We start from the raw sequence: 107,620 nt of genomic DNA, 5'->3' as shown, positions 1-107,620 counted from the left end.
ATTAGGGCAGCGATACATAAAAGTCCTCACATTACATTTTAAGCTGCACAGTAACCTTGCCTTATATGGGAGCTACACGGACCTACATCCAAGGTGTAAGTAAATGTTCTCGGCTTACTAGAAAAGGAATGGTGTCGAGGGCTCACGCCATGCAAGGTGAAATGTTACAAGGTCTTGACAGATAGGCTCTAAATAGTTTGTTTGCACACCAATAGAACGCTGCATACAGAGAGAGAGAGAGAAAAAACTTTTATTGTCATGGTTGAGTGGAGTTTTCTTTCCCAGCGATGTGGGTTAGCGTGGCGTCTGCTTCGCCGCGACGCTATCCAGCCCATATCGTCAACCGTATCTGGTCTTGCGGGTTGGAAGTTTTCGTTCTCATCTCCCACTCTTCGTGTGAAGGAGCTTGCCTAAAGAGTTCTCTCGGGGGAGGGTTCTTTTGGCATCCCCACAAGATACATACTGCATAGGCTTTTGTCGGTACAAGCAATGTTCTCAAAATATCCCGCTGTAGTTGCAGTTATATAAAGCTAGAGAAAAGCCAGATTCAAGTGCGATTTGTAGATACAATGTACGCGCATGAAACCCGGCTCGTATGTATCTTGCTCTCAGAGAAAGAGATAACAATATATTTAAATGAAGACTCTTGGCCCATTTAGGGCAGTGGGTAAGGGGGAAGGGAGTTGAGAGGGTGGCTCACTATGGAAGCTGCGCACATGACGATCCATATAGTGAGTAAGGTGTCTCTTTGGCGTTAGCCCGTAGTCAGACCGAGTCTTCAAACGAATTCACCTGCTTAGGTCAGTACTTTTCCCGCAATCATCTTCAGTCCGCAATCATCTTCATCGTATTGCACAATAGGCGAGAAAGTCTGCAGTTACCTTTCTTACGCATGCTCAGCCTCTCAGGAAGTGATAGCTGTCGGTCACAGTCATTACGTTGCCGTCGCCACCACCATAAGGCGGTAATGTCGTCTGTGATGTCGTACCCTCCTCTTGCATTATATAAAAGGACTTGCGATCCTCGTGATAGTCCTCTTGGAAGGGAGTTGTCTGTTACAGGTAGGTTGTGGCACAGCTAGACTGCACAACACTTCGCTCAAGCTTCTCAAGCTTTCCAAGTAATCGTTGCACTGCTCCCTGCCTTTGCATGTCCCGAAACAAGCACAGTTATTGGGCAACAACCGCAGCAGGTTAGTTCGAAGCAACAGCAACGTTCCTCGATGCCTGATAGTACTAGCGCGGGGTGTGGTTTGCGAATAAACTTTCCGGGAGGCTTGTCAACATGACAACACCTCTGGTGCAATTGTGGCAGGCTGCTACATCTGAAAGTTTTACAAATATATCGCTCACACTTGAAATCTGGCAATAGTGTCCGCAAGCTTGATCAATATGGCAGTTCGACATATGCTACTTCAACTGTATACATATATCCTCTGAGTCCAAACTCGGTGTAACGTGGTAACCTTGAGTGAGGAAGTAAAAATTAGCATCTTCTACGCCAACGCTTATCGGCTCATGAAGATTCTGGAAAATGCTGAAACTTGTGAAAACAAGCACAACTGGGTATGCTGTGACTTTATTTTTTAATTTTTCTTCTGCTGCTGTTTCCAGTGTCGATTTGCTAGCCTTTTATTTTTGCTATGGCTATCCGTTTAGCAGCTGCAGCGAGTGTCCAGGTGATCATCACGACACGGTAGCTCCGCGGTTCAACTGTCCCTTAGGTATAGCTTCTGTCAGCACCGCCGCATGAAATGTGAATTGTGGGGGCCATGAGAAAATATTAGGACTTGCCGCATTTCGAGCCCGTAAGCACTTCCGACGCCACTGCACGTGGCCCTTACCTGTCAGCACAAGTGGCTTCAACAACAATATTGTCACGTGGTAGTGATGGTAAAGAACACAGTAGCAATACTGTGAATGACGAAACTAACGTTTTATGGGGCGAACCTGTGCCCATAAGAACAGGCTACACTCAAAGCACTACGATAGCGGCGAACATAGTCGGCGATCGCCGAAATCTGATCTGCCGGTCAAGCGCGTCGGCTTTTATAAATGGGCCATCGAAGGTTCCAGAGTAATCGCTGGTTCCCGTGCATCTTTCAGAAAATTCTACACGATTCGCGTCGCATATGCAGTCAGATTGCGCAAGCTTCGGTGACAACAGACAACGGGTAGAAACATTGATAACATTCGAGAAACTTCCGATGCGTGCGGACCCGTCGCGCGCTGAGCGATAACATTTGTTAGACGGTGAAAAGCGGTCATCCGAAAAAGAGAAACAAGTACACGCGTCAATATCTAGTTCGACTATCCCACTGTTCCCGTCCAACAAATCGTTTGTGACATCCACAACTGCTGGCTAATGGTGAGTGATAGTGACTAAACATCGCCCCATAAAAGTATTTGTTTAGGTACGAAATAAAATTTTAATTAGTGTTTAATGCAGCTTGCGTGCCGGACACAAACAAATTGCGATACAAACAAACGACAGAACTGGGCATATGGGAGGAAGAAGCAATGAAGTGTGTACTCAGAAAAGCCCATGGCAAAGTAAACAAAAAAAGCAGAAATCCGCTGTTAGGCACTGCCCATTCCTTCCATGGTGTTTCGACACTTGCTCCGATGTTTCGATATCCTAGCGATTGCTGCGCCAGCCGCAGTGCCATTTATTGTTTTATGAGTTTTATGGTAGCCGGTACTTACGTGCTGCCAATCATCAAACTCCCAATCGCTTCGCCAATCTCAGAGCTGGCTTTCAGGAACGTGCGACGAGTGCAGTATGCAAAAAAAAAAGAACGAAGGCTCCCGTGGAGCCTAATTTATTATCACAGTCCTTAAGCCGTTGAGCATGTTTTGACGCTAAACCTTTTTTGTTGTCGCAAGTAAACTTGCTCCAGACCTCGCCGCCTGAACCAAAAGGGCACATCGCCAACCAAAATCGGCGCCACAGTTTATAAGTGACACTGACGAAAGTCCCGGGTGACATCGGGGAAGCGAGCGGCGATAGACCCTTTGCACAGAGCCCGCTGGACACCTGGTGATGGCGTGCTGATGGGAACCCATGGGAAAGCCTCAATGTGTCTATGCGCGATCTCCGCTGCCCCTGAGCTTATTTCATCGTTGTCGTGCTGGTCGTCTATTTACCGCCTCTCTTCGCTGCCGCTAGACGTTTGTGCAGCGGATACTTGTACGTCCAGCCTTCGCCAAGCGGCTCGAACACCTGCGTCCCCGAAATTCAAAGAAATAAGAAGACCAAAAGAAATTTCGTGGGGTCATATACGCCATAGCGTCATAGCGGTCATAAAGTTCGGCACGTCCTTCGGTCGTAAATTCGATTCCCATTAGCATAGACATGTCTTTTCGGGGCTCTGTCCCGAGATTTTCATAAACGGACACAGGACACGAAATCGCACTACTGAAAATAACGGCTATAGGCTTGGGAAGAGGAGTAGTGCCTCGATCAACTGCCACCCTAACGCAGACGTGACTCTTTCTGAGTCTATGCTGCCTGCGTTGCAAAATCACTATATATGGTTGCGTATAGAATAATCCCAATTTTGTCTCCTCAAGAGGAAGCGCAGACGAACGTGAGTATTGAGGGAAAAAAGGCGGCGAGATGCATTGCGCTTGTTGGAAACTGCCCTAATCAAAGCTTTGTGGAAACGTTTCAGTTAAAAGCTATGCGCAGACACACGTGGTTGCGCAATTTTATTTCCACTTAGGCGCAATGAGCTGTTCACGTCTTTCTCCAATCACAGATTTACTGTTCTATTCTATTTTATTTTATTTTATTTTATTTTATTTTTTTTTTATTTTTTTTTATTCGAGTTAACGCGTACATAACCGTTCGTGTTCTGCACCGAGCTTGGCAACATAGCGAGTACGTGCCTTCCCGATAGGATGCTTCTTCTCGGCTTTGAGAAGGCGCTTCGGTCCCATTACACAGGTGCAAATTCTGCAGAAACGCACGGTGAAAAATCACTTCTGCAGTATTCCGCAAGGTGGGGGAAGTATTACGAAAGGGGAGAAAATGTCATCCTCCCGAATGTAGCAAAAGCTACAAAGGAAACCAGTGCGGGTTTCTCGGAAAGAATAACGCTCTTAAGTTGAGGAAAAATTCGTTCAGGTCCGGGATTCGAACCGGGGACCAACGCCTGCCCGGGGCGGTTATATCCACAATGCGGGTTTTTATGCCGATAACCCTTACCAACTCTCTCCCATCGAAAATGTTCACGCGACCGTGCGACCGCGCGACATTCACCACGCGACTCGAGAGACCTAGGTGCACCAACGCGGATTACAGTTTCCTGGATTGTCCCAACTTACTACTACACTGTCTCACGGATCGGCTCAATTTACTAGGCCATAAACTGACCCAGAAGACACGCCCAACCAGGGAGAGCAAGTAAAGGAAAGCTTTCCTTTAACGAAACAATTAGGCAGTTGAAGGTAGATATTTGTTGCAGTGGCAATACCTGGGCACCTTTGGTTGCTTAATTGCGCAATTCCACAGAGAAAAGAGCATGTCATCGGCACCTCTGTAGGGTTAGTACAAATGTCTATATAAGCCAATTCGTCTGCTTCGTGACCGCTTTGTCGTGTGCTCGCCGACAAGTATACACGTGGCAAACTCCGGAGTGGTAGGAAAATCAAGCTCCGATTTAGAAAAGATGCGCACTCTCGTGCGCGTAGCGCTGAAGAGGAAACTGGCCACCACACATTTGCATTGGAGACTACGACCATGAATACACGAACTCTGCGGAGCCCCTGAGTAAAGGCCCCCACGGTCCCGCTATATTTCAAGTACTGCTTGGTTGTCCCGTCTGGCGGGAGGCCCAAGAACGCATTTGGCCAAGTCAAAGCGCAATATTACGTTCAGCTGAGATGTGCCCGAGAATTCAGCCATTCTCATTACGGCAGTGAATCGCAGACGTGTGATTTCTTTCATGCCTTGATGACGAGAAACAGCGAACATGACTGTAGTTCACACTATCTGGTGAAGGTGCTCTTCCACTGTTATTTTGTCCTGAAGTGTACAGATGCCGCTTTCGGAAAACCTTACGCAAATATGCATTAAATATTTGAATCAACAAAGCAGGCGTAACCATGACCTGCCGTGGTGGCTTAGCGTCTATGGCGTTACAGGATCACACCACAGGATCACAGGATAATGTCACAGGATCATGTCACAGGATCAAATCTCGGGGGCCGCGGTGGCCGCAATTCGATGGAGGCGAAATGCAAAAACGCCCGTGGGTGCTGTTCAAAAAAGAAGTATCGGCGACGCTCAACTGCATGCGGGACCACAGCATGACGTTTACAGACTTGCATTCGGGCCCGCAAAACTCTTCGTAGCTTCTTGACATCCTTCTTACTTCAGTGTCGTTCGCACACAGCAACACAACTCAACCAAACATGATAAAAAGGTGAAATTTGCCCACTCCGTGCTTTCCTCGGATGACATAATGAACGTAACGTTTCCATAATGGGGAACTCGTCATTATTACCGGCTTGACCCACTGCCATTGAAAGCACGTTGCTGGCACAGCATACAGGTTCTTCAGGGAACTCTCTGCTCTAGAAGTGATCAAAGACAGTTGCCTAGCAAACCTGGGCAGCTTTTTCTCCCTCTGCTCAACTCTACCTCAAAAGCGAGGGCTAACCACAACGTGCTCTTTAAAGCATTGTCGCGGAGGACAAGAAGCAATAAGTCCAGGACTCCTAACGAATTTGGACCTTTCAAGAAATACTGCATGCTGAAAAAAAAAAGAAAAACGTGTGGTCAAGCTTAAAAGCACCTTATCCTTCTGCGTCGTTGCGGGGATAAAACAAAACGAAGAACTGGGAAACAAAACGTGCCGTTTTGAAAACTATGCTGTCGTACTGGGTTGTGGGTTTGGTTCTTCATACACTGAAAAGCGACTTCTCATGTGACAGTGTTCTTGCCGAAATGGCTTCTTGAGGCCTCACTGTCAGACAGTACGTCGCGTGTGGGTGCAACTGCTGTGTTAATTGCCTGCAATACAAATGTGCCACAGAATCCACAAAAATGAACCCGTTCTTTTCAGGTATTGCACAAGCGCTCGAGTCTGTCCACAAGAACTTCTTGGGATTGAAGACTGCCACATTTTTGGGCAGCAAAAAGCTTTCCGTTGGCATTGAGTAGCATTACTGTGGTCCTATAACGTAAAATTGTTTCATTCCGATTCTATCCCAATATCCCAACGACGACTTTACGTGACCGCCGGCGCACGCATAGGGCGGTGACCCACAAAATTGTTTGGGTAGCACAATCAAACGCTTGCCTCGTTTGTGGAAGGTCACTTTTATTTGCATTCGAAGGGAGTGGCATTGCCTAGCTTGCCAGGTCTTTCTCATCTAATTGGCTGACGTGAGGAAAGGGGGCACGCAGAAGTGGAGAGGGTTGCAGTGGTAACCAGCCATTGCAGTGATAACCGGATGAGGACAGCGGCACCAGCGACTGCGATTGGGCCGCTTCCCCTGACTTAGCTTGCGGTGGCTGGTCGAAAATCGTGATGGCATGCCGCTAAGACTGATCTTCAGCGAAGAAGAGTTGGCAGGTCGATGTCATTTACATGCCAAAAGGGTTCGAAAACCATATACGGCCATGCAAATGTTTTTTATTATACACAAAAAAATCAATTCTCCGAGTAGCCAGTGATAGAGCGATAGGCGGGCAGCCATCTTGTGTTTATTTCGGAGCAGGGCAGTCTCCTGCTATTCCGAGAAAAAAAATGTTCACTTTTGTTCGGCGGGTCATATAGTGCATCTTTAGTGCGTACATGTCACCTTGGCGTGACGAGTTTTCGCGTTTTGTGACGTCGCGTGACCGACAGGCGAAGTGCAAACATCTCGAAACTGTTTGACCAATACCGGGTTGCTAATAATGATAAAGGCGTAGAATCGGAAATAATTTTTTTGTTCGGATTAAATACGTATAATGAGTGTGTATGCGTCATATCAGATGGGGATTTTTCGCGGTTTTCATGACGTCGAGTGACAGACAAGTGAAGTGGGCATGGTCGAAAAGTTTTTGATCAATCATGGATGGCAAATGACAGAAATTGAGTAGAAACATATTGAAATAGCTTTACGTTGTAGAGCCTCTACTTTTCTCGGGAGCACTTCGTGAGATTTCATTCTTCTCTAAGGAAAGTGCGCCGGGCCTACTGGTATTGCTAGCCGTTTGCCAGATAACGTATTATGTGCATCGCAGTTTCGCTAAAAGGAGACCAAAGAATTACATTAACTCGGGCTGATCCACAGATCCCTTTGTTAGAAATCGGCCTGCGCTGGTTCGGTGGACAACGCAAGCTAACAGAAGGCTTTTTTTTATTTAGCAGAGGGAAATAACATTTTGTGTTTAATACACTGACAATTGAAATCTATGTTTTCAATATTTTATTTCGTTGTATGTATTTCTCCGTTGCACTATATATTGTTTTTTTTTTTTTTTACTATACTACAGCAGCGAAGTTCTTTCTTTGTGTATCTGCATACCGTAAGGGTGCTTCATAATTCCCGTCTATGGGCCTCTGTTGTAACTTTATTTGCTCTATCTCTCCTAAAACCACATCGTGAGTACATTACTGCATATAGCGCACCCTAAACGCAATGCCGTCCATGCCAGGTAACGACTGGGTGGGCCTCCGCGAAGCTGCTTAATTACAGATTTTAACTTAGACACCCATACAGATCGTTTCTGGTGAATTAAAAACGAATAATAATGACGTTATCACATTGTCGTCGCAATCACGCGGTGTCACTCAATCACGCACCCTGGTCTCCCACTTGCCGTTGCACTCCTTGCGCGCCGCCGCCTCTTTCCGTTGTTGGTCTTCCAGCAGTGATTTGGCCTCCGTGGCCTTGTCCACGTCCTTGCGCTTCAGGTTTAACGTCACGTCCTTCCACAACCTACCCGGACGACGAAGAGGCAACATGTTTTAGGCGTATAGGGCTGATGGTTTCGCCATGCTCCCTTATCATATACCGACACATTTCAAGCAGGATGTACTTTTTTTTTATATAAAACTCAAATGGCAGTAACTGCGGCTGATCGAACTTTATCAAGCTATGTTTCCGGCAGTGAGGGCAGGGTGTGAAAAACGGAACTGAGGATAGACTGGTATGCCTGCCTGTGCTCTCACTTCGTCAGTAGCAAGTGCGTTATGCGATGCGGTGGGACAGTTAGGGCGGGGGAACGTCCTGCATTCACGCGACGCCGTCACGTGTTTCGCGTGGAAGGCACCTGCCGCGCAAAACCCATAGGCACAGCTGTTAACGACTTCCGTAGACTAAACGCCAAAAAGGCGTTAAGGCTTGAGTGGAGATGTACTGCGCACTAAAACCCATATGTGCGACGACGCGATTATCTTGGGAAATGGCAGCGGTCTTATTTTAAGAAAACCCTGTCCAACGTGTCACGAGAAACGTCGAATACGAAAATGACTCTTTAGTGTATCTAGGCCAATCAGTAGCTGTTAACGATCACCGCTGTAGAAGAGGTCAATACACGTGTTTCTACTGGTCACGGGAGCTAAACTTCACGAGGAATCCATCCATCGTTGGGAAGAAAACCAACTGGTAAAGACGGTGGTTCCTCTTCCGCGCTATTAATAAGGTATCAGTAACTACACGCAACCACCTTCGTATCTATGTAACGCATAGTTCATTGAAAACTCTGGGCTGAACGTGTCACGTAACGACTGCAAGGGAGCAGTCCTTCTGTTGTCTAGGGGTTGGCGCTTTGCCGGACACAACATGCGCTGGCATTTATGGGACAGGGATGTTGAGGGTGGACAAGGAAACAGTATTCCCTTTAGCCAAAATGCCATTCATTCACTCTGAAAGGCCCGAATTGTAATCTCAAATACAGTTAAGTCGTTCTTTCTCGGCCACCACCACCTCACCTGCGCGACTCGTGGGCCACCTGATCTTTTATCGGCTGGACGATCTTCCTTGTGATCGGCATGGTTGTCGTGTCGACGAAGGTGACCTCGGTCTGTGGAAAAGTTGCACTCATCACAATTTTTCATGACAAGCTCGTACCGTTGTTAGCTACAACACTGTAATGCTAACAGACGGAAAGCATTTAAATTGCAATGTATAAATAATAAATAACTACGAAATAAAACCCTATACGAAAAGACGACGTCGATGAGAGCCGACACACATGGGCGCCCAACAGTGGCAAAAGTCTTTCTTTCTGTGTTGCAATTAAAAAACCATTATTTACCATGCGTTATCCCGGGTTTCATTGTCTGCTAGCTTCATGAAGTTATAACTAGCAAACAAAAAAAGCCCCTCAATTCTCCTTGTTCTTCCTACTTAATTTTATGTTGGCAGTTCTGGCATACGGTGCCACAGTGAAACAAAATTCCGTCAGCACCTATTAATTACCGCGTAAATATCTCACTCCTATAGTGTTTGTGTGTGTCCTTAAAGCTATGATGACTGCTTATTAAGTTCTGCCAGGAAACCAGTCTCAGGTGGCCGAGGTAATTGTTTCTTCGAGCCTTAACTTGTGCGGCAAAAAAAAAAACAAGAATGCTTAAAGCTTTCTTCTTTCTTTTCATTTTTTCATGAATTATTATATTAGCATATTATTAAAAATAATTGTGCCAGCCTGGAAGGATTCAGTAAAACAAATGCTTCCCGCCCTATACGAGAGGCCACGGCAAGCTGTCGCGTGCCTTGGAAGCCAGAATATTCACGTCGATCTCGGCGCTTTCTTTATGCACTCACGAGCTACCACCGCCTTTGCGTCGCACGAAATGGAAGTTTGCCACCGATTCGGGCACCGCCCTTCATTTCCTGATACGAACCGTCTAAAGATACGCGAGACTTCGGGTCTAGCGAACACACGAAGTAAGCTCGGGCTGCCGCTTCACGCCTGCTAACGTGCGCTCAAAAAGCAACGAAATCCCAAAGTTTCGAAACGCAGATCGCATTCGGTCTCTTACCCCGTGAATGTTCTTGGCAGTCATGACACCGTTCCACTCGCCAGAAACCGTGAGGAAAGGTCGCTTGTCGTTGGGCGGGAATATCTCGGCCGTCAGCTGGTGCTTCCTGCCTCCGATCAACGGCTGCACAGCATGAGTGGAACGTGTCATCGAGCTGTCCGCTGGATGGTGCCAGGAGAAATAGGGGGGGGGGGGGGGGGGGGGGTTCGACGTTTCCAAGCATGCACAGTTTGGCTTCGAGGGACGTCGCGTATATATTGGAGGGCTCTGGATATATATTGGAGGGCATTCCGTATCCATCGGAACGCGGCGCCACCGCTTATGGTAATCGAGCCCGCAACCTCGAGCACAGCGGCGAGACGCGATAACCACTGAGCCACCGCAACGCGGGTTGTGTAGGTATATGTACCGGAAACATTTGAGAGAAACCGCAGTGACGAGCTGGAAGGGAGAGAGCAAAACCAACTTCTTCATTCCTGTAAGACCTCTGCGCCATCGCTTGATGCGACACAACGTTGCGACGAGCACAGCCGCAGAGTAATTCGCTGCCCTTGCATGCTTCTCTAACAGTCATTCACGGGGCGCAGCGAATTACTCTGCGGCTGTGCTCGTCGCAACGTATTGTCGCATATATATATATATATATATACAGGAGAGCAATTAAAGGCGGATACGGGCCACTTGACATATATACTCACTGCCGCGTGGCTCTTCTAGAAATGAATATATTGTTACAATATAAAAAAGAAAGTTTGTCCGCTTTCGGTGTGACGTTCCCGCATTCGAGCTACAGAAAGCCCTATACCGCATATTTCAGTGACGACTGCCTCGGATTATTAAGAACAGAAGATGCAATGCATATGATTTACTGATCAAGCTTCTTCATATCAACGGCGGGCGTTTAATATTTTCACGATAATTGTCAGTGCAATTGCCAACTATCGGCTTTAGCGGATGCGTGTAACTACAGAAATTAAGCCGGCTAAGTTCTCGAAGCTAACGTCGGGCGAAATGTTTCGTGCTTAGCGCCTGTTTCGAGAAATACCAGGTCAAATGTGCGCGCCGTGAAATGGCAATATCCTTCCAATAACAGATTTTTGTACTGCATAGCCTTTCTCGCTCTCGTTGTAAGGGCGCCTAACAACGGCCCCCTCAGCTTGGTGCTTAGAATGCTTCCTTATTAGCCCCCCTCAGCCCCGGCTTAATTGGTTCCGTTTCCATCAACTCTTCAATTAACTATACTGCTACGCATGCCTTCCTGGCCGAGGTGCAGCCTGTAAAATGTAGATGCACTGGCCAATGTGGCAACGAAAGCCCATATTTTGCGGGCAACCAGCAGGCGCCGTAGTACAGAGCCTACAGCGCGAGTGCAGGAAGCAGTTTTCCCTAAATACGTTGCTATTTCGCGTCACCAAATTGTCCGCTCATCCTGAGGCCACATGTGTCCAGCTTCTGACCTGACTGAGCAAACGGCCTGCTATATAGAGCGCAGGAGCGCATGCTCTCCTCACAACCCACGTGGCCACGGACGCACGGGACTAACGCGAACGCCGATACAGTGGCGCGTCTGTTATCGCTCGAAGTGTCGAGCCATTTTCGTAGCCTTCCTACCGGACCGTGACTCCATAAACCTGCCGTAGCGTTTCCTGTCCATCGTTGGTTGCCCATAGCTGCCAGCGGTTTACCTTCATGCACGCACTCACAGTAATCGGAGCACTTTCCCTATACGTGAACTTCCGAGTCGAAGGTTAAAGGGCAACTCCGGCAATTTTTTGATGTCCACTGATCTCAACAAAATTTTGAATAGGCGTTCTCTTTTGCACTCTCATTATATGTGCCAACCTATATGGCTGTAAGTCATTTAGTTTTCCTGAAAATGAACTTTAAAGATTGGTTGCGTTCCCCACTCATGACTTTCTACTGGCCCCCCTGTGTTTGTGACGTCAGAGACTACACCGCTACTGTCGCTGAAACAATCGCTTAAATTGCGGCTGTCTAGTTCGGAAACTCTGTAAAAGCTCCCTGTGTCGTCAGGAGACATCATCAGCTTCACTTCTTTGGCGTTCGCGCCACGTATCCTGCGTGTTCAGCACGCGTTCTGCGGGTTTACATTATGGTAGTGTAGGATCTGACGTCATTGACTCATCGTGAGGTCATACGAAGCAGCTACGCGTATCGGTTTCGGCATCTCGTTTATTGGTTATTTAAATTTATTGATGAATTTCTAAGCAAATTTAGCCACCCTACAGGTGACAAGACTGTCAGTGCCATTTGAAAATGGCAATATCCTGATATGGCTGAAGAAACGCCGGAGTTGCCCTTTACCAGCTCATCGGTTCTGCGCGGCAGGCAGAGCCGTTGCGCACCTTGGTGTGGAATTCGATGGTGCAGCTGTAGCCGGTCTTCTCGCACTTGATGTCGACGGTGCCTCCCAGCTCTATCCAGGGCACGGTGAAGATGGAGCGTCCGTAGCCGCTGGGGAAGTTGACCACGTACTCCTCATCGTGACGCATAAACCAGATGGTGCCCTGGCCAACGTTGTGCACGCCGATAGACATTCCCAGGAACTTGGATTTGGTCCAGATGTGCGCGCAGCAGCAGATGCCCTTGGCTACGTGCTCCGCGTAGAAGGCCGACACTGCAGAGCCAGGCGACAGAGGGTTTTGGTAAAAGTGAGCGAGTCGAAGGTTCGCGTGTGGAACCCCGAAAAGCCTATATGCGCGTTACAAGCCTGACGTCTACAACGATTGCAGTTTGTGGAAAAGTGGATTGAGTCTCCATCGCAGACGCATTGTGAATGCTTGGAACTTGTTTCCGCGTGTGTTTCAGCCCCGAAATGTGCAAGTTATAAGCATTGCACAGACCGACGGTGAGCTGCGGACGCCTAAATTTCGGAGATCAAGTCCAACGTTTCGCAAAACTAGTTGCAGTTGCCGCCGGCAACTATTCATTTTCCTTCCTTTCTCGCATTCCAATGGCCGCTCAGCCAGCAGCAGCAGGAATATTAAATTAATGAAATCCGTTAAGAAAAGGGATCGCTCATCATATATTTGGGGGCCGGTCCAAGGAATGGAATCACATGCGACGACCGGTGCCCGCCTTAGACGCGTAAATTTTCAAATTCAAATTCAAATTTATTTCCTTGAGAGGTATAGATTTATACCTATGTATACATTGAGGAGTATAGTGGTACAGACCAAAGTGCCGAGGGGCCTCTGTCGTTGCTTGCGGTGACTCAGTTCTCGGGCGATCTGTTGCAGGTATTTCTGCCGGAGGTCTCGGTGAGTCGATATCCTAGTAATCTCACATGCCCGGCAGTAGGATGCGATCCCGTCGTGCAAGTGCAGCATGCGACTGATGCGGTTGCTTCCGCTTCAAGTGCACTTCCGCCCTCACTACCGGCTGCGTTAGGTTTGCTTCTTACGTGTACTACCTTAAGCTAGCGAGGATATTCTGCCAATTCGCCTCCCGTCCAGACTTTGTGTACTAAGTCTCCAGAATCGCGTTGGGAACTTGCGTCTCGAGGGCGAGGCATCGTTCTCGCTTGGAGGCAGTGATTTGCTTTGCGGGATCAGGGTCGGCCGATTCTGGCAGTACTTGGAATGCCGTACCGAAGCGGTCGTCTCGTTCGCCAGGGTACGTGCATCTTTGATGCCGATGCTGCTGGCGCGCCCTGGCAAGTAATAAACACCTTCACCGTCAAGCCATTGTATTTTTTAAACGTTTGTGTTAGGGTGATTGTGCACATTTTGGCGGTACCGTTGTCGAGCCGTTTGATTGCTTCTCTGCTGTTGGTATAAATTGGGAGATATTCTCCAGCCTTGAGTAGCCCCTGGAATGCCTGCTGGTGTACCTCACCGACAGCGTGTAGCACTTTAGACAGTTCCAGCAGGCCTTAATTCGGTGTGCGGTCATACTGCTATTGCCATACAGTGATACCACGACGAGTTTTGCGAGTCGAATACAGCAGTTACATTCTGCGCCTGTAACCAGTGCATTTCTAATGGCTTCGATTTGCGCTGCATATCGTGTTCTTGAGTACTGAACTTTGTTGGCAGTAGTAGTGGGATCCTAACGAGGTTGTCGCGGTATAAGTCGAGGAAGAGGATGTAGGTTTGGATGCGCTGGGTCAGGCGGGACAATAATCATCTCCTACCTCCTTCATGCATCCGCGCTTTGCCGGTGTAACTCGTGACATTTCATGTGCGCTATGATAATTGTTCTCAAAACTGGAGTGCTTATATAGTTCTCCTACACAAGTGTGCAGTGGCAGGAAGGTGATAGTCGCAAGGAGCAATAATCAAAGGGAAATATTTTCCCCGCTGTTTGTAATGCGTTCTGGTCAAATCGAAGCACACCGCCGCGTACGAAGCTTTGGATGTCAGGTTCGCCAGGCACGTTTTGGTGGTTATTACACCGGCTCCACTGTAGGGATTTTCTATACGGTGGATGGAATAGAGATGTTGGCGTAGCATTGACTTGAGCTATCGTATTATAGTATACGTGTCTTTATTCCGTGAATTCACTAAGTGGAATGTTGCGGTGTCGGGGATAGAGTTGAAGTTTCGGCGGGACTAAGTTGGTGGCTGCCAGCGAACCACGCTGATCTCTCCTAAAGGATCGAGATCAGGAGGTTGTAATGTTTTTGTGGTTGTGTGGTATCTTCAGTACTGCTGAGTGAGTTGCGTGGCAGGCGCCTTTCTCATCGCGCTTTTTACGATAAGCCTCACGTAGGCCTACCTCTGTAACCTCGTCGTTATGACACATTATGTCGAGGTTGCTAAAGAAACTCAGAATCAAACGAAACAGTCCTCAGTTCAGACAATCGTTATCCCTGTCTAAACTTTGGAGAATATCGCAGGGTCGTAAATCTGGGTGTCAAGTCAATTCACGAAATCGCTGAAAGTCGCGATCTTTGTCCTCCAATGCTCAACGAGAAGTCCCAACAACAATTATAATTTGCACCCCACCAATCAATGCGTAAATCAATCAGTCTGCAAGCAATCAATCTGCGAAAATTTGGCCAGCATACCAGGTGGGTGGTGGGACACCTGCTCTGCGATGAAGCACAAGTCGTTGCTGGTAGCCCACGGCACCGGGCCGTCGGGTACGGGTACCTGCGGTTGCCACGCAGGGCATCTGATCAAGATCCCCACCATGCATTTACGTAACTCTCACGAGAACTGAAATGTTGGTTGCCCGCTCTGCACTCAGATATTATCCGCTATGAACTGAAGTCGTAGAGCGATAAATTGTTTCTGTGATTAGTGAACTTTTGCAATATCGCAAGGTTCAACACTATATGTCCTGCACGATCTGGGGTCGCTAGACTGTTTAACGAAAAGTACACGAGAATTAAATGTGCCATAGATTACAAAAAAAGACTGTAGTTTACTGGTCCTATGTTCTTCTGTATGTCATGCAACAGCCACTTTCTGATCGTGCGCAGGTTACACGGCCACACCAGAGCGTTAGGGAACAGTGCTATCTTTGAAGCGGACAGTCCGGCAGGCAAATGCAGGGTGCGTGGTGCTATCACTGTGTTTTGCCGTGATTCCATAACTTGTGTGATTACTTTGCCTTATCTGACTTCTCAAAAATCCTTCTGCTAACCATATCATTTACAAGCAACAAAAATTTCGTAAGGTTCAAGATCATTTGAAGGCTCTTTCTTATTGTAGCTACAAACCGACATATGCGCACAGCCGACTGCAAAAGTTCAAGAATTCATCAGCTGCCCCATGTTGAACTTCGTTGCCACCCAACGTTACAACGCTATTATTGTATGCCGTAATTTTCTTTCTTCGTAACTCCCCGAACAACAGCGAAACGGACATAGCCTTGCTGTGGCATGATGAAAACCACCTTTGTACGCAGCGTCGAGTCCTGAAGTTCTTACTTAAGCCTTTCAACTCAAGCGAGCCCTCCTTGATTTATCCACTACTACGCAAACAGCATGCCACGCGACCACACCAATCTACTCGAGTCTGACAAACCACCTATGCACGCGATACACGGCCACGCGACAGGAGACTGAGAGCCAGAGTGTGTGCACACTGACGCCCGCCTTGTCGCCGATCCTCCAGTAGCAGCGGAAGATCTCCCCAAGGATCGGGTTGTACGGCTTCTTGGCTACGGCGCCCTTCCGTCCGGCGTGGAAGGCGGACAGGTACCAGCGCACTACCTCCACCATGCGTTCCTTGGCGCCGCCCCGGTCCACGATGCTGCGCGCAGGGCAGGCCGTGAGACGACGTGTGACTTTCGTGTTAACAACGACGCACCTAATATCTTTTCTGAGAAAGGCGTGCGTAGATTTACTTCACAGCTTCGTGGTGCTATCGCGTGGGTGACTCTTTACCCATTCGTGGAGCTTTCTCCACACTTCGGCAATATTATTTTTGTTATATAGTGTTCCCGGGCTTCATTCAATTTGTCGATTCGGCCTCGTACACTGTAAACCAGTTTACATCCTTAAGGGTATAAATACGTTTACAGTGACTATTCAATCTGCTAGCTTCTTCAACACTAGGACCGTGTTCGTGTCGCATCCCATGATTGTAGTTCTCAGCGTGTACCGAAATCGAAATCTAGCTACCACGCGTTTTCGATGTCCTGGCTTTATTCCTTACGTCATGCCATAGTATATCGGGCCACAAAACACGCCAGCGCTATAGTTTGCACTGGTATCGAGATTATCGTGGTATTCTCTAGGACTATTCATAAAGGAACACCAAAAATAAATACCAAGCTTGATCGGTAGATGACACGTGTTTTTTAAACCATATCATAAGTCAGTCTTAAAACGAGCGAAGCCTTTTCGTGACAGAAACGGCGCAGAAACGCAGAGAGGAGTGGCGACGCTGCAGCCTTGGAATTCCCGCGAATCAGTTGCCCGTGTCGTCTAGGGTGTTTACTATGCCCACTCGCCTCTAGTCAATTGTGTACCAATAAAGAAAGGATTGCACCACGTTCGAAAGCACATGCAGACTGGAACTGGCCAAGTATTGCGAAATTCTACTGCCCGAAGTGTAATAGCTAACCAGAGTGTATCACAATAAACGAATAACAGCGCGAACTGACGAGGACGAGACGAGTAGACGACACACATATGGCGGTGAGTGTGTGTGTCACATTCTTGTCCTCGTCAGCTCACTCTGTTAGTCGTTCAATACTACGCCGTAGAACCAACTAAACCACGAAAAAGACTTAACCGGACTAAGGTACACTAAAATGAGTCTTGTCATATTAACACCTTCGCCACAGCAGCCTGGGAAAAAAAGGTCTAAGTTGAGCTTGACTTTCTCTGCTAATAGTCAACCCTTTTCTATAAAAAAAGAAAACAAAAAACAAGAACGAAAGCTTTGAAAGTATGCGGTACTAGCCTAACCTGGGCTTGCCTTCACCAAAATTTCATCAGACAGCCTGTACAAAGACTGCCGATGTTTTTCTACATAATAAAGAGAACGTCTCATAGACAGCGTTTTAATTCTGTCGACTATTGTCAACTTTCTGAAGAGAAACACGTTTGGAAGTGTGTGGATGACAATATATGTCGCGGTAATAGACATGTTACGGGAGTATCGACATCATATTTTCATCTCATTTATCGTGTTAGAATAGGATTCGAGCTTTCTAGAACCACGAAAAGAACATGTTGGCAAGCATGAGAGCGCCCTAAATAATTTACAATAATGCTTGTTTCTAAGAACCAGGGGTCGAATTCACAAAGCTTTTCGTCCGTAAGTTCTGTTTGCCACGGACCGGTCTCACTCGCTAATAATATTTACTTCATTTTTTTTTAGTTAAAGATACCTTACTGGCCCCTATAGGCATTGTGTAATGGGGGAGAGCACAATCAAAGATTACAACACACAATAATTAGACCACATATGTGAATGCATGTACAAAATTACATGGTAAGAAGTGCGTTAATATACAGTAATATAGTATTACCTAGTATTACCAATACGTACAAGGAACAAACCGAACGCTTTTCAGCGTGACAGCTCGTATGTTCAAGATCACTATTGGCTAGAATTGTATCTTGCGAACAAGTTTAGGATAAGAATGTTTTGTGAATACGGGCCCAGTTTCGGTTATGATGACTAGAAAGTGAATGCGTCGTGACGTCATTTTACGCTGGCTCGCTTCGTTCCGGCCATAGAGTTTCCTACAAAATATAGAGGGATCTCTGGCGCTACAGTGTCTACAAGAGCTGCAAGCACGGCCGTCTAGCTAACATCAGAATGACAGTTAGTGCATGGATTTGACTAAGCTTCGTCCTTCTGGCTTTGAAAGACTTTGTGACTTTGCAAAATTGTTCATTTTCAACAAAATGGTACGTTGCAAAGGCAATAATTCGCAGTGATTGTGCATGCGCGCAGAATCTTATTGTCATATCTACTATTAGAAAATCTGGATTGCTACAAAAGTTTTGCCAATAAAGGTAGGTACAGCGTAGCGATAAATGAAGCTAAAAGAAAGTCTGAATCCACAAGCGTAAAGTTTAGACAAATCCATATACCAACTATTGTTACCATGGTAGCTGTACGATAGCAACGCCACCTCAAGCAATTTTTATAACAAAATATATGGTTCGCTGCGGTTGGCCACACTTGAACGCAGTCAGAAGAAACAGCGCCGCACCTTCTTTTTTTTATTAGCGACGGCATCATATGCTTAGAATTATTGCTTCATGACGTCATCAAAATTACCTATACGTCACGGTAATGTCATCAGGTCTGTCATTTTGAGATCGACCCCCAATACACGCATACACATGCAAACATCCCCCCGATTTTAGCGTCAAGCTATATCTTATCAAACGCACGTGCCTCTTCAGAGCCTATTTATCGCAGAAACAGGTGGCAATATTAAACAAGCCTTTCTCAACAACGAAACGAAATAAAAACTTCCGAAGCGGCATTGTCCCTGAGGGGCTCTCTGCAGAAGATGGTTATAGCGCCGAAAAAACACAACACACAGCAAGCGAGACGGGACAGGCGCATCCCGTCTCGCTTGCTGTGTGCGCAAGCGAGACGGGATGCGCCTGTCCCGTCTCGCTTGCGCCTGTCCCGTCGCTCCCGTATTGCGCCTGTCCCGTCTCGCTTGCTGTGTGTTGTGTTTTTTCGGCGCTATAACCCTCTACTGGAAACATGCACCAACTAGCCCCCCAACAAGTATGGCTCTCTGCCGCGGGTTTAATCTTTCGTGCCTCACCTGACAAACAGCTCTGGATGCGCGAAGAAGTCGGCGTACATCTCGAGCAGGGAGCGCTTCTCCAGAATGAAAGTGGGCAAGGTGACCTTGGTAAGGTCCATGCCAATGTAGACTTGTGACAACAGGTGCGAAAACACGCTCTTCTGGCCCTCCAATGAGTCAACTGCGACAGGCACGAGTGGGGGACTTCGGCATCGCTCGGTTCGAGCCAGAGCTTTTCAATCATATACCACTTTCTCATGCGCCGAGGTGCTACAGGGGGCGCGATGACGAGATTTGGAAAAGGGTATTTAATTGGGCGTGTGTTATTTCGGCACGCGCTCACAAAGGTGCGTTACTTTTGCTCGCTACAGTACATAATGAAGCGAGTCAGCAAACTATAACTATAGCCTAAGCATCTCAAGGCTGTTTTAGTGCAAGCGTTATCGAAGTGCCAACCCTCACTGCCAAGTTTATCAGTACGAGATACTTTGGATCTAGAATAAAACTTCACCATATTACCTGTAAACTTCACCTTATTACCTTCCCCATACTACCTGTAAAACATATTCTAGGAGAACGTTGCGTCATGAACACCTTTCGACGAATTTGCAACAAAGCCTCCCAGTGTTTACGATGTCGCTGTGAAAATATTTACGAACGTGTATCGATCTAAGCTGTAAATATAGCTATCTGTATACGGAGCACAAATTACGTGCCCATATATTACGCTTTTATACGACATAAATTATCCTCTGTATGCATTGCATTTCTAGTTATTCTGTATAGCCAGCCTTTCGCAGTCAACGCTGTCATTTCGTTTTCAAACTGCGCGTTATCAATTATTCATAAAAGGCGGCACTTGAGGTGAAAAATTCTCGAAGAAACCCTTCTCTCATGACATTTCCTGAATATCGCTCTTTCAGAACCGATTAAGAGAGCCGTCATTTTTCAAAATGGTACTTACTATCCTCCTCATTGTTCTCTTCATAAGCAACTGGAAAAAAATAAACATTAACACTGCAGATTGTTGTCACTGTGGGCTTCGCTGTTATGAGAAGCACCTCGCAAATGTAGCTGGCTATTCGGCATCGTTTGGGGTTCTGTACATCCAATTACGTTTGCGACAGCAGCATCAAGGTGACGACGATAGTATATGACGGCGTTGAGAGTGGAAGCGTAACAAGCTGTTGCATTACGACCTGAGCTGATCCATAAGTTGATGCAATATGTGGTGAAACTAACGTGCTCTAGATTTTATCATCAACTTGTTGCTATGCGGCGCGACAGACGCGAAAGACAGTAATGATACGCGTTCAATTCCTGCACTTGTGGCGCGAACGCATTGTTCATATGCAATGTGACGCACGCTCCAATCGCCTCAAGATAGTTTAGTTGACGACAAATTGTAGCACGAAGGCAAAATCACAAAGAAGACACGCATACTAACGTCACAGACTCTACTAACAAATACTAACAGCTACTAGTGTTGCTAGTAGCGCCTGTGACGTGAGTCTGTGTGTCTTCTCTGCGATTGTGCCTTCGTACTACGGTATGTAAACTAACCAACCCAACAACAAGTCCTGCTGCATAATACGCCTCAAAAGTTTACAGGAACGTTGGCGTCTGCACGCGAGAAGCAAGCATGGGTATGTAGAACCTGTTGGGGGACCCCGGTTCGATCTACCCACCGAACACGTCATTTTGTCGTTACTAAATATGCTCGAGACGAGTCGAGACAAGAGCCTGCCTACCTACTTATACCTACCTCCCTACCTAGCTACCTACCTACCTACCTACCTACCTACCTACCTACCTACCTACCTACCTACCTACCTACCTACCTACCTACCTACCTACCTGCCTACCTGCCTACCTGGCTACCTACCTACCTACCTACCAGCCTGCCTGTATACAAGCAAGGTGTCAATAATGTCAATGTCAATGCCAATAGTAAGCCTCACGCTGTCACTGCTCTACACACACATGTATCAGTTATTGTGTGCTGGCATTATGAGTAGTGAATCTACTGAGCTCGCACACAGCACCCCCAAAAACACCAGAGTTCAAAAAAAAGTGGAAGCATCTGGACCAGCGCTGGAATGAAAAGGGAGTGCTCGATGGTGCGCGAGATTAGATTGATGGGAAATTATTGGTGCTGGCGCACAGTGAAATATTAAATGACGTTTCCTGCCCGGACTATGCAGAGCATACAGCTCAGCAGGAATGTTATAGTGGGCTTACAGTGCGCACAACGCCCATCCCTGCAGCCGAAGGCAGAAAGAGATGAAAGAGATAAGAAATGCAGGGAGGTTAACCGGACGATAGATACCCAGGTTGCTACCCTGCACTGGAGCTGAAGGCACAATGCTGCCCTGTCACTACCACCGCAGAGGCGACCGAGCGCGTATAGCGTTGACGGTGCGCACTCCGCATCTCAGGAGGCCCTCTAACCCTACGCGCGGCAGCGGCGCATGCGCAGTGTGCGGGATCAGCCCGACAACGGCCGTGACGGCGCCTGAAGCTTCCGCATAACTGCTATCGCGATAATGTCGTCCAGAGAGCGCAGTGGGCCGCGCGCAATGTAGCATGTATAACATGCCCGATTAAATCGAGCAGCCTGGATGACTACTTGTCACACCGCCACGCTTCAAAGGGGACGCCAGTAAATCACCATCATCACCAACCTGCACGAGGGCTCTTTATACGATGGCATCATCCTCTTTGACGGGAAATTTCGACGGTTTCCCTGCTATTAAATGTGTACCTATACTCGTAAGTGGGCTTTCTTATTAGATTAAGATATATTCCCGTGCTAACGCGCGCATTCAATCATGCCGATAATTTACAATATATATATATATATATATATATATATATATATATATATATATATATATATATATATATATATATATATCCAAACTTTTCTATTTTTTCTTCTTTTCTTTCTGACCGATGTATTAGGGCTAATCTTTGCACTTCAAGTGTTGCTACGTAACTTGATAAGGTGGAAGCTTGGGCGAGTTGGTGATTCAGTATCGACATGTGTGCACAGAGCAAAAGACGAGGACTGAAGCAGCGCCTGTGTTGTGTTCTTCCTTCTGTCCTCGTCTTTTGCGCTGTGCACAGCTGTTACTACGTAATTATTGTGGGATTCTATGCCTGTGGCCTGCTGCCATGTGAGGTTGCGGACCTCTTCAAGCCCCAAACAAAATGCAGGTTCCTAGACCAACGATATTATGTAGCCGCTTAGGTCTGCTAAGAAATAACGATTATTATTATTTCTAATGGCATCTCTTTTGATACGTGGTGGCTATAAATAGTGACCTATCCTGCTGGAGCTCAATGAGTTTTACATCTATTTGAAGCCTAGCATTTTGCCTAACTCTATTTGATACTCTTTCTTCTCATTAAAAACTACATCTCGGTATTGTAAGATTGCCTATGCCTGTAACAACTCCGGCTACATCTCGTCCCTGCTGTTTTTCCACCAGTACTGTAAACGTATCTTGCTTGTGTCGACAGCTGACCGGTTAGCGCTAACAACTTTGAACCCCAGCGCTTATGGAAAGTGGACGTTCCCTACGGTCCTGGCTGGGAGAATATCTTAAATTTAAGGGTGAAGCTAGTGAGTGGGTGTGAAGCGCGGAAGAAGCGCCACCTTTCATTGCGCTCTAGACGGGTTAAGCAAAGACGATGCTCGTTGCACGAAGTAGCAGCGCCTGACCATCGTAGGGGTCGGTGGACGTCGATGCTCCAGGTGGCACGTTGTCGCGACGCCCCTTGCTAGACGACGGCGAGTACCTGGTCGGCGACTTGGACGACGATGCCTTGTCGGGGGATGTCACCGACTTGTCGCGGCTGTACCTCCTGCTGTGGTACGAGGCCGCCGACCTGTCCGTGGAGGCGATAGACCTTTCGGTCGTCTTCTCGAGCGCCTTCTCGTTGGCTTTGTCAGTGGGCTTGCTCGACGACGACCCGGCCGGCGGCTGCCCCGACGAAGAGCCGCCCGGCGGCGGTGCCCCCCCGGACATCCCCGGCGCGCAGAACTGGGAGCCGACGCACCGGCAGCCACTACCGAAGAAGCACCTGCGCGCGCCACAGGCACGCGGGGTCAGCGAGCGAACCCTAGCTCTCTTCGATCACAACCACGAAGACTCATCGAACCTCTACTGTCCTCTACTAACCCTACTACTACTACTACTACTACTACTACTACTACTACTACTACTACTACTAACCCTACCCTACTCTACTAACCTCTACTGTCCTCTACTGAGAGACAGTTACTGCGCTGCACTTTACCCCATTTCTTCCACTTTTTCCAACATAAGAATCTCCTTCACCCGATCGTGCGATAGGTCGATGCAATCCCTCACGAGTACACTGAGTCGGTGTTGAATTCATAATCAAGTCGTGCTGAATTCAATTCAACAGCGAAGCTGTTAGCCTTTAGCTGGTCGGGATTTTTCGAGGCGCGTCCTCGCGGAAGAAAGAAAGGCCTTCAGCGATTGAAGCGAAAATTGCATACATCCTTTGCCTATCGTACGTACAAGATACAGCACAGCATTCGTTTCAATAAGGAACAAGCACAAAACAAGCATCCAAAGCACATCATTGACGATACTTCTTCATAACACTGCAAAGCGCTCCCCGCATACGGTGTCCGGCACAGCTTACTGTTGCGCAAGTTGCCACGGCGACGGCAGCTTGCGACGTGGAGAGTGACGTCACTAGCCTTTCATATATAAAATAACCAGAATAGCAACTGATTACATCCTTGTTGCAGCATCGCTCTTGGTAGGCAAGCCATAGTTATGACTCCCGAGGAGCAGCGTTAATACGAGGAGTGGCAAAGGGAAGAAGAAGAAACGGCAATAAGACCAGCGGCGGCGCACTGGACTTCACTTTCTCAGGACCCGTATAGCGAGCCAATATTCTTTTAAATATAATTTCCTGAAAATTTGTCTATTCGTTTACGCTGGTGCTTTGCCATGAAGTTCTACAGAATGCCGAAAGGACAATGGCCAAAATTCCTGGACATGATAGAGCATGCAAGTCGTAGCAATAAATAAATGCCTAAGCTCTACCCTCCTCCCTCCGTCCTCCGTCTAATCTAAACGAAATTCGCGCATAGACTACGCCTTCTTTGGCACACAAACTTCTCAAAAGCCGAACAAATAACACCAATAGCCGTGGTTATTATACAGCCTCAAAAGGAAGTGTGATATGCACTGTTACAGCAAATACAACAGATGACCAAGCAGGGCCTTTAGCTACCTTACGGCGTCAGTTTTAACAGGTACGGGATCGTCATGTAAGTAAGGGTATTCCAAAAGTACATTCACTTTAAAACGGTACCATTTACTCGAAGTTGTCTCGAACCTAAATACCTCAGCCGGCACGGAATGGAGTGCTCTTCGAATAAAATTTTTTTTCTTCAAATTCCTGCATTATCAAGCCACCAAGTTGCCTCCTTTCACAACTAACCACCCACAACATTTCAGTATCTTGATGATCATGCCGCATGGGTGAATCAACGCACTGAACAGAACAACGGGTTTTCCTTGTGTTCTCTCCGCTTTGTCCAGTTCAGAGCGCTGCTTCACCCACATGGTGTGATGACGGGTCACCAACTAGCCCAACTTTCCACATTACTGAATATCTTGACGAATACAGATCTCATACAATCTACGTCGCATCCATCCATTGCCTATAGCTACTCCGACCAACAAGGTAGTCTTAATAGACAAAAATTAGACCACCGGCGCGTCTTTTTGTTTCTTTTAGTTTATTTTTATTCTTTTGACGGTAGTATACCCTGCCGCAAAATGCGCTTTAGATCCACTCATTCGCCTGCACTTTCTGAACCAGTCCCCGAAGGGATGGACTTCTCTATTGATTTCACCAGTTCAACATGACGACATCTGCCCGTTGTCATTCGTTTCACTCAGTGCAGGCTTCGTTCAGGACGAGTTTACAGCATTTCCTGCACTCGCTAGAACCGTAGTGCAGCGTTCATGCAACAGGCGCCGTGCCGGTTCCACACGAGCAAGAACTGCCACTGAACGCGCGGGAACTAGTTCACGAAGTGCAGAATGACTCGAACGGACATGTTGTTTCGCACTAACGTGACACCAGAGCTGAGGCTACCATTGGCCTTAGCAAACTGCCTGAATACAAATGCACGCGATCTCGCAAGCGCGACAGAGCGTCTCGCAGCTTGGGCCCCATGCAGTGCCAAATTATTGTGAAAATTGGAACGCACTTGGGAAAACACGGGGGAGGCGGGAGATGGAAATTCAAGACGATGAACAAAACGAGAACAAGGTAATACTGGTAGCCAACGTTTCGACAAGTCGACATAAGTGGACAGTTGGATTAACTTCACGGCTCACCGCTCTCCTAGTCCAATCAACTTCCTCGACACGACGGTCCACATAGAATATAGAAAGCTGAGAATGACACTTTACCGGAAGCCTATGGATATCCAGCGACATTTAGACTACAACAGTCGTCATCCGCGACAATGCAAGCAAGGAATTCTTGTCGGGCAAGTGAAACGAATAAGAATCTGCAGCGAGAACAACGATTATAACCACTCCCTAAATTACCTTAAAGCAGCGCTGGCAGAAAGAAACTATCCCCAAATTCCTCTCGACAGAGCTTATGACATCGCGTTAAGAAATGAGAGGCAGTCGGAATTAGCTAAGAAACAGCCTACACCAGAATCTAAGCCTTATAACACCAGCCTTTATAACAAAGTATTCTAATGCCCTCCCAAAGATAAACAACATCCGTCGAAAATACCACCCAATATTATCAAGTAACGAGCGTCTGAGAAAAGCGTTCCCGGTGGTACCAAGGGGGGCCTGTCGCCGCACCAGAAACATTAAAGACATGTTACTGCATGTAAACGTCAGCCAACATGATTCCCCCATAATAAAAGCATGTTGTCGCCCCAGGTGCAAAACCTGCACCTTGGAAGTGACACGGAAATTAAAAGCACCGCAAGTAGTTCTACACACGAAGTGAAAAGCAGCTCCACTTGCACTAGCTCCGATGTGATTTATATGCTTGAATGTTCCTTCTGTAGGAAACAATGTATCGGTGAAATAGGACAATCAGTGAACGTCAGGCTGAACTGCCACTTCCCAAAGCTTCCCAAAGCCGTCGCTGAGCCTTTCAACCAACCAGGTCATAACTTTGATGAACTTAAACACTACATCCTACAGTCAAATTTCCGTTCTGCGCGAGACAGAAAATAGAGAGAATCATACCTCATCCATGAGTTCAAGACATTGCAACCAATAGGCATAAACGTTTCAAAGGAGCCTTAGAATATATTCGGTATGCTAAGTTTCAAGCTATAGGCAACAGCACTTAAGTAACTTTCATTGGGTTGCTTAGTGTTTCATTTTTCTTTCCCCCCTTTCCTTTTTTTCTTTTATTTATATATTTATTCCATCTTAGTAAATTTTTTTCCACGAGCGCCATTTTTTACCGTTCTTTTATTTCTTTCGCAGAGACGATTGTTCACTGACCTAAAGCAGAGCAGATACGCCCTGCGTCTTCCAGGCCTCTTCCACGAAAAAACACACGGCTGGCTGACACACAGCGCTTCCTCACATTCCTCCACCGACGTTGAATAGCACACCTTTCTTTTCTATTCTAAACACTCGCCGCTAAGACACCCTCGTTCATTGCCTCGCCCACCCACCTTGCCCCTTCTCCCCTTTAGAAGAATCCTACCTACCTCTATATATTGTAAGCACTATTAACGTACTTCGTCGTTTTCATTTGTACATCGCCATCATCATCTTCCCTGTTCTTCGACTTCTTCGCGCATGAGCTGGGGCGTTGCCTTTTTGGGAATAAACAGCGCTGGACAACTTGATCGGTCTCGGTATTATAAAGTGGTAACTTGGTCCAGCGGCGTTATCGAGAGCCGGTGTGAGGCAGGCGTAGCATCGGAACGACGTGGTGCGGAACACGACGGCGCGTTACCGGGAGAGAGCGAGTGGGCAGCGAGACAATGCGTCTGCATCATGATGACTTTTTCCAGACTTGTACGTTAATGTAAAGTCATATTCCTGCAAGCGGACTATCCAGCGTCCTAGGCGTCCTGACATGTTTTTCATTGATGACAGCCAACAATATGTATACTGTGCCGAGGAAAGCATATGTCGCCTTTGAAAAAGACAACTCCACTTGTCGAATTTCCTAGGTATACTTTGTGGCGCAAAATAAGTTTCTTGAAAAGGGACAGAAGAAAAGACAGTGAAGCGCCAAACTATCAACTGTTTAATGACAGCCTAAACAAGCGTATAGAAGAAAAGACAACTTCCGCTGATGCGCAGAGAGCCAAGGTGCGACACAACAACATGGTCATGATAACATACTTTGGATAAAACAACTTGCCCAAGAAGATGTCCTTTTGGAGTACACTTGTCGATACATTGGCTCCCGCTTTTAACTGGTTCTCGTTTTGCTCATCGTCTTAGCATGTATTGGTAATACCGAGGCTGTATGATGTATGCTGTGACTGCATGCTGTCAACATTTCTCGCAGCAGGTCTTCGTTTCGGACCAAACCTGTCTTCCAAGAAAAGCGTTCGCCAAGCGCGAAAGGCCTCACCAGTAGTGCCGGCGAACGCTACCGTCATTCGCCGACTGTCCGGGCCTGTGCTACGGGAGGGCCCAGCACTCGACGGCGCTTGCTTCACTTCCGCCTGGCCAGCGCTGGACTCAACGACCTTAGGCTGCGTCTCCAGCAGGGCCTGCGCAGGGAACCGCCGTTGCACACCGTCTCCGTACACGCGCGCATGCTGCGGCCTTGTTCGCTGCAGCACGACTGCGGCTTGGCAGTTGGCGTAAAGACACGTGTGGCGCAAGCCTAACGTTAAAAACCGTGCTTCACTCTCTGTGAGGAACAGGCGAAGCTTCGCCATTTAGAAATGAGAGCAGGTGCGTTGTTGTTGCCGCCACGTCACAGTGAGGGATTGGCGATCCTTCGCCATTCATTCACGTATGTGTGCAGTAAACGCGCAGTACAAGCTTGAGTAAGGGGAAACCAAACTATAGTATACTCTGCCTTGGAGCTGCAAATTCAACTGTTCGTTTTTTTTTTTTTACATTAGCTTGTTCGGTAGGATGGCCCAATGCCTCCTAGAGGAAGAAGCGCGAGGAGCTAGAAATAACAGGGACAAACTTTTTAAAGGGACTACCTCTTCTCTACTGCGATCTTTTCTTCGCCAGCTTTGAGGAAAGGAAGCGCATCCCTGAGTTCTGCGATGAAGACGCCACCGCTTACAAGCACTGAACTAAAGGAGCCGACAACATCGATCGACCACGCAGCCCGCAATATTAACAGCTTCAAATTTAAGCGTACGTGAGCGTCATGTTCCTCTAGGCACGTGCAATAAATACCGATGCATAACACTGATTCTTTTTCAACGTTTCACAGTCTTCTCAGGCGCACTCAGGAGTTGCCACTAGAAACGAAACCGGCAGCACTAACTTCCTGCAAGAGTAACATTTATTTCACTGGTCCAGTGAAATAAATGTTACTCTTGCAGAAGACACTGGATACTTTCAGACCGCCCTATAATCGTCGCAATTAAATGGATAATATAGATACTTGTCAAGTCCTGCCCTCGTCTTGAGCACTTCTGAACTTCACCCTTTATTTGTGCGGTATTGACTTGCTTAACAGGGCTCTTCTACCAAAATGTCATTTTTCAATAACCTCCTCCTCAACGCCACGCCTCTCGTCGTAGAGAGCGATGGTGTGCATTGGTGGCCAAGCACAAGAAGGACGAAGATATAAGGAATACAAATAGCTTTTCTTCTCTGGTAGTGTATTCGTACACATTGTGGCTTTACGCTTCACTATGTACTAGCACCGACAATTGAAAACTTTCTTCTGCACACGACAGATATACTACCTGCCAATAGCTTCGATTCGTGTTCGCGATGCAGAAAAGTCCGGAAGCTCGACTACGAATGATAGCAACTCCAAAATGTTGTTATCATTCACTTAACAACGTAAACAGACCAAAAACCAAGCGCCCTTTTTCCTCCTGTCAACTCGTCTCTTTGTTGTGTGTCGCTCTACGTTTCATTTATACTCATGCACCGTTACTATATTCTCGACATTTTCCTACAGATGACAGTGCTTGCCCGGGGGTACACGATTTGCGTGTCGGTCAGTCCAAGTTTCCAAGTCCAAGTTTGGCTCACCAGTAGTAGCGGCACATCGCTGAGGCGGCGAGGCAGAGCCAAAGGCGGCGGGCGTGGACCTTACCCGGCGAGGCGCGGCCCGAAGACGTGCGCCGTCGGCCGTACTTGCTGCCCGCTCGTCCGAGCCGCTCAGGGGGCGCGAGTCGAGGTCGCCGTAGCCTGGCGGCTGGTAGCGGGGCCAACCGGCAAGGCCCCGCTCCCTCCCGGAAGTCGGTGGAACGCAGATTGGCCGTGCAGTGTCGCCCCAGTCTAGTTTCGCGCCGGCGATGGTCAGCTTTCGAAAACGGCCGGACTACCTGGGCATTTAAACCTGCACCCCCAGTGGTGGAGTCACCTGTAACGAGTTTCCGAAGAGACAACATTTTTTTTTTTTTTTTAACCTGCTGAGCAACAGGCACCTTTGGGCGGTCGCCTCGAAACGCAGTGACGACAGCGTACTTGTAGTTGTGCGCCTATTAGAGATCGACGAAGAAGAAGCCATCGAGTAGAAAAATAAGACGAAGAGACATGTGGGTATGTGCCGTGAACAGTTATTATCTTGAGCTAGTTCTTGCCACCCGATTCTTAGCTTATCCCCTTTAGTGGGTACAAGCCATTGCATATGATCATCATCATCAGCCGGAGCAGCATCGTCATCACTATAACAACAATGACAACGACGACGTAAAGGTTTCGTGCAGCACGTTGAGCCATACCATTAGGCACCAAACCAAGCTAGATGGTGAATACGCGAGGTAACTTTCTAGAGCCCAGACGCGATTAAAATTAGCAGTCAGCGAAGTTCACCGGGCTCCTTATGCATGCTAGTCTTTAGGACGTTTCGGAAAATGACTGAGTTATGGTAGCATGAAGCAAATTCCTGCCCCAACAAGAGGACCTTATGACTAGCTTCAAGCGTTTTCAGTTTTTGGCGGATACGTGTAATTGTTGTCAGTGGCTCCTTGAGAGGTACTGCCTGAACCACTGCACCCCATAGTAGAGACCAGTGGCCTTAAATAACGTCTGCTAGCCGGAGCTGGCGTAAGAAAGGAGGAGTAGGAGAAAGAAGAAGACGTGGCTCCTGCCCTTCATTTCGCATCCATATCAGTTAGATATTAATTTCCCAATTTTTAGTTATTTTCTGTCACCTTGTTTCCGTTACTTTTCTTTTTATGGAACCCTATTTCCGGCCTCAGATCCCTCAGAGCGCGTTGCGCTGAACAAGCAGCCAACGAACCAATCGTCCCACACAGTGGACAGCTCAGCCACGGTGTCCGGAAGGGAGTGGAGGAAACGAAAGGAAGTATAAAGTGTATTAAATAGTCGAGCAAGGCTTCCTAGTTCGATGGCTGGGTCAAAGCATCGGTAGGAAGAGTGAACCTTCGTACGCAACTGTCTTTCAGTGTGGGTCTAGGGTGAATGTGTATTGGACTCTGGCGGGAAGACTGCTGTCTTCCGCGACGTCAGGAGGGTCTGCAATGCTCCACTGCGTGGTGTCTGTGGGCCCGAAATTAGCAGAAGCTGAAAAGAGGCAGACACCCCGTGGCTCCTTTTGGCACTGTGAGCTAGGCATTCCAGAAGAATGATGGCGAGGGTCTCATCGGCCGGGGCAGTGAAAGAACTCGGGAGAGGCCGTCTTGTCTTGCCGGAAGAGACCTTCGGTGGTACGTGCTCACTCGATCCTCAACTCGAGGAAGCGCGAGTGGTCCTGCAGCGAGAAGGCTCTGTCTTGCACAGATTGCGTAGGAAAGCTGCTGGTAAAAATGGGGTCCATATCACGCGGGAGGAGAGCGCGGATTGAGGGTCGTGGAAGCAAAAGTAAAATGAAAGACTGACGATGACGACGACGTGTTACAGAAGTTAGTGCACATGAATACGGAAACAACAGGCGCACCAAACGTCCGCTTAGAGATACCGCATCGAGTTCGCTCTTTCCCAGAAAATTCGCAATCGCAATAACTCTCATATAATGGCCGGTTGCAGGTACGCGCCAAAAGGAGCTGCAATGGTCCATCTGAACATATATCCCGGAGAGCGCGTGCCAGCGCTCGCAAAAAGTGTTTGGGGGGGGGGACAAATACATAAAGACGAAAAACTGGATTAGCAGGCACTTCCCATTGCAGGTCCCTGGCTACACTGTGAGCGAATTATAGCATGACGAGACCGCAGGCCGCTGAGTTTACGAAAAATCTGGAGGTTAAACCAATGCTGTAAAAATTTAGCAGCGACTTTTTGTCTGAACAAAGCAAAAGGTAATGGGAGTAGGTAGATAGAAGTATACCGGTGACTCAAATCTGGCACTGAAATGGGCGACCAGCAAACAACACTTGAGATTGCACTGAGAAATGCGATAGCAAAGTTCGTTCGCAAAAGTGGCAATCAGGCAGAACCGACAATATACTAGTATTATTACAAATCTATCTCAGGAAAGGCAAACTAATTTTTTCACTGATGTGCCTTCTATGATTCGCCTGCATAAATGGCAGGAAATTTTCAGGCAGCGACTTGGACAAAGATGAATGCGCATGCGCAAGCGCTTTAGAGCGCAGCTCGTAGACACCCGTTCCTGGGGCGAGCGTCGGCGATGTCCCCTGTAACCGAACGAACGAACACAGCGAAGGATGAAAGCGAACCCGGAGCGCAGCGGGCAGATGGAAGACGGCGATTGAGAAGAGAGCGCGAGGATGAAAGCGGAGGAGGAGAGTACTCGTTCTCGGTTCACTTTCTTGAATATACGGTCCCCTATGTCTTGTTGGAGCCTCAGTTTAGGACAGCCTTGTTTCTTCTTGGAGCTAGAAAGCACTTTGACCAATCTAAGCAAGCTGTTTGTACGCATGAAGCAAGAGCAGTGTAAAATAACAGCAAGGATTTCCCGACGCAATTTACAAATGATGCTGGAATATTCGCAGAGATCACTGAGGCCTGCACAAGTTTCATCATCGTCATCATGCAGCTTATTTCACGCCCACTGCAGGACATAGGTCTCCCCCCCTTCCCAGCTAGGGATATTCAATTAACCCTGTCTTGTTCCAGCTAAGACTATCTTATGCATTGCAAATACCGTACGTTTATCACACCACCGAATTTCTTGCCATCCTTGACTGCGCTTCCCTAGGCACAGACTCTATAACTCTGACACACTGCCGGTTATGTGCCCTACGCATTTCATGGCCTGCTTGAGCTGACTTCTTTCTCTAGTACATCATCTAAAATATCGGCTACCCCCGTACAGAGAAGCAGAAGTTAGCGTGAGGGCAGCTTGAGAAAAGCGGCAGCCCCTTCCCGCTCAATACCAATGTCCATTGTCAATGTGGTGATTAGCTGCGGACTATGGGATCTTGCCACGCACTATCTTTAGGGCTCTCCCCAGTATATATGGAAACAAGATGTACCCAATAACTGCAAGGTTTTAGCCAAATTCATCTTCTTATCTGCCTGTGGCGGCAGTTCTAGCTCTTGAACAGCAACTGCGTTGCCGAATGCACGGGCCCCGTGTGCGCGCCACGTCAAAGTGCTCAACGCGGACGTGAGCGGTCAGCGGGTGTATTCTCGCACGGTCACTTTCGGCGATATCGCTTTCAGTGTGCGCTTATTGGTTGGTTGACCGAAACCTGATGAACTGATTGGCTGGTTGAACACTGTATACGTCGCGTGAAAGGGGTAGTACCGCCGAAAGTGATCGTCGGAGAATACCTTTCCAGTTTTCTTCCGTAAGTGGTCTTAACCAGAGTGTCGAACTGAACCAGAACCCGAGCCCGAACTGTTATTTTTTTGGAACGTGCCTTAATTCGAAGCGAACCTCAACCGAAAAAAAAGAAATAACCACGGCTATCAGATCAGCACGAAATAGTTCAAGTATGTAATGCCACAACGGGTGTTAAATAGTTTGCACGATTCTTCGGATGACTACTTTTTCAATAGGCGCACTCTACTATAGCAGATTGTTGCGATTCGCGAGTTGCGTTGTGTGCGAGAATGGGAATAGAACCCCAGGTGGTCCAAATTTCCGCCCCCCACTACGGCCCCCCACTACGGCGTGCCTCGTAATCAGATCGTGGTTTTGGCACGTAAAACCCGACGATTTATTTTTTCAATGGTAATAAAGGATGGGTATTTGCTGGTAACTATACGCCCAACTCGGCAAAGACGCTCACCTTTCTGAAGTTCACCATGTCAGTTGCGTTCCACGGCCGAAAAGTTGCTTCAGGGGCTCCGAGGAATCATCTCAGGCGGCGCTCCCAATTCGACCGTTATTTCAAATTGTTACTAAAATTAGGTAAACTAGACAAACAGCGGTGAGCGGAAAAGACGATGTCCTCGATAATGTGTATCATCGAGCTCAGCTGCATGACTTATGCTAATCATAACCCTGCGGGCGTTAATGAATTATGTCATCTTCTCGGTGAGCGGTAACCGTGGCTCTAAACGGCACGCGAAATCTGTTTTTGTTACGTGTCATTGTCCAGCGCACGTTTGGCGCTTGGCAAGCAGAGCAAAGCGCTCTTGGAGTTTTATTCGTGGGGCTGAATGTGCGTGCTATTGACTCCTTTGGCCGCTCTTAGCCATCGCACGACTACGAGGAACGTGCACACGTGCAAGAAAGATTAACGTGTGGTTCAACAGTAACCACCCTTGTTTATCGTTCATAAGCATCAATGTCCTCACCTGCTTCTAAAAAAAAAAGCAGCAAGCTGAGTGAAATGTCAAACGTTATCTTATTTCTTTGCCATACACTATAACTGTGAAGTTGTAGTTTATGTAACACAATGCGAATTCGGCGCTGTCTTCGACATCCTATAGACCACATGCCACATTTCACCCACTACTGCAGTCCTGCAGTAAAAAGCGCAAGCAGAATGAAAATTAACTGACTCTGCTGCTGCCAAAGAGCGCGAAAGCTACGCAGACTTTATGTGAAGCAAAGATTCTCACTAATTACTTACGTCGTTACTACATGTACATGAAAAATCCGCCGCATCTGTGTAATTCATTCGTGAATTTCGGCCTCCCCATGATGAAACTTACGCATGCGTCTTGCGTACAAGTCGATAGCACTATGCAGCATTAGCGTATCGCTATGGGGGTAGGATAAAATGGACTGCGCCAAACCGGTTTGCGGAACCACTATAATTTTTTTTTTTATTTCCCCGAGCTAGAACATAACCGCAACGATATTGTAGCGCGTTAAAACCGAAATTGAGCCAAAGTGGTACTGTTTTTGGGTCGGACATCCTAGCCTTAACAGCTGACGGTGTAACACAATCGTAAAATATATCTCCGATGCCATTCTTCCAGCAGCAAACTCAAGGAACTCATTCCCGACTTTGTTTCGATTCGGGCCGAGGACACACCTACCTCGACTACCAAGAAACAAAAAAACCACAAAGTCAGAGATATTATGTGGGATAGTCAAGCCCACGAATAAGTGCGAATAAAACACTACATTATCCATGTAAAGGTGTCGAGCTACGAGGAGTGGTGTATGCGACTGGTAGATGGTTTATGACGATCGCGCGACCACGGAGTCTTCCTGGACGAGTGCCTGGGAACCCGCACTCTTATACCGGTTCTAACTCTTACTCGTCGAGGCGCGCCTTCCCTTCCAAGACATCCTCTCCACCTTCTTCTCTTTCTCTTTTCCTCTTCTTTCTTTTTTCTTGTTAGGCCAAAGTGCAAACTTTTGCAAACCGAAGTGCAAATCAGTCAATTTTCGGTGTGGTGCTTCCTGGCATCGGCTCTTCCACGATGTCCTCGATAATGTGTATCATCGAGCTCAGCTGCATGACTTATGGTAATCATAACGCTGCGGGCGTTAATGAATTATGTCATCTTCTCAGTGAGCGGTAACCGCGGCTCTAAACGGCACGCGAAATCTGTTTTTGTTACGTGTCATTGTTACGATATTATTACAGTACAAGTGAGAGCCATGGGGCTTCCCGCTTCAGTCAACAAGCACGCAGAAAATATTTCAGCATAGCAGTGTGATCATCTGCAGCGCCGAGCGATGTGCGCCAAGCCTAAATTGCATTGGAAGTGCGTTCTTCGTTGTAGCCTCTTCGTGTAACGAGACCGGATTGATTTCGTTTATTTGCTGATTTTGATATCACCGAATAACGTGGGTGGCAACGAGAAAGGCACTTGTGAAGGGATCAGTATTAATTTCAACCACATGAGCTTCTCTAGCGTGCACTGAAATTCAAAGCATATTAAAAGAGCATTGATCAATTACTTCCTTTTTTTCTTTTTCTTTTTCAAGCATTTCTTCCTCATCGAATGCAGCACTAGGGCCAGAAAGTCGAACCCACTACCTCGTTCTCCGAAACTGAGCGCCAAAGCTACCGAGTCAACGCTGCGTGTTTTCATCAATCGTTCTTGAGCTTTGACCGCAATGTCGCTGACATGGCCGGCTCTTCGGACGTAGTCGTTCGGAATCGTATCTTTGCTAGTCACTCTGCTCATTCACATAAACGTATACCTTTGGCACATTTTTACTTTTATTTATTGATGTCGGCACCATTTCTTCGCAGCCCGTGTTCTAGCGCGAATCCCATAGGAAACAAAGTATTTTCAGACAGTTTCAGTTCCCCAGGAAATATTTCTGCAGATCGCAAACACATTCTTTTACGACGCACATCGTTCTATCGGCAAGAGCACGGTAAATCCTGGCCGTGTGCATTTTCCTACTATTCTAAGCAAGTGTACCCGACCAAATGTTTTGTGACTACACTCAAAATTATGCGCGTGCAGCCAAAGTTTTTTGTGCAAAGCCGACGTCTCCACTTCGTACTGCCCACCTTTCCGGTGCCTTCGTGCGGAAGCAGCAACGGCAAATCCCAACGGGGGGTTCGCGAATTTGCGCAATTCTCCTATAATCACTGCGGCGCCGACCGGCGGAACTGTATTGGAAAGAGAAGAAGAAAAAAAAGAGAAAAAACGCACTACGAGGAAGTGAGCCTTTCCGGCGCGCGAAGACGACGCATGCGACAAGCGCCGCGCGCGACACAAAACTGACTCCGTTGTTTCTCCGCGGCGACTGAGTCATCGCCATGGCTTCGAGACGGCTCCTCGCTCTCGGAGTACTCGCATCTGCTGTTCTGCTGCAACACGTGTCTCATGGTAAGTAGGTGGTGGGTGTCGATCTGGCATCGGCGACATTAATATGGCTCTACAGACTGGTTCGCGTTGCGCATTACGAAACAAACGCTCGAGCACTGTGTGGATCTTGAAGACGGGAAACAAAAAGATATTTTGGCGCGAAGAACGTCATCGGAATGCTGCACTGAGCACGCATATTAAGACGAGATCGTACCGTTTTGCGCACTTACTCGTATTTGATGAACTCTGCTCAGATCTTTATCTCTTTTTTTTTTTTTTTTGCCAGAAGCTTAAATCTGTAAAATGAAGCAAACGTACCGAATTCATGTCATTTTTTAGGAAATTCGGTTCGGAAAACAAGATAGTCACTGGTTGAAGGAGAAGGAAAGCGCCGGTGAGGGGGAGAAGTGGGTGCTCTGTACAGCACGAGACAAATCAGACATGAGGCAATTGGTTGGGACTCGGTTTAAGTTAAGTGACGTTTCTGAACTCGTGGCAAAGGGGGAGCATATAGATACCTACTCCTTACCCTTGCTTTGTTGCATTTCGTGCGCATTTGGTGCTGTAGGTCAAAGAGCATAGCCTTTGGTGTACCGAACTACTGAACGGGTCGATACTTGTTCAATACTAGTCGACACATACTTCAGCCGCACTGACTCAATTCCATGTTCGTTCATGACATACGGCAGCACCACGAGCACTGCAGCCATTACCGAAAGCTTTAAAGCGTTAAAATTACTTCGTGGGTGGCAGGGCCCGTCGCAAGCTAATTTGCGGCGCACGCGTAACACGTCTAGCGCTCCGGAGCTTATAGGAGAGTTAGATCCACTGACCTTGTCACAACCCAGGGACTGGGTGACACAAAACTTAACAGGAGTGTCCGTGCGCCACCCGACGACAGGTTCGCTTAAGTGTATACAGTTGGTCAGAAACTTCCAACATTGAGAGCTTCGTTGACCTGGGGAAAAAAAGACGTGTGAAAAAAAAAAAACGCCATTTAGCGGCACCTCCAATTTTATCCAGAGTCCAAAGAGAGCTTGCCATGGTTATTAAGTACATTCAACCATCATAAGCGTGTGTCTGCTTATTCTCAAAAGAAGTAAAGACAAAACAAACTACCTTTGCTTAGGGCAAGAAGAAGTTTTGAACAATATAAGAAGCTGTAGGGCGTTAGGTAAAATGGGCTAGGGCCGAGGAATGTGTACTGAAGACGAAGCCAGATAAGTCCTGGTTGCGTATTGTCGAATGCTTACGTATTGCCCGTCAAATGGCGAAGATACAAATGCTTCTTAGAGTAGAGGTGAGCGAGTGTAGGCTTTGATTGTTTTCTTTCATTTATGTGACGATGCTCTTGAAGGCGTCCGGTCATGCCGTTGCATAGGTAGTTCAGTGGTTTCGCATGACATATAAGCGTATTGAGCTCAGTGCATGCTGATCAAATTTCAGGAAAGCTTGAACTGGAAACGCATCGTGCGAGCGCAGAACCTCCGAACGTCCTGTTTTTAGGCGAGAAAAAAAGGTGAAACGAAGTGCCCTGTCAGGAAGAAAACGAAGGCGCGGTTGCTCCCTCGGAAGAAATTCTAATCGTGTAGTTTATGCGCTTGGACGCGTTGAATTGCTCGTCGCTGCACGCCATTGGTTTGCGGGTTGCGCTCGTTGGTGCAATACACTCTGGCGTGGGGCCAGACACCTCGTTATCTGTGATGAATGAAGTAGCGCTCCTTCTACACTTTTCAAAACGTTGTTATAATAGGTTGAGCAATGTGACTCAGTGTGAATCATCCCAGCTGGTGCATGGATTTGTACAGCAGGTGACAGAAGTAGGCGGAGTATCAACAAATATTAATTTTCGCGTGTCCACGTGTGCTAGGCATGATTGCAATAGAAATGTTCATTCTTTTGTTCACACACCGGAGCGCTATAATGCAGCTTTCACTTCCGGACGCTGGGACCAGGCAGGTTGAAGTCTTAGTTCTAACGGATACTCATTTGGTGCTCAAATATTCTGCTTTAGTGCCTTGCTACCTAGCTGCTTTTCAATCGACTTCATTTGCATTCGCTATCAGAATCAGGCGCCATTGCCTTCGGTTAAGAACAGCGGGCTAGCACAGTGTTTATTGCCAGATTCCTCGTAGAAACATCTTCCACTCCGTGTAAAATTCTTGACTATACCTCTCTTTTTGACTTAGCTGACGTCTTCCACTTTAAGAAGCTGCTGAAACATGCTTGAATATATTTCATCAGGTGTGCATTCCGTTAGCCATGTCTCTTACCGCGATGGATCCTTCAAGCTCGGAAGAACTTTGAGTTGTTCGCATGGAATTTGTGTCGTTTGTGGTTTGAGCACGTTCTTTTTTGCTTTCTCGGAGTGTCAAGTCACTTTGTCTGGAACGTTTTCTTCACTGCTTCAACTTCCTTCACGCAGCGAAAAATATCATATGTATAAGAGGTTTTCTACTGCGGTTTTCAGTTCTTCTAAATGCTGCGTAAGAAAATCGACTCCAACATTATGTATAAGGCTTAAATTATCCTTACCGTCGCTTAGAATTCCCTTTTTCGCCGAGGCAGCTGCTAAGCCATTGTCCTTGCTTCAACTATCCCTTATCAACCAAACATAGGTCCCCGGTGCATCCTCTTCTGTGAAGCATTTCGGAATTCCTGCCTTGTCGCTGTCTCAGGCTTAGTGCAGCACGCTAGTGAGGTAGCTAGGCTCAGTGGAGCCCTGGAATAGGGGCCCACCTTTGCCGGAAGAGGCTCCAAGTCGCCGGCGCCCAAGACGACCGAGACCTCGAGACGCTAAATCCTTGAAGGAACCAAATAAAGTTTCTCTCTCTCTCTCTCTCTCTCAGGCATTCACTCTGTCAACAAAGACAGCTTACAACTAGCTGTCATCAGATTTCTCTATTCCTTTCCAGTATTTATTTCGAGTTCAAAATCACACCTTTGTTACAGCTCTCAGGCAAACAAATTGCTTGTATTCGATACTTATTGCTTCTACCATTATTCTTTACTCGCGATCATCTTCACTTTATGTGGAATAAATTTCATCAAACTTCGTTCTTGAAGCTGTGGATGCAGACCATGTCCTTGTGCACGCAGAAAACGTATGTTCTCACTGTGTACATTTGATATCTGTTCTAGCCAGGACTCTGGACTGCCAAGTTCCGCAATGTGCTTACTCCTTGTTGTTGTGTCGTCTTCCATGCTCACGTGGTGCTTCCGTCTGGTTCTGATGCTCTTCCGCTCTTGGGCCTCTCCAGTGCTAACGCACCGTCTTCCCTCATAATTACGTTTGTACTGCGTTAGGATACTTATCATCGTGATATGCTAGTACATTTTCCACATTAATATATCTTACAAACATTTTATTTTTCAGCGCTATTGCACCTCCTGCGAGTTTCTCAAGATCGCTCCTTGAACTCTCTTGGTCTGCTTGATGGGAGAAGTGACTTTTGTTGCCTTCGTCTTGCATTTATACTGGCGCACATTATATTCTCTTCACTTGTTTACAAATCCTCATGCGTCTCTTCCTCGGTTCGCAAGTGCGCCACTTCTTCTGATTTTGTTATCTTTCTAATAAACTTTCAGCGCTACGGACGTGCATGTCGAACACATCTTTCTACCTTTGTGTGTACAACTGCATTGCCACTCACTGACCCACTACCAAGCTGCTTATTTCTGAGTCTTGTCGTAAATCTTTTCAGAAACCTCCCTTCGCGCATTGCGCACAGTTTCTGCAGTTCGTCCCCGTCATTATGTCGGGCGTTCGTGGTTTGTTTTGACTGTGTGCGAGACGGCTTCCTTGAATAGTTGCTTTATTTCGACTTGTACTGCGACTGCTGCTTGAGTCACTTGTACATATTTGTACTTCTAGGTTATTCTCATCTCGTATCTATTTATCGCTTCCTTTTCTAAGCAGCCAGTGGCTTTTCAAATCGAAGTGCCGTGACCAGTTGTCATGTTCTCCTAGGATGAGCTTGCAATTCTTGACCTCCTTAATGTGGCATCTCCGGCATAGCAGGTAGCATGTCAACTTCGTCCTGCACGCTCATGAGTGACAAGGTGCTCTGGCAACGTACGAGTTAGCCAATGCCAGAAAAAAAATTACTAAGTTGTAAAACACCTGTCTTTCTTGTCTTTTTTTATCGTTGTTATACGATAAAAATGTGTGTGCGTGCGTGCATGCGTGTGCGTGTGTGTGTGTGCGTGTGTGTGTGTGTGTGTGTGTGTGTGTGCGTGTGCGTGCGTGTGTGTGTGTGTGCGTGTGTGTGTGTGTGTGTGTGTGTGTGTGTGCGTGTGCGTGTGCGTGTGTGTGTGTGTGTGTGTGTGTGTGTGTGTGTGTGTGTGTGTGTGTGTGTGTGTGTGTGTGTGTGTGTGTGTGTGTGTGTGTGTGCATGCGTGCGTGCGCTTCACCTTTAGTACGCTTACAGACCTTGAGTCTCTTGCAGTGCACTTCAAACCAATTTCAGTGCTACGGACTTGCATGCCGAACACATCTTTCTGTCTTTGTGTGTACAACTGCATTGTCACTCACTGACCCACAACCAAGCTGCTTAGCTATTTCTATCTATAGCACACTTCCTTGCACCCTTTACGGGGGCAAGAGTGGTATTTATTACAGGCCGATTTGCACCCTAAGGACTCCTAAGGGTGTCAATCAGTTTACAGTGTGGACGGCTAGCATGGCTAGAAACTGCCAAGAGTTTGTAATAAACGGCTTGGCCAAAATATAGACAGCAGGCTTACCTGATCCCATCCCTCTTGCTTTTACATTCTTGCAACAGCCGAGAGTGTTAATATGAGTAGACTTACAAATGGCCCAGACAACACGAAAGACAAATAGGGAAACGGCAAGACGAAATCGAGGCGACTTGTGATCGCCTCGACGTCTTCTTGCCTGTTCTTTGTGTTCCGAGGCGTTGCCCTTGGCTAGCCATGACAAGCCAATAACTAGATCAACAATACGTTTCTACCAGATGTATCATGAGTCGCTTACAGCCTGGGCGGAGTTTCACTGGTCATTATCCCGTGCTGGCACTACCTGCTCAAATTTAGCAAACGACATCGTTTATGCCCAGTTTTCCTTTTACCTTTCTGTTTTTTGCGGTACAAAGTCAAGTACATGTTAATTTAACGACTCAAGACAAGAAGTCAACGCACCTTGCTTTATTTGGACGAAGATAAATGTTACGAGTAGTATTCGCAAGGCTCTTCATCCGCAGAAACACTTTGACTGGTGCAGCCGAACGCCCGTTTTAGCTAATTGCATTTTGAATTCGAACTGCTCTGTAAATCTGGGTCACGGCTTTTAGTCTTCCGGTCGTTTTCCTGCCTAACTTTCCTTTTTTTTTTCATCTCCTTCTCCTCGCGGCTTGCAGCACAGTTCGATGCCAACCTGACGTTGCAGAGCTCGTTCGGCCACCTGCGCAAGCGCGCCCGGTCCCTGCTGCGTTGCTGGAGCGAAGAGCGCGACCCGGCGCACATCGTGTTCGAGCGGCCGGGCGGCCTCCCCCGCGCCTCGCAGCGGCTCCTGCAAGGCTCCGAGGCCCACATCCTCATCCTGCCTGGCAGCGCAGGCCTGTCGCGTGCCGGCCTCTTCTCGTGCCGCGTGGACTCCGGCGGCATACCCACTGCGGTGGCGACGCTCAAGTTGCCGCCCACCGCCGCCGCACAGGTGGAGCCACTGCAGGTGAGAGTGGCGCACTTGGTGGGGCGATAGGAGCTCCAGCTGTGGCTCTTTAGTTTACTAAATGATCCAATCCGCGCGCGGTTCCCCAACATTACTGATAAAACACTAGTTCGCCCTGCATGCTCGAGCATGGCTCGGTCATATGGAACAGTTAGGCGGGACGTTATACAGGAAGACAGGAAGAGAGAGGTGTGGATCAAGGAGCAAACGGGGAGAGCCGATATCGACATCAAGAGGAAGAAAGGAGCTTGGCAAAATGAGCAATAGCATGCACCATCCGGCATATGTACCAACCATTTTCCTTCGCAATACCACCGCCAAGCCCCTTCCAACGCCACCGCACCAAGCGAACGATACGGAAGGTAAATATTATCCATTCATTGCCAAGAATTATGTGGGGGGGGGAAGCTGCCTTGTAATACGAGTTGTGTGCGCATACTGCCGGCGCACGTGCGAATAAGCCGCCTATGTGTTTTTAAATATGCGCATGCGGATGGCGACTCGGCGCTGAGGTGTATCGGTAAATTTATGTCATTAGTGCTAAATGTAGCCAGCGTTGTTACGGATCCAAAAGCGGAGCACTCGAACCTTTGCTTGAGCGAGTCAGCTGATGCGATAAAGCTTTCTTCTCCATTGACTGCTGTGGCGAAGTAACATCAGAATGTCCAGCCAGAGAAATATGGAATGTCTTCAGGCCAACTAATACTTCCGAAACTATAGCGCAGCACGACCGGAGCCATAGCTGCCAGATTTGCGAGGCAGGCTGCCACGCAAGCATGGCAACGGACCACGGCGCAACCGTTAAAGAAACACACGGGCTCGCCGCGACACGCTGTGAAAAATATATAAAGCTTAAAAAGCATCTTTCGTCATTTCTTCACTTGATGGCGCTAGCTCCTTTACGAAAACTGTCCACTTGAAGCGGTGCGAAAACGGAAACATACGAACTATAATACGGCCGCGCACGTGTGTGTCGTCTGGTCGAGCGGCTGGAATATGCCGCGTTTCATCGCCAGGGCGGCGTGCAACGCACTCTTTTCGACGCGCCGCCTATCCAGCGCTGGTTCTCCATAGCGGTGTCGTCGGAGCTTTTGAACTGTGCGTGTCTGCACGTGTGTGGCCGCAGGCATACGTTGTGGCACACGTGGGCGACACTGTGCACCTGAGCGTCACCAAGCGCATGCACCTCGCCGAGCCCCTGGTGTGGCGGCTGGAAGGAGTGGAACTGCCCGAGTACGAGGGCAGCGAGACGGTCACACTGGTGAACGTCGAACATGCGGACGCGGGAGTCTACGAATGTCACTACCGCGGCGAAAGGGACAAGAGACTGCACGCCTGGATACGACTCGTCGTGGCCGGTAGGTCTCGCCGACGCATCCCCGATTTTAGAGACTTTGTTTTTCTTTTCTTTTCGTTTTTTTTTTCATCTTTCACCTCAGTGATTTGCCACTGTGGTGCCACAGCCGCCTCCGGTGGCGCTTCTCAATGTAGTGCTTCTAAAAATCAGATTAGGCATACCTTAAAACACTATTTCTGATGGTTACAAACCGAAGTAGAAGTAAAAAAGAAAATTTTGGATACCATTTCATTTTATAAGTTTTGTGTTAGTAAAACGTGCAACACAATTTCAGTAATTGGTTTCAGTTGACAGTTTTCAGTCTTTCACCAAGACGTAGGTTGCAACTCTTGTCACGTGTTGTTGTTGTTGTTGTTGTTGTTGTTGTTGTTGTTGTTGTTGTTGTTGTTGTTGTTGTTGTTGAATCCAGCGTCCGAGCAGTTGACATTTAGCTGGCTTAGCTCGATATATAGGCCGATTTTGACGCGTCCTTCATCTTGCAGTAGGGTGTTATGAGATTTCTATCAGGCCTTCCTCACGCATACGAAATTTCATGCAGCTGTTTAATGATTGGTGGCGTGCGCTTCATAATCTTACTAAAGTATTTTCCTTATGCCCGTGGCTCAGTGAATACGGCGTTCTGCTGCTGGGCAGCAGGACATAGGTTCGATTCCCGGCCATGGCGGTCGCCTTCCAATGGGTGCGGGACGCAAACTCTCTCATGTACCAAGCTTTAGTTACACGTTAGAGGGCCACGGGAACCAAACTGCTACGAAGCCCTCCACAGCCACTCCTCTCTTAGCCCTTGTATAGTATTCGGACGCATAGGGTCTATTCATTCACCAGCTGCTTTGAGAACATAAGCAATAGCCCCAGTGTGTTTTTCGTGGTTTTTTTTCCTTCTTTTTTTCAAGTTGAAAAATGGCTCATATTACGTTCCGCGCTTAACCATACTTGCCACGTTTATCTTTAAGGAAGGCTTTATAGCAGACGATTCGGGCGCGTTCATGAAGTTCCACAGACAAGCGAATCCCCGAAATTCACGTTGAACCGCAGGTTGTCCCCGAGGCAAGTTCGGTCCCACGTGCCAGGAGGAGTGTCCCCCATGTCGCAATGGAGGCATGTGCCACGACACCTACGGCGTGTGCGTGTGCCCCGCGGGATTCGCCGGACCCAACTGCGACACCCGTAAGTGGAGAAAGCCCGCTTCGAGATACGACAGGAGCGTAAAGATTCGGTAAGAAAAAAAAAACACCTAAGCTCGGCGAAGCACAAATCGTAGCCGTATACAGCGGTGGTAACAAAGCAGCGAACAACGGTGAAGCGTGTCAGACGGCCGTCCAAGGTTTTCGTACGTAGAACTTGCTTTTTCACAGGTCGCTTTTGACTAAGCTAGACGCGCCTAAGAGAAATACCGATCAGACCACCTGAAAGGTATCACCCGTTGTTGCCGTAAACTGGAAAGAAAGAAGGATATACGTCATCGGGCATTCTATAACTCCCGTAGCTATATGCTATTAGTCATTAAACGTCGTATCTATAGAAAATTTGCGCCACCAAAGCATGGTAACTCAGTGTCCATTTGTTCGAGAGTATGCCGAGCCGCTGCTGAGACTCAGAGCATTGCGCCACTATGGCGGCTCCAGCAGGAGCAGCAAAAGTAAGTGAGGGCCTCACCCATCGCCTCCCGTGCGTCAGTATTCTGTTATTTTTTCGAAGGAAGCGTGAAATAGTGTTTGCACGAAATGCAATAGCATTCGCTTCATTGGGAAACAAATGAAACTAGTCAACAGGATGGCGTTAGTGTCTTCATTGAACTATGCCCAGAGTTATATCGGCTATAACCTTTCATGCTCTCAATTTATTTTTAAATAAAGTATTCGTATCTATGCTCTGTTGTTCTTGCAGCTAGACGACATGGCTAGGCGGATATCAGCAACAAGACAAAGTTTAACAATACCTTCCCTAATTATCTAAAGTTACTAACTTTAGGGCGCACGTAATAGCCAAATTGAAGCCGAGTAGCAGTTAAATAATGCGCGCTTAGCATAAATCCCCCAAAATCTGCTAAAATATGCCTCGGCGTTCCAGTTAAGATCGTCCCAAATGGTTAGAGGCGCGCTTTTGGGAAATTGCTAACAAAAACACCAACATATTTCGCAACACATTTTAAGGTAGCGTATCTCCAAAGTGGTGCCACTCTTAGGAATTCTGCTGAGCAGATATGACTTCACCTATTGCTCTGTTTCAATTTCGCAATTAGAACAACTGCCTTAAATTTCGTATTAAATTTCTCAGCAAATTCTACGTACTTAAAGACAACTATCGTAAGAATTTTCTTTCTGCTGCTGATGTCAGCCCAGCCGCATAGCCTCTTTGCAAAAAGTGGCCTAGGCCTATAGATATGGTAGTTTCGTTTAAAAGAAAGTGTTCCACATAAAAAGAAGCCCCTGGTATACAATGTTAACACGTACGCACTCACAGAGGACACAAAGCGAACTCGGAACAAATAGAGACTGCAGCCACGCATTTCGGCACTGCGGAAACTAAATTTCACCACAGATTTCAGGACGCGTTTCTTGAAAGTGGTGCAACGCACAGCAATGCACACGATGTCTGAAGGCATGTATATTGCTCCATTATTGCTCAGCTCCAATTCCACAATTGTGACCCGAGTTCAAAACTGGTAAATTACGAAGTTAATCAGTCAACTTTTGGCTTGCCAGCTAACATCTGTGTGCAATTATTAATGCAAGTAGGGTCCGTCTCTTCCAAGTGGCTCAGCTCAAGTCACGTCATTGCGATATTACCGCAGAATACCTTGAATAAGTCTGTTACATTGAAAATAAATAAATGAATAAATAAATGAATAAATAAATGAATAAATAAATAAATAAATAAATAAAGTGCACAGGCGTAAAATGAGCGAGCACAAGAAATATCCACTTTGTAAGATATGCCTTTCTTCCGGGCTGTATGAAAAGAAAAGTGCAATCTTCAGCCACCCCTAACGGCTTACGTGATGCTTACGAAAGACCCCGTGTCAAGCTAACGTGTGCTGCCCATCCCATTCTACCTCAACAGCGTGTGGTCCCAACCGCGTGGGGGCCCAGTGCGACCGCGTGTGCAGCCCGGCGGCTTCGCCGGACAGTGAGCGCCGGGGTTGCGGGCTGCACGTCTTTTGCAAGCCGGACCCCATGAGCTGCTCCTGCGCGCCGGGATTCAAGGGACCGCAATGCAACCAAGGTAAGAGCGCGAAATGTGTGCCTCGCGTGAGATGACGCCATCTAATTTCATTTGTTACGTAACTGCGAGTGACGATTTGCAAAAACAAATAAGTAGAACAAAAATTCACATATACGCCATGTGGCGTCGGTGGCATCTCACTGTGAATCTTTGGGCTTTCAACCTTCCTAGTTGGGCGTCGTGTGACTCGACGCGCAGGCACGGAAGTTATTTAGGCCTCCGTAGACGGCTGTAAAGACGTCCAAGGTAATTGTATCTCTTCAAAGCCCTGGTGGTGGCGCTGTTTTTTGTCTTTCTCATGGCTAGTTGTTGCGATAGATTTATTTATTAATTAATTAATTTATTTATTTATTTATTTATTTATTTATTTATTTATATTTATTTATTTATTTATTTATTTATATTTATTTATTTATTTATTTATTTATTTATTTATTTATTTATTTATTTATTTATTTATTTATTTATTTATTCATATCTGGATGTATGGACAGGAGTCACGTCAGCATAAAGCGAAATTTATGTCACGCGAATGTTCATGACCTCACAGGTCTATTCTGTACGCCCGTGGAGGAAAGAAAGAGAATAGGAGAGGCCTTGACGTCACGTTTTTGAAGCCGGTAATGCAGCCATGTTGGTGCGTCATCTCCAGTTGCGCCTCCAATCAGCTCGCCGGAGCAGATAGGCGGGAGCTTGGAACTTGCATTGCTACGAGCCGCCGGTAGTGTGTGCTGCCGACGCACGTCAGAACAGAGCCTGCGAAACTTCTGTAACAGCTTTAGTGAACCAGCCGCGCTCCTGTGCTTTTCCGTGGCACGTCGAAGACGACGACGATGACCCACGCCATGATTACTTGAGTGTGTCTGTTGCTAACTGACAACTCACACTCAAGACTCAAAACATAACTTTGCGCTCCAAATTCAGGTTGTCTCGCGAACAGAATCTGCTGCGAGAAAGACACGGGCCGAAAAAGAACTACCTCACTTTTCATATGCCTAGGGCAGCAGCGAGAGCTTCAAGAGCGCGGTTGCTATGCCAACAGTGACGTTAGGGGTACCATTTCCAGTGGTCCATTGCGAAAAACGGCACGTGACTTCCGCCACACTTTCTCCAATACGCCCGTGCTTGCCGGAGCCTCTCGTATGCTTTCGTTCCCCAATGTGGGCGCCAGTCATCCAGCCTTATCTTGTTTACCTCTACTTCTCGCATGTTATTCTTCACGTGGCCGATTTTCAATTCAATTATTTTTGTGTCCCTGCGCGTGGTTCTGTGCAAACGCTCGGAGCTAAGGCAACCCCGAGTGTCATCTCCGCGAGTTAGTTGAGTTTCTTCTTGATGCTTTGACGGACGCGCCACCGGAAGATGGCGGCATGGTTGGATAGTGAGAACAATCATGCGAATCTGAAGGATGGAAAACAGGGGTGGGTTATTTAAGCCCTTCAGCTTGTTCATTGTCCCTTGAAAACGGATTGGTAAACATGTGGAGTTGGGACTGTGCCGAAAGTTGGAAGCGTGACAAGACAAAGGGCATAATCGCGACACCCAGGCATCAGTGCGTTTTTTTTTTTATTTTATTTTATAGTATTTCTTCCCAACGTTCTTGTTCTCTATATTTTTTCTTTATTTTTCTTTGTTTGCAGTGTTAGCCATATACGATATGATATCTTTAACGGATATGTCCCATCGTACGCATGACTGCACGCAAGCGCGTGCGTCCGTATACTTTGTCAGATGGTGTGTGACATGTGAAAGCTCGTTTTCCGGTCATTTCGGGAACACATGATTTGAAAGAAAATACCCCTGTATTCGCACTGTCAGCTGCAGACAGACATTCCAAATTTCAAGCTTTAGCGTCCAGTCCTCGGGAAAATTCGGCTATTTCTGCAAGTTCTTCGCTCGATAAGCATCGACGGCCGAAAGCAAATCGCATCCGTAACTTTCGTAACTTCGTCCCGTATTCACCTTCATTTCGATATCAGTGACCTTTCACTTTTTTTCACGCGTCTTCCGCCGCCTAGCAGGTCGTCAGCCGCAGAGGATATCCTACATCCTTCGTGGATTTAGTCAGCGCTGTGCCGCTGTGAACGGCCGTTGTCTGTGCCGGTGCAATTTGAAGTCCCCATCGCTCGTCGGCCCACAAAGCTGTGAAGGCAGTTTTGTGTTTCTTGAGGGCGACTGGCCTATGTGAATGTATTTGACTCGTTCAGGCCCTCTGCGCGCGGGCGCAAACTCAACCCGGGTTTCCTTTCCTCCCCCTCCCTCTCTCTATCTTATCTTTCTATTCCCTCTTTCCCGTCCCCCAGAGTCAGGTGTCTAACATACCTACCTTCTCTCTTTATTTCTTCCTCTTCCTAGTCAGCGCTGTATGCGTGCATGAGATAAATTTTACAATTAACAACCTTCGGTGGATTCCATAGATCTCTATTATTTAAGTGCAACGCCGTAGTGGAAAGCTCCAAATTAATTTGGGCCGCCGGATGTTCTTAAACACGCGCCTAAAGCACGGTGTACGAGTGTTCTTCCATTCTTCCCACATGCAGAACGCTGCCAGTGCATATGGGAGTCGAACGTGCAACCTCGAGCGCTGCAGCAGAGGGCCGTAGCCATTGAACCACCGCGGCAGGACGTAGTGTGTCATTCTATCTCGAGTGGTCCGGAAGACAGTCAGATAATGCGTGCCCTGAGAGCTAAAAAAAAAAAAGCTTTCTCCCTGAATGCGCATGAAGTGTTACGTTTGCGTGTTTCTCTAACGACTCGTCATAATTATTGCGAAAAAAAATATGAGGAATACATTCGCAGAGTGCGAGGCGGGCTACTACGGTGCGGACTGCCTCCAACGGTGCCACTGTGCGGTGGAGGGCGACTGCGACTCCATCACTGGAGAGTGCCCGAAAGGCTGCTCTGCTGGGTGGACGGGGGAGTCGTGCCACATGCAAGGTGAGTGTGCCGTGCACGCGAAAGCGCCAGTGAATGGCTTCGCGCTGAGACCGACGACGTGCTCCCTTGTTGTCGCGTCGACTGAAATCGCATCGCTATTCAAATGTGAAAGTATTTGACACGGGCAAGCTTGTTTCATTGATCGACGGTTGGCCTATACGGTTGGCGATGGTCTATCGTTAATTATAAAGCCAGCGCACACAAGACTGGACGCCGAAAAATATTATAAAAGGGCGACGACACAACGCTGCACCCGCAACTGAAGTTTGTCTGAAAGTAGACGCAATCTGCTTCATAAATTTGAGATTAACCTTGTTGTCTACTTCAAATCTACGTCATTAATCTGAATGTAGAACTGCCCCAATCAGTAATGAACTACTCTTCCGGTTTGTACGCGCGCCTTGTTAGTTGGTGCACGACGGGAAGAAATCCGTGACGCAAATACAAGTAAAGATGGTCCAGGGGAAAAGCCGACCAAGGTTAAAAAAATAGTAAGGGAAGGAGCTAGTGCGAAAATAAATATGGAAGCGTATACGGCATTGGAAGGCAATACCTTTCTTCAGCGCCCGCATTATGTGTGGGTGGAGAATGCATGCGGTTGCTCTGAGACAAAAGCTTCTGCGCGAGGAAGGTGTTGGTGAGTGAAGACCAACGGCGACCTCTCTCTAGGTGCGACCGCGTTGAAATGTTAGCAAGCGCTAAACAGTTGGTCAGCACAGCACCGTGGCGCACGCAGGTGACAGCCCGACAACGTCGACCAAGTCGGTACCGACGCAGAAGCCCAGCTGTCCACCGGGCTGGTTCGGAAAGACGTGCTCGCATCGCTGCCACTGTGCCGACGGCGAGGCCTGCGATCCGTCTTCGGGCGAGTGTCCGGGTTCCTGTCGGCCGGGATACTCAAGGCCCACCTGCGCTGGTGAGACGATTTCAGGGCCGTCATCGGTGCTCTTAGCCACAACGGCTTATGGGTCAGATGGTGAACTTGTCTTTTACGTTATGAATCTCAAGAGAGTGCGTGTTCTTAAAGAGAACCTTTCTTCGCCTACTTTCCCGTGTTTGGGGTGGCTACTGTCGGCTGATGGGTCGGTCAGTCTCTCGGCGGATATGTTTGGAGATATATGTATGTATGTATAAGCGCGCCGAATGCCAGTACCTGCGAAAGGGCTTATATAACGTGTGTACACTGAGCGACAAAGTAGTGCGGGTAAGCACACCTCTGTTCGGCGTAGCAACAAACAAAAAAATTGTCGCAGTTTCGATGCTTCAATAGTAAATTATTAGACAGGTATGTGAAGCGAGGATAGTAGTTTTAACGGCCGTATAAACTTGTAGACATTCGCTTACTAACTAGATCACAAGCACGGTGTGACGCGCGCACAAGCAGCCATAAACACATCTCACTATATGACCGCAGAAACTCGCTATCAAAATGCTGGCGTGAGTAAGAGCGGCAGCAGCAACGAGTGAATTGACCTTCGTGCTGCCTTTCGCTTCGGCGCGAACTAAGCGGCAAGAACACAGCGCACACGAAGCTATAAGCCGGCGGCGCACCTATACACTATGTAGCCATCGCAGAACGATGATGAGATGATCAAGATGAGGACCGCGCTCAGCCGCGCCATACGCAGCCGCCGCCAGAGTAAAAGCCCCCTCCCCCGGTGCCTTGCACGCGATGCAAGACGGCGCGCTTCCTCCCCACCTTCATCCCTTGTGGGCGCGAGATGGAGCAACCATCCTCGCATCACCCTCGCCCGCTTTCACTCGCACCCACAACATACGGCGCGCGGCCATGATGTTATCGCACATCTACTTTACACTGGACATCACGGCGACGGCGGAAATGCGCCTGGAGGATACATACAATTGCTATTGTAATAAAATAAATTACCGCATAAAACGTGAACAAATAATGTCGGCTCACAGGTACATCTGAAGTACACCGACCGGTTAATGGAATGACGAACTATATATCCAATAGATGCATTGATTTACTTGTTTTTCGGTGTTTATCAATCAATTATGTACTACTGGGTGCGTGACGCCTCTTAGCCAAACTTCCATGATGAGTGTGTACCACGCATTACCGTTCCTCTCAAAAAGTGTAATACATACAAAGCCTTCGCCCTCGTGACATCTCTGCGTAGTCGTATCCACCTGATTCGGCGCTTTCATTTCAGCATTGCTTGTGAGCGATTTGATGCAAAACACGGATAAATGAATTAACTTTTATTTATAGAATGCATGACGCTATTGCCTGGGTGGTGTATGGGGATTGTTGGGCGGGGTTACTGAAGTAGTCCCACTAAAAATGCTCAGGTGTGGTCAGGTCAGTCCGATGAGGTCGGTTTCTGTGGTGAATTCCCATACTGACACCAGGCGATGTTTTTGCGTTTCCAGAGGGAGTTTAGTCCGTGAAGGAATCCACACTTATTAGTTGCTGGCACCACATGCTCCGGTAAAATTGTCTCTGGTATCTTCATTGGTGGGACAGCCCTAAAGCAGGTGTTTATTGTTTGCTGTGGCTTCTTCTTACGGCATAGTATGAATAAAAATTGCCTAATAACCATATCACCTTTGTGGAGGATAAACAGAATGATTGCGTGAGGTTACACGCTGCATAGGATGAAAGTAAACAAAATTATAGGCACCGCCGTTAGGATTGTACTGGATTTAGTTACCCGTTTCAGAAAAGATTCACTTACCATAAATTCTCACGCTTGTGTTGAATATGCATAATTTTTCTGTTTGTTTTTAATTTTACCTAGATGGTAATTATATTGTTGTTGTCGTCGTCCTTCATCGTCGCAAACAATAAATGAAGAACGAAATAGTAGCGAATGCACCAGCCACGTAGATGGCTGTAGTGTATTATGAGGCCACGTACGAGTACTACATAAAAAATGGAGAGGACGCACGAGAAAAAGTTGTCGTTTCTTATTCTCAGTGCCTCATGGCTTCGTGTGTACCAGAGACTTGGAAGAATGCCAACATCATATTAACGCATAAGAAGGGAGACGCTAAAGGCCTGAAGAATTATAGAACCTTTCGCTTGCTATCCTCAGCGTAGGGCACCCAACTACACGTTTATTTTTATTTTCTTTTTTCTGGTTAACGTCCCTGCCCTCTTTCTTTATTTTCTCTCTTTCTGGAAAATGTTCGCCAGGGTTACTTTCAATACAATGAGGGCAACACTTGACTTCAATCAACCCAGAGAATAGACCGGCTTTAGGAAGGAACTTGAACAATGGCTCACATCCATGTCGTCAATCGGGTAATTGAGTAATCGGCGAAACCAACCTTTCTAAACGGCCTTCATAGGTTACGAGAAGGAGTTCGATTCCGCAGAGATACCAGCAGAGCCATTGCGTATGGTCAAGGAGTACAGGGAGCAGACGTAAATATCTTAGCAAACACACTCAAACTTCATTATAACTAAACGCTATATAACGATATAATGGATATAAAACTAAGTGAAATTCCCATTGAAATTTCCATAGAGAGACATGTGTTTAAAATTTCGCTTTAACTAAGTTATATTGTCCTGCAAATGTACACAGCGAACTATATTTGCCTGCTAAACCAAAAAAAAAATTTACCCGACCCTCGATGACAAATACAGGTATATCGCTTGCAGCGGGGTTCGGCACACACTCGGTGCGGGAGTTCATATCTCCAGCTTCTGCGCCTTTAATGCCCCTTCGAGCAACACCGGTCCTCGTCACCACTGCACCTGAGCAGCACGAGAACTTCTTTCTCGCGTTTGCCCAGCCCAAAAAGTCCCCAGAGAGAAATGTCGGGACCTGAAAAAGTGCTTTCGCGTAAGATAGTAAGGAGTACGACGACGCACTTTGCTTCGTCGGCCACCTTAAACTTCTGTCCAACCGGGATCACAGCGGCCGATACAGAGTGTGTAATGGCGAAGGGTCAGCTTTCTTGCCGCCAGTGGCTGCCCCGTGTCACTGGAGCGCACGTACCCTGAGGTTCGCCGCTTCGCAGTGTGTCTTCGGCGCTTCGCACGGTATAGTCGTCGACGGGAGGAGTACACGAGCCACATGGGCCCGCTCTGCGTATGCGCCGCCTAGCCGCGAGCATGAACTTCAGTATAATGTGCGACTGGATATTTAACACTAAACGAATTCGCTGTAACAACGTGTCGTTATTCATTGGTCTGCGGCCGCTGAAGTGGCGTCCTACCTAAGCCCCCACTTCCGCGCTTCGCGCCGGGTTGCTACGCTCTCCTTGGCAGGAACCCTCCGTGTTAGGCGGGGTGGCGAAACATAGGGAGAAAAGAGCAGGCATTGCAGGAGTGAAAGAGAGAAATGATATAGTACTGCAGAAACACACATACATACGCACACACAAAATGAAATGTACAAAAGAACAGTGGTGATTTAGCTGTAACTGCGAGAGAAATGCGGTAGCATTGCCTCGCACCCCTCTGAGATCCCGGATCGAGGATTTAAACCACGTTCACTACGTTGCAAAGTGCCGTTCAGGAGCTCACGCGACACACGGCCTGCCTCTACGAGTGGGGAAGTGCAACTGGCGGTAAAGCTTTCACTGACGGTGGTCCCACCGTCAGTCGCGCTACAGATTGTATACACCGGGTGTTCAAAATTAAGCTTTCTGGTTTTCTTAAATTTAGGCACTGGGAGGCACGCGAATACCACCTGTGCAAACGAGTTACGCGTCCAGGGGGACACTAAGTGAGATGAAATTAAATCTGTCAATAGCCCAATTAATTAAAATTGAATAATTAACTGTTTGTTGACTGCAGCAAGGGGGTATGTTGGTATCGCAAAGTTAGAGAGAGTCGTGTTTCTACACAGTATCAATTAGAAGAATTCTTCTAGCGTGTCAGTGCTCCGAGATATCCGACTCCAATTTTTAATTGTCGTTCTCATGATTACGCATGCAAGAGAGCGAGGATCAGCACGGAGCTCCTCCTTATTAATTTCGATAAAAGTTGCAATACTTGGAAATCAGCAGTCACTTTATTTACGTAGCCCAGGCAAGGACCACGCCCGCTCGTCACTTCCCCATCCGGCTTTTCCGCTCACGCCATTATCTCGTCATGGCAGCTGCCGCCAGCGTTAGAGGCTGCGTGGTTGCGTGTTACGAGAGCGGTTGCGGGTTCTTCGATATTTCTTATTTTGCCAGGCGAGAGGGAAAGGGGAACAGTTATCATCTTTGCCACTGCCTCCGCCCCATTGTCAGACTAAACGCCGCACGCAACAGCCGCGTCACGTCAGGGAGGGGTTTTGCACCAATCCTCCCTATTTATTTATTTATTCATTTATTCATTTATAAATACTACAATCCCTGGTAAGAATTTTAGTAGGAGGGGAAATGAGCGATACAACATCTGATGCAACAATATTGGTGGACAAGAGAACAAAAATGTATACAATGCAATTCATGCACTCACAGGTATACACACACACACACACACACACACACACAGGCACACACACAGACACACACACACACACACACACACACACACACACACACACACACACACACACACACACACCCACACACCCACACACCCACACACACACACACACACACACACACACACACACACACACACATATATATATATATATATATATATATATATATATATATATATATATATATATATATATATATATATATATATATATATATATAAACACACATGCACACACCTACGTGCGGCATACACGCCCTTGGTTCATATAAAGCAATGAACATACAGAGCAGGCTAGCAAGGCACAAGAACAAAATGTGTATAAAGAACGGGATTTATGTGCACAAGCTTGAGAGAAACTCGGCCAGAGAGGGCTGCAACACTTGGTCGTTTGTTAATGAATTTCAATCACAGATCGTTCTTGGGAAAAATGGAATATTTAAAACAGTTATTACGTATTTGTTACGATGTTAATGTTCGATCATGCCGTTGTCTTGCGTTATAACCTGAGGAGAATCGAATAACTGTGGAGTCAACCTTAACATGTCCCGCTAGTATTTGATATAGGAATTTTAAACGTGAATGGTGGTTTCTTGTGGCTAGAGGTTTTAGGTTAACTCTGGTTAACAAGTCTGTTACTCATGTGTGATCATAACGATTGCATATAAAGCGAACTGCTCTTTTCTGAATAATTTCATCATTTCAATATTCGTTTTTGTGAATGGATCCCAGATAACAACGGCGTGATATAACTTAAGCAGAATGACAGATTTATACGCAAGAAGACGGACTGTAGGGGTGAATAGTTTCAGAGCCCTGCGAAGGAAAAATAGTTTGCGTTGTGTGTTTGCTGTGACGTGGTCGATGTGTTCATTTCATCTAAGATCACTTGTTATGAAGAGACCTAAATAGTTATACTCTGTTACTTCGGTAAGAAAGTTGTTATTAATGCCGTATGAATAATTGAGGGGTAGCTTCTTGTGAGTAATTTTCTTTGCTACTGTTTCTTCAAGATTAAGGGACATTTACCAATTTTCACACCAAGACGAAACCCTTTGAAACGCTTGATTTAAGAGAAGCTGGTCAGATGTCCTTTTAACCTCGGAGTATAAAACACAGTCATATGCGTATAATTTAATTTTAACTGGGGTGTCGTCAACAATCTAGTTTATAAAAATGAGAAAAATATGTTGTCCCAGCACCGAGCCCTGTGGGACAGCGGATGACACTGAAACTTTACCGGAGCAATGCTGCTTAAAAGATAGAAATTGTTGGCTGTCAGTAATCTATGTTGAAATCCTGGATATTATCTCAGAGGTTTGTAGTACGAAGTTCAATTTATAAAGCAGTTTATTTTGAGAAACCATATCAAAGGCTTTACAAAAGTAAAAAAAAATGCGCAATTTGATCTCCATTATTTATAGAAGCCGCAAAATCACGTATAGTTTCTATTAATTGAGCTTGTGTTGAAAAGCCGCTGCGGAGCTCATGTTGTTCTTTGGTGAAAAAGTTGTGGCCATCGAGAAATACTGAAATGTGCTTATGTATCATGTGCTCCATCAATTTGTAAACGGCTGAGATTAATGATATGGGACGGTAATCTTTTACACAGCATTTGCTGTCATATTTATGTAGGGGTAACACCTTAGCTATTTTCCAGTCTCTTGGAACCTCTCCCTCCTGCAACAATTTCGAAAACAATCTGTGAGGGCACTTTGCCCCCCACTCACTTTAAAAATTCATTCGGGATGTCATCGGGACCACACGATTTTTTTATATCAATATTTAGTAGCATATTAAATATGCCCTGTTCACTAATGACCATATCGGGTATGGGCGGAAGGAAAGGGCTGGAATTGGGCATAAAATCATTGTCTCTAGTGTAAACAGATTGAAAATTATCGTTATATGCGTTTGCTATTTTTGAGCGGTGTTGGGTAAAGCAGCCCTCAATGTCAAAAGCCTTGCAGTTGCGTGGTGAAGGAAAAACCAGACGCCAAAATTTTTCTGGGGATGCCGAAATAAAGTGCGGCTATAGCACCCGATGGTAATTCTGTTTACATTTCCCAACTTGATCTGAGAATTGAATGGTTAAGGTGGACATTTTTTGTATTCGGAAATTCGTTAGACAGCCTGTTTTTATTTTTTAGGCTTTTCAGTTTTCTTGTGAGCTATAGTGTAGATCGAGTTATCCAAGGGTTCTTACATTTTGTTTTGTTTTTTACAATACTGGGCACAAAATCATCAATATATTCTTTAATAATATCTTTTAAATATTCCCAGACACTCTTTGCATTAGCGTCACTGCTTGAAAACGTATCAAAATGAAAGGACAACAAGTCTTTTATTGAAACATCATCTGCTCGCGAAAAGCTTGAAAAATGACAGTTTGTTTTATTTGCGTTCACAGATACACCAGACAACATTAGTAGTACAATCTGGTGATTATAGATGCCGGGATAAATTTCGCATTTAGCCTTAGAAGCAGGAATACAACGTATAAAAAAAACAAGTCAAGTATGGATATGACCTTGTATGCTAGTAAAGTCATCAACAATTTGTAATAGGTCGAAGGCAAATACAAGGTCAATAATTGCTTCGCCTGCTCTGTCACATTGCTTCTGAACGGTCTACGACTTCTAGTCAATCTTTGGTACGTTGAGCTCACCGGATAAAATAATCCTATCCCTTTTTTTTTTTTCATGAATGCTCATATATATATATTTTTTAATTCAACAAGATTAGCAGGTTCAGAGGAGAGTGTGTGGCCTGTAAACAACACCAATAATGTACTTAACATTTCCGTGATAAGCTTTACAGAAAAGGGACTCGAAGTTAGATACATCAGGCATTTGAATAATGTTCAAAAAAAGTGTTTTAAAAGAATGCAAACTCCGCCTCCTCTAGCTCCGCGGTCTTTCCTGAATACATTGAAGCTAACTGGTACGAATTCACCGTCGAAGACTGAATCGTTCAACCATGCTTCGGTTATGAATGCAATATCGGGGTCATGAGAAAATATATTACCTTCCTGTTCAGTGGTTTTGTTTTATATGCTTTTACTGTTTATGTTTAGGATTCGTAATGATGGGCAAGGTTGTGTTATTGGTCATTAATGGGACTGTTTATCTTGCATGCGTAATCATGGGAACGACAATTAAAATGTGGAGTCGGATATCTCAGAACACAGACTCCCTAGAAGAATTATTCCAACTGATACTGTGTAGAAACACGACTGCCTCTAACTTTTCAATGCAAACATACCCACTTACTGCAGTGAACAAAAAGTTAATTATTGAATTTTAGTTAATTGGGCTGCTGACAGCGGTAATTATCATCTCACTTTGTGTCCCCCGGCCACATAACTTATTTGCACAGGTGGTCTTCGCGTGCCTGCCACTGCCTAATTTTAAGAAAACCATAAAGTTTAATTTTGAACACCCTGTATATAAGCATTCACATCGCCTCTCCACCGCTACCACGAGACCGACTTCCCAAACTTTCCACACGTCCACTTTTTCCGTATTTTGACCCTCCTAATACGAGCGCATTAAAATGTTGCTGAATGTAATTCGAACACAAGACCCTTCAGACCCGGGCAGAACACTTTGGTGCGGCGCCACCAAAGCCCAACGGAGACCTACACCTTATTGCGAAGTATTTATCCACTGCCGCGTAGTGCAGCTCGGCTAGGGACAAACGGAGCAAAGCGCACCCTCCTCCGTCGTACTGTAGGACCTAGGGAAATTAAGGCACGTTTCGAACAGCAAAAGTCCCCACTGGCCCTCGCGAAATTCACGCATGCGCACAATGGTCGGGCAAACGCGAGAAACAAGGTCTCGTCCAAGCAGCAGCTCACTGTCGCCACGATCGCCATCGCACTTCTATCTCATAACACTGCGGCGGCACGCTACGCAGGCTGGTTCAGCTAGGCGTGGCCTCCGAGATCGCATGAGCGCCATTGCAATCTCAGAGGCCACAAGTGGGTCAAGCCAAGCCAGCGCGGCGAAGTTCGTTGGTCTCCTCCTTCACGCAGCGGAACCACGTGAGAGCGGCGGTTCAGCGTGGATCAGCTGCGCAGTCGACAGGCTGTGTCGAGTGTAACGCGTTCGCGTCGCAGCGTGCAAGCTGTTTTATTCGGCCGCGTCGCTGGGTCGCCGGCTTCACGACGCCATAGACGAGCACAGTGGAAAGTGGAAACGAAAGGCCGCATATTTGAAACATAAGGCAGCTATCGTAAAGGCAGTCACGTCAGGTGCTGAAAACTCGTGTGTTGCACACGCCGAAGGTTCTTTTACTGCTTCATTAAAACTTCACCGCGTACCAGACCGTGTAGAGGTTCCGCGGGCGGCAAACTCATCTTCTTCTGTGCATGTCTAAAGCTATGCTCCCCATTGGGCATATATTGCACTAAAGAGCAATAATAGATATAGAGAAGTAATTGATATAACGGAAGTAATTTCGGCTCCCCGTTCAACTTCGTTATAACGAGGTTTTACTGCATATATGAATACTCCTGAGCTACTGTAATTCTGCGCAAGAGCAGCGAAAAATCACCGGTCAAGAAAAAGGTCGGGAAAAAAGACACATTCACTGCATTAGCAGAAGTACTCAAGCTATGGGAAGGATTATGAGTAATGAACAGGGAGCATGTCAGCAACCTGTGGTTTGCAGTCGACCCTGTCCTGTTCAGCATGGGGGAGATTCCTTGCAATGAATGACTGACGCCCTTAACTGCCAAGGTGCAGAGGCTTGAAGATTAATATGCAGCATACATTAAGATAATTTTCAATAACCTGGCATGAGAACGGGTATATATGGTTGTAAGTTAGCTTTTAGAATCTCTGCAAAAGTGTGTTTACCCACGCCAGTTAGTAAAGTGGGAACCGTATCGTATGAAGGAAATCTGAAGAATAAAAATTGGTTTGAGTGCATACGGCAGGCTTTACCAAGTCATGACCGGCAGCTTACCGCTATGTTTTAAAACAAAAGTGATCTATCGATGTATTCTACCGGCACTAAAATATGCGGCGAGAACTTAGAGGTTAACATACAAGCTTGAGAAGTTAATGACCGCGCCGCGAGGGATGAAACAAAAAAAATTATACGTGTAATGTTAAGAGACAGGAAGAAAGCGGTGTGGATTGTAGAGAAAACGAAAGTAGCCGTTATTCTAGTTGCATTTAAGAGGAAGAAATTGACTTGAGCAGGCCGTATGTTGCGCAGTACAGATAACCTTTGCTTTATTAGAGCTGCAGAATGGTTGCCAAGAGACGGGAAGCGCAGTCTATGGCAGATAACTAAGGTATATATGACGAAATTACGAAACTTGCAGGCGTAAGACGGCGTCAGCTGGCGCGACACAGGAGTGCATGATCGGAATTCGCTGAGAGAGAGAGAAAAAAAATCTTTTATTGACAAGGTTGAGTGGAGTTTTCTTTCCCAGTGGTGTGGGCTAGCGTGGCGTCTGCTTCGCCGCGACGCTATCAGCCCATTCCGCCAACCATATCGCTGGTCTTCCGGGCTGGAAGTTTTCGTCTTAATATCCCACTCTTTGTGTGAAGGAGCTCGCCTAAAGAGTTCTCTCGGGGGAGGGTTCTTTTGCCATCCCCACAAGATGTGATCTTGGTCCGCCAGGGGGCAGTTACAATGTTTGCAGTTTGGTGGATATTCACCACCGGTCATTGCAGCTAGTCTTTTTGGACTAAGTACAGACCTACTCTGTACTCTCCTGAGATTAGTGGCCTGTATTCTTGTCAGTGTCTCGTGCGGGGATGGACATATTCGCCTCGATTCGCGGTAATAAACGGTCATTTCGTTAAAGGTATGGATACCTTCATGTCGGTCAACCCCGTCGGGCAAGCCCACCTCCCGGTTACTTGCTGCTCGGGCGGCTAGGTGGGCGGCCTCATTGCCAGCGTTGCCCGCATGAGCGGGCACCCACCCCAACTTCAATTGATTGAGTTCTTTGTTGATTCTGAATGCTCGAGGGGAAATGAAACCCGAGGTGTAGTTACGAATCGCTGTTTTCGAGTCGGATATAATAATCTTGGTGCCCAGGATGGAGGTGCCCATGGCGATGGCGGCCTCTTTGGCCTCCACAATGGAAGACGTGTTTACCGTCGCATAGCTGATGGTGTGTCCGTCGCCAGTAGTGACGGCTAGGGTGTGTCGACCATCACTGGTGCGAGCAGCATCCACGTATATGGTGGGTTGGTTTTTGTAGCATTGCCAGAGTGCCGCCGCCCTAGCTTTGCGTCTACCGTTGTTTTCAGTGCTCACGTTTTTCGGAAGCAGGGGGGATAATGATTTTGGTCCGGATAGTGTTAGGTATCCGCTGTCGTTACGGGATGTCTAAGGCTTGGCGATACCCCAAGGTGTCCAGGATCCGCTGTCCCGCGTGTGTGCCGGATAATCGAACTGTTTGAGCCCATTTGTGGGCCTCTATGATTTCCTCAACGTTGTTATGCACGCCTAAATTCTAGAGTGCCTTCGTATTAGTCCATTTTGGTAGCCCAAGAGCCTGTTTGAATAACGTTCGGATTAGACCGTTAATCCGTTCCGAGTCCTTCTTCCTGAGATGCAAGTAAGGGCAGACATACGCCACTCGGCTCAGAAAGAAAGCCTGCATTAGACTGCAGGCATCTTTCTCCTTAACTCTGTGCCGTCGGTTGGAAACCCTCCTGAGAAGGTTCTGTAATTGACCAGCAGTAGTTTGGAGTCGTGCTACGGCTTCTTGGTTGTGCGTGTTTAGCTGGATCCACAATTCTAACAGTCTGACTTTAGGAACGGGTGGGACCGGTTGTCCAGCTACCTGCACTTGAATGTGTGCGGGCATATTGGCAGCCGGATTTGCGGTATTTCTGTTCCGGACTATAAGCAGTTCTGATTTTTTCGGCGAACAGCTGAGGCTATTCTTGCAAGCGTGTTTCTGCACTGCGTCAACCGCTGCCTGCAGTGATTCTGAAATTTCTCCATCCGACCCAGTGCACGTCCAGATCGTTACGTCATCGGCGTAGATGGCGTGCCTGATATGAGGAATCTCTTTGAGCTGTCGGGATAAGCCACTCATGGTGGTATTAACGAGTAAAGTAGAAAGTACTGCTCCCTGTGGTGTACCTCTAGTGCCGAGTTTATGGTTTTGCTTTCCATATCTCCTATGTTTACGGTGGCAGTACGCCCCTTGAGGAATGAGGTAATATAGGTATATGTTCTCTTACCTACGTTCATGTTGGATACGTTTTCTAGAATGGCTCGATGTGAGACACTGTCAGACGCTTTGTGTATGTCTAATGCTAACATTGTTCGAGTTGCGCGTATAGGCGCTGGGTTAAGGATATCATTTTGTACCTGCCACAGTATGTCTTGGGTGCACAGTTTGGGTCGAAAGCCGATCATTGTCTCTGGGAAGAGGTGGTTAGTTTCGGCATAGTCAACCAGCCTATTGAGAACCACATGCTCCATAGCCTTACCAAGACACGAGGTAAGGGATATGGGCCTGAGGTTCTCTAGACTGAGTGATTTGCCCGGTTTAGGAATGAAGACCACGATAGCGTGCTTCCACTCTTGCGGGAGTGTACCGTTTTGCCAGTGCTGATTAAAAAGCTTGGTGATCATTGTTATGGCAGGGTCATCTAGATTCCTGAGTATTTTGTTGGTGATCTTATCTTTACCGGCTGATGATGTCGTGCGTAGGCAGCTGAGAGCGGCGCGTACTTTGGCCTCGGTGATGTCTTCGTCTACTGTTGTGTTTTCGTCTCCTCTGTACTCTATATATGCACCCGGCAACCGTTCTGTATTAAGATATTGCCCGGTCAAGAGGTTGACGAGATCAGAGTCTGTTCCCGGGAAACTGTGTACGATTTTCTGAATCATTTTATGAGCAGTACTTTTAGAGTGTTGTGGATCTAGCATGTGTTTAAGCAGGGTCCAGGGGTACTTTTTGCTCAACTGGCCATTCATGTTGTCGCCTAATTGATTCCATTGCACAGTGCTGAGCTCGCTGGAGTAGTCCTGAATCTCTTTCTCTAGGGCGGCGAGTTCGTGGCGCAGCGTGTGGTTGATCTTATTCTTTAGCCATCTCTGCTGAAGGTCTTGATGCTTTTCCCATAGACCTAGGAGTTTTGAGTCCGGCACGGGGCCTTCCTCTTCTATAGGTGCCATGGTTGTGGCATTGTCCACATCCTGGATGAGCTCATTAGTCCACGCAGTGAAGTATGCTATATCGGTGAGCTGTTTGCGGTTTCTTACGCATTGGAATACATTCCATTTGGTATGTGGAGTTAGCTTCATTTTCCTTTTATGCCCTTTGGAAGGGATAGTGATAACAACGAGATAGTGATCGCTCCCAAGACTAGTTTCGGTGTTATCCCAAAGAGCCCCATTGGTATTTTTGACGAAGAATTAGTCGGGTGTGGTATTCCTGCGTGCACTGTCGCCGATACGCGTGGGCCTATCTAGATCGGTGGTGAGTGTAAATTCTAAGTCACTTGTCACTGAATATAGCCCATTGTCTTTCCTAGTGCAGTGTTGGTATCCCCAGACTGTGTACGGAGCGTTAAGATCTCCTACAACAATAAGTTGTTCCTTCTCTGCGGCTTTACATGCTTTCTTCAGGAGGGTAATAACTCTGCTGCTTTTATCTTTCGGGGAGCTGTACAAGTTAAGGATGAATACACATCTGTGTTCCTTTTTTCTAGGCAGCAGCTGTACAAACGTGTAAGGAATTTTGTCTTCCTCCAGATCAATTTGCATTGCCGTAAAGTTGCGTTGTATCGCAACTGCCATAGACGGTCTGTTGTCGGCTTCAATTAATTCATTGAACGTGGCATACCCAGTAATTTTGACTTGCATGCCTATTTCCTATAAGGCTACAACATCTACCTTGGGATCAAAGCTAGCGAGTTGGAACTGCAGTGCTGCACGCTTTTGCTTGTGCTGCACGCTTTTACTTAAAGGATCTGCAATTCCAATGTATAATCTTAATGGTTTCAGCCATCTTTTTTGGTGTACGGTTCTGCCCTTACCGGCAATACAGACGTCTTTTTGAAGTCCTTAGTGTTGAGCATGAGAAATTCCTCCGTCCTGCAGAGGGCACAGAATAGAATGATAATGATATTGACGAAGATGGCAATGGCGGTAATGACGATGCTTATATGACAACAGTTCATGAAGAACGGTTTACGTCGATATAAAAGTTGGTAAATCAGGCCCTTCGTCTACATTCATCACTTCTGAGAACTTCAAAAGAGCTTCTGAGAAGCATGTTTGATTAAAAGAGAATGTTCGCACGCGCGCCCAGAATGCCTGTCCGGGATGTTCGGCGAGAACTGCTCCCTGACTTGTCACTGCTGGAACGGTGACCAGAACTGCATGTCCGACGGGCGCTGCCACGACGGGTGTGCTGCCGGATGGATGGGAGAGCACTGCCAGCAAGGTATGCGTTTAGTTCGGGCCAACGAATGCTAAATTACAGGAAGTACGGATAATGCAGATATGGGTGCTTTTGTGAAACTTGTTACCGCAAAGTTGAATATAGGACACGAAGAGTACGCACAGGCACCGCAAACGCATTAAATAGTACCAGATCGACAAATTAGGTTGACTTAATAATTAGCCCGGCGCCGAAGCATGTTGCCAAAACGGAACACATAATTCGCTTAGATTATGTGGTCCTGCGTGCCAAAACCACCTTATGATTATGAGGTACGCCGTAGTGAGGGAAGGGACTCCGGAAATTTGGACCACCTGGGGTTCCTTAACGTGCACCTAAATCTAAGTACACACACAATTCGACAATATATTTAGGTTAATGATGGGCAATAGTAAGTCATATATGGTACCGTTTTTCTCGCAATCATGACGCATTTCCTAAGAACCTGTATTGGTGAATCTCAGTTTGTTTGTTTGTTTGTTTGTTTGTTTGTTTGTTTGTTTGTTTGTTTGTTTGTTTGTTTGTTTGTTTGTTTGTTTGTTTGTTTGCTTGTTTGTTTGTTTGTTTGTTTGTTTGTTTGTTTGTTTGTTTGTTTGTTTGTTTGTTTGTTTGTTTGTTTGTTTGTTTGTTTGTTTGTTTGTTTGCATTGATCGTAAACGTTTGCCTGGACTTCAGCGCGACGTCATGCCCTCCAGGGTGACGATGTCGTAATTACTGAAGCTGTTGCTTGTGTGGCATAAAAAAGGTCTCTTATTCGAATAAATGGATAGTAAAACTTTTTCTCTTTTTTTGCGTTTTCTTCCCTTATTTGTTTTCGCAGCTTGTTCCACCAACACGTTTGGGCCGGATTGCGCGTATGAGTGTCACTGTGCCGAGGACAGCGGCGCCTGCGATGCCGTGTCCGGAACCTGCAGCGCCTGCGAGCCCGGATACCAGGGCCTCAGCTGCCAGGAGAGTGAGTCTGCCCGCCCACGTTTTGATTCCTCGGGGCAGACTGGCTGTGACAGCTGAAAATAACTTCTAGGAACTTCACAGCTTCAAGTAATCCATGGCTTATGGGTTATTTTATTTACTGAGCAAGCACCGTTAGTGCTGAGAAAGTTGTGGTCACTGAAAGCTACCACTTCAGGGTTGGGATCATGATTCAATTTTCGTTCGGCTTTACTTCAAGCCCCGCATGACTAAACGTGTATTCTTCTTTGGTGCATTGAGCGAGGCGAGTAGGCTGGGCATAAAGAAGTGAGAAGCATTTCAGGTACTGAGTTATTCGTCCTGTTTCCGTAACGCTTATGGGGCGCTGTAGTCATAGCCGCGACACTATAGCACTTCGTTGCCCGAAACCCACTCCATGCTCCCTCTGACCTCTAATTGGTCTTCTGTTCTTGCAAAAGCTGGCACTGCTGTCTGTATCGCTGCATAAGATAGTGCTACAAATTGGGACCGATAAAGCTGCACCGCACAAGCTGCTTGTTCACTCATGACTTCAGAGATGGCGCGAGCAGCAAAACCTGCGCTCACGATCTCCGAGGCCATGGTCTACTCACCGTACACCGATGCAAAGAGCAAGAGTGGACAAACAATGATGGAAGCCTCAGTCCGGAGGCAACGTTTAGTCAAGGGGTCTCGCCTTCTTCATGGCGATTCAAGTCTCCAGTTTTGCTCTGACCTCTTTGTATTGCTCCGATATCGACGTGGATTGCGCACACGGAATAGTGCTCAAACAGCCAAGAGCTGTCGTGTCTTGCCAGACTAGTGTGTTTATTATTTCGTACAGATCTTTAGAGTGCGTGGTATTTCAGATGCATCGATTCGGGTGACTTTGTATTTATAGAATGTAAAAGTAGAAAAGAACTTGTAGAAAGAAAGAAGCCGGCCACGGGATGCGTAGGTATATACTTAGAAAGTGTGATAGTTAAAATTGGGAAAGCTAGCTATGGTCGGGGAAACAAGTGAATGAATAAGTACAACAGACATCGATTAACTTCCTTGCGTCCCTTTTTTCTATGTACGTATCTTTTTTTTTTTTCTTTCTGGCGTGGTTGTTCCCGGCAGAGTGCAAGGCGGGCAAATACGGCGAGAACTGCTCGGAGAGCTGCTCGTGCCTGCACGGCGAGACCTGCCACCACATCAACGGCAGCTGCCAGTGCACGGGGCCCCACCGGGGTCACTCCTGTGACGAGAGTAAGTGGCACTGCTTCACTGACACAGTACGTGCACGCACTGTGCGGCACCCTTCTTACCTCACTGACCGGAATAACTAAAAACGTTATCCATCTGCGTTGCGACACGCTTCTGCTAATCGTATTATTGTATTTCCCGCTGTCGTGCGGTCAGGGCTTAGCGATTTTTTTTTATGACGCTTTATTTAAACGAAATGCGCTTGACTTCCCAAGAAATAAAACACGCAGCGATCCTTGCCGTTGATGACACTGCGCGAGCTCATTTAAATAAGCTTGAATTTTTTTGAGCAGACGATATTGGAGTCCCGGCTGATATGGTCTTCACACCGGAAGGCGACGAAGGCGCTACTGAAGTTCGTCCGGTCAAGCGACCTATAGTCGAACCACTGTGACACTCCCACATTCTTTTATGTGTGTGTTCGTGCTTTTCTTTTTTATCTTCCTTTCTTTCTTTGCGCGTGCTTTTCTTCTTTATCTTTCTATCTCCTCTTCCACAGTGCAGGGTAACAAACTGAATATTTATCTTCGAGTTCGCCTCCCCGCCTTTCGCATCTGATCTCTCTCTCTCTCTCTCTTGTTTACTTGACAGACCAAATCGCTCAATCATTACGTGGACCGAGTGCAACGTTACTCAGTGGCACTGAATCTCCTTAAATCAGCTGTTAAAGATTAATCGTCATTCGCTGATGCGAACTTCATAAAGAAAGACTGAAAAGACGAAACAAAAGATTCACTGAGTGGATACCTCGAGATGGCTGGCACTGTACCACCTTTTGAGAGTCACAATCACTTCCAGATCTCGCCTGTGTTTCTGCTCTCCATAGTGTCTTTCTCTTGTGGTACTTTGGCGATTTCGTGTCTGCGTCGTCTTATCCTGGGAGTTGGAGCTGCTAACTCTGCGAAACGCGGTTTCAGTGGTGCCCGAGGTGCTGCCATCGGAGGAAATGGTGGTCGACCAAGGTCATCCAGGCTCGCTGGAGTGCCTCGTCGAAGCCAACCCCGCGCCCGTGATCGAGCTCAGCAACCAGTGAGTCTGACCTGCCGTCTGTCTTCTGAAGTGCCTTATTCAGCATCTACTTCTTGTTTCCATGCACTAAGTAATGCCACCCTAAATGAATTCAGTCTCATCGTTTAGTCAACGCCATTACGCACCCGTCGTTAATGCCTGCGTGGAGTAACGCAAGTTCGGAGAGCCCCACTGGGAGACGGCACAAAGGCTTATCAAAATTCGCAAACCTTAATGCATCACTATCCTCTAGCTCCCTCTCTTGTTGTCTGTAGACAGCGTTGATCACCGAACGTTGCTATTAGTGTGGAAGCCTTTAATTACACCACAGGACCGCTAGCGTTTTCGGTCATAATATTGACTCGATGAAGAAGAGCAGGACCGGTTTTATTCTGTGCCTCACGCCGTGTTGTGTACTGCTGTGTTGTGTACATTGAAGTCAACGAGAATGGTTCTTTTCAAAATACTATTGGTATGTGTGGGGAGAACCTTGTGGTTTTACTTGATACCTACCTGAAGAACACTTTTATTTTGTCTGACAACCGAATGTTGTTGCTGCTGCTGTTTTTTTCCAAAATAAGGGCATATGCAGGATCGTGCGTAGCATCATTACATTGTGACATTTTCCTGACGGAAATGCATAAAACTCTTGACAACAGCTTTCACAACCCATATATATATATATATATATATATATATATACGGGGCCAATTTTTTATTTGTGATGAAGCGAGGATGTCCTTTTAACACTTTTGAGGTCGAAAAAAAATCAGTTTAAGCTTTACGGCAAAGGCTTGACCTTTACCTTTGATCTCCCCGTTGACGTTACCTTGCAGTTCTATGGTTTAAGCCTCATGTATTTAACGTTTGCTGGTGCTATACACCTCGAGTATGATACGAACGCTTGCCGTACGACTCCGCGCACTCTAAATTTGTGAAAACAGCTATTGCTACACTCTGCTAGGAATCAGCACTCAAGAGCTATTGGGAACACGAGATGCAGGTCACCTTTGACAAGCAGTTTGGCCTTCAAAAGCCGGCAGCTCTCGTTCACTCCTGACATCTGTGGCCGAATTCCTGCAACAGAAGCTTAAAAAGGGCACACCAGCGACTGAGGCAAGAGCCGGTGAGCGGAGTGACTAAAGGCCGGAAGTCGTGCCGTACTTGCACAAGATGAGCCACAACTTTTAAAAAGCGGCAAATAGGTACGGAGTGTTTGCCCAGCTGGGTTGCCGCGTAATGGGCAGCTCTAAGGTAGGCTGCCCAGTAAAGCACGTGAAGCCTTACGTGCGGTGCACCACCGGGGGGTAGGGGAAGAGAACGGGAAGGAAGGGGTTATGAAATTTGCTTGCCTTGTGGAAAGTCCTATGTGGGACACACAGGCCACTGTGTCAATGATCGAATGAGGGAACAGGATAATAACTTGAAGAAGGACTTGGCTGCGCACCGTTTAGCAAACTGTAAAGCCTACTCTTGTCAAACGAGATTTCATGATGTGAAGATCCTGGACAGAGGCATAGTTAAAACGACACGTGAGCTATGGGAAGCTTTTTACATAAAAGAAAAAAAAAAGGTACTGCTTGTGCAAGTCACAGTTCTGTTGTTTGATACGACGCGGAGCATACTTTCTTTAGATCTTACAAGTGAGCTTGCTTGCTCGTATAATCGCCTTCTGTAGTCTACCCGAGGAGGCTGGCGCGCTTGTGCGTTGGGGACAGTATGTATACTGTATCTCGCTGTCTATCGAAAAAATTTGTTAGTAGCGCATGTGACGTGAGTCATTGTGCCTGCTTTGTGATTGTACCTACGCGCTAGAATGTGTCGTTAAATAAACCCCAACCACCCCAACATGAAGTCCGCCTGTAGGACTACGTACTGCCAGACTGGAGACGACGTGGGCGAAGTGGTGTGGCAGCTGCTAGTGCTTTCCGGAGCACATGTCTCAAGGTGTCCCCTGAGCCTGCTGACTTGATCGCGGGGCCCGCATTCGTTAAAAAAAAAAGGGCTTGCTCCCACCTCGCAACGATATTAATTAGAGGCGGTGAAAATGTTGAGCATTTGTCTCGTGTCGAACGACTCGGCCCGTGCAGGCAACGGAAATAATTTGACCCTTGAAAGTGCAGTATTCAAAACGGCGCTTAACCTTGTCGGCTTAAGTTCGCACAACTTTGTCGCTTTCCCCCGCCCATTTTCCCCTCTCTTATGTCGTCGTGCATTGGGCAGCTGAAAGCATTTCATCGAACGCAGGACGTCGGGTGACCTGCGCCAGGAGGCAACCTCCGATTGTTCGCCCCTTATTTGCTCCACGCGGATTTTTTTTTTTCTTTAAAGTTAAACTCGGGGGTGTTATGTGCTAAAACCACGATTTGATTATGAGGCGCGCCGTAGTGAGGGACTCCGGATTCATTTCGACCACCAGGGGTACTTTAACGTGCCCCCAATGTTTGGTACACGGCCGTTTTTTTTTTTTTTGCATTTCACCAATATGGAAATGCGCCCGTCGCTTCCAGGATTCGATCCCGCGCCCTCGGGGTTCATAGGACCACCTCCCCAGGCGGGTCTTTGTGCGGGTAGACGAAGTGTGCAGCCGGCGAGCCTAGCTTTATCCGGAACAAAACCACATGACTCCTTGTAAAGTTGCATTATGTAGAAAGCGATTCTTCGTTGTTTCCCAATCCATCGCACGTAAATTGAACTATAACTCTCTCTCTCTCTCTCTTTCTCTCTCTCTCTCTCTCTCTCTCTCTCTCCTCTCTCTCTCTCTCCTCTATTTCTTGCTCTTGTGAGTACGCAAGTTCTTACTAGATTCAGATTCTTGATAACGAAGTTGGCAAACTACCTCCATATATCAATTGCGATTCAACGTCGAATTCACGGGACCCTGGCGTTCACGTGTATAAAGGGAGCCCACTATGCTCAAGGATGTCTGTGCGCTGAACCTTTAATTAAGCTCGCGCAAAACGAAAAACTAATAAATGCCTAAATAAGTAGCGAAAGAATACTTGCACAAACGATGCGACATTTTACGCCATCTATGTAAAAAAAATCTAATAATAAACAATTAAACTTGAGTTGGTCATCTATGGCGCACTCGTTAAGATGAGATGCCCCTCGACAGAAAAAAAACAATTCCGTTAGATATCACTGACTCTCCTTTAAATTGGCATAGGTTGTTCACTACGTTGCTTTCGTTGGACTGATGAATCCCCTGCTGAAAGACCTCGCAGTGGGGGCAAAGAAGCATTTTATGCTTAATAACCGACCTGCTTCCGCGGCGCGAGCAGAGAGACCCGCCAGAACCTCACCAAGGTGACGGTGACGGACGAAGGCGGGGGCGCCTACAGGGCCTCAGCACCGCTGCCCCGAGGCATGGAGCCGGGCAGCTACAAGTTCCACTGCACCGCCAGGAATGAACACGGATTCGACGTCGGAACGCTGCACGTGACGGTCTTGGGTACGTCTTCCCCGAAACGTTCCCGGCGCTGACCTATACTCCCACAGGTTATTACAAATTCGAAGATTTACTCATTACGGATTTGAAGATCCTCAGTTGAAGGATTGATGACGCGATATTCTGACTTCTTATTTTTGTGGTAGATGAATTTCCAGGACTTCTAGACATTCCGCCGCAGTGAGCGCCTTGTCAAAGACGACAAAATAACGCTTTGTTGTAGCACTTTAGCTGTAATGTTCCGGAAATAATCTTTAGTGCAGTTGATTGTAGAACGGAAGCTCACGAAATTCTTTGCGATGAGCAAGTAACGCCATTTTTTATTCATACTACTCTTCTACTCTCAGATTATTTGGGGAAGGGCATCCAGGTTCTGATATCTTGTTGACTGCGTGATTCATGGGAGAATGGGATAGAAAAGGTCAAATAAGGAAACCCATATCGGTTCGTCAGAAAGAATGTTCCGCAGTATAAAAAAAAATGCCCCGGTCCGAACATTGAACCCGGTGTGGTTTCCGGGGCGGTCGCCGATCTACCATCGGAGCTAAGCGGAAGCTAAACTTCGCAGCACGAGACACAATTAATCGACTATACTCTAAGATCAGTAGCACCGAACTTGGCAATATAAATTCCACTAAAACCCGCAACAAGTATAAACTTCCATACTGCACCTTGAGGATTTGCAAAGAACAAGTTTGGCGTAAGCATTATACTTGATTTCATTTCATGTGATCGTCTTTGTTGTCGAAAAAGCTACACTGGTGCTGTGACAGGCAGCCGTAGTTGAGGGTTCCGGATTAAATTACACCGCCTGTGATTCTTTAACGGGAGCATAAATATGTATATGAGCACATGAGCGGGCAGGAATTATAAGCCCTATTTAGCATGATTTCATGGACAGACGAAGGTAGATAAGAATGCCCCCACCCCCCTCAAAAAAAAAAAAAAACACGCCTCACGGACACTGCATCCATGGTGTATGTTGTTTTCGTACTTGTCCCCGTCTGTTCTTCATTGCAGCCCAACTAAACAAATTTGTTTATGTAATTTTGGTTCCCTTTGTGTATACAGCATGTTCTGATCATCTTCGTTTCCTTGTTTTCCATCCTTCTCAAGGTCCCCCCGAGCTGACCTCTCCGCCACAAGTGAAGATGTCGGCTGACTCAGCAGTCGTATCCTGGGAGCCTTCCAACTCGCCAACCAAGAAGCACGGTGGGCGAGGCAACCAAATTGAGTACCAGGTACTCGGCAAACCCCATATGAGGGAAGCATTGAATCTTCCCTGACTTCTCCCTTACACGTTTCCTAGAAAAGGAAAATTTTGTTCACCCGCTATCTTTTCTACCAGCCTATGCTTTTCTTGAGTTCCTCAGTCGCTGAAGTTCAATTGAATAGCCGGCCCTTCGGCGGCCTATTTTTCCCAAGATCTCATCATTCGATAAACAACAACAAAGAAAGCAAATCAGCGTCGGCAATGACATTAACGAATGAACCAGTTAATACGGTCGCACATGAGTGGAATATATATGGTTGCCACTGCCGAAACACGTCACAAATCATGGTTGTTTTACGTCGGCCGTAGTGCTCTTACTCGCGCGGAATGCTGAGAACTCTCACCGCGTATGCACCGTGTTGTTCGTTCGTGCAGCTGCACGTCCGTGCGAAAGCGGCCGGCGGCAACTGGACGACGGTGGGCCCGTGGCAGACGGCCGTGCGCCAGAACGCCTCGTCCCTCGAGCCGGACACCGAGTACGAGTTCGCCGTGCAGCTGCGGAGGGGCAAGCTGACGGCGTGGGGGCCGCCGGTGTCGGTGCGCACGCCCTGTCGAGGTTTGATTCATTCATTCTCTTTGATTCACTAGGGCGATGCGTTTTCGTAGCGTACGAGAACGAACACGCATATATGCCGGCGAGTCATCTTTTTCTATTCACTTATTTTTTTTAGTACGACGACATAACTGACAAACACGAAAGCTGGCTCGCTGCTTCTGTCCCATTTTATATGCCCCTTACGCCGTCATTGTGCCGCCGTAACCAGGCAATCGTCAACTCCTTTCCACATCCCAAGAGAATGGCCGGGTGTAGTGAAAAGGGTGCGAAATGACAGCTAAACTATTGAAATGAGGCTATACGACAGATCACCATAGAAAGACTCGCGCAGGAGTGTACAGGGTGCCGAGTGTTCCTTCTATATGCAGCCAACATCGTGAATTTCCCAGTCAACAACTCGCCCAAGACATTCTGTTGTGCCGAATGGCACTACTCTACGATTACTACACTAAAGCAATCATCAAAAACTCGCGCGTGCGGAAGTCTTGGTGTATACTGTGCGACGACTGAACTCCGGTGTCTCTGCTGAAGTGAGGGACGCTGCACCAAAAATCCAAGCAGCCCAAGCGCGGCTTTTTTTCGGCATAAGCATTGTCTAACTCGTCACTAAGAATTCATCTCGAGGCCCACCCTCCCGACGGGCGGGTAAACAGTGCTGTACACTTCTTTCGGTGTAAATATTCTGAACCTACAGAGGTGTTTAGCTTTATTTCTCGTCAGCTTAATGATCGTGCCTTATTACTATCGTGTATACTGCGTCGAGGTGTTGTGGCACAAGTGTAATCGCTTGTGCGACAACAGTTCGCCTTTCGTTCTACGTGCGCCAGAACAGCGACGCTCCATTCGCTTGCACACGCTCATATGCGAAAACGACTGTTAGCTCGTGTCTCTCGAGTCATTCGGCTTTCGCTACACACGCGCGCGCTTGTGATAGGTATTGCTGGTTCCTGAAAGTGTTGACATCCGTTTGCTCCAGCTGACAGCCCCGAGGCGGTACCGAAGAACGTGGTGGCCAAGGCGCTCTCGGACAGTCGCATATCCATTCGGTGGGAGGTGACATGCCTTTTCTTATTATTTGCATTATCTAGCAGCGGAGTTGTTGTGTGCGCCTAAGTTCTTGTTCATTTTTATTTCTGACGATGGCTAATACATTCATGTCAAAAAAAGAAAGAGGGGGAAGGGGGGAATTATTTCTCGAGCAAAAATATAATTAGTTTAGAAAAGTACTCTCATCGAGTGGAAAGGCCTCACAAACACAAGAAAATTACATCATGTGATCGCGCAGAACGTTCGAAACAATACACGCACGTATGTTGGTTGAATTATTGGTTTTATCGCAGGATGGGGCCGGCGGCATGCCAGCATGATCACTGACGAATGCTTCCATCTTTCTACACTTTTCGTCCACTTGTCACTTAATAAAGAAGCCTTCTATGCCATCAGTTACAAATAGCGCCAATCGACGAAGTATCAGGAGCGCTGAAATTTGTGCTGAAACCGATTCTTTTTGTATTGTGATACGTGCGAGTATTGCTGTTCTCTTTTTTTTTTTTTTTTCTCGTGTGCGCGTGTAGAAAATTTACTTGTCATTTTTATCTTTCTGCGTTTGCGTTTAGGCCACTATCACCCATTTCGCGTCTGCATGCGTGTATGTATGTCACATTACCTCTGCGCTTGTGTTGTGTAGGGCTTTTCTTCGTATTTCCTCTGCAGCAGCTGTTTTACCTCCCGCAATACGAACCCAAACAACTATCAAGGGGAAGAGCTGGTACTTAACTAATAAAAAAAATCATTCACAGATGTATCCCGATATAACTGATTACATCAAAGAGAGCGAAACTTCATGTTCCACTTTTTAAGTGCTGATTTGCGTAAATCATTCTGTACAATATTTAGACGCCTAAACCAAGACTATTGGATCGTCAGCCAATCAAAGGTTCTTTTCTTTTTCTCTTCATTTTTTTAGTTCAGCAAGTTTTTCTTGGTTATTTTAGCAGTTGCCTAAAGATATTATCATCGGGCTTGCCGCGAAACTCAGTCACAGAATTACAGATAGCCTCGGTTGATTGATTGATTGATTGATTGATTGATTGATTGATTGATTGATTGATTGATTGATTGATTGATTGATTGATTGATTGATTGATTGATTGATTGATTGATTTTTTTAACGTCCCAAAGCAACGTCAGGAATATGAAAGACGCCCGTAGTTGAGGGCTACGAGAGAAAGGAACAGAAACACTTGTTTACAGAAAGGTAGAGAAAGGTTAGCCTGTGGCTACGGAATACTTTTGATTGGCTGGTGTAATTCAGTGTGCCACCAAAACTTCGGTATACTAACATTTCTTGCATTCCAACCCACCTCGACATGCGGCAACCGTGGCTGCACGGAGTCGAATCCGCGACCTCGCGCTGAGCAGCATCACCCCGTAGTCACTCAACCGCAGCCAACTGAGGGTGGGGCGCCACCGTCGCTTGCCGTGGTTCTGCGCTCACGCGCATGCGCTCTGCTCTCAGAAACCGGACCCGAAGCTGCTGGGCTGCAAGCTGGTCGGCTTCGAGGTGGACCTGAGCGCGGGCAACGCGCCGTCGACCGTGCGGAGCCTGGACGCGGACACCGTGCACACCGTGGTCGACAACCTGGACGCCGACAGCAGCTACGACGTGGCCGTGTACGCCGTCACCTCCGCGGGACGCAGCATGTACAGCGGATCGGCCACTGCGAAGACGGCTCGGGCAGGTGAGGTCACATCTGCCGCTGGCAGCGCGGGAAGCAGCGATGTGGGTCGCGCGAGCGGAGTGACTAAGCACGACGATTAAACGTCGTCGATGTGCGGGAGCATGCACTCTTAGGGGAAACTACGGTGCAACTTTGACTCTATATATACTCAGTATTTCAAGAGAAAATGAAATGACAAATGTGACATCTAGCGCAGCCGGATGACGCAAATTCGTTTATTGTTTAACCTGCTATGAGCCTTTGAATTGTAATAATGTTTTCCCGCTGCGTGAGAACTATCGGCTGCACAGAGACTTAAAGATGCACAAAAAGAATCAACACTAAACCATTGTAGAGCAGTGAAGTATTCTTTCATAATTTTATTTGCGCCCATCGTGATGGCTTAGCGGCTATTGTGTAGCGCTGCTAAGCACGAGGTCGCGGGATCATCAAATCCCGGCCGCGGCGGCTGCATATCGATGGCGGGAGAAATGCAAAAACGCCCGTTACCCGTGCATTGGGGGCATGTTAAAGATCCCCTGGTCGTCAGAAATTATTTGAGAGTCCTCCACTATGGTGCGCCGCCTCCTAAATGAAATCGTGATTTTGGCAAGTAATAACGCCAGAATTCAACAAAAATATATAATTAGCATTCACTTGAGAGCAAATGGCCTGCTATTACTGAAGAAGATTAGCGTTAAAACATCAATTTTCCTGACTTTTGTCCCGACATCTCCGCGAAGGTGTACGTCACAGTGACGTCACTTATTTCAAAGTAGATTCTTGTGTTTTAGCGTTTCTCAACATTTGATACGATCATGTCTCTTGCTTTTCATAAAGCAATTTTGTCCTGCTTTACCGACAAAACGTTTATTACAGGCCAATGTATAGACGGCTGTAAAAATCTAGGACGTCATGGCGACCTTGTGCGGGAACTCGAGCCCGGCGTCGCCACGCAGTATTTGTTTGTTTGTTTTGCGTCTTTTCTGTTACGCTTACACCCGGTTCACTATTGCAGAAGCGGATAACTTATAATTACGGTTTAACTTGGTATTGCTCTTGGTCTCATCAACTTCGTGTGTACTACAGCGAAGCTTAAGGCGCGTGCTATAGCCAATCAGTAAACAGTCCCAGCTGCGTGTTCCTAATAAGGGAGAAGCGCTCGCACATTGCGAGCTATCGGATAGTTTTAGATTAGGGGACGCAAGCTACCGAGCGTGCGCAGAAGAATCCAGAGCGGGCACAAAAGAGCGCGAAAGGCCCACAACGGAGTTAGTTTCCCGCAACGCGAGCTTGGCCGCGGTATGCGCCCCCTATAACCTAAGACTCTCCATTAATCCTACGGTGACACTTCCATTCTGTCAGCGACACGTGGAGGCTGATCAGCCGTGGACGTCAATGAAGGAGTCCTTTATTTTTCTTGGATGACGTGACCACATATTTCACTATACGGCACGCAGTTGGTTAAATGGAGTGGTTTTCCTTTAAAGGGCCCCTATTGAGCGGCAACTACGCTGGGCTTATTTCCGGCACATAGGTGCCACCGCGTCCAATTGGTGGCGCACGACTTTATGATGATAACTACAAATTGAGGGCGTGCTCTGTGTCTTCATCTTTCTTTTTTCTTCATTATACAATCGCATAGAAAGTCCCCGAGCAGCCTAAGAATTGACGCGTCGACGCAAGTCTTCAGCACGTACGCAGTACGTTAGCAAACCAAACAAGTTTAGACTACACAAGAAAAGAAAACAGGGCTAGTTGAAATACGTTCGCATTTATCCGCGCAACAGACAGAGAGGGAAGAGAAGGTTGAAAGACGGCGCTTGCGTTCGTCCTTCCTTTTCCGTCTGTGTCTGTATGTTGCGCTGGTACATCCACGAAGCTTATACTCGTCTACATTTCCATAGAATTCTCTCATAGTACGTGGCTTGCTACTTATCAGCAGACTTAATTAATTTAGGCCAACCGCCCATTCCACTATTACTTGCCAATCTATGGCGTTGATGACGACACCGCGCGACACCGGAAATCTCGAAGCATTATGTTTGAGCATAACATTTTTTTCTTCGCACGGTACTCGACAAGACTAACTCGTAGGGCGACGCATTTCTTGGCACCTCTGGGAATGTGTATCTGAAAGATAGTGAGGGCTACAATTACGGGATGTCTATTAAGTAAATGTGACGCCGTTGTTATACGGCTTCATTTCAAGCAATTGAAGTTTGTTTCATTTACTCCGCAGTGTAAAGTTTATTGGTGGAAATTTGTTAATTCGCAGATTATATCTCTGTTATTTGATTTACTGTGTTAGTACTATCCGTCTCTTCAACTCGCCAACCTTGAGAGGCGGAATAGATTCACCTGTCGCAGGCAATTTTTGAACGGCATTTTAGACAAAAAAAAAAATTACCTGGTTGTATAAGAGCAAATGCGTGCTTCACAAGTTACGTTCGTTGGCTTTGTGGCGAGAGCTGCAACCCGATTATAGACAACTCCTAAGCTCTGTGGGCTCTTGCCCCTGCTATATAGAATTTATAAGTGCTTGCGTTCAATTTCGGTGGCACGCTTTGTGGCCTTACGCAAGATTAGTAAATGGAAAGCAATCTAGGACACTGGCACAAGTGGCTCGGGTCCAACGACCCAGGACAGACAGTGTGACTAGCGCTGTTATCGCTCGCTATCAGCAAACTTCGTCGTTGCTGACAGGCCGACACGTATATGTGGCCGCACCGCGGACATGCACTGGCTGAAGGGGGACCACGGAAACGGGCGTCAATATTAATTGCTCCAACATGTCTTACACAACGTAATAGTGTACACTGCTCGTGCGTGCGATATTTTCGTGCTGTCGCAAACGCAGTTCCGGGCCCTGTGGAACACCTGAACGTGGTCCGATCGAATGCCACCAGCGCCATGATCACGTGGGACGCTCCTGCGGGAGTACGCCACCCTCACCACCTGGATTACCGCGTGGCTATCGTTGTTAGAGACCTGGGCGGATGCGGCCACAAGGGTTCAGAACAAGTATCTCTCATACAAGCTACGCAGGTGATTCATTCATTCATTCATTCATTCATTCATTCATTCATTTCTCATGGTCTATCCGTCATGCTCCAAGTAATTCAATTTTCCTTGCCCATTTCTTCAAATCTGCTCTGCAGCATAAAATTCAGTTGCATTGTCGAACTTATATCTGCATATTCGCGGTTCGATGCAAGTAGCGCACGAAAAACAAGGTGAACGGAGAAGCAGGGACGTACGCGCAACCACGTCGCTTAAGCCTAACTCACACGAACTGCTACATTTATGAACTACATATTCGGCTCACGCTAATTGGCCTTGGCCGTCTGCTATAGAGAGACTGGGGGAAAGCATGCGTAAACAAAAAACTATGCATGGGTTACGAAGATTAAGAGAGAGAGAGAAAAGGGGAGGAAAGACAGGGAGGTTAGCCAGTGGAAGTGCCGGCTGGCTACCCTGTGCTAAGGAAAGGGGTGAAGGGAATAAAAGGAGAAAGAAGAAGAAAAAAGGAAACAGAAAAATTTGATGAAGTTTTTAAGGACATGTGAATTGTGCGACCGTCTTTGAATGTTGTAGCGCGTAGCATCGCGTTATACGAAGATTAAATAGGCCTAAACGTCTGAACTCTTCCATGCATCGGAGATGCCTGGAAGAGTTCAGATGTTTAGGCTTACTTAATCTTCACATAAATTCGTGTAATCTTCGTATAGTTCAGAGGAGCTTTTTTGGGAAACGATACGGGGGAAGTACAAGACTCGAGGCGCGGTCATGGTGGTAGAAATTATTCAATGCCGCATTAAAGGCACTTCCATTTCGGTCATGTGCACCTCTGACTAAGCCCACTTCTGTGCTGTTATAAAGGGGTTTCTGTGGAATAATTGAGATAAAAAAAGTGTATTGGCAACTGAATTTCTCTGTTCTGCATGAAAATATCAAGAGTGAAATTAAATGCCCATTCCTTGAGATACTTGCGTTACAACCCCAACTGCGCATTCTGCAGGCCAAATAGGCGCACTTTTTTCAGCACCCTAAAAATGTACTGCATAGCGTAATGACTTTTGACGTAATAGTTCTGTGGAAACCCGCAAGGTGGGGGGAAGTAATTAATAAATGAAAAACGAGACATCCACCCGAACGTAGCTAAGCGCTACAAAGGAAACCCATACGGGTTCCTCGAAAGAAAAGCTTTGTAGCACTTAGCCATACGTTCGGGTGGATGTCTCATTTTCCCTTTATTGAGCGTAATGACTTACCTGAACCACAACGTAGTCCGTATGCTTTCTGTTCGCGCAGTTCCATGTCGACGGGCTGGTGCCGCACTCCTGGTACGAGGCAGGTGTGAGCGCGAGCAGCGGCCACGGATACGGGAAGAGGAGGGAGGTCAGCTTCCTCACTGCCGCAGCACGTGAGTGCGGCGTACACAGTCGTGAAGTCGCGCCACCAAAGGAGAAAGCGTTGTCTAACGTTCATTCCATAACGCCAACTCATTGGTGACGAAGCAAACACACAGGGCAGCCAATGTAGGTGGCCACCCCGCAGCACAGGAATGGAGTTAGTGTTTAAGTACATTGGAAGCATTCGCGCCTTCCGGATACTTATCGCTAACGAAGGAGCGTAATCGTTTATCAGCAGAAAAGGAATATGTCAGGTTATAAAGCGACCGAAGGATCAACGTAACGAGTTTCGAGAACTTTTCCTGCGCCAAAATGGCCAAAACACGACGTAGATTGAAATTGGTGACGTCGTGCTGACGTTTACGGCACGAAATTCAAGAAAGGGAGGCGTAGGCGTCATTTTCTTTTTTTTTTTTTATTCACTAGTACTGCATTTTCTGGATTATAGCTCGCGGATTGCACACGCGAAGATGATGAAATTTCCCGTGGTGCGGCCTATCTATGGGTGAAAGCCAGAGTGCAACGCGGTTTTCGTTCCGGTTCAGCGGAAACGGTTATGTTCCGGTTGAACTCAGGAGCGAGAAAATAACGGTTCGAACCGGTTCAAGTTTATTTGCATAATCGAAGAATATTTACAAAAATGTAGCATAAATTTATTTGCTAAAAAAATGACGCTGCTGCTAGGCTGCACGAAAAGATTACACGTGTTGCTCTTTAGGCCACACGTAGCTAGTAGTTAAAAAAAGAACTAAGCAGATCTAACACCAATGCTGGAACCTACGTGAAGCAACGCTTTAGTGAGTGAGAGAGAGAGAGAGTAATTGATTGAAGAAACACGGAGTCCTCTAGCCTGCTACTCTTCTCTGCAGAGCTGGCGTTCTGAAATGTTCGAAACGTATCCGATAAATATTCGCATTTACGAATAGCCACTATTCGATTCGTTATTCGTAAGTTTTGAATATTCGCACACCCCTATTTTACGCTGCAACCCACTGTGCATTTTCCGGGCGTTAAACAGCCCAACATGTATTTGTTTACTCTTATCTCTCTCTCTGCTCTCCCTCTCTCTTCCACGCCCCCTCCCCACGTGTAGGGCAGCAAACTGCACAAAGCAAACTTTAAACTGCTCGCCACCGTGCTTTTCCTTTCTTCTCTGTCACCCTCTCTCCGTCGTATTTTATTGGCTTAATACTAATTCCAGCTAATTGAGATGGTTGCTGCCATCACTTGTGTCCAATATTTCTCCGTCGGGGCCTCTCTGCGCAGCGCCCAGCAAACCGCCTGGTAAGGTGCGCGTGGTGTGGGCATCGTCGAGGAGCCTGCACCTGAGCTGGGAAGCGCTTTCCTGCTTGGACGCACGCGGACCGCTGCTTTACTACCACGTCCTATACTACGCCGACTTGAGGGCCGAGGACGACCAATGGGCAAACACCACAGGTGAGCAGCGCAAGCGACGTTGCAACCACGCATCAACGCTTCTAGAATAGGTATACTAGTTCCTGAATGGCCGCACTGCCCGTACGTGACCTCTTTTTGTTGCTTGCCAGCTCGTCAGCAGGATTTCGGGTGACATATTCGCGCGCGCTAAGGTATTCTCCATCAACTTTTATCCCCAATTCTTCCCACTCCAGGCCTCTGAATACCTCCTGTAAACATGCTGTGAATAGCATTGGAGATATCGTATCTCCCTGTCTGACGCCTTTCTTTATAGGGATTTTGTTGCTTTCTTTGTGGAGGACTACGGTGGCTGTGGAGCCGCTATAGATATCTTCCAGTATTTTTACATATGGCTCATCTACACCCTGATTCCGTAATGCCTCCATGACTGCTGAGGTTTCGACTGAATCAAACGCTTTCTCGTAATCAATGAAAGCTATATATAAGGGTTGGTTATATTCTGCACATTTCTCTATCACTTGATTGATAGTGTGAATATGGTCTATTGTTGAGTAGCCTTTACGGAATCCTGCCTGGTCCTTTGGTTGACAGAAGTCTAAGGTGTTCCTGATTCTATTTGCGATTACCTTAGTAAATACTTTGTAGGCAACGGACAGTAAGCTGATCGGTCTATAATTTTTCAAGTCTTTGGCGTCCCCTTTCTTATGGATTAGGATTATGTTAGCGTTCTTCCAAGATTCCGGTACGCTCGAGGTTATGAGGCATTGCGTATACAGGGTGGCCAGTTTCTCTAGAACAATCTGACCACCATCCTTCAACAAATCTGCTGTTACCTGATCCTCCCCAGCTGCCTTCCCCCTTTGCATAGCTCCTAAGGCTTTCTTTACTTCTTCTGGCGTTACCTGTGGGATTTCGAATTCCTCTAGGCTATTCTCTCTTCCACTATCGTCGTGGGTGCCACTGGTACTGTATAAATCTCTATAGAACTCCTCAGCCACTTGAACTATCTCGTCCATATTAGTAACGATATTGCCGGCTTTGTCTCTTAACGCACACATCTGATTCTTGCCTATTCCTAGTTTCTTCTTCACTGTTTTTAGGCTTCCTCCGTTCCTGAGAGCCTGTTCAATTCTATCCATATTATAGTTCCTGATGTCCGCTGTCTTACGCTTGTTGATTAACTTAGAAAGTTCTGCCAGTTCTATTCTAGCTGTAGGATTAGAGGCTTTCATACATTGGCGTTTCTTGATCAGATCTTTCGTCTCCTGCGATAGCTTACTGGTTTCCTGTCTAACGGCGTTACCACCGACTTCTATTGCGCACTCCTTAATGATGCCCATGAGATTGTCGTTCATTGCTTCAACACTAAGGTCCTCTTCCTGAGTTAAAGCCGAATACCTGTTCTGTAGTTTGATCCGGAATTCCTCTAGTTTCCCTCTTACCGCTAACTCATTGATTGGCTTCTTGTGTACCAGTTTCTTTCGTTCCCTCCTCAAGTCTAGGCTAATTCGAGTTCTTACCATCCTGTGGTCACTGCAGCGTACCTTGCCGAGCACGTCTACATCTTGAATGATGCCAGGGTTCGCGCAGAGTATGAAGTCGATTTCATTTCTAGTCTCACCATTCGGGCTCCTCCACGTCCACTTTCGGCTAACCCGCTTGCGGAAAAAGGTATTCATTATACGCATATTATTCTGTTCTGCAAACTCTACTAATAATTCTCCTCTGCTATTCCTAGAGCCTATGCCATATTCCCCCACTGACTTGTCTCCAGCCTGCTTCTTGCCTACCCTGGCATTGAAGTCGCCCATCAGTATAGTGTACTTTGTTTTGACTTTACCCATCGCCGATTCTACGTCTTCATAAAAGCTTTCGACTTCCTGGTCATCATGACTAGATGTAGGAGCGTAGACCTGTACAACCTTCATTTTGTACCTCTTATTAAGTTTCACAACAAGACATGCCACCCTCTCGTTAATGCTATAGAATTCCTGTATGTTACCAGCTATTTCCTTATTAATCAGGAATCCGACTCCTAGTTCTCGTCTCTCCGCTAAGCCCCGGTAACACAGTACATGCCCGCTTTTTAGCACTGTATATGCTTCTTTTGTCCTCCTAACCTCACTGAGCCCTATTATATCTCATTTACTACCCTCTAATTCCTCCAATAACACTGCTAGACTCGCCTCACTAGATAGCGTTCTAACGTTAAACGTTGCCAGGTTCAGATTCCAATGGCGGCCTGTCCGGAGCCAGGTATTCTTAGCACCCTCTGCAGCGTCACAGATCTGACCGCCGCCGTGGTCAGTTGCTTCGCGGCTGCTGGGGACTGAGGGCCGGGGTTCGATTGTTGTATTCATATAGGAGGTTGTGGCCAAGTACTGCACCAGGGTGGCCAATCCTGCTCTGGTGAGAGAGTGCGTTACCGGTTCTGGTCACCGGGATCAGGCCGCACTCCAGGCCGATTCGCTGATGATATTGCCTTGCTTAGTAACTCAGGAGACCAATTGCAATGCATGCTCACTGACCTGGAGAGGCAAAGCAGAAGGGTGGGTCTGAAAATTAATCTGCAGAAAACTAAAGTACTGTTTAACAGTCTCGGAAGAGAACAGCAGTTTACGATAGGTAGCGAAACACTGGAAGTGGTAAGGGAATACATCTACTTAGGGCAGGTAGTGACCACGGATCCGGATCATGAGACTGAAATAACCAGAAGAATAAGAATGGGTTGGGGTGCGTTTGGCAGGCATTCTCAAATCATGAACAGTAAGTTGCCACTATCCCTCAAAAGGAAAGTGTACAACAGCTGTGTGTTACCAGTACTCACATATGGGGCAGAAACCTGGAGGCTTACGAAAAGGGTTCTGCTGAAATTGAGAACGACGCAACGAGCTATGGAAAGAAGAATGATGGGTGTAACGTTAAGGGATAAGAAAAGAGCAGATTGGGTGAGGCAACAAACGCGGGTAAACGACATCTTAGTTGAAATCAAGAAAAAGAAATGGGCATGGGCCGGACATGTAATGAGGAGGGAAGATAACCGATGGTCACTAAGAGCTACGGACTGGATTCCAAGAGAAGGGAAGCGTAGCAGGGGGCGGCAGAAAGTTAGGTGGGCAGATGACATTAAGACGTTTGCAGGGACAACATGGCCACAATTAGTACATGACCGGGGTAGTTGGAGAAGTATGGGAGAGGCCTTTGCCCTGCAGTGGGCGTAACTAGGCTGATGATGATGATGATGATGATGATGATTCGCGCGCGCTGTGTGACGTGGGACTAGCCGGGTGCGCGACGAGTTCGCCGTCCTCGCCGCACCTGCAATAAAGTTTCTTCACTCACTCACTCACTCACTCACTCACTGTCACGCGGCAGGCAGGCATTAAGTCAGACATTTAGACAGACTGACTGGCTGGAAGCTAGCTAGCTAGCTAGCTAGATAGATAGATAGATAGATAGATAGATAGATAGATAGATAGATAGATAGATAGATAGATAGATAGATAGATAGATAGATAGATAGATAGATAGATAGATAGATAGATAGATAGATAGATAGATAGATAGATAGATAGATAGATAGACAGACAGACAGATAGATAGATAGATAGATAGATAGATAGATAGATAGATAGATAGATAGATAGATAGATAGATAGATAGATAGATAGATAGATAGATAGATAGATAGATAGATAGATAGATAGATAGATAGATAGATAGATAGATAGATAGATAGATAGATAGATAGATAGATAGATTTTTCGTATTTTGCATAAATTACAATACAGTTATGTGTAGATCTATTCAGTGCACCCTTCTGCAGAAGTTCTCCAGTTTTCTTTTGCATACCTCTGCGTTTTCATGTAACTGTTTCATATAATTCGCGCGTCCCTGTGCATGGATCCTTTAACATGCATGGATCCTTCAACTTCCGCGCATATATCTATATATAAAGTTCATTTCGACTGCTTCGATGGACACGCCACTGCAAGATGGTGGCGTAGGCGGAAAGCCAAAAGACGGATGGCGGGGCTGGTTATACAAGCCAATAAACATGTTCTTTGTTTCTTGAAAAATTGTCATAGTTTCGCCATGAGAGCGAAGCAATGAATGCGATAGCAACATCTTAAAATATGCACGAAATGTAAGACCCGTAGTTGTAGTGGCAGTATGAATTGGAGTAAACGTAAGCTGGCTAAGTTAAAAACGTGCTGTTGCGCTAGGGGTCCTCCGTTTTAATCCTGCCATCGAACAATTTCATTGATGGTTGTTAACTACATTCAACGTCTTATTTAGCGACTTTACCGCCACTCTTACGTATCGGGTATGTTTCAAACATCTTTCCTGGGCCGATCCCGGAGGCAGTGCACAGCCGCGCCAATAAATTTACATCTAATTTCGATATATCGAACCTCGATGTAACGAAGTTCACGATGCAACGAACTATTTGCATTTCCCGATCTTAGTTGCAGTTAGGGTCAGGAATGCACGTGTCTCCTCCTCTCCCACGTGCACGCTATATCTTTGAGGTAATCCCTCCGCGGCAAGTGCAAAGATCGAGTCGAAATGGTTGGTGCGTTCCCGCACATTTTGTTGTTCCCACGCGTCTAGTGTTGACGGTCGCATAATCTCAAGCTTCCAAGACACAGTGTGAAGCGCTCGCTCGCGTTGTGACTGCGAGTTCGTGGTCATCGAGTGAGATCTGTTAATGTTTCCCTGAGCGCTCGTGGCACCGATAAAACTACGAACCTTACCTCGTGTAGTTGTCCCTTTCGTATCGTCATCAATGCTCCGCATTTCTGGCGAAAATGTGACTTTTGTCTTTCTTTTAATTTTTTTTTCTTTTTGTTCAGGACGAATACCCGTATGTTTTTGCACTTTTGTTTTTAATTTGTGGGCGCCGGCTGCGGGCACTAAGCGCGGTCAGCCATGGCGTACAAGATTTACGGCAACGCGCGACACAACAGACGCCAGTCTCGGACGCCGTGAGCCCCGTCGATGCATTGCTCCCGGTGCGATCTGCACTGCACGCGCTGGCGCTCATAACCGCGCTATTATCGCCTCACGTTCTTACAATTTGTTTATAAGCGCCTACTAACGAGTTACTACCCCACCAGGAATGCTATAGGGAATTTGTGAAGTTGTTTTAAATGCTCAAACCTTCAAACCTCGAATTAACGAAATTCGCGAGTTACCGTTGTTTTCTGCTGCAAGTACAACTTCGTTATATCGAGGTTCGATCATTTTCAGGTTCGAGCTCTGTTATTGTTTCGCACTTTAAATATTTAAGTCTGAGAAAAGTTAAGATAAAAGGCATGCGCCGTCAGTGTTTTGTTCGATAAAATTTGTTTGTGGGCTGCCGTTCTCAAAATTCTGAGTAATAATTTTGTCAGAAATGTAAGACCTGGTATGAGCAACTTTGGTGATACAATAGTGTGGCAATGTAACCCCCATATACCGCATGTCGTATAGCATGGCATGGCATATACATACATACATCTAAATATATACGAAACATCACGGCGACGCCGACAGCGACGACGACAATTACTATTACAACGAAAGTATTGGTGGACACGTGGAGATGGTTTATGACGAAAGTTGGAAACGCGACAAGACAGATGACGTGAAGGCGGCGTTCATAAGCAAATATATTTGTTTATCTTATATTCTTTATTCTCCTTTTTTTTCGTCGTTAGCCGTGTATGGTATATATCTGTGTACGCAACTAAACGCAAGCACGTTCGTCCGTACATCTTACGTGGTGATACGTGAGAACTTGATTTCCGATAATTTCAGGCACACACCAAATAATTCATACACTGTTGAGGTCGTCCTAAACTGCCGCAGATTACGAATCTGTAATTTCATTCTGTGCTCGCAGGTTTCGGATACATTCGTCTTTATCACAATTTATTCGTACAGTAAACCTTTCTGACCAATATTACCATTGCCAACTGCAACTTTCTTCGTCCTTTATTTCTATGCACTTTCTCCGTAGCCTTGCGCTCTCCAGATGGGTGATTCAGCGGGTTTCCTTTTGCTCTTTCACCCAGACACGAACCTGACGCTCCAGGGTCTAATGCCTTTCCAGAAACACACAATGCGCGTGAGAGCTGTCAACAGCGCCGGAGCAGGGCCTCTCAGTCCTCGTGTGACGGTCAGCACTACAGAAGACGGTGAGCGCATTCCTCCTTGAAATCCAAGTGATGCCCGGCTTAGGTTCTTGCGCGGTTTTCTTTGTCATTATTTTCTTCTTTTTTGTTTAGCTCCAGCAGTAAAGATACTTCAACTTCAAGGGTCTAGCCATCGCACGGATAGATATTTTGAATGGGTTTGCATAACGCATTTAAGAAGATCGTATGCGTAACAGCCGGAGGAGCAGGCCACCCTGTCATCATTTTGTCATCCTGTCAACCTTAAGAAACCTTGCTTCCGCAACGTGATAGCTGCCACAAAACAAAGCTTTTCAAAGTAATGGAACTGGGCTCTATTATCGTACAAGCTTTATTAAGGCGACAGCCTTAGGTGGCTCATACCCCCCCCCCCCCCCATGGTCTGGAAAACGCGGCGTGCGGTACAGAAAGTCACGTGAGCTCGCCTCGCGCACACATGCGCCCGTGCCACTGCCCGCGCGTTCGTCGTCGTCTTCTTCCACAACTGGCTCCGATGCCACTCATACTGCCAAAAAAAAGGTAAATTAGGATAAATTTATTTCAGGCACTCGAACCCACGACTTTCGGAGGGAGTCGCGCCCTCGACTTTTGGTGGTAGTCGAACCCACGACCTTCGCTGTTAATTAGGGCGAAGTTAATTAAGGCACAGTTAATTAAGGCAGCGTCAGTTAAGGCGCTCGAACCCACTTCCTTTCGTGGGAGAAAACAAGTAACAAAGCATTGGAATGAGAATGTCAAGTAATTTAATAACTGTAGCTTGAGTGCGCAGGCTTTCGCCTTCACCCTCTTCGGCGCATGCTAAAATGATTGTCAATTTTTCCCTAAGTGTTCGCGCGCGAACACACAGGCTTTATAGCTCGGTGATTTACGCGTAACCATGAATGTCATTCGCAGTGCCCAGTGAACCGGAGTGGCTCGCAGTCGAGGAGGTTAACGAGACAGCTGTTCGCTTGTCCTGGCAACCACCGGACGAACCAAACGGAGTCCTCACTGGTTACGAGGTGGGTGCTCAGTTCTGTATGGTATACTCATGACGCAACGGAAGAGCAAGTGTTTTCAGATGAGAAATCTACTCCGACAAGGCACTTTGGCTATCTTGTTTTACTCGAGTCGAACATGCAAAATATATGTTTGCAAGGAGAACATCTTAAATAAAGACGCAGACGAGACAGATCGACACAAGTGCTGTTTACAATAGTTGTTGTTCGAGTATTGTAAAGTACTCTTGCGTTTGACGAGCTTTGTAATGTGTACCATAGCTGAATCAAACAAAAAGTATTAAAGTGAGAAGTTACTATACAAATGTTGTTGCCTTACTCCTAAGCTTGCGGTTCGACTTTAGCGCGCGAATGGAAAGTAAGGGCTTGATGATACATGAACCTGCTATCCAGACAAGACAAAAGCTCCCAGGACGATAGAAGATTGAAATGGTAAACAGTGGTAGAATGTCGCTGGAGCCAACTTTCCGGCTAGGCAGTCGTCTTCGTCAGGGCAGCAGCTGTTGCTCCCCCCCCCCCCCTCCCCGCCTCCCTGACGAAGTTGCTGCCCTGACTAAAACAAGTCCCTTTATCGAAGTGTTGGCTCCAATGACTACCCCTTGTTCTACCGCCGTTCATCATAAACCCGCTATTCATTTTCTCCATCTCCTATTCGCGAAGTGTGCGTACGTGCTAAAGGACAAGCGGAAAGCAAAATGAAGTTTTCACTGTAAAATGAAACAGGCAGTCATTCAAGTCGTACATGCCCTTTTTGTTCGTGTTTTATTTCTGTATGCGCACGTTTAGTGTCCCCAGACCACAAATCTGTGCAGCGCAAATAGCTACGAAAATTACAATCATTTCCCTCTCGAACTCGCGTGTCTGTTTCCTTTGCTGTGACCTTCATTCTCCATTTTTCTTTCGTAAACGCCGGACGTAGGCTTGGAACATCCGTATTGAACGTTGGTTCCTTCTTTGTACAGATTATGGTAACGGAGCAGGTCGACAACGCCACGGAGGATAACAGCTCCGTCCTACTAGCCACGACGGTGGGACCCGACGTCAGGGAGCTGCTGCTGTCCCAGCTCTTGAACGGACGAAGCTACACCGCCAAAGTCAGGGCCACCACGAGCGTAGGGCACGGCCCTCCCCTCATGGTTCACTTCGCCACGCTCTCTTTGGGTGAGGGACACGCGTGCAGACTGATGATGCAGCTGCGTACCGTCAACATAAGCTGCTATCCCTTAGCTCTAGATTAAGACGAAACTTTAGCTCGGGTCCAGCTCCAATGCCGCCCATTCATCATCATCATCATCATCATCATCATCCTGGTTATGCCCACTGCAGGGCAAAGGCCTCTCCCATACTTCTCCAACTACCCCGGTCATGTACTAATTGTGGCCATGTTTTCCCTGCAAACTTCTTAATCTCATCCGCCCACCTAACTTTCTGCCGCCCTCTGCTACGCTTTCCTTCCCTTGGAATCCATTCCGTAACTCTTAATGACCATCGGTTATCTTCCCTCCTCATTACGTGTCCTGCCCATGCCCATTTCTTTTTCTTGATTTCAACTAAGATATCATTAACTCGCGTTTGTTCAATCACCCAATCTGCTCTTTTCTTGTCCCTTAACGTTATACCAATCATTCTTCTTTCCATAACTCGTTGCGTCGTCCTCAGTTTAAGTAGAACCCTTTTCGTAAGCCTCCAGGTTTCTGCCCCGTACGTGAGTACTGGTAAGACACAGCTGTTATACACTTTTCTCTTGAGGGATAATGGCAACCTGCTGTTCATGATCTGAGAATGCCTGCCAAACGCACCCCAGCCCATTCTTATTCTTCTGATTATTTCAGTCTCATGATCCGGATCCGCAGTCACTACCTGTCCTAAGTATATGTATTCCCTTACCACTTCCAGTGCCTCACTACCTATTGTAAACTGCTGTTCCCTTCCGCCCATTGTAAACTGCTGTTCCGGCCGCCCATTCAGATACATGTAAAACGCAAAAATGCTTTTATGAGGCAACCCATGAACCGATTTGAATGAAATTTGTAGCATTTGAGGGAGAAAGCTAAATTCTAGCGACTGGAGTTAGACCCTGGATTTTTCTTTTCTCGCAAAAATTGCCATAGATTGGTAAGTTTCAGAAAAATAGAAGCACAAGCTTCACAATCGCAATTTTGCAAACTGCATTGGTTATAGAATCTAAAGCGGACAAATTTGACGTATCAGTTTGTATCTTACGTCAGTTTGTTACATTGGTTATGAGGGTTTTGCAAAGATCCTACTCACATATTAGTGGTATGGTATGACCAAGATTATTTAGGTCCTGAGGGATCAGTCTGGGACTGATGCGGGCCGCTCCCACGTCGGGACAGAGAGGCCGAGCCCCTCTACCGTCGCACGGGCCCTCGGGACAGCCATGAGTTGGTCCACCAGCACTTCACTGTGCAGCATCCGCTGCCGCCACTGTTCACTTCGAGAACCATCACCGGGCAACGCCAAGCAGCGCCAGAGCATGTGTTCTGAATCGAGCAAACCCCCACACTTACTACAATAGATTGAAACCCCCCAGTCCGGATTAATTTTATTTATGATGACCGGGTTAGGGTACGTTCGTGTCTGCAGAAGCCTTAATGTAACCGCCTGTGGCCTATTTAATTTAGAATGTGGCAGGGGGAATGCCCTGCGCCCTAAGTAATAGTGTTTGGTGATACCGTTGTAGGGTAACAGTTGGTCCTCGAACTCTGGAGCGGGAGATCCAGCCCCTTCAGGGAGTATACGGCACACTAATCTTCGTGCATCCCTGTGCGCCACCTCGTTGAGGTTACGCGGGGCTCCCTCCACTGACCCCATGTGCGCCGGGAACCAAGTAACTGTATGCGAAGTGATATCGCTACCCTGCAGCAGTCTGTTGGCCGGTTCCGCAACAAGTCCTCTCGAGAAGGCTTTAATCGCAGATCGCGAGTCACTAAACACCAAAACTCTTCTTGAATCAATTAGTGCTAGAGCAATAGCCACCTGCTCGGCGACCCGTGGTTCTTTGGTATAAATGGAAGCGGCATTTCTAGCGCTCCCTTTGCCATCTACCACCACCACCGAATAAGCATCTTTCCCATTAGTTCATGCGGCGTCAACAAACGCAGACTCCTCCTGATCCTTTGCCTCTCGCAACAAAGCCCTAGCTCTCGTGACCCGCCTCCCTACATTGTGCACGAGGTGCACATTCCGCGGAAACGGGCGAACCATGATATTGGCCCTAAGGTTTACGTTCAACTCGTGTAGGGGCGCCCCATCGTGCAACACAGCCACCGATTCTTCAATTGACTCTAAAATATACCTACCCGCTGGTGTACCTAGCAAGCTATCTCTCTGTGCCGTACGCTGAGCCTCGGGAATTTCATCTAAAGTATTATGCAAACCCAGTCATAACAACATATCGTTTGACGTAGTCACAGGCAGACCAAGCGCAGCCTTGACGGCTTTTCTGATTAAAGCTTCCAAATTATCTTTCTCCCCCCCCCTCTATTCCAAACCCCTATGCCCATTAGAGATCCTTCTTATAAGTGTTATGGCCTCCTCCGTCTTCTTCGTAATACGCTGAATGGTTCTAATATTCGATCCATTCGCTTCAAGTGCAAAACCGAGGACCCTGATTGCTTCAACATTGGGTATCAACGGCCCTTCCCTAGTATGGATTCTAATGCAAGGCTCAACTTCCGGTACCCAACCCTTCGGCCTACGACCCAGCTTCTTAGATTTGAAGATCAACAACTCCTACTTTTTAGTGGAGCACTTGAGCCCTATAAGACCCAAATACTCTTCCGTAAGCGTTACCACCTTCTGCAGCCTAGCCTCAAGCTCTCCATCACTACCGTCGACACTGCATATAGTAACGTCATCCGCATAGATAGAATAGCCAATACCCTGGGCAGTGTCAGTGTATTACCCAACTTCCACATCGCCAGATTGAATAACATACGCGAGAGTACGGATCCCTGCTGAGTACCACAGCAACCCAATTTAAAGACTTCCGACTTACCTCCCCAAACCTGAGACATCCTTCTATCCATAAGGAAAGCCTTGACAAAGTGGAAAAGCCGCTGCCCCATATGAAAAATGAAAAAATGTCCGATTTTTCGAAAGCCTTTTCCACATCAAGTCCAATTAGTGCCTTAGTATCCCTTGTCCGCCGGTCATCCTGAGTCGAGAGGCCTGGCCGAAATCCTATCATCTAGTGCGGAAAGACAACATTGCCCTCAACATAACACGTTAGCCTATTTAAAATGACGTGCACAGCGACTTTCCCCAAACACGATGTCAGGGAAATGGGTCTGAGATTTTCAAGCCCTATGGCCTTCCCCGGTTTGGGTATCAGAACAGTAGTTGCAAGTTTCCACTCTTCCCGGAAAGAGCCTTCCTTCCATCAGCTATTGATCTCCCGCATAAGGAACTCAATTGACCCGTCGTCTAAATTCCGTAACATTTTATTCGTAATGCCATCCTGCCCTGATGCCGACTGACCATTAAGATTCTGCAGCGCCATCCTTGTGAGCCATCATTCTTGTCCTCTTTGTACTATTAGATGCACTTTACAGAATTGTAGTATCGTTTTGCATTGCTGAGTTAAACAGTCTTAAATTTGATAGCCTAGCTTACTGCATTTAAACTAGTTCTTTTGCAAACCTCATCAAGGTTGGTGCATTGGTTGCCAACGGGCAAGAGCATCACGACACAGGCAGTGGACATGTCTGCGTGAGGATGGAGTATGGTGTCCATGGGCAATGGTGGCTCGTTACTAAACAGTACATAAAAAGTTGGGTAGCCAACTGTGTCGTGCCGGGAAGAGTTATTGGCGAAGGTCACAAAAGGCAGGTTGATATCCCAGTCCCGGTGGTCCTCATACACGGGCGTAGCAACCATGTTTGTGAGGGTACGGTTGAGGCCTTCAGTAAGACCGTTTGTCTGTGGATGGTACGCTGTGGTGAACTTGTGACTGGCCTGGCAGAAACGAAGAATGTCAACTACTTTAGACAGGTAGCTGCGGCCGCGGTCCGTGATTAACTGACGAGGGCCACCGTGGCGCCTGCAACGTAGCGACTACAACCCATCTATTACAAGTAGTTGACACCGCGAAAGGTCCTAGAAGAGCGAGTCCCACTCGAAAAAAATGGTTCATCAGCGATGTAAAGGGGCTGAAGGCTGCCAGCAGGCAGTAGGGCAGGCGTCTTGCGTCGCTGGCGGAGGTCACAAGCCGCAACGTACTGTCTCACAGAACGGCAGAGACCAGACCAAAAGAAGCGCCGGCGGATGCGATCATACATGCGTGATACGCCTACGTGTCCGGCGGTCGGTGCATGGTGAAGCTAGTCCAAAACAGCAGAATGACGGTGCCCGGGAAGAACAAGCAAGCTCTTGACAATATAATATCCGAATAAAGCGGAACCTTGTGTCACTCTTTAATGTTCCTTTAAATAGCTTGTGACGTAGCTGTGTGCGCGTGCAAGCATTATGACAAAAACAGCACTGACCCGATATGACAATCGTTCTGCGTGCAGTGGGAGCGTCGGTGCAGGACGACGTCTACGGGTCTCTGCATTCCTTGATTCCGTGGGTCGTGGCTCCCTTCGGTGTGGCCATCTTCCTACTGCTCGTCAACGTGGCGCTAGTGATAATTATCAGCCGAAAGTAAGTGGCGTGTTTTATGACAATCATTCCAGTCTGACTGTTCGAGTGAGTGAGTGAGTGAGTGAGTGAGTGAGTGAGTGAGTGAGTGAGTGAGTGAGTGAGTGAGTGAGTGAGTGAGTGAGTGAGTGAGTGAGTGAGTGAGTGAGTGAGTGAGTGAGTGAGTGAGTGAGTGAGTGAGTGAGTGAGTGAGTGATGCATAAAACTACGATGACAACGATCACTTAGCTTACGTTTGTGCAACAAACGAGTCCGTGCAGCTTGTTAGTGATGAACGGATTACGCTCTTTTGGAGGTGGTAGCCTATACGAGGCACATGTAAAGCGCATCAAAAATTATTCATGCAGGAGTGCGTGCGCAGGTTGCCAATGTTTCGCCAAATATGACTTCTCCTTAAGACGACTCATTAGAGACTTTTAGCGTGTCCGCTATTCCGGCAAACGGGGGTGCCACCAGGTGGCTCCAGCGCTCCGGCCGCTAACGTTTACGCCCCCACTCAACCGGCAAAACGCCCGGGCTTGCCGGAATACCGGACGCATTGTAAGGAGAAGCTCGCTTTTCCGTAATGCGTGCATGCGTGCGTGCGTGCGTGCGTGCGTGCACGAAACGCGGCTCTCGCTGTTTGTGCGCGCTGTTCAATTCTACGAGAAAATAAACCCGTACCTGCTCGCACAACATTTAGTTCTACTACAGTTACCTTCGTGCTACAGGGTATAGCCTTTTAAAATGGAGTTTTCAAAAGGTGTCAACCACACAATGTTGCTGCCGGGATTCGCTCTTCCTGAGCAATAATAACATATTAGTGAGCTAAATTTCAATACTGCACGAGCAAACTTAAGGAAATCTGAGTAGTTTTACCACCGCCCAAGAAGTCGGGCGCCCTCTAGGGATGAAAGAAGGAATGAAGTTAGCAGCTATAGGGGGGGCGCGGTTTGGAACATGACATCTGCCAGTAGCCGCGCGGTTCCTTGTTTCCGGCTTGTAATTGTCGTAACAATCGCGTCTCCATTCCCGAGCCACCAACGCAAGAATATCAATTCCTTCGCGGACGTTTGCTTGCGCATCCAACATTTCAGCTTATTGCTTCTCGCAGGAGTATATATATTTCTAGAGACATATACAACGGGCATTTCTTACCCCTCCTCTTTGATATGCAGGAAGCACCGTAGCCTGGAAGTTAGCGGCGTTCCCTTCAGGAGCTCGACAGCTTCGACCGCGGAGTGCGACGAATTCGAGCTCTCCAAGCATCCCGCACCGAGCGACAGCGCCTCTCAGGACGGCTTCTTCGTTGACTGGAGTCCCCCCCGCTCGTTCGAGAGCACGTACATCTAGTGTGTCGCACGCACGGTGTTGACCTATCGCCAGCAGAGCCATCACTTCCGCGACGACAAACTTCACATTTCGGCCTCTTCATCTCAGGCTGCTCCTTCTGCGCTGTTCAAGTCGCCAGCTCTGCAGGGTCCATGGCGACCCTAATCAAACGTTCCACGTCTCATACAGCATTCATAGACACTCGGTGATTTATTTTCCAACATTGAAAAAAAGAAAGAGTATTTCCTCCTGCTCGGTCACTTGTGCCGAACGAAAGCATCCACAAAACACAATGACATTGCATCTGGCCTAGTACTCGATGCATCGCTTACGCAGTGAATAACGCTGAAACCGATGTGTCTGTTTCAAACGCTGAAATCGCGTGTCATTGGAAACTTTCGACGTGCTTCGCTTATAAAGGTGCCCGCTCAATTCGTTTGTTTATATGTCATATTTAACTACGCATAGAAAAAAGCTAGCTGGCGGGCGGAACCGCTTGAGGAAAATGAATTAGACCAAAGCTCTAGCTTTGTAGTTTTGCATTACAGCTCTACGATCTTGTGTCACAGAAAAAAAAAAGAAAAGGCGGTGGGAGAGGGGGGGGGGGGGTGCTTTGTTTGGAATTGTGGTAAATGATCGCATGCGATTATTATGATAATTGAAGTGGGGATGATTATGGCTTTCACTCAAATGCCAAGGTTTGAGTGGCAGTGTGAAAGAGAATTAATATAAGTACAAAGGAAATAGATCAATAAAGAGAATGAACTTATGAAAGAGTAATCAGGCCCTGCAAGAACAGGGAAATATCAAAAGAAGAAACGAAAGGAGAATGTGAGAAAGGACATATCAGAAAATTTAGGGAAAGATAACAGAAAAGTAAACGTCAATTCACTCTTCACTCTTCTTTCGAAGAGTGAATCACACATGTCTCGGCAAACTTTCCTGTGACTGAGGGCCACTACCGAGGCCTCAAGGGGATTTACAACAATAATGCTCAAACTCAAATCAAGACTACCTAAGGGAGCTTAAATTTTGAGCCCTTATTTCCTTCATACTTCACCTGTCATTATATGTAGTCATCATTTCTTTGTTCATTTAGGCTCATATCTGCGCATCACTACTAAATATTTCAAACTGAATACGAATATCCTAAAACGATAAAAGAATGAGACATATTTATTTCATAAACTTCATGAGTTCTAGACAGACAACATCGACATCAGAAATTGGACAGGGATGTCACAATTTCTGTCCTATGTACGTGATGTTTCCTAGTATACAAAGCGGTAAAATTGAGTTCGACTGGTCAGCGACAAGGGATACACCTTCGTCATTTTTACGATGACAGAGAGGAGGACAGCAAAAACTAAGAAATCGAGTGTGCGTCCATACATGTGATAGTAACCAGTGCGACAAAATTGCGCACAAGAATGAAGAAGGAACAAACACGAAACGCATGTATGCTATTTCGTCGCGCTATTTGTCATCATGCTTACTGTAAAGCAACTAGCCCGCTTTTCTGTTTTATTAAGTCCATACGCAGCCTACATACATAAAATGCGCGGTTTTTAGCGTGACCTATTTTAAACAATATATATATATATATATATATATATATATATATATATATATGAAACATAGTGATCTCCTCCGAGAGAACCATTATTTGCTTAAATTTAGATGATGAATGTGCAGGCAGTCTAAAAACGAGGCACTCTTAGGTCATTGTAATTACCGTAGTGTCAGTATTAGAATGGTTAATTCTATGATTATAAAATGCTCTTACACAACGCAGAAGAGAAGTTGTATTATCTTGCGTAGCCTGGCACCTCAGTCATCTTTTTTTGCCTAAATCTTCATAAAGGGTTCACAAATATCAGTACGCCCACATAATGGTCTGTACGAAAATACGGAAACAGCAAATATCAAGAACCTCGAATCTAATATTAAGTTTAAAAACACAAATATATCTATTTGTGTTTAAAAGTCCATTAGAACTCTCGCCTTTACGACTATGCGCAGTTTTCGGCTAGTCGTACATCCTACTAAGGAACTAAGGGTTTAAGAGCTGTACCGTTGTCCTTTACATAAATCTGTATTATGTACATGTATGTAGTATATTTAGCTGTGCTCCAGGAAAAAATTCTCGAGACTGAATTGTGGAATAGAGTTATCACATTAAATGAGCTGTTCAGATGCCTCACAATGATTCCTTCACTTGCATAACTTCATTTCCATTTTCTCAAAAAATTCATAGCTTCGCGAATAAAGTCTTATCTTTATTTTCGAAGCACACAGAGCTGAAAGGCTCCTCGCTGTCTGTGTTGCTTCAAAACTTCCGATTTGTCGAATGAATAAAGTTATTTTCCTGCGTACGTCTATCGACTAAATGTGATTATACATTACGCACGAATGCTGTTTCTACCTTGATCTTCACGTGCGCATAGGCTTCAGGACACAGGTAAGCTTATGATCATACCTGCCGTGACCCGCATCTTTACTGTAATAACTTTAAAAAGAGATTCAGTTGCTATACCGCTGCTCACTGCAATTGAGCAACAAGATTGCATTTTGTGATCCTCATTTCTCAATAAAACATTTGCCATCGTTGTTTGCGTTATTCGTCAGGACATTTAGCTGCTGACAGGAATCAAAACCGCTTCACGTTTCTGTAGCAGCTCAAATGTTAACGGCGAGGTCCGCATAGAACTAGGGGCTTTCGTTGTTCCAAACAACGCATGAACGAGAGATGCGATCTTCTTGCGAAATTTCAGCCAAAACAAAACAGCGGTAAGCACAAAATCTCTTTTTGCTGTTGGAGTAAAAAAGAGCGACCGATTTTATTGATAGAAAAGGCAGAGAGGTCGACCTGAGCTAGTCTGCTACTTTGCACTGGGGAAGAGGAAAGGGTAGTTAAAGTAGCGGGATTGATGATGGTGAGAAGTCGTGAATGCTTATGTACATGATACGGTGGCCTTACTGGAGCCGCTAGTCTTAGTTTCAATCGTGTCATGCATAAACTTCAACAGCGCTTTAGTTGTCCGCATTGAAGTTCCAGTGTCAGGCCATGGGCCAAGAATAGCGTCCTCCGACAGTGTTTGCCTGACAATGCTGGCTAGAAAATTTTCCAACGTCTTTCGTTCCAAGATATATGCTGGGCGGTCGCATATGTATTCCAGAGTTTCAGGCATTAGACAGAGTTCGCAGTCAGGGCTGTTCGACTGGCCGATGAATTCAGTGTACGTAAGCGGCGGGTGAAAGCGACGCTTAGCCGAATCGTGCGTAGCAAGGACGCTTTGCTCCGCGTAAGCTTCGGGGGCAAACAGAATTTACCGTCTTGGTCGATCATATGTAGGCGTCCGTGAATGTAAGCGTGGGCTTTGTATGTCTTTGCAACGCCCTCCATGAGTGCCTGGATCATGTAGCTGGTGTGTCAGGTCCCGAGTAGGCAACCCGCACTTCACCAGACGAAGAGAATGCCGACCTTGCCTCACTGCCAGCAAGTTCGTTGCCAATCACACCACAATGACTAAGGGCCCATTGAAAAATCATAAAGTGGCCACCTCGCTGGGCGCTGCTAGAATCAAAACACAGGTCACTATGTATGCTCTGCGTGTTTTTTTTTTCTTGACAAAAATTATGAGCCATTCCACTATGTGAAGGTGGATGAACAGCGAAGCTGTTAAGCATACGATACAGAGGTGACACAGAATTTTGAACATAGGTACGGACTCAATGATTTTTGTATACATTCGCGTAGACGACGGGACCGTCGCCCTGAGGAGCCGGAGGAAACTAGACATGTGTGACGTTTCGACGGGACCGCCACCACGAGAGAGCGGAAGGAAAGGAAAGAATATACGCAAGCGCTTGAAACGCCGAGAAAGAGAGGGTGGTGCGAATGTAGACATGGCTATAGACAAGCACGGCACCGAGAGCGGCGCTGCTGCGCCGGCGTTGAGAGCGCCGCATGCGGGGCAAAATTCTACTAGCGGGTGGTATGCCTTCCCTATCTTCCTAAAGTAGCGGGCGCAAGTATAGCGGGCGCGGCGTTTTCAAGAAAGGAAACGAAAGCAAGGCAGATGACGATAATTGTCAATTGTGTTGCAGGTATACACCCCAAAGGGTGTAATTTTTTTTAGAGTGTAAGAGTGCACTCTTAAAAAAAATAAACATCCTTTGGGGCGTATCTTGTCCCACAACAATAACCTCCATCTGTCTTGTCCGAATTTCCTTTCTTTAACGCTGCGAGCCCGGTACTTCCCAGTCACGAACGGCATGCGCGTTATAGAGTGACACAGCATTCTCGACAGGAAAGTAAAAAAAAAATTAAATAATGGGGTTTTACGTGCCAAAACCACTTTCTGATTATGAGGCACGCCGTAGTGGGGGACTCCAGAAGTTTAGACCACCTGGGGTTCCTTAACGTGCACCTAAATCTAAGTACACGGGCGGCAGGAAAGTAGCAAGCGCCGAGTTTTCAAGAAAGGAAATGCAAGCAAGGCAGATGACGATTATTGTTGTGGGACAAATATACACCCCAAAGTGTGCAACCGTTTTAAGAATGTGTAGTGCCGGCTGTCCGTTCTTGGCTTGTTCTTAATGCGCAGGCGGGTGAGTTGTCAGGCTTCTTCGGCGTGCTGCAGACAGGCGGCGACGTCGAGATTCTCCTCGTCGGTGACGTGTGGATTCATGGCGTTGAGAGTCCCGTAATGGGGTTTCTTCCGTAAACCAGCTTGAACGGCGTGATCTCTGTTGTTTCTTGCACTGCCGTGTTGCAGGCGACAGCCTACCACAAGGCAGTACGTGAAACGTAACGGAAGGATCCTTCGGTTACGTTTCATCTTTCCTTACGTAACGGAAGGACGTAAGGAAGGATGGCATCCCGCGTATTGTGTTCGGCGTCGACGTACATCGCTAACATGTCGGCATGTGCCTTGTTCAACAGGCGTTCCATTAAACCGTTCGCCTGCGGGTGTCCTCCCGTGACTTGTCCGGCTATCTTGCAGCATGGCTTGAGTAAGCTCAGATGTAAAAGCCGTACGTCTGTCAGTTATGAGGACTTCTGGCGCACCATGTCACAGCAGGTTGTTCTCGACGAAGAATTTCGCCACTTCCGCTGCACTATCTTTGTGCAGGGCTTCTGCGCAGGGCTTAGCGTAGCGGGTAAGGTGGTCGGTGGCCCCTACGATCCACGTTTCCAAAAGTTCATGTCAGAAAGGGTCCCAAAAAATTAATCCTGATCTGCTGAAACGGTCGGCTAGGAGGCTCGATCGGCTGTATATATAATTACGATGACATTGTCGGTGGTGTCTTGCGTCGCTGGCAGTCCCGACACGCCTTAACGTAACGACGAGATTGGCGAATGAGATAACGTAGTAGGGAGACGTCGGCGTTCAGGCGTGGCCAGTAATACATCTCCTGAATCCTCGCGAGAGCTCGATGTGCCCTGCCATAGGGTCATCATGAAGGGTGTGAAGAACTTCTGGCCCCAATGATGACGGTACAACCAGAAGGTAGTCGGTGCAGACTGTCGAGAAGTTTTAGAGAACAACTTTTAGGCGCCCGTTTCTGCGGCGAGCGGCAGCATCGGTGGTGGCGGCATCGGTGGCGAGAGGATACCCCCTCCGCGCTTGGAGAAAAGTGCGGAGGAAATTACGTAGTAGGTTCTCCTCTTTTTTTTTTTTTTTTGCTGTTTTTTTTTTTTTCTTTGCTGTAGCGGCCATGCCTTTCGGGACACAATGGCGGCCTTGTTATGGTTCTGTGCGCTGACACGTGTTGCTCCGTAGGTTTCGTACTGTGTCAAAGGCGCCGTGCAGGCAGGTTTGCGTTGGTCTCCGTCTTTTGTTGCGCCGTGTTATCTGGACCGTGCTCTCCCGGATGTCGCTGCGGCCAGGTGGGATAGGAGGAACTAAAGTTCGTGAAATGAACGCGCATGGCAACGCTGTACGCAATGTACTGCGCCACGGCAATGGCAACGGACGAAGGGATATCCGCGGGAAATTTTGCCCTCTTTGGCGGAATCATGCTAACGTGCCATCGCACGCCGAAACCGATGCGTTTCAGAATCTGTACAATGAACGCCTTGCGGGTCAGTGATTCCTGCTCTTGACAGCGCATGGTGCATTTGCGGCCCGTATAACGTACGTTATGAATGCATAGTTCGTGTTCAGTAACAACTTGCTTTTGTGCATATTAAAACACATGTTGGTTAACTGATGATTTTTCCTTGCAGTACTCGAGACAGCACGAAGTCTTTTAAGCAGAGCGCGTTCGAGATTCATGCGCACCTGCACAGGTGTACCTCAATACACGTGCTGATAGACCGTTACGCACAGTGGCGTAGCCAGAAATTTCGTTCGTGGGGGGCTCACTTTGCAGCTCGGCCTCCTCCTTATAGAATTAGTCGAGGGATATATATATATATATATATATATATATGTCATTTAACAACCTTGTTTACATTTTCGTACATATGCAACGACCAGGGGAAAATCTCAATGACGCTGTCCTTTGTTAAAATGTATTGCGCAGGAGCAGCTGTCACCGCTCGTGTATTGCGAGCACATGTAAAAAAGCAGGAGTTCTGCAATATATACGAGGGCGAGTCAAATGAAAGTGAGCCAATGCGAATATATGATAAACGGGGTACTTTATTTAAAAGCAGTCACCATGAGTATTTAGACACTTGTCCTACTAACGAGTAGCGTAATTCCCGTCTCATAAAACTCCTTGGATTGCTGCCTCAAAAATCTGTAAATGACTACACCTCATCTTCCGACACGAATCTGGTTCCCTTGAGCAGTTTTTTCAAATTTTACCAAATGTGGAAGACGCAAGGCAACAGGTCTGGGCTGCATGAGGAATGTTGCAACGTTTCCCACTTGAACTTTGCCAGTTTCGTATTAACCACATCAGCGACGTAGGAACGGGCAACGTTGTGAAGCAAGATGTTTTCAATGCTCAATTTTCCACGTCGTTTGTTCTTGATTGCGACACGCAGCCGATCCGACCTTTCACAATATCTGAAAAGATTTAGAGTCTCTCCAGGTTTAGAAAATTCGATCAATAATGGCCCCTAACGATCTAAAAAGAAGTCAACACTTTTCCGGCAGAAATGACGGCCTTTGTTTTCCTTGGGAGGGGTGAATTCAAATGCTTCCACTGTAAGCTTTGCCGTAGTGTTTCAGGCTAGTAGTAGCGGCACCATGAGTCATCCCCGGTCACAATTGCAGACAAAATGTCGTCACCCTCATCTGGGGTTCTTTGACGTGCACTTAACTCTAAGTACACGGGTGTTTTCGCATTTCGCCTCCACCGAAATGCAGCCGCCGTGACCGGGATACGATCCCGCGACCTCCATGCTCAGCAGCCCAACACCATAGCCACTGAGCAACCACGGCCTTTTCAATTGTGTTGGGGATGATTGCACGGTGGCTTTGGCCCGGCCATGGATAGTCTTTGTAACTTTCATGTCCTTCTTTGAACAGTTTGCTACAATGCTTCACAGTGGCCAATGAAATGCAATGTTCAACGCATACGGCAGCCATATGGCGAATAATTTCTTTTTGGGAAACATCTTCATTTGTCAAAAACCTCACGACACCAAGCTGTTCAACTTTTGGAGTGTCCATTATGTCACGTAACCCTGTTCAACCCAGTGTATGAGAACATTAAAGAACATTTAACCTCACCTCTGCATGTCACTTGTAAATGAGATGCGTATGTGCTACGCGCATGCCTCGAAAATAATGAACCGAGCCATTATTGCGCGGGGCGGCTTGTCTCACTTTCATTTGACTCGCCTTCGTACATTAGAAATTCGAAGATACAATGGAATATACAAATGTGAAGACACAGCGTGATACAGGGCAAAAATTGGCAATTGAAACAAAGTTCACTGCGCATATACAGAAAACCTCGCAACAAGATGTTTAAATATGCGTATAAGTCTCCAATAAATCTACGTACCTAAGAAAAAGTCACTAAATATAATGCGTCAAACAAGGCAAATAAACAGGTTGCGCAACCACAGATTCACAGATCACAGCACCCCCTCCCTCCCTCCACTCCCAAAATGTATCGCGTGCGGCAGAAGGCGGCGCGCTTCCTCCCCGCTTTTCTCCCTTGCGCACACAAGCGAACGCGTTTCAATCCGTCGAGTCCCCGCAGTGCTGGCGGCGAGAGACTATGCATTGTTTCTTTTTCTCGTCTGCTAGCCAGAAAGCGTCCAAAACCTTGCCAGGTGAAATTGCAGTCGGCCAGAGAAAAACGTACTTCATTAAAACTTCTTTCTGGGCGAGTTGGTGCATACTTGGCATAAAAATTGTAACAGCGCAAACACATGCAACCACTAAGTAGCAAAGACGAGACACAAGCGCTGTGACACAAGCGCTTGTGTCTCGTCTTTGCTACTTTGTGGTTGCATGTGTTTGCGCTGTTACAATTTTTATGTCAAGAGAAAAACGAACGCGCATCCAAGTGCGCCGCGCGGTTGTCGATGCAGCACGAGAAAAACGCATGCGCTCTGGCTGGATCGGCAGCCCGCGGGTTGCGAGAACAAAAAAAAGAAAGAAAGATGAGAAAGAGGCCTAATGTATCCTCGCGAATAAAAGTTTAGGTAGAAAAATCAATAAGAACTTAGTTACAATGGTGGCTTTAATGTCTTGACATGGATGCTTTGGCGCAGGTGAAAAAAAATTCATATTCTTTTCTGTGACCTGATGGCACAAATGAACCACCACAACGCTTTGTCTCATCGGACCTCGCTGCGTGCTTTGTCAACTTGTATCCCAATGTACGACTTTAGAAAGGTCGATGCACCTTTGGCGTCAAATGTTTACAACAGCATTAAACCCACAAAGTTCCGGAATCGAACATCTAAAGCACGACTTTGGAAATGTCAATGCACCTTTCGCATCAAAATGTTATTGGAACTTTATACCCACAAAGTTTCAGAATTGAAATCCAAGCGCTCCGTAGATTCCGCGGCCTCCACGAGATGCCTCCACGAGCCCGCTCGCCATCAAAACGCCCTTGAAATTTTGTGCTCGGTGGGGCTCCTTGCGTTACGATATGTGACTCCCCATGCATCGGCGTTTCCGCGAAATCCAGCCCGATTTCGCAATGTTCGCGCTAAAATGTCTTTTCGTGCGCGAATTCAGGACGTTCTAGACAAAATCGAGCATGATTTCCGGCGCCGAGAGTTGTTTTTGGCGGCGGCGCATGACAGCACGAAAAATTTCGGGGGGGGCTTAAGCCCCATGAGCCCCCCCCCCCTGGCTACGCCCCTGGTTGCGCAGAATATGTGCATTTTGTTGCCCTCGGCACTGTGCACCTGCCAGCCAACACTTCATCCTGGAAGACTGGAAAGAAGCGGCTCCTTTTACTTAAAATCCTCCCTACCGCAGGCGTATCTTACCTGTGCGCGCGAGAAGCGCAGGGAAGTGAAGGTTAGCGGATGCAATGCAAGAGTGAGCAAGGCTCCACAGAACGTACGCCCGCGAACACATCAGACGGCTGTTCCATGGTCGCACTTAGGCCGGTTCTATGCGCGTATACTGTTCTGCACCGTGCGACGGCTATCGCAAAACTTTGGTTCCGTGAAGCTTCACTTACCATGGGAAGAAGGCACCTCAGGCCGCAGTCAGTGAATCTAAACGCGGAGTCAGAAATGACATTCTACCTCCTCGCCGGCGCGCTGTCGTAGTATGCGCGGCCACCCAAAGTTTGTTCAACAAAGCACGACGATTCCTCAAGCCACAGCGAGAATATGTGTTTGTGCTCATAAACTCCGAATGGATCGCAAATAGGTCCGTGTGTCGTACGTGTCTTTAGTGCGTTCTTGCAGTGCAGTGAGAATGCGTACATTTTTTTCGCTTGGCAGCGGCCGGTACCTGCCGTTGATGAGAACAATTCAGTTGGCTGGCCTTATAAGGCATGTTTATTTTCATAAAAGCCAGTAAAAGCAGCCGATTCGACCTCACGGCCCAATTTGCGAAGTTCGTTATGAACTTCTTTCAACATGACTGGCAGCGGTAATGCATGGAGACATGGGAACTGTTTAGTACTGCTGCGGAGCGCGCGCGTCCGAGCAGCCTAGTTGCGTTTTCACAATTGCTAGTAGGTACAGAGGGGCGTGGCGCTTTTTACGGCGCTCGACGTTTCTGCGCAGGCGCAAGTAAGAGCGGGTGCGAGAGAGAAAATTTGGGGGCCTTTGCTTCTTGAATATGTGAGTCTGCCTAGGCACAACGGAGGAGGTTTCTTAAGGGCCTGTTTACGCTCGAGCGGCCATCGCCGCAAGCCGCACCGCACGCGTGCGGTCGCGCGAAAGATTGCACGTATCAAACACTTGTGCACGAATTTCGGTTTACAATGTAAAAGGTATACGCTGTCTACACATTGTAAACGGTAATTTGTCCACAAGTGCTGGGTATGTGCAATTTTTCGCGCAACCGCAAGCGTGCGGTGCGGCTTGCCGCAATGGGCGGCTCGAGCGTAAACAGGTCCTAACGCGTGTTGTATGCGTTTGTCCCATAGCCATGCCGGCATTGCGGAGTGGGGTCGACTTTGTTTTACGCTCCGCCACTGGCTGCCCGCGCGGTGGGGCCATGGGCATGGACGCCCCATTTGGTGATCGCTGTCTGAAGGGGCAAGGTTCTGACTGGTGTTGTATAAGTCGCGGGTCGCTTTTTTTAATCGCGACGACAGATTATATTTTTTACAAGTACTGCTCCAGGAGGGCACATGTAACCGGCAGACGGAGGCCTCAAGAGAGCACCTGAGGTTATATTAAAGCAGGCGGCGCAGTATCTCCAGGGCACCCAAGCGGTAGCGAGAGGATCAAAGCTGGAAGCAGGGCGGCCCGTGGGTTGGGGCCGCGAAGGCCGAAGCTTGCCGGGGTGTTCGCATAAGAAAATTGGCTCTCCGCTATCACGGACAGCCGATCTTATACTCCCCTGATACGCGCAGGCCTCGGCTAGCCCCAACCCAGGGACCAGTCCGGGTTCTAGATTTGATGTCCCCGTTGCCGCTTTCGTGTCTTGGAGGCGCTGCCAATAATGCGAAATAATGACACGTTGTTTTAATTGGTAAAAACACGATTGAATAAATATAATTGCGTCGAGCCGCCAACTTGCGATGCTAAGTTCAGCACTACCGCGCCCCGCGACTACTGCCGGCACGCCTATGGACAAGCGCTTACAACACGCGCTAAGAAACTCCTCCATATACTGCCTAGGCAGAGTTGTATATTCAAGGAGCAAAAGTCCCCACATTTCCTCTCTCGCACCCGCTCTTGCTAGCGCATGCGCGGAAACGTCCGTCGCCTACGCAAGTGCCACGCCCCGCTGTACCTACTAGCAATTAGAAATACGCAGCCCGGTTGCGCGCAGCGCGGCGTGGTTTCGAGAGAAATGTAAACAAGAGAGAAGAGCTGGCCCGATGAACGGAGCAACACCGTGAGCAACGCCAACTTCCGGCTTCACTTAACTTCACAAAGAATGACGTCAGGGCCCCTCCTTAGTTTCCTTCCTCCATGCTTATAACACTGATGCGCCGTATTGCCACCATCGAAACACGTCATGTATGAGGCGTGTGCGCAGCCAGGGTCCTATCGCGCATTCTGCCGGGCATGCTGTTCCACCTAGCGGCGCTGCCCGAAGTTCATGCGTGGCGCATGCGTGAATATATATTCACTATTCAAATAAGAGTGTCTCAATATGCAAAACCGCATGAAGCCACACTCTATTTCGTCTAGCCCTACATTTGCACCCGCCGCAGATTACCACCAACATAGGGCACGCGGGCTGCGTATGCGCTCAGCCGCGCGGACAGCGATGCGCAGTCGCGGCCGGGCTAGACGGAACGA

The 107,620-nt window shown here is 47.1% G+C and overlaps 2 protein-coding genes across 3 annotated transcripts; one reads left to right on the top strand and one right to left on the bottom strand.

Moving 5' to 3' along the window:
• Positions 1-2,782: 2,782 nt before the first annotated feature.
• On the bottom strand, positions 2,783-30,211 carry LOC126541482 (oxysterol-binding protein-related protein 9-like). Of its 2 annotated transcripts, none has more exons than XM_050188233.2 (12): positions 29,428-30,211; positions 27,824-27,965; positions 22,914-23,275; positions 20,151-20,180; positions 19,205-19,367; positions 16,047-16,209; positions 15,018-15,102; positions 12,352-12,623; positions 9,986-10,108; positions 8,933-9,024; positions 7,802-7,937; positions 2,783-3,222 (listed from the first exon to the last, which is right to left on the bottom strand). In XM_050188233.2, the coding sequence occupies exons 3-12, from the start codon at positions 23,218-23,220 to the stop codon at positions 3,139-3,141; spliced, it is 1,455 nt and encodes a 484-aa protein (XP_050044190.1). In that variant the 5' UTR covers positions 23,221-23,275; positions 27,824-27,965; positions 29,428-30,211; the 3' UTR covers positions 2,783-3,138. The 2 variants fall into 2 exon arrangements, with proteins under 2 accessions (XP_050044190.1, XP_054932653.1); XM_055076678.1 differs by having other exon boundaries at positions 29,492-30,211.
• Positions 30,212-43,186: 12,975 nt separating this feature from the next.
• Positions 43,187-97,363, top strand: LOC126541478 (uncharacterized). The gene is made up of 22 exons (XM_050188226.3): positions 43,187-43,548; positions 44,583-44,714; positions 46,611-46,772; positions 49,572-49,709; positions 50,446-50,625; positions 64,469-64,603; positions 65,421-65,555; positions 66,653-66,781; positions 67,696-67,807; positions 71,071-71,240; positions 72,354-72,478; positions 72,886-73,066; positions 74,043-74,119; positions 75,585-75,807; positions 78,647-78,834; positions 80,101-80,212; positions 81,468-81,638; positions 87,659-87,781; positions 88,673-88,779; positions 89,739-89,937; positions 94,314-94,443; positions 95,598-97,363. Exons 1-22 carry the CDS (start codon positions 43,371-43,373, stop codon positions 95,770-95,772), a joined length of 3,282 nt encoding a protein of 1,093 aa, XP_050044183.3. The 5' UTR covers positions 43,187-43,370; the 3' UTR covers positions 95,773-97,363.
• Positions 97,364-107,620: the final 10,257 nt, after the last annotated feature.

This window comes from Dermacentor andersoni, chromosome 2 (genome assembly GCF_023375885.2).
Source record: "Dermacentor andersoni chromosome 2, qqDerAnde1_hic_scaffold, whole genome shotgun sequence".
Classification (NCBI taxonomy): Eukaryota; Metazoa; Arthropoda; class Arachnida; order Ixodida; family Ixodidae; genus Dermacentor; species Dermacentor andersoni.
This window is presented reverse-complemented; position numbering and strand designations above follow the sequence as displayed.

Excerpts from the sequence above, each read along its gene's own strand:
- LOC126541478 (XM_050188226.3), top strand. The coding sequence starts at position 43,371 with ATGCACCTCGCCGAGCCCCTGGTGTGGCGGCTGGAAGGAGTGGAACTG. Across the intron at positions 46,773-49,571 it reads GGGACCGCAATGCAACCAAG|AGTGCGAGGCGGGCTACTAC; the intron begins GTAAGAGCGCGA and ends ATACATTCGCAG. Across the intron at positions 71,241-72,353 it reads GCTGCACGTGACGGTCTTGG|GTCCCCCCGAGCTGACCTCT; the intron begins GTACGTCTTCCC and ends ATCCTTCTCAAG.
- LOC126541482 (XM_050188233.2), bottom strand. The coding sequence starts at position 23,220 with ATGTCCGGGGGGGCACCGCCGCCGGGCGGCTCTTCGTCGGGGCAGCCG. Across the intron at positions 20,181-22,913 it reads GTCCACCGACCCCTACGATG|TTGCTTATGAAGAGAACAAT; the intron begins GTCAGGCGCTGC and ends ATTTTTTTCCAG. Across the intron at positions 15,103-16,046 it reads GGATCGGCGACAAGGCGGGC|GTACCCGTACCCGACGGCCC; the intron begins GTCAGTGTGCAC and ends TGGCAACCGCAG.